The 104380-nt window shown below is 40.5% G+C and overlaps 4 protein-coding genes across 4 annotated transcripts; 2 read left to right on the top strand and 2 right to left on the bottom strand.

Moving 5' to 3' along the window:
* Positions 1 to 9013: 9013 nt before the first annotated feature.
* On the top strand, positions 9014 to 24280 carry Ctbs (chitobiase). The gene is made up of 7 exons (XM_032897205.1): positions 9014 to 9578; positions 13500 to 13638; positions 14087 to 14295; positions 18396 to 18567; positions 19632 to 19729; positions 20218 to 20379; positions 23548 to 24280. The coding sequence occupies exons 1-7, from the start codon at positions 9444 to 9446 to the stop codon at positions 23737 to 23739; spliced, it is 1107 nt and encodes a 368-aa protein (XP_032753096.1). The 5' UTR covers positions 9014 to 9443; the 3' UTR covers positions 23740 to 24280.
* Positions 22828 to 69442, bottom strand: Spata1 (spermatogenesis associated 1). Its single transcript, XM_032897204.1, has 14 exons — positions 69296 to 69442; positions 62872 to 63042; positions 59727 to 59833; positions 52443 to 52560; positions 51365 to 51418; positions 51054 to 51273; positions 45900 to 45993; positions 45315 to 45396; positions 42307 to 42415; positions 41594 to 41719; positions 28465 to 28643; positions 27749 to 27847; positions 25591 to 25678; positions 22828 to 22898 (listed from the first exon to the last, which is right to left on the bottom strand). Exons 2-14 carry the CDS (start codon positions 62905 to 62907, stop codon positions 22876 to 22878), a joined length of 1335 nt encoding a protein of 444 aa, XP_032753095.1. The 5' UTR covers positions 62908 to 63042; positions 69296 to 69442; the 3' UTR covers positions 22828 to 22875.
* Positions 69443 to 69465: 23 nt separating this feature from the next.
* Gng5 (G protein subunit gamma 5) lies at positions 69466 to 77098 on the top strand. The gene is made up of 3 exons (XM_032897203.1): positions 69466 to 69647; positions 73161 to 73300; positions 76858 to 77098. Exons 1-2 carry the CDS (start codon positions 69567 to 69569, stop codon positions 73284 to 73286), a joined length of 207 nt encoding a protein of 68 aa, XP_032753094.1. The 5' UTR covers positions 69466 to 69566; the 3' UTR covers positions 73287 to 73300; positions 76858 to 77098.
* Positions 77099 to 77849: 751 nt separating this feature from the next.
* On the bottom strand, positions 77850 to 92618 carry Rpf1 (ribosome production factor 1 homolog). Its single transcript, XM_032897202.1, has 9 exons — positions 92368 to 92618; positions 90827 to 90883; positions 89099 to 89179; positions 84476 to 84571; positions 83748 to 83901; positions 79471 to 79553; positions 78854 to 79035; positions 78585 to 78711; positions 77850 to 78103 (listed from the first exon to the last, which is right to left on the bottom strand). The coding sequence occupies exons 1-9, from the start codon at positions 92593 to 92595 to the stop codon at positions 78062 to 78064; spliced, it is 1050 nt and encodes a 349-aa protein (XP_032753093.1). The 5' UTR covers positions 92596 to 92618; the 3' UTR covers positions 77850 to 78061.
* Positions 92619 to 104380: the final 11762 nt, after the last annotated feature.

Below are 104380 nucleotides of genomic sequence, written 5' to 3'. Positions count from 1 at the left end.
GAAGAAAGCCACATCCCTTAGGGACGTGCGCAGAACTGCCAGAAGCTTTACATTTTCCTAGTTCTTCTGTTTTGCTGCCCATCCCAATTCTAAGATGATCCCTAAGACTTCCCAGAGAGGTGGGTGGCACTGTGTTGGGAAGCGGGAGCTCACAGGAAAGCCCCTGGGACCAGCTCTTCCTTGGCAGGCAGCTGCATTCGCAACCAACACAGCCGGGCTGGTCTCACAGCTGGATGGTGACAGGATCTCTTGGCTCAAAGCCTCTGGGGACCTTCGTGCTCTCCTGTTTATCAGTAGGGATTGTCTGAAACTTTGCACCTCAAGTTGGGACTTATATTCTTAGCATGACCATTTTGAATTTTGAAAGCTTAAAAACTGATGAAAATGTGAGATACTTTTCTACTCTTAAGTACCTGTTATTCACAATAACTAGAAACTTAGTTGAAAGACCAGTGACAGAAGAAAACCATGCTGAGATTAAAGGAGCATTTCTGTACAGAAGTAATGCATTAAATGATAGGTTTACAAGACCAGCCAGAGCAAGTCATTTGCCTCGATGTCCAAATGAAGTACAGCACGTTGTTTGGGAGTAATTCTGTGGTTCCTAGCCTAGCTAAGCAGGATTGTCCAAAGGCTTGTAATAACCTGGTTTTTGTGGGAAAACATAGTCTATGGTGCACGATGAGGTGCCTAAAATCCAGTTTTAACCACCCTGTTGTAGTGCCTTCTGAGAGGCCTTGGGACCCCAGCGGAGGTTTCTGAAGGATGTGAGCTTGGAGCACTGGGTTAACAAGCCCTTCCTGTGATTGCCCTGCTGTAAAAATTCTTCCAACTACACATACACGCATAGAAGGCATTCTTGAGTTGAATCCTGGATCTTCAGTAAACACACTTTTTGCCGTGTGTGTGTGTGTGTGTGTGTGTGTGTGTGTGTGTGTGTGTGTGTGTGTGTTTACTCTTCCACTCAGTAAACATGGCAGAGTACCTGCTGTTTCCTCAGGGTTTGCCATGTCCCAGAGGAGCAGAAGATGGGCCTACTCCCCCATCATTGAGAACCCTTGAGATGAATGCAACTTGTAAAACCTCAATCACCACAGCCCGTGGTGTTGGTCACGTCTGACTGTTCCAGGTGCTGTGAGTCTGCGGTTCAGGCAGCAGCCCCCGTCTCCACCTCAGTCAAGAAGATGAGAACATGACCCAGCACTGTCAAATGAAAAGGCACAGCCTTTAGGCGGTGTGGGGTTACCTTCAGATCCAGACCTGAGAGACAGGCTGGGTAGTCTGGTGGGGAGGGCGGCTGATGCTGGCGTTTCACCCATGTTACCACAAAAGCACAATTCTGCAGTGAGCTTACTGGTTATTACAGAAGATAACCAATATTCAAATAATCCTTGTCTTTGGGAGAAACATTTTTAAATCTTTCTCATAATAGCTTTTAAAATGTTTGAATGGTATTTTGCCCATTTACTTATTAAAATACAGTGTACAGAACACATTTTAATTTGGCTCTTTTAATAGACAATATTAACACCCTTCTTTTAAAATTCAGCAACAAGCTCATGTTAAATGGTAACCGAAGGTCCCAGAACTCTTAGACAGGGAAACCTGAACGCTGGGGCCTCCCTCCCAGTCCCAGGATCTCCAGCTTCCTCTGCAGTGCTGCGGTTCACACGGGTAGACTTATTATTATCAAATTCCGGCTCAGATGGACTCAGTCACCTCAAATGTCTGGTGCTCACCTGGTGCAGAGGGACAGTCCTGTACTTCTCAGCCTGTGTGGAGGAGGGTGCAGGAAACAGTACAACAAGGAAAGCATTTTTCTTTTACTTGAGAAGTCTTTTTTTTTTTTTTTTTTTTTTTTGGTAATTTTATTCAACTTAAGCAAAGACTTAACTGCTAAAATCTCTGTTATTTGATGTCAGTGAAAGTTGCATTGGAAATGCCTCAAAGAAAAATAGAAATCCGGCATCTAGCCACGCAGTGCTTTACACACTGTTGGGTAAGTCAACAGTGTTTTGCTGGGATCTGAAAGGTCATCATGGACCTTTGTACAGCCCCTGCTCATTGTTGTCAAGAGGAAAGCTGTGATGCAGGACATGGTTCCTGTAAAGCACAGGAAGACTGAGAATCTGAGGTCAACTCTGGACTTGGCAGAGAGGACCAGAGAGAAGTGTACCCATTGTGACATGGTGGCATGACATTACTGCTGACTCAGTGATCTCTACAACTGGTGGCTCTGCAGACTCCAAGTCACTTAATAGCATTGGCTGCAGATGGCCCCAAACTCCTGGAAAAGTTTTGATAGTGGCCGGGTTCTTAAGCCATGATGAAAATCACCCAGTGTATGGTGACTGAGGGCAGGTGCAAGAAGGTAGGGAGTTAGAGGGGCTGCTTGGCTGGCACTTTCTGTGCTGAATAAGAAATCCCAGAAACGTAAGTTGAGCTTAAGCCAAACGTGAGTGCAAGTCCCACATTTACTGCACAGGGAAGTAATCAGAGTCCGAAACCAGAGTGTAGATGTCTGGAAAGTGGGCCTATTCTCAAGAGAAGACTTTCTGTCATACAAACGCTGACCATACAGATGTGAGCTACATCTTTGGACAAGGTGTAGACATCACCTGTTAAAGTGCTTACCTTGAAATAGAAAGCATTCACCTGAACAGTCAGTCACCAAGTGCCATTTGTAACTGGACTGGCACCACGGGCCTCAGCTGTGGTGAGTCACCCGGCATATGGTGCACGCCCTCACCAAGCAACTCCAATCTGAGCTGTCATTAGTTGTGCCATCTCCCTTCCCCAGAACTAGTTCCTTTGAGTCCTGCCTCAAATACCAGCAGTTCCTGAGGTAGAAGCGAGTTGTAATGTGTTCTAATATATAGTTCTTAACCCTTGTTCATATGTGCAGCAAAAACCAACAACCCCCAGAAATTTGTAGCAATTCAAAATGAAATATAAGGGGATAATCGAAGCATAACACAAACTTAGCCTTCGAGTCCACCCTGTGGTACTGTTTCACCGGGCGAACCGAAGCTCCCCAGCAGGGCCACGCTGCACAAAAGCATCTCGGCTTTCCCCTTGCTCCAGTTCACAAAACACTCGGCCACACCCACACCCACGGAATCCTACCATTTGTCCTCAGGTCCTATGCAACCATCTATCCTGTCACCATTTACAAGTCGTCACCCAGTCCTGCTCAGGGTGAAGTGTACAGGTTATAGTGGATTTGTATTTCTTAACCACTTAATGGGCATGAAGTAGGCATTCAGATTCCTTTACTATGTTGTGAGTGGGGTGTGGGTGGTATGAACCGGAGTTACAGGCTGTGAGCTGTCTACGGCTGGTAGATGAACTCGGTCCTCGAGAGCAGCAAGTTCTCTGAACCACTGAGCCACCTCTCCCGCCCCACTGTATTAAGTCAGGGATAATATGTTTGTGGCAGCGTCTGGGCTCCACTGTAATTACAGAAGCACGTGTTCTAGCATGGAAGCAGGCATAGCGGCCCGAGAGAACGAGAACGTTGTGTTCGTTCTGCGCTAGGTATGGTCTCAGACACAATCTCGTGCTCAGTCTCCATCCAGGGAAATGCTTGTTTGACCAGGCAGGGACCCTCACTTCTCTGCTGTGTTGGTCTGTCAGGCCCATGGTCAACAGTGCTGGCATCTCTACAAGAAACTCAGGTTTGTCTGTGGGAGCTGACAGAAACCTGACTGGAAGTCACATACAGGGAAGCTCACATACAGTTCAGTAGAAAAGCAGCCACGTATTGAACAAAGCAGGGTGGGAATACAGAACCGAGGAGATAACAGCAAGGTCTGCCAACATGACCACAGCATGTTGTAGCCCTCTAGACCAGCAGGAACTGGGCCCTGTGAACCTGTTGTGTGACAAAGATTTTCTGGGCAGATGTAACACGTTTCGTTACCTCACCTAGGGAGCCCATAACAGACCAAAGTGTGGATACCACCGAAGTCCAGCTTGGGGAACCAGCGAATTATTGGGGTTACTTACAGGAGTGTGGGTGAGGAGTTATTTACAGGAGCAGAAATGACACAAAACCCATCCCAGCATGGGTGACAGGTCACAAAGCTGGGGACCTGGAGCCCACTGCACAGCCTGCAGGCAGCTCAGCAGGCTGGAGAGTCTCCTTGAGTAGTGCCTCAGTCGGTTTCTGCTTCTTCCAGGCAGCTGGTTGGTTTCAGAGTGTTCTTACAGCGAGCCTGAACTCCCCACAACCCCCACACACTCCCCACCCCTGGTGGTCTTTGTAGCTTAGTTTCAGTTCATCTGAGGAAGACTCAGATTTTATGGCATACTCTGGCACGGAGATGCCAGTGAATCTGCTCAGTTTCAGGGACTTCCGAAACTGAGTTGTTTAACCTTCCTGCTTGAGAAGCTTTCTCTGCGGGATAGAATGTTTCAATCTTGGAGGAAAACCTGTATACACTCTAACCTATCCATAGTTCCCACCTACATTTCTGGGGCAAGAGATAAATTGCATTAATGTGTTAATTGCTTATGAATATTATTTTTGCCAGTTATATAGGGGAAAACAATATCCCTATTCTTGTTCCCATACAATTGTATTTCATTAGCTGTTTTTGAAAGGAACAGTGTTATCTAACTGCTAGCACACAGATATGCGTCCTACTCATAGACATGGCCTGGAGAAAATTGGTCTAGTGGTGAAAATTGGGAACCAAGATTATTCTTAAGAAACAACCTTCTTGGGGTTGGGGATTTAGCTCAGTGGTAGAGCGCTTGCTTAGCAAACGCAAGGCCCTGGGTTCGGTCCCCAGCTCTGAAAAAAAGAAAAAGAAAAGAAAAGAAAGAAAAAAAAGAAAAAAGAAACAACCTTCTTCAGTAGTCCTCTAAGAGCCCCGAGCCCACCATTGCTGAGGTGGCTGGGATGGTAATTCAAATCCCTCCAGGCCCTGCGTGCTTCTGAACTGAAGGCTTCTGAGAGGCTACTGGTATAGGTTAAGTTCATTTCCACAGTTTTAGCGTCACAGAAATTATTTTCATGGAGGTTTGGAAGGAACTAGCAAAGCTCCCACCCCCCCAGTCTTTACCTCTCCCAACTCCTGCAGAAAACAGTCTGCCTGACCCATTGCTCTCTGACCTGGGGAAAGTATCAGAAATGAGGTCCTTTGTGCATAGTACCCATGGCAGAAAAGCAAGAGAAACCCTGGTAACTCTGTTCTTAACTCCAGTTGGCTTTTGCCCCAGTACATGCACTGTGGAGAAGAAAGCCTCCTCCTCCTTAAGCACCTTCTGCTGAATGAGATCGGCAGTTCTCTGCAGCTAAGAGCAATTGTTCAGAAAGGAAATGGGTCAGTAACTCTCTTCATTGCCGTGACGTGGTGCCTGATGAAAACCACTCGGCAGTAGTTCCTTTGGCCTCACGGTTGAGGGTACAGGCAGTCATTGTGGAAGGCATGTGGTAGGAGCAGAGAGCTGGCCGGTTGCATGGCAGAAAGTTTCTGCGGTCAGAAAGCAGAGAGAAATGGGCACTCACTTTCTCCTCATTCAGTCCAGGACCTTGGCTCATGGAATGGAGCTTCCCACAGGTGGGGCAGGCCTTTCAACCTCAGTGAACGAATAGAAACACCAATAGAGAGAGAGATTTGTCCTCTGGGTGACACCAGGACATGTCAGGCTGACAGGTTGGCCATCACTGTAAGTCGTGTTATATAGCTGGCTCCATTTAACATGTGAGGAGACAAGGGACTATCACTGGCTCATTTCGGTGAGACTTGTCCTGGGAACCTCATGCCCTTCTCTTTCCAAGAAAGGATACCTGATGTCATCAGCCTTAGAGGGCCAGATGCATCTGATTATCCAGAAATAGGCGCAGAAGCTTGATTATTAACTGCCTTTCCTTCTTTCAGCTACAAGTGGGCCAAGTGACTCCTCTACCGCTACACAGCTAATAAAGATATTAAATAAAGATAATAAAGATTCATGTCAGAAGTAACAAGCAAGTACTATAAGGATTTCACTGAGAGCCCTGGAGTCATTGTTATCGACTGAGTCAGTACACTAAGACCCTTAGTGTTGCTAGCAAGACGTGATAGCTTTCTCTAAAATTAAGTTGGTCTGAACCTTGACTTACAAGGATGTATATTTTTGGCAATGGAATTGGGTGGAGCACAGTAGAGCCCAATAGTTCTTTGAGTCACTATTGTACTGTTTTGTTCATAGTTTTAGAATACAGTCTTGATAAAATTACCATCACCATGTCAAAATTACTATACCTACCATGGTCATTATTATTGTTAAATTCTTTTCCTCCTCCTCCTCCTCCTCTTCCTCCTCCTCCTCCTCATCATCATCATCATCATAGTTTATATGAAAATTAAGGCAAATTTCTATTATTTTAACGAGAATTATGAAACAATGCCATTCTATATCTTGAACAACATAGAAGAAACTGGTAACTACAAAATATCTGGTAAATAGAAACTTACGTGTTAAACTGACCTCCACCAAATTCACGTTGAATTCCTAACCCCTGACGTCTCAGAAATGAGGACCCCTCTCTAACTAAAGTAGAATCACCAACCCCGTTTCTCTTGCACTGGCTGGTGTCTAGAGTAGCAACGGAAAATGTAAGCATGCACGCATGAAGAGAAAAGGTCCTGTGAACATGAAGATGACTAGTCACAAGCCAAGAAGCAAAGCTAGAACAGATTTCTGCCGTACCCTTTAGAAAGAACCTCCCCCACCGATCATCTTGCTCTCGGACATCTAGAATCAAGGAACAATAGATACCCTATCGCTTCATTCATTCCCTTTAGGGCACTTAGTTACTGCAGCCTTAGTAAACTAACGCAGACAATATCGTGGCCATCTCTGAGTGTTGGGGCTGTGGTAAAAAGTGCTAAGTGTGAGCTATAAACAGAAGGTTCTGTGTGCCGTTCAGTCAGTCGCGTCAGGCTGACAGAGAGCTGGCCAGCAGGATAGGTTCTGTCTTCATTGGTTTCCATCTCGAGGCAGGTGGAGAATGGATTCCTTCTCAGTAATGGTTGTCATGACAGTGAAAGACACTGGCAAATCTATGCTTGCAGATTTCTCAGCTTTTTCTCTAAGCCTCTCACCTCGAAGTCCGTGAAAGGCACGGCGTCTCCAAATCTTCGCATCCAGGATGGTCTGGCTCAGTGAGAAGCAGTTTTAAAGGATGAATACGTGAAACGAGCTAAGTTTGCAACATTGGAAAGGGGAAATGAGAGTGGGTTTTACATTTCCTACCGAACCAGCGTAGACAGAGGCTTTGCTCGTTGTGAATGTATCCCGCAGGGATATGACGGGCGCAAAGGCGCATCTGCTGCTCAGCGCAAGTTATGCTGTGTGCCGTGTAGACCTGCGCATGCGGGAAGGTCTGTAAGCGCCACACGCCCTGTTCTTAGAGCTCATCAGAAAGAGCTTGGCGTGGATGATGAGTCAGGGTCTAGGATGAAAGTTGATTTGTTTAGCTAGAGAGGAAAGACCTCTATGTCAGTAAAATAGCCTGTAGACTTACCTGACCAGTTGAGATTACCATTAAAAGCGGAGGTGCTATGGTCCTGGGAGGACCGAGGGATACTTTGCTTGGGCCAGATGATGAGAGGCTCTGGAGCGACTTGAATGCTGCCCCTCCCTGATGGTAAGTGGAGACAACTTGGCATCATTGTTTCCATCACTGACATGGAGTTACATTGTCCAGGCAGAAATCTTAGCCCCAGGCCTTTGATGTCAACCCTTGAGGCAAAGACCTGGTTTTAGATGAGAAAACAGGGAGAAGCAAGCATACCTATCAAGGAGAGCTCAGGCCAAATCCCTGCTTCACGGTTAGTATCATCAGAGCCTTGGAACACCAGCCCTTGGTTTAGCTTCATTGTCTGTAATACAAGGCTGACAACCATGCCTACGTTACAAGGCTACTACTCTGGTTCAAGGGTGAGAATTCAATGCAGATCAGAGAGCCTGAGGGGAACCATAGCTGGCCAAAGCCCTTCCCCACAGTCATCGCAGGGGACTGAAGGATTCTGCTACTGCATCCCACAAGCCTTTAAAGTGAGGAGCTGTGACTGTGTTAACTGTCAGCCTGACAGATTAGTTACCCTCAGGGCACACCTAGGAAAAAGTTAACTGTGGTGGGAGACTGCCTGTCTGCCACTGTGGGTGGCACTATTTTCTGAGGTAGCTCCCAGGCTGTATTATAAAGAGGAAGGCATGCCCGCATCCTGCCTTCTGACTGTGATCAGCTGCCTTGACCCTGTCGCCTTGACTTCTTTGCCATGGTAGTCTGTAGCTTGAGCCAGAAAACAAAACAAAACAAAATGAAACAAAAAAACGAAAACCCCTATCTTAGTTACTTTTCAGTCACAGCAACAGGAAGAGATGCTAAGACCAAGAAGCAAGTCTGTTTCCAGCCTTACAATCTGCAAAGATTAGAAATACATTAATTTGTTCCCAGGTATCCTTGCCTTACCCTCTTCTGAGAGAGCGCAGAGAGCTCCTAGCTTTGATAACATTTTGGTTCTGCGAAAAGAATTTACATCATTTAAGTTTTTGTTGGTGTTTAGGGAGTTTACAATAAATTTAAACTCGTATGCTGTAATTGGTGGTTTAATTGTTATTATGAGTTTAATGATGCTCAATTTCCTTTATAGCCGTAAAGAGCATTTTTATTCCTGTTGGTACTTAAACAGAAGAATCCCCCAAAGAAACGCAGTGCTCTTCAAAGTGTGGTGTTCTTCCAGCGTTCACTACACTCGCTAAGCACAGCAATCTAGGCCACACCCCCAGGATCTGATGAGCCTGTTGGAGCTCTCAGTCCTATTCTCATTGCAAAAGGAAAGACTTTCCATGAGGTCCTAACTCTATTGCAAAATCACTAATACCGGGCATTAGAGTTTATCTTTAAATTCTCTTTATTTTATGCTGGAAAATCACAATACACACTTAACCAAACATCTGGTAATAGAACAATAATATCTCTCCGTCTATTTTAAAAACTATCCTGTGTGGAGACTTAGAAAAGAATGCCTAGAAGGGTCTCAAACCGCTTGGTTTAAAAAAGAAAGCAGGAGCTCTTGGAGCTTTACAGTGAATTTATAACTTACTACAAGCCGAGCATTGTGCTGGGCTTTGGGGTGGGGGAGCAATACCAAGAAAGTGATTAAAAAACAATTATAAGATGAATGAGTAGAAAACTTTCAGACCACATAATCATGAAATGCTGTAGAGTCAGAGTGATGGCGAGAATAAAAGTGGTAGAGCTGCGAGTTACCAGAGTCAAGACTGTTTCCCTAGCCCTGGAGTGTAATTGAACTTCTCTAGGGCCCACCTACCGGGCATTAGGCCCCGCCCCTCAACAAAGAGACCCTCCCCGCCCCGCCCATCGGACATCAGAGCCCGCCCTTTAAGAGGCGTCAGTCAATCCTGAAGCCTCCACCCTAGGCATGGCGCTGAGTGACCTCCTGGAACTCACTCTGCTGCTGCTGCTGCTGCCTCTGCTGGAGCGGCTCTCGGCAGAGGACTGCCCGTGCTCCGAGGCTTCTCTCTGCCGACCGATCCGCCACCACCGCGACTTCGAGGTCAGCATTCCCTTTGCCCGTCGGTCTGATACGGTCGGCTGTGTGAGAAGTTGTGCGCTCACTGAGCAGCCTTCCTCTTTTCAGATTTCCTTCAGTGTAGACAGGAACCCTGGGCGCGAAGGTCATGCAACTTCCTGGGCTCCAGAGTACGAGCTCCTGTAGGAGCTAATGCTCCTACCTCACTCGACCCGCAAGGCCAGCTCCTCCCACTTAGCGCTCAACCTCCAGCGGGGAGGGTGGAACCGGTTCTCGGTTTCCAAGGCAATGCACATTTAGTAGTAAAGTGACCAGCTCCAAAAGTACATCAGAAGGCAGCACGTTCTGCTTACCTTTGCACCTTGGTACCGATTAGTTCTTTAGTTTATGGACGCTCACCCACCCAGGACAGTGGCAAAAACAGCTATTTGAGTAAATTTTCCTTTAACTCAAGATAACGGCTTACAAAGCTTATGGACTTTACACTTGGAGCAGTGGTAAAATCATATGACTGAGGTTGATGACAGTAGCCAAGACCTGGAGGAAGTCAGCGAGGTCAGCGGGTCCTGTCTCAAAATTGTACAAAGAAGGAACAGTTCACGGGTCTTAAACTTGCATTTGGTTTTGAGACATAGATATTTAAATGCTTGTGTTTGTATACATTGTTTAGGGGAAAATGACACTATTTTTGTAGACTGCCTACTGTGGAAACCAGAACATTAAGAAAAATGTAGGGGGTTGGGGATTTAGCTCAGCGGTAGAGCGCTTGCCTAGCATGCGCAAGACCCTGGGTTTGGTCCCCAGCTCCGAAGAAAAAAAAAAAATAAAGAAAAAAACAAAGAAAAATTTAGGTGCGTTGAAGCTTCTTTGAATAATGGTGATTAGCAGCACTCAGATCGTAAGATCAGAAGTTAAGATTTGGGAGAGAAATAATTAGCTGTTAGCTGATTACCTTTTTGTTTATGATCTGGTGGAACTTTCCTACTGTGGTGGTTCGAATAGGAACGGCCACTGTGGACTCATGTGTTTACATGGTTGGCCCATAGGGAGTGACACTATTAACAGGTGCAGTCTTGTTGGAGTAGGCGTGGCCTTGTTGGAGTAGGCGTGGCCTTGTTGGAGGAAGGGTGTCACTGTGGGGATGGACTTTGAGGTCTCATGCTCAAGTTAGGCCTAGAGTGGACTCTTTTCCCTGCTGCTTGTGGATCAAGTGTAGAACTCTCACCTCCCTCTCCAGCACCATGTCTTTTTGGATGCTGCCATGATGATAATGGACTAAACCTCAGAACTGTAAGCCAGCCCCAATTCAATGTTTTCCTTTATAAGAGTTGCCATGGTCATGATGTCAATTCACAACAAAAGAAACCCTAAGACACCTAGTTAGAAGTTAGTTAGTTGTCTGGTTCTGATTGGCTAAGTAGAACTCAAGGCACTCATCGGTTTCACCCTAAAGCCCCTCCCCTCAATTACGTGGTTTTATAACAATCTGATTTATTGGGGCACTCAATACTTATTGGGTGACAGTTTTGTGAGAATTTTTAATTACATACGAAGGAAAATATACTCACTCAGATCCTCGTAGCAGACGAGGTCTCACTGGCTTTTTGCTTCTTGGAATGGGAAGAGTAGATTACATGAGTCTCTCTCTCCACTACGAATATTTGTGTGGCAGGAATACAGGGGACTGAACTATGCTTTGAGAATGAACACCATTTTACCATTTCACCATTTACTGGCAAGTTTTATGCCAATTTGACACAGCTAGAGTCATCAGAGAGGAGGACTCCTCAAGAAAATGCCTCTACAAGACCCAGTGTAGACAAGCCTATGGGACATTTTCTCAATTAGTGATTGATGGAGGAGGACCCAGCCTATTATTGGTGGTGCCATCCCTGAACAGGTAGTCCTGGGTTCCAAGACAGTAAGGAGCCTTCTTCCCTGATCTCTGCATCAGCTCCTGCCTCCAGGTTCCCGCCCTGCTTGAGTTCCTGTCCTGACTTCCTTGGCTGAGGAGCTGTGATGTGGAAGTATAAGCTGAATAAACCCTTTCCTGCCCAACTTGCTTTGGTCATGGTGCTGCATCACTACGGAAGACGCCATTATCTACCATGTAGACCTAACACCTAGCACTCTGTGTTGTCAAGGTTGAGAGTTGCTATTTTACCACAGGCCCTAGTTGGTTTTTGTTTTGTTTTTAACGAGTTGAGTCTTAAATATGAGAAAACATTGGGCCATTCTTTTTCACATTTTGTGTGTAGTAACTTTATTGGATGGTTTCTTGTCAGAAAAAAAAGAACTGTATAGTTAATTCTGAAAACTCAGTGTGGTCGCCTTAACAGTTATGGTTGTTGCTCTGCACAGCCCTTACTGATCTATTCTCCTGTGAGCTCCTACATCTCTATTTTTAGTGCCGGTACAATGTGCCACCCCTGTTTCAAACACTAATGGATCTCCAGAAAATTTAACAATTCTGTGGTCCTCAAATACTGCTTGAGAATGCCACCTACCTTAATTTTATGTTCTTTCTTTCTCTTTCAGCATTCCTGTGACGTAGATACCTTCTTTTCAGTGCCAGAATCTCAAGATTCTCTTTAGTTGTTGGGACCTTGAGTTGTAGGAACGTGGTCCTTATCTGCAAATGCTCACTTGTCTGTAGACTGTCTTCTTTTGTCCTCCTCTGGAATGCAGAGGTCCCCTCACATGAAGTCATCATGGATAGCAGATTCCCGGGACATGGTATCGAGGCCCCTGATTTCCTTCCAGGCTTTGATGCTACTGTAATTTCCTGATGGGTCTTGGTGTTTGTAACCTCTGGGCCTCTGTTACCTAGCGAAGCACCTCTATTACATTTTCATGAAGTGTTGGCTGTATCCATACATGAATACCTTCAGGGAAGAGGAACGTGAGCAGTGCGGCTTTTGTGCTTCTAGGATTATCTTTGAGGGAAAAAACACTGGAGGAACAACATTCAATACTTAAAATTGGACTTGACCACTATTCTAAGTCAGCTTCATCCAAAAGCACACATAGCAACATAGGCAGAATCCAGGGCTCCATCTGAAAGGGGCAGAAGCTTGAAGATCATCAAACTGTGAGCCCCGGTGCTCCAACCTTCACTGAGGTCTGTCAGTGATTTCTTGCCGTATTCATCCAAACACTTCCCTACTGTGATTCCAGTTTGGTTCCCTCTTTACTCCGTTTCTCATTTCAGCACAAGGGAATTTTTCTAGGGTGCATTCCTTTTCCTTTTAAAAAATACTTGTGTCTTAATATAGGTGAGGAGTAACACGGGCAAAAGAACGCATACACCATCAAGATGTGAAGTCAGTGGTTTTTCTCATTTCAATTGTCACACTTTTGTTTTTGTCTTTTGGTTTTGGAGTGTGTACGTGTGTGTGCGTGTGTGTGTATAAATGTATAAAAATGTAATCAACAGGAAGAGTATCAAACCTTAAGTGAAGTTCGCTGGCTTCACAGGCCATCCGGTCTGTACAGAAGTTCACTGAGGTGCAGTTTGACTGGCTACCTTAATCTACATGAGTGATGTTTTTATGAGTCCATACAATAAGGTGGTTTTATTAAACAAAAATTGGTTTGGTTCTCTCCGTTTCCCTCAGGACACTAACTTTCCAACACAGGTGACTTTCATGAATTACCCCAGATTCAACAGTCTATGTTCTTTTCTATGCCTTTTCTAAATTCTAGGTGTCTGTCATACTCAACATTGATGGTCACTGTGCTCTGTCTGTCCTCAGGCCTCAACACTAGCCAGTCCTTCTTCAAGACAGTGTAGCCACCACTTATACTGGTAACTGGTGTCTTCCTATTACACTCTCAGTGCCCAGCGTCCACCACAGTGCCTGACATGGAGGTGGTTCAAGTATCTGGATGTCAGTATGATAACCTCAGTTTAAGTGCCGGTGCCTACCGCTGTTTTCCTGGCAGGTCTTTGTGTTTGATGTTGGACAGAAAACCTGGAAATCTTATGACTGGTCGCAGATTACGACTGTGGCAGTTTTTGGAAAATATGACTCAGAACTTATGTGCTATGCTCATTCGAAAGGAGCCAGGGTAGTGCTAAAAGGTACGGATTTAGCAGACCATGTCTAGCCAATGCAAAAACGTGTGTGCTGTTTTCTATAGTCCTTTTCATGACTCTTTTCAAAACTTACTTAGCTGTAGATACCATTAAATCCATTTCACAAATACAGATTTTTTAAAAAGAAATAAGCCTGCTTCTTGTTTTTGAGCAAATGTGATTGCCTAGTACAGCATGCTGACCTTTAGTAATGGTCTACACGTTCTGCTTCTAATTGAGGATAAGTTTGTTTAGCTCACAGTGACTATTTTGAAGATTAGTAAGCAGTGGCTGTTATCTGGTACTATTTCTTCATTTGGAAAGCAGATTAGAGGCTTAATATTCCAAATTTATGATGTGCTTCAAAGACATTGTAATCTCTTTGGGAGTGGCTTTGTGAAGTACATGGTTTTACCATGAAAAGCATCCGTATAAATATGTCTGTTCCTTCCAGGTGATGTGGCCCTGAAGGACATCATTAATCCTACCTTCAGAGCGGCATGGATAGCGCAAAAAGTTGCCTTAGCCAAAGCACAACACATGGATGGAATTAATATAGACATAGAACAGGAAGTTAATTGCTCGTCACCTGAATATGAAGCATTGACAGCCTTGGTCAGAGAAACCACAGAGGGTTTCCATCGTGAGATTGAGGGATCACAGGTGAATAAACTTTTGTTGTTGGTTTTTAATCGAAATGTATTCACGTAAGTATGACTAATGCATCTTAGTTTTCTAGCAATGGTGGCAGAGTTTCTGCACACATTTCACAAACCCCCTTTCTGGAATGTTACTGTTATTTAATATATTTGATACAATACTGCAATTGTTCTATCCTCGTGTCTGCAGCACTGTAGACTGTGGGCAGCTAGAGGCCAGGAGGGCCTAAACTGGCTTTTACTGGTACAGAGCAGAAAAAGCAGGCACTAAAGAAGAGGGTAGTGCTGGGGAACTGTTTCACAGTCTGTAGGCTCTGTATTATTTGCAAAGCATTCAGGGCCTGTGAAAGCTGAGAGGACTAATGCTATGGAACCAGTCAGAGCCATGACAATAGGCCCAGGAACATAATTAGAGCAGCTCTCAACACAAGTCATCGTGTCAAGACAATATAAGTAGCAGAGGGCAGTGGGCCTCCAGGTCAGGACTGTTAAACATGGTTGCACATTAAGAAAATTCAGGGTCTTAAAAACACATACACACACAAATCCACCATGGAGAGTCACTCCCAGATATATGTATGAGGCCCTCGCACAACCTTTAGCAAAAAAAAAAAAAAAAAAAAAAAAAAAAAAAAATTACTGAGCAAATTAATCATCCCTGTCTTTAAACATTTAAAATCCTGCCAGATGTGATGGCACAAATCTTTAATCCTAGTGCTTAGTAGAAGAGGCAGGAAGATTTGGAGTTCAAGGGTAGTGTGGGCTACATAGTGAGGTGCTGTCTCAAATCCAAAGTATCTAAGTAGACTCACACCCATAGCCCTTGGTATCCATGGAAGATTGTTTCCAGTGGACATCAAAATCTGTACTAGAGTCCTGTACATAAAATGGCAAAGTACTTGACCTACCCTATGCTAAACTCCCCATATACTTTAAAATCATCTTTACATTTCTAACACTACCTAATACAGTATCTTATATGCATAGCTGTTATACTGATTGTTGAGGATGTAAGAATAATAATATCTATATATTTTATAAATATCTGCAGTATAGAAAATTAGCAAATGTCTCATCTATACTTTGTAGAATTTGTGAGTGCAAACGTCACCCTTATATAAAGTATATGATGACTATAGTCCGAGTATCTATTATGTGTAGCAGTCATCCACAGTAGAGCATCCTAAGTTCTATAAACCAATGATTCTGAAGCCTGCTCCAGGATCACATGGGGGTTAAAGTTTCCTGACGTGATTGATAGCGCTTGGGGACCTACAGTCTTACCAGGTGCTTTGGATGAGTCTAGTAGAGCTGGTTGTCACATGAGGCTCGCTGGTCCAATATGATCCAAGGATGGACATATAAGTGGGAAGGAGATTCATGGCTTTGACTGGGATGATGGCATAACCCTTACACTCAGTAAATGTTCAAAAAGTGATTGTGGAGTTCAGCAGAATTCAAGTTTTCAGCACAGATCAGCAAGAGCAAATGCTTGGCACACACACCTGCCTCTCAAGTTTTGGTCTCAGAAAGTTTTTCTTCACTCTCCTTTAGCAGAGGGTTAGAATTGGCATGTAGAGAGCAGTCTATGCGACGGTCTGGATTAACCCACAGTGAAAGGGCAAGGTCAAAGGAACTAGCGAAATCAAATTCCAAATTTATCTTTCAAGTTTACATTAGGTGAATATATTACATGAAGTTCATATTTATAGGAGTAAAGGCACAAAGACCACCAGATTGTGAAAGATTCAGAATACCAGGCTAGGAAAATGCATTTTAGTCAATATACAATAGATGACATTAGAAGACTATCCTGTGGTAATATGTAAACTTGGATGAGAAATGAAGACTAATAAGTGGTAACAATCTAGAAGACCGAGAAGTAGAGGTTCACAGCTTAGAATGGGATGAGAAACATCACTCTTGCTCTCAGAAAATATTTCATAAGTATATATGGAATGAATTTTTAAAATTTACATTTTAGTCTGTGTATGAATGTGTGCGTGTGTGTGTGTGTGTGTGTGTGTGTGTGTGTGTGTGTGTGTAAAAGGGCAGCTCTGTGGAGTCAGTTCTTTCCTTCACATCAGTTACAGAGAACTAACTCAGGTCTCCAGGCTTGGTGGCAACTGCCCTTACCCTGAGCCATCTTGCTGGCCCTGAATAAATTAACTGAAAGGAAGGTTTTATAAGTTATATATCATCTATACAGGGTTAGTTTTGAAATACTTGAAAAACTCATAAAAAAAGAGGAAATGGAACAAATGACAGACTACTCAAAAAGGAGTCATTCATGACATGGCTTAGAGGGTTCTGAGGCCGGTGGTCAGAGAACAAAGGCGTCTGAAATAGAGAGCCTGGAGTGGGAAACAGCATTGTAGGAATACGATCATAAAGTGTGTGATGGTTTGTGGATGCTCAGCCCAGGGAGTGGCACTATTAGAAGGTGTAGCCCTGTTAGAGTAGGTGTGTCATTGTGGGTGTGGGCTTTAAGACCCTCATCCTGGCTGCCCGGAAGTCAGTATTCTGCTAGCAGCAGCCTTCAGATGAAGATGTAGAACTCTCAGCTCCTCCTGCACCATGCCTACCTGGATGCTGCCATGCTCCTGCCTTGATGATAATGGACTGGACCTCTGAACCTGTAAGCCAGCCCCAGTTAAAAGTTGTCCTTAATAAGACTTGTCTTGGTCATGGTGTCTGTTCACAGCAGAAAAACCCTAAGACAGACAGATGGCTGTAAAGAGTCTCTCTACATCTTTGTTCTGAAAGTAGATTTGGATGCCTTATGTGACCTCGCACAGGGCAAGCTGTAAGAACTAATACTTCTAAAACTCAGGGCTCTGGCTTTCTCGTCTCTAACCACTACCTTCTCAGAAGTATATGATAGACTGTTACAGGCAATTCAAGTGAACATATTCTTAGTATTTAAGATATATAACTAATAATAGAATAGATTGGAAATTCAACTGCTTAGAGCAATGGTTCTCAACCTGTGGGTCCCAACCCCTTTGGCAAACCTCTATGACCAAAATATTTACATTACAATTCATGACAGTAACAAATTACAATTATAAAGTAGCAATTAAAAATAATTGTATGGTTGAGGATCACCACAACATTAAAGGTCCCAGCATTTGGAGGGTTGAGAACCACTGGCTTAGAAGTACTCACTTTCTCTATTCTTGCAACACAGCTCCATTTTGTAATAAGCGGGAATGACAAAATGGATCCAATATGCAAACATTTTACTTCACAGTCATTTTTTGTAGAACTATTAATACTCAGTGAAGTATGGGAAAAAACCTTTGAGGAAGTCTGAAAATTTGGTAAGGTAAATTAGACAAAATATAAATATTTTAACAATCATTTTATAATAATTATTAAGTGTTTACTGGGTGCCAAATAGAGGGAAAACATTTGGTGGGATTTTAGACTGTTTCTACATGTTAAAATAAAACTTAATATTTAATTGAGGTAAAAAAAAAACTTGTAGTATTTTAAGCTACTCATCCTTGTGCATCACCGTTCAGAGTACAGGATAATTTGTCACCTGTCATTTAGCTGTTTGCAGAAACTAAGGTCATGTGAGTGATATGTTCAACATATCACTTCATATCATAAATGTCAGTCCTCTGACTGTATGTATGTGTGTGTGTAGTATTTGGTCCACCCTACCATGTGAATAATTGTGCATCAGGAACTAACTCAGAATCCTATCAAGCAGTACCAAAGGCTGACTGACCTATGCGGCCTGCACAGTACCTTAGTCTTCCGGATGTGATTTCTCTCCTTGTGGCTCCACTTTCACCTTCTTCAAAGGCTCCAACATCGTGTATCATCAGTGAACTTGCTCCTTCCAGCCACTGAGTTCCCAGCCCAGGCTTTGAGAACATTTGGATTTGAAATTCTTTTTCTTTACAGTGCTCTGCTCCTGGTCCTTGTATATCCAGATATAGACACGGCCAGTCCAATGCAGTAACAAAACATATTTATTAGCCCTCTTCTACTTGTGTTAGATTCCACATGCAGCCATTATAAATATTTCTTTATTCTTGAGTAGAATAAGGCAAGAAAATGTTATGTAAATAATATATAGTTTTTTCACAGGTAACTTTTGATGTAGCTTGGTCACCAAAGGGCATAGACAAAAGGTGCTATAATTATACTGGGATTGCGGATGCTTGCGACTTTCTTTTTGTGATGTCTTACGATGAGCAAAGTCAGATCTGGTCAGAATGTATTGCAGCCGCCAATGCTCCCTACAATCAGACATTAACTGGTAAGAATTCAAAAAATGATCACTTAATTAGTAATATTTATTCCAAACCCTCAGACGCTAAGGTGTGTTTTAGTATTTCTAAATTATTTATATACTCTTTCTATATAAAAGTGTGCTTTATGAATAAAATATAATAAAATGTGTTATAATAAAATATGCCAAAATATTTTTGTTTAATATTATAGAAGTTAATGCAGAAATTCACAACTAGTCAAGAGTTCAGGTAGTAACTGTGTATATATATGGGTATAGAATCAACCATATATATATTCAACCAGAAATAGGAACTCATGGGTACTTTGTATCTATCACACACACACACACACACACACACACACACACACACACACACACACACACACACGGCTCAACAACCATTTGTGGGGTGGATAGGAAGACTATGAGAGCCAGAGTTGGGGAGGACAAAACAAAAGCATTCTGTGGTTATGACAGGACTGTACGCTCATGAGTTTCCAGCATCTGTGGCTGTAGCACAAGATCTAGCAGCCAACTCTCAGAAGTAGTTGGAGACTTCATTCATGTTCTTTGTGTTCTAAACTACAGGTTGCTACATTATAACAGCAAAGGCATTTTTGTTATCTCCACCAATCATTAGGAAACACATATTTTTAAACATGGAATACTTGAGTTTCTGAAAGAAATTCTGAATATTACTGCCACAAAGTTTAAGATTTATAGAACTTTTTTTGAAGCTTTATAATCCCAAATATCAAATATATGTTAGCAGTTAACACCTAAATTAGTATGATTTCCTGACATTGTTATTTCTCCTATACTGTGTGTATTCTGTTTCCAACATCATCTACACTGAATATCATCTCTTATTTAAGCAAAACAAGACAAAAAAATCTTGGAAAGCAAGACATAGGACTTCCAGTTCTTAAGGAATGGCTTTTAGGACATTATAGAAGAAAGCTCACCTTGTATCTGCACAAATATACCTGTTTTTACAAACAAGATTTGGTTTGGTTGTCCAGCTTGAACGTACGTTTTTACAGCTATAGAAACAGAATGCTTATGCGTTTTCTGTCCCCCATGACCAGGATATGGCGACTACCTCAGGATGGGCATCAGCCCCAGGAAACTTGTAATGGGTATTCCCTGGTATGGCTATGATTACATTTGCCTAAACCTCTCAAAGGTAAGAACAACTTATATGTGACATGACTCCATTACATACTTTGCTCTGCTCTGAATATATGAAACTTTATTAAATAATTTCTGAAATTCATTTTGAAGGTAAGCTTTGTTTCTTTTTAATTCTTTAATATCATGGCAGTTTCTGAACGCTGTGCATGTCATTGTATTACCAATTTCGTGATTATTCTGTCCAGTCAGGTTATTTGCAGCATGTCTTTTTTTTTTTTTTTAATTTATTTTTATGTATATGAGTACACTGTCACTGTCTTCAGACACCAGAAGAGGGCATCAGATCCCATTACAGATGCTTGTGAGCCACCATGTGGTTGCTGGGAATTGAACTCAGGACCTCTGGAAGAGCAGTCAGTGCTCTCAACCACTGAGCTATCTCTCTAACCCTAATGCATACCTTTTAACAGTTTTACTGTTTTTCTCATTTGGCTTTTTAACATTTGCTCAATAACAACATGCACGCTGTTTAATTTCTAGGATGATATTTGCACCATTGCAAAGGTCCCTTTCAGAGGGGCTCCTTGCAGTGATGCTGCAGGACATCAGGTGCCCTACAGAGTCATCATGAAGCAAGTAAACAGTTCTGTTTCTGGAAGCCAGTGGAACCAAGACCAGCAAGCTCCATACTATAACTACAAGGTAAAGCTCAAACTGTGGACATTTATGCTATTTATATAATTTTACTATGTTGTGGTATGTAGCTATTTGACTGTTTACTTGTGTACGCCTGTCTCTGGGTCTGTGGAGTCAGTAGATTTAGTTCCCCAGAGAACAATTCCAGTTACGTTACTAGTGCAGTGCTCTGCTTGGTTAGTTTCCTTTTGAAAGTTCTATACCATGTGCCTATCACAAACAGGACTTCCTTAAGAGTTCATAATTATGCTAAGGTAATTGTTTTTGAAAGGGCTTTGGTCAAAGTAGGTTTTATGTTTGAAAGTCTCCATTTATTTCAAAATAGCTTAATGAGTCTGATGAGGCCCAAAGAAGTAGGTTTGAAACTGAGAGTAGATGAGTCATGATATATTTTTAAAGTGAAAATAATAGCATCTATCAAGTTTATTTTACAAGTAAAACAAATTTATAAGGAATGTTAAAGCTTAGAGACAGAGAAATAGTACATAAGAAAACATGAACTATAAGTGTGGTTAAAAAAATTTAGGAGTAGCAATAGAAATGTCTATTCCAGAATCAAAGAATTGTTATGTTTCACAATCTAGCGAAAATAAAACATTTTTACCTAAAAACCTGAAGTAGAAATTGTCTTTAAAGTTTCTTTGAATTGTGTTGCTTTAGAGGGAGTACTGAGATATTAGTTATTTGTTGCCCTTATAGCACTGACTGATGTTTATAAATTGATTGCAAGCACATTACTACGCACATATAGTATTAAGCACTCTGAACTTCAGAATCAAAATTAAATGCCTAATAGTTAAACTTGGGTATGTTATAATCCTATCTTACATGTATATATATGTATATATACATATATACATATGGTTCTCTATGGGTATAAATAGTATATATTGAGCAGTATTACTAGAGCTCTGTTAACATTATACATAGACAAGCACATACATGGGCAAATATGTGTGCATGTGGTATGGCCAAATATATTTAGAAAACACTTGGCCATATCTGTTGTCTGAGATTTCTATTGTATAGAATTATATTAAAATATTTAAGAAGTGTTACAGTACATATAACTATTTATTTAACATGGAGCCTGTATTAATCCACTCAGAACCAGGAGGGGAGGATTATTTTATGGTTATAGTAATCAGTTATATATAGTTTAGAATGCATATACTGTCATGCACTGTTTTGTAACCACTGGCTTAATTTTTCAGTAAGGAAGAAGATGCAGAAACATTCCTTTTTAAAAAATACATTTTTAGTTGATAAAATTATATCTAATTATGGTATATAACCAGTTTTGAAATGTGTATAAACTAGGACGGTTAAACTCACTACTTAACGTGTCTTACCTCCCATGCTTCTTTTATAATGTGTATGTGGAATCGTAATCAGTTGAAACCAGCAGGTTTCAAGTCTGTAAACCCTCAGTACCTCGCTCGGAGTATAGTGATGATGGCTTTCAGCACTGCTCTCTTGTCTGTCTAAAATCATGTGCCCTTTGAACATCTCCCATCCTCCCTATCCCTGTCTTCTAATATAACTACCATTTTAGTGTCTTTGAAAGAATAGATTTGTTTTCTGAGGTGAGTATTTTTATTTTCTGGACACACTTTAAGACAGTTTTATTCGCATGTATTAGTTGCATATGTCGATAGGATTCAGTATGGTTTTCAGCACAGTACAGAGCATCCACCCATAAAATCAAGGTAGACAGCATTTTTACTCATCATGTCTTTATATCTAAAGCCCTTGAACTCTTAATTATTATTTATGGTCTGACGAGTGTGTCTTGGTAACCACTATCTAAAATGTACTATTTGAGGTTAAATAATTCATAAAATACGGTGAGCTTGGGAATCAGTTAGTGGCACTTTAGACAAGCGTGCTGTCCCTGTTATGGTCCTCATGTGGGGTCACAGTACAATAGAGTGTTGAGCTTGCACAGACGCTGTTCCTTTACCCTGCTCATCCACAGCAGCATGCCGTGTATACTTGAAGCAAGCTTAGGCTCCCAACGCACAAGATGAAGAGTTGAATAGTGTGCCTGTACTGAATGAGCCCGCTGGGCTGGACACACCGCGGCCTGTCGCTTACCAAGTGACCACGGGGAGAATAACTCACGATGCCACCCCACATAGAGTGCTACTGGCGTTCACTCAGAGTCGCCTTCAAGCAGTTACCTAATGCATTTAGAACAGTAACCTATCTTTCATTACAGTTCTGACTTTTTCCTTAAAACATTTTCCTTCTTCATTTGTTCTTTTGCCTACATCTGGTCCTCTAATTTTCTTTCTTTTCTGATAACCCATGTGTTTCTTGAGAAACAGTGTGGCAGGGTAGGGTAAGTGTGAGACCTCAGTCTGCATCTCTGTGTGGAGTCACCTCCGGCAGCCTCTCAGAATCAATTCTGGAGGGCCAGGAAGGCGGCACTCTCCTCCTCCGCTGCTATTACCTGTTCATCTGGCTGATTTATCACAAACAACATTCATCTGTGGAACCCTAGGTCGGCACACTTCCAGAAACTGTAAAAAAATACAAATAAATTAAAGAAAGAAAGAAAGAATCTGGTGTTAATAGATAGTAACAGTTGTTCTCTTTACTTGGACTGCATATCAGAGTTACCTAGTGGAATGTTAAGACATAAAATAATATTTTATCCCAGCACCTGCCTTGTTTGATTCAACAAGCTTTCTGTAGAGTGAAAATACATGAGTCTGACTGTCAGTTCTGTCTTGTGTTTTTTTCTGACAGGGTCTCACTGTAGCTCAGGCTTGCCTTGAACTTATGAACCTCTCACCTCATCCTTGTGGGTGCCAGGTCTTGTCACCAGGCCCTAACTGAAGTCTGTACATCTAAGAGCTCTATGGTCTGCAGTGGTTCAAGTGCACGCCTTAGTTGCTAATAATCAGAACAGATCAAATAAGGCAGGGGGGTTCTTAAATAGAATGAACACCTCTTAAGTAGAGGTTAAACTGTGCAGTGTTTATGGCTGCTAAAGCACCACAAGACAGTATTTAGAGATATCACGTATACAAACATGAAAACAGAGCAGTGAAGTAACATGCTATAATGTTTACAAATTTTATTGCATGCATTTTGAATCCTTGGATTTCAGTATTTTCCCTTGTTGTACTGAATACTTTAAATTTCCAATTTAATTGTTTTGTATAGGATCCCACTGGCCGTTTGCATCAGGTGTGGTATGATAACCCCCGGAGCATCTCACTAAAGGCAGCATTCGTCAAACACTACGGTTTGCGGGGCATTGGCATGTGGAACGCGAACTGTCTGGACTACTCAGATGACGCTCTAGCCAGAGAGCAAACGGAGGAAATGTGGGGAGCCCTGAGACCACGGCTGTGATACAGACAGAGGAATGTCTTTTGTCAGACGGTTAGATTTGCAGGACTGGCCTGTGTAAGCAGATCTACCTCTTCAAGAGATAAAAATATATATTTTGTCATGTTACCCTAACTTACTTATTGGTCTACTCAATACACAGGTAAGAAATAAAGAAACTATTCATTTGTACTTGGAAAATACATACATATCTTAAATATCCAGGAATGTAAAAGCAAAAAACAAGTCAACTTACTCTATTAAATATTCCTCTGTTTCAGTATTATAATTATATTATATTATAATTAGAAAAGTTGCTTTTAGAATTCCATGCTGAATTTTTCCTCCTGTTATTATATACTGTTATTATATACAGTATATAAATATACTGTTAAAAATCAATAGGGATTTTTAAAAATGTATAACTAGTAGACAAGTGAAGATACTGGAGAAGGGAGTGCACATGACCATAGTGTGTTACACACATGTATAGACTATCATAGTAAAGCCCATTATTTTTATAATTAATATATGCTAATAAAAGATGTGTAACTTGAAATGGAAATTGTTGGCTTTGAACATAGTCTTTAAAGCTTAGCCTTTGAGAAGAAGTTTATGTTGAATTTATTTTCGACAGATCTTGAATTTAGAACCAGGAATCTGGCATCTCCTGCGTCATAAAAGTGAGTAGGCCTGACTTTTCTGGTTGCTGACTCCTTACAGTACATACGAGTATTTCATGACATAAGCACATTAGAGTCACTTAAACATGTAGGCAGCATGTCAGATAGAGAGGCCTACCAGTGAAATGCAAGAGGATATTTAGTAACACCTGAACAAGTAGGCGTCACCCGGGAGACCCTGGGAACTCCTGTCATAAGGGTAAGCGGCTGCTGGGCTCCCCTCTACTCACTGTTTACCCCTGCAGTCACCGGGTCCCTGTGGAGTAATACTCATTTCCTGCCCACTTTTCTGATTTCTCTTCTGCATTTGCACTTTGCTTTTTAAGCCACCTAAGAACATTATTCTCTCAATTTGTTCCTTTTTCTAAAAGATTATTTTTTGTGAAAAGAAATGTCTAGCGTAAAGCAATCCTTGTTTTCTTTCTCAAAGCAGTCAGTAGTTACAGGGCTGGAGAGCTGGCTCAGCAGCTAAGAGGCTGCTCTTCCAGAGGATTTGGGTGCAATTCCCAGAACATGGTTGGTGACAACCACAGTTACTGAGGATCTGACTCACTCTTCCTGTACACACATGGTACGCAGACATACATACATCCATGCATATAAAATTAAATACAAATAAAACAAATCATTACATTTTATTATTTCCTTTGAACTCCATTACATAATTCCTATCTTCTTTACATATAATCCCCTTCCAAATTAGAATAAATGATTTATCACCTGTTATGACAATATTGTATTTTCTATTTACATAGTTATTTATGACAGTAAAACTATTTACTCCCATGTTATATGTTGAATAATTATATTTCTAAAATTCATCTTACATTTCTAAAATCAATACAAATTAAATTATTAGACACAAATTTGTTGTAGTTGAAATTGTTTTTAATCAAAATGTGATTAACAAAATTATATATCCTGGCAAATACACTGGTATTTACTGAAACACATGTTTTGCTAATCATTAATTTTGCCATTATATTGGCCTATAATTTAAGTTTATTAAATAATAAGTAATTATAAAATATAGTACTACAAAATAGGTAATAGACTCAAAATCTTTAAAATAAACAGCTACTATATAGATTTATGCTATAATTTGCACTACATGCACAAAAAATAAAAATTAAATCTATTTTAAATTTTGTTCAAATAAGTATTTAAAATTTCAAGAGATAAATGAACATACATATTGGAGATCGGAAAGGTGTACCCATTTTCTTCTGTGTCAGATCAGCTCTTAATGTCTGTAAATCCGAAGCCGCTTGTTTCCTCATCTGTGGAAAGAGGTGCCTTTAAAGAGTGAACGTCATCCCGTCCTCCCACAGCGCACCATGGGTGGGCTGTCCTCAGCTGCCCTGCCTTCACTCTGACTAGGTCACCACAGTGCGCTCATATATCATGCACCCTGTGACAGGCTCGGCTGCTGACTCTGGGCAGGAGATAGTGAGTGCCCTTCATGAGTATTCGAAGGTCAGTTGAAAACACAGAATGAAAAGAGCCTTATTTTTTATGTTAGCTTTAAAATCTCATGCGTAACAAGTAAAACATGCTGCCCAGACCCTGAGCACAGACTCTCAGGGAAGGACAGGAAATGAAGAGACGCATAGGATGTACTCTGCGCCCAGAAGCTCCTCAGGTCTTAAGCCTTTGGTTCTCCTCATTCTGTAAATAGGAACCCTGAGGCCAACCAGCAGCTAAGTCGTCGTCAGACTTGAAGCGCAGGCTGGAGCAGCTGTGTGCTGCTCCGCACACTTTGCCAAGAGTAAAGAACTCAGGCTTCCCTGGGTCCCTGGTGTCACATGCTCTATTTTTAAACAAAGTTTGTTAAGACACAGCATTACACCCTTAGAAGCACTACTTATTCTCTGCTACCTTGAATAAACACGGCTGCAAAGGACTCAGGCCTGCTTTCTGCCCCTATTTCTGATTAGCATTGGTGGGGATGTTTTAGGTAGTTCAGGAATCAATAAACACTTAGTACTGGTTGTATAGCCTTTAGCCATTATGGTTAAGTAGAGCATTTTTTTCTCCTATTCCATAAGTCAAAAACTTTATTTTCTTTGTGTCTTTAAAACTAAATTATTATTTATGCTCAAGTCATAAGTCACATTTGTAAATTAAACTCCATACAGGAGGCGGAATCTAATGTGCACGTGTTCCAGAGGAAAGCAGAGGAAGTCACAATGGAAGGTCTGGGGACACTCTTTTCTGAATCCCCACTATCTTAGGTGTACAAGTCCGCACTCTGCCTTCCTCTCCACATGTTGAACACACAGTTCTCCTTCCCTGGACAAGGTGGTTTTGATTGCATAAGTTATCCTGTTCTTTTCCTCCTAAGTCTTAAGCACCCTAGTGTGAGGCAGCCTTGAGGGAGGTGAGAAGCCTAGAACTGCACTGTCCAAAGTAGTGGGCCATTGTGAATGTAAATTAACAAAAGGACGGTAGAAGTGTTAACCATTCTCAACAGTGAGGGACACAACGTCTCCACTCTAGAAAGTTCTGAGTCAGTGCTAATTCTAGAAAGTGATAATTGTGTACCACGAAGCTAATCTGGACAAAGAGAGTAAGTGGAGAATTTCTGGGACTTCAGTTCTATGTATATAGAAGGAATATAGAGTCTCATGTTCAACAAAAGAGTTTTTATGTTTTAATCCCAGCAGAGAAGTGCTTGTCTATCATGCACAGTGGGCTACAAGAATCTCAAGGCTGAAACAAAGCAAAAAACAAAACAAACAAAACAAACCAACATATGCTTCCTATGTAAAAGCTGCAGCAAAGGCACACCTACTTCAGAGACTATTCCTATGATCCAGTTACACATGACTTTTCAAAACGTGGAGAAGGCTCTACACCACATACTGAGTATCTAGTGTACAAGAGCTCCTACTGGAGAAATAAAGTGTGGCGTCTCACCTCTGGAGGAAGTTTAGCATTCATCAGAGAAGCCACACTCCACATGTATGAAATAACAAGAAAATGATTGCCCAGGAACAGGGAAGACATGTGGGAGTTAGGGGCTTAACTAGAAGTTCATTAAATTTACCAATATCTGAAATATAGGACCTCATGCATGCTACACAACTGAAGGAAAACAATTTTTAAAATTTTAACATGTCCTTTAGCCTTAATTACTTTTAGTAACCTTTTACCTTTGCCTGTTACATGCATCTTTTTATTGTATTTAGTTTTCCTTATGCATTTGTACATCCTCTGCTAATTAATGCTAATGAATCAATTTAAGAAGAGTCAGTCCTGGCTACCCTTATAACATTGATAGTCAAGGTTCAAATGCCACTTTATTTCAAAATAAATTTTATAATCTGTTTAGGAAAAATATAGATTACCTTAACTTCTAATATGAGTTTCATTTTATCAGTATCCAACTTTCTCTTAAGTTGGTCAATAGCATGTTGTACTTCGGTGATCTGGATTATAAGATAATTCTGTGTGAGACATAAAATCATTTATTTAGTATATCTGAATATTTAGTATAAATAGCCTTATGAACATAGACTATGAAATGGTGGTTAAAATAAGACCTGTCGTGTTAGGTATCTGTTTTCTTTTGAGTTCTTGTGCATTAGGAATTACTTTCTCTTTGGTTCTACACTAGTCAATTATTATTTTTAAGAACTGAGTCTGGCATTGGGGTGCACATCTGTGACCTCAGTACTGAGGAAGCTGAGGCAGTAGAATCTCAGTTTAAGGCCAGGCTGGACACAGAGGAAGATCCTGTCTTGTAACAAAATCGGTATTTGTAAAATGCACCATCAGTTTAACGTCATTAACACTATTAACTTACGAAGATATTAGCAAACACCTAAAAATCAGCATAGTGTTTTATTGGCTGAGTCAAATTAGGAATATGTTTAAAAATACCTAATTGTTAAACTGTTTTATATAAGAAAATCTATTCAGTTCTGCCAATTGACCTCTACCAAGGTAAAGGAAAGATTTTTATATTTCATAACTCTCGGCCCGGTTTCTCTCCTGTTGTAAAAACATGATCCTACTTCCTGGGTAGGACTTTTCTAGCAGGAGAGGGCACCGTTTACAGTACCTTAGAATCTGAGATGTTTGCCAGATTCCTTGGTCGCATCTTGATCTCCCTGGCTTCAAGCTGCATGAGCAGTTTTTTATAGTAAAGTTCCAAATCTTCTCGAAGTTTTGTTAAGACTTCCTCCAATGATGCTGTGATTTTCTTAGTGTCAAAATATTTTTTCTTCCAGCTATCACAGGCTACAAACAAAACACAAACTACAAAATTTATAGGCTGTTACTGTTAAAGGGTTAAACTTTTAAGACAGGAAAGACCCTAGAGTTTAATAACAACAAGAACAAGTAAGAAACAACCAATTTAAAAATTCTCCTCTTTTTTCCATCTCTTGTAGACTTATTAAATACTTTAGAGCTGAGAGAAACACTTGCTAATTAACAACATGATTAGTGTGTTGGTTTGAATGAGAAGGACCTCTATAGGCTCATGTACTTGAATGCTTGGCTCAAAGTTAGTAGAACTCATTGAGAAGGATTAGGAGGTGTGGCCTTGTTGGGAGATAGGAGTGGGGATGGACTTGAAAGTTTCAAAAGCCCATGCCAGGCACAGTCTCTCTTTTTATCTCCTGCTTGTGTATCAGACATGAGCGCTACTGCCCCAAGTGCCATGCCACCCTGCTTGCTGCCATATTCCCCACCATGATGCTGACGGACTAACTCTCTGAAACTGTAAGCTGGCAACCAACTAAAGGTTTTTTGTTAAAAGTTGCCTTGGTGATGGTGTCTCTTAACTGCAATATAAAAGTAACTAAGACAATCCTGTAACTAAACTCTATATCAAAGGGACTAGGGTGTTGCTGTGACAGACTTTACATGTTGCCTGTTGGATGAATGCTGACTTTAGGAATTTGGATTAAGAAAGTGGTTTAATGCTGTAAGCAGGGCTTTACTGGACCATCCTAGGAAGAACCTGGAAGACAGTAGTGCTAAAAGCCATGTAATGATGGAGGCCCAGATCAATGTTTCAGGGAGAACAAAATTAGCATCTGGGCCAGAGACAGTTATTGAAATCGTTTGGCAAAGAAAGGAGCTACTTTTTGCCTTTCTCCTAAGAATCTGCCTGAGGTTCAATGGAAGCGTTTTGGACTAATATGACTGGCAGCAGATATTCAAGACAACTTCGTACTGACCATGTCAGATGGTCATACAGATCTACAGTGAAAAAAGAGCGAGCTGGGCAAGAAGAAAATAAAATGTGAGTCTGAGGAGAAAGGAGCACAAGGAAATTAGTGCTGGAGCCAAGTCCTGTGCTCAGAGAAACGAGAAGTTTAAAGAAAGGCCTGATGCTAAATTGATAATAAGTGTAATAATTCTGCAACCTGTGAAAGGAAAAGGATCAAAGATTTCCTCAGACTATAAAAATACCAAGGAAAGCTTATGCAGATGTAATTAAGAAGGGGCCAGCTTTGGGCTCAAGCAAGAAGACCATGGCAGCTTCATCCATGTGGATCTGGCTACAGAATCAAGGATATAGGAATAAAAGGGTTACAGAGTCTTCCTCCATAGTTACAGAGCACAGCTGAGGCCAGATGTGCTGCAGGGCACTCACTGTATGGAGGTTCAGAGAGCCGTTTGTGTGAAGCTGTGAAAGTGAGCCTGGATTGTATTGGACTCCAAGGTTTTGGAAATGCCAGAACCCTGGGATGTCTGCTGAGAGCGACAAACGAGGAGTAGGAACGGCCCAATGGAGAGAAGTACACTGCAGTCAACACAGCTGGAAGAGCCTCAGAGCCATCTAAGCCCTTTGATACAGAGTCAGTTACAGGACTCAGAGTTGGCACTGCTGCATTTAGTCTTGCTTTGGTCCAGCTTCTCCTCCCTTTTCTTCCTTTTGTGATGGTAAAGGATGTAGGATGCACAGCTTAGAGTAAGCATTGGGGAAACCAGAATTGGCGACCACATTGGACACTTTTCTTCAACAATAGGAAAATGAATGATACCTAGTCACCTGGATTGCCAGAATGATAAGTGATCAATAAACCTGGTGATTCTTTGCTACTCTGTTAGAAGCCAGCCTCCACCTGGATCCCCCCAATACCCTGAGTGTTACTTAGGCTCTAGTCCTGCAGTGAACAGAACACATCCACCTGAAAGAGGCACCGTGTATTTTAAATACCTCACCAATAGAACCTATCCCGATGCTTATCACAGATCCTTCCTCTGGGGCTAGCACTGAGCTCTGTTGATCAGCCAATAGAATTCATCCTTACTATAAAGGTCACAGATAACAAGTTCTACTATGTTTAAATGTGCAAGAAAAGTAAACCACGAGGTCACTCTCTGGAAAGCTATGGCTCAAGTTTCCTCAAAGATGGCACTGTACCAAGTTTCATTCCTCACCTCTTCCAGATCAACACCCCTTCCACGGCCATACACATAGCATCTGTGCCATTGTATGTTGGAGGTATGTAATTTGCTTAATTTTATAAGCAGTTACATTTAGTAGATAGCCTTGATTCTCGAGAAACTGGGCTTTTAGTGTTTTAAACACACAACTGAGAGATTATACACATTTGAAGCTGCTTGTAATTCTTGGATTAGGATTGGGGGTTTGGGTTTGTTGGAGATTGTATGTTACTGGGGGTGGGCTTTGCGGTTTCTAAAGTCTCTATCAGGCTTATTCTTTCTTTGCCTCCTACTGTGGATCAAATGCAAGTACTTAGTTATTACACCATGTCTGCTTGCCTGTTGCCATGTCTCCCGCCATATTGGACTAACCCTCTGAAACTGTAAGTAAGCCCCTAGTAAAATGCTTTATTTGTAAGTTGCCATGGTCACGGTGACTCTTTATAGCAATAAAGGCACTTAGAAATATACATCTATGAACCATAGTCAGGCTTTTCTTTAAAAAAAAGTCTTTATTAAAAAGTATTGAGGCCATCACAGAGAAAGCTCAGAGTACCTAAATTCAGTTCCCAGCACCCACATCAGGAAATTCATAACTACCTCTAACTCTAGTTCCAGGGCATCTGATATCATTTTCTAGTCTGTGCAGGTATATACATATACATATACATATACATATACATATACATATACATAGCTGTACGTGTATTCACATAAATACTTTTTTAAAAAATTGATAATAGCATATACACAAATATATTTTTATTTTATTTTTGAAAGATATGATAAATTCTAAGGCTGTTTCATTGATTCAACCACCATATCTATTTGTTTTGTGGAATCCACTGACTCGCATTCACAATGTACCAAAGTTACTCTGCAAACATTTCCCTTATGTTCTGTAGCATAGTATGACAGTTGGTCATCACTAACCTAACTGGATTTGGGGTGACCTGTGATGCATCTCTGCGTGTATCCCGGAGGCACCCAGCAAGGATGGAGGATGGAAGACCTATCCTGACTCTCTGAGTGGTGGCAGACCGTGGGTTGGGATCCCCACAGAATAAAAAGAAATGGGGTGGGGGAGAGAAAGCTAGGACACCAGCATTCACCTCTCTGCTTCCTGCCTGGACCAGTCATCTGCTGTTCTCTCCACATGCCTTCTGCACTGGAAAGGAATTTACCCCTTCTTAAGCATGAGGCAAAGTTCCTTTTCCCTTTCAGGTTGCTTCTATCAGGTGTTGTGTCACAACAATGAAAAAGGTAATTAATACAGGCAAGTTCTCAAACCTGAGGCCCCTTGCTGAGAAAAGTAAATTATTTTAGTACTAAGGAAAGTCTAAATAAAACAGTCTTCTTGGCAGTATGTCACCAGATTGCCCTGTGTTTATTTCTTTGAGGTTATTATAGAACTGAGAATGCAATGAAAAATTCTACATTTAAGATGGTTTGATGACAGTCGCATAGCTGCATGGAACCTCAGCTCTGTACGTAGCTGTCTCTCTCTCTCCAAGCCCAGCCATACTTGTGCCAGTGGCAGCCAACACTGTTCTATCCTTGTCTGTGTAACGCTAGGTCTGTTCTATCCTTGTCTGTGTAACACTAGGTCTGCTGCTGGCTCCCGTCTGTACTGACATCTTTCGAAAGCTGCACTATCTTCTGAGCTGTCCCTCTGACCTTGTAACCATTACTCCACACAATGGTAATTATCATCTTCACTTAAAAAACTAATTTAAGAGTGCTGGGGCTTAAAAACATGACAATTTTACTGCAAGGCTCTAGGAGTTCCCTCTCCCTCTCCCTCTCCCTCTCCCCCTCCGTCCCTCCTTCCCTCCCTCCCTTCCCATCCCTCTCTCCCTCTCTCAATGTAGTCCTGGCTGTTCTGGAACTTGTGTAGATCAGGTTGGCTGTGAATCTGCCTGCCTTTGCCTCCCAAGTGCTGAGATTAAAGGTGTGTGCCTTGGTGCTAAAATGTTAAGACTATGTAAATACCCAGTTAAAATTCTCCAGAGCTTCTACCTTACTTAGAAGAAAACCCAATGGCTTTGACTTGAGTTTTCTGAATTTGTTTTGTTTGGTTTGTTCGTTTTCTACATTCCACTGTATTTGGCATGTTCTAGCTACAATGACCTTGTTTCATCCCTGAATACCACAAGGCCATCTTTTTCTCTTCATCTGGATGTGCATGGTTCCTCTTATGCAAACTGCTGTTTCTTGCCTGACTCATTAATCTGATTTGGGTGTTTGTTGAGAAATACCTTCCTAGAAATCCAAGCTAAGGCCAACGATGTGTTCCTCTTAACTGTGCTGTTTTTTAATGTATTTTAAAAAATGTTTTCTCGAGACACGCCTGCGAAACCAGAAGAGACTGCTCTCTACACACATTGCTGATTCCAGAGGAAAACACCGGAGGCCATCTGGAACCCTGGTGCACGGAGGCTCCCGGAAGAGGCGGCACAGATCTTCCCGGTCGCTGCCACCGCAGAGAGCCCGTGGGCAGAACCCCGCGAGCGAACTGGAGCCTCGGGGCCACAGGTAAGACTAACTTATCTGCTGCAAGTGACTTGCCTGGTGAACTCAAGGCACAGGTCCACAGGAACAGCTGAAGACCTGTAGAAAGGAAAAACTACACGCCCGAAAGCAGAACACTCTGTCCCCATAACTGACTGAAAGAGAGGAAAACAGGTCTACAGCACTCCTGACACACAGGCCTATAGGACAGTTTAGCCACTGTCAGAAATAGCAGAACAAAGTAACACTAGAGATAATTTGATGGCGAGAGGCAAGCGCAGGAACCCAAGCAACAGAAACCAAGACTACATGGCACCATCGGAGCCCAATTCTCCCATCAAAACAAACATGGAATATCCAAACACACCAGAAAAGCAAGATCTAGATTCAAAATCATATTTGATCATGATGCTGGAGAACTTCAAGAAAGACATGACGAACTCCCTTAGAGAACAAGTAGAAGCCTACAGAGAGGAATCGCAAAAATGCATGAAAGAATTCCAGGAAAACATAAATAAACAAGTAGAAGCCCATACAGAGGAGACACAAAAATCCCTGAAAGAATTAAAGGAAAACACAATCAAACAGTGGAAGGAATTAAAAATGGAAATAGAAGCAATCAAGAAAGAACACATGGAAACAACCCTGGATATAGAAAACCAAAAGAAGAGACAAGGAGCTGTAGATACAAGCTTTACCAACAGAATACAAGAGATGGAAGAGAGAATCTCAGGAGCAGAAGATTCCATAGAAATCATTGACTCAACTGTCAAAGATAATGTAAAGCGGAAAAAGCTACTGGTCCAAAACATACAGGAAATCCAGGACTCAATGAGAAGATCAAACCTAAGGATAATAGGTATAGAAGAGAGTGAAGACTACCAGCTCAAAGGACCAGTACATATCTTCAACAAAATCATAGAAGAAAACTTCCCTAACCTAAAAAAAGAGATACCCATAGGCATACAAGAAGCCTACAGAACTCCAAATAGATTCGACCAGAAAAGAAACACCTCCCGTCACATAATAGTCAAAACACCAAACGCACAAAATAAGAAAAGAATATTAAAAGCAGTAAGGGAAAAAGGTCAATTAACATATAAAGGCAGACCTATCAGAATCACACCAGACTTTTTGCCAGAAACTATGAAGGCCAGAAGATCCTGGACTGATGTCATGAACCCTAAGAGAACACAAATGCCAGCCCAGGCTACTGTATCCTGCAAAACTCTCAATTAACATAGATGGAGAAACCAAGATATTCCATGACAAAACCAAATTTACACAATATCTTTCTACAAATCCAGCACTACAAAGGATAATAAATGGTAAAGCCCAACATAAGGAGGCAAGCTATACCCAAGAAGAGGCAAGAAACTAATGTTTTGGCAACAAAACAAAGAGAAGAAAAGCACACAAACATAACACATCCACGTATGAATATAACAGGAAGCAATAATCACTATTCCTTAATATCTCTCAACATCAATGGCCTCAACTCCCCAATAAAAAGACATAGATTAACAAACTGGATACGCAACGAGGACCCTGCATTCTGCTGCCTACAGGAAACACACCTCAGAGACAAAGACAGACACTACCTCAGAGTGAAAGGCTGGAAAACAACTTTCCAGGCAAATGGTCGGAAGAAGCAAGCTGGAGTAGCCATTCTAATATCAAATAAAGTCAATTTTCAACTAAAAGTCATCAAAAAAAAAAAGATAAGGAAGGACACTTTATATTTATCAAAGGAAAATCCACCAAGATGAACTCTCAATCCTAAATATCTATGCCCCAAATACAAGGGCACCTACATAAATAAAAAGAAACCTTACTAAAGCTCAAACACACATTGCACCTCACACAATAATAGTAGGAGATTTCAACACCCCACTCTCATCAATGGACAGATCATGGAAACAGAAATTAAACAGAGACGTAGACAGACTAAGAGAAGTCATGAGCCAAATGGACTTAACGGATATTTATAGAACGTTCTACCCTAATGCAAAAGGATATACCTTCTTCTCAGCTCCTCATGGTACTTTCTCCAAAATTGACCATATAATTGGTCAAAAAAGGCCTCAACAGGTACAGAAAGATAGAAATAATCCCATGCGTTATATCGGACCACCACGGCCTAAAGCTGGTCTTCAATAACAATAAGGGAAGAATGCCCACATATCGTGGAAATTGAACAATGCTCTACTCAATGATAACCTGGTCAAGGAAGAAATAAAGAAAGAAATTAAAAACTTTTAGAATTTAATGAAAATGAAGGTACAACATACCCAAACTTATGGGACACGATGAAAGCTGTGCTAAGAGGAAAACTCATAGCGCTGAGTGCCTGCAGAAAGAAACAGGAAAGAGCATATGTCAGCAGCTTGACAGCACACCTAAAAGCTCTAGAACAAAAAGAAGCAAATACACCCAGGAGGAGTAGAAGGCAGGAAATAATCAAACTCAGAGCTGAAATCAACCAAGTAGAAACAAAAAGGACCATAGAAAGAATCAACAGAACCAAAAGTTGGTTCTTTGAGAAAATCAACAAGATAGATAAACCCTTAGCCAGACTAACGAGAGGACACAGAGAGTGTGTCCAAATTAACAAAATCAGAAATGAAAAGGGAGACATAACTACAGATTCAGAGGAAATTCAAAATATCATCAGATCTTACTATAAAAGCCTATACTCAACAAAACTTGAAAATCTGCAGGAAATGGACAATTTCCTAGACAGATACCAGGTACCGAAGTTAAATCAGGAACAGATAAACCAGTTAAACAACCCCATATCTCCTAAGGAAATAGAAGCAGTCATTAAAGGTCTCCCAACCAAAAAGAGCCCAGGTCCAGACGGCTTTAGTGCAGAATTCTATCAGACCTTCATAGAAGACCTCATACCAATATTATCCAAACTATTCCACAAAATTGAAACAGATGGAGCACTACCGAACTCCTTCTATGAAGCCACAATTACTCTTATACCTAAACCACACAAAGACCCAACAAGGAAAGAGAACTTCAGACCAATTTCCCTTATGAACATCGACGCAAAAAATACTCAACAAAATTCTGGCAAACCGAATCCAAGAGCACATCAAAACAATCATCCACCATGATCAAGTAGGCTTCATCCCAGGCATGCAGGGATGGTTTAATATCTGGAAAACCATCAACGTGATCCATTATATAAACAAACTGAAAGAACAAAACCACATGATCATTTCATTAGATGCTGAGAAAGCATTTGACAAAATTCAACACCCCTTCATGATAAAAGTCCTGGAAAGAATAGGAATCCAAGGCCCATACCTAAACATAGTAAAAGCCATATACAGCAAACCAGTGGCTAACATTAAACTAAATGGAGAGAAACTTGAAGCAATCCCACTAAAATCAGGGACTAGACAAGGCTGCCCACTCTCTCCCTACTTATTCAATATAGTTCTTGAAGTTCCAGCCAGATCAATCAGCAACCAAAAGGAGGTCAAGGGCATACAGATCGGAAAAGAAGAAGTCAAAATATCACTATTTGCAGATGATATGATAGTATATTTAAGTGATCCCAAAAGTTCCACTAGAGAACTACTAAAGCTGATAAACAACTTCAGCAAAGTGGCTGGGTATAAAATTAACTCAAATAAATCAGTAGCCTTCCTCTACACAAAAGAGAAACAAGCCGAGAAAGAAATTAGGGAAACGACACCCTTCATAATAGACCCAAATAATATAAAGTACCTCGGTGTGACTTTAACCAAGCAAAAAAAGATTTGTACAACAAGAACTTCAAGACTCTGAAGAAAGAAATTGAAGAAGACCTCAGAAGATGGAAAGATCTCCCATGCTCATGGATTGGCAGGATTAATATAGTAAAAATGGCCATTCTGCAAAAAGCGATCTACAGATTCAATGCAATCCCCATCAAAATACCAATCCAATTCTTCAAAGAGTTAGACAGAACAATTTGCAAATTCATCTGGAATAACAAAAAACCCAGGATAGCTAAAACTATGCTCAACAATAAAAAAGGACTTGGGGAATCGCTATCCCTGAACTCAAGCAGTATTACAGAGCAATTGTGATAAAAACTGCATGGTATTGGTACAGAGACAGACAGATAGACCAATGGAATAGAATTGAAGACCCAGAAATGAACCCACACCTATGGTCACTTGATTTTTTTGACAAAGGAGCCAAATCCATCCAATGGAAAAAGATAGCATTTTCAGCAAATGGTGCTGGTTCAACTGGAGGTCAACATGTAGAAGAATGCAGATCGATCCATGCTTATCACCCTGTACAAAGCTTAAGTCCAAGTGGATCAAGGACCTCCACATCAAACCAGACACACTCAAACTAATAGAAGAAAAACTAGGGAAGCATCTGGAACACATGGGCACTGGAAAAAATTTCCTGAACAAAACACCAATGGCTTATGCTCTAAGATCAAGAATCGACAAATGGGATCTCATAAAACTACAAAGCTTCTGTAAGGCAAAGGACACTGTGGTCAGGACAAAACGGCAACCAACAGACTGGGAAAAGATCTTTACCAATCCTACAACAGATAGAGGCCTTATATCCAAAATATACAAAGAACTCAAAAAAAGTTAGACCGCTTGGGAGACAAATAACCCTATTAAAAATGGGGTTCAGAGCTAAACAAAGAATTCACAGCTGAGGAATGCCGAATGGCTGAGAAACACCTAAAGAAATGTTCAACATCTTTAGTCATCAGGAAATGCAAATCAAAACAACCCTGAGATTTCACCTCACACCAGTGAGAATGGCTAAGATCAAAACTCAGGTGACAGCAAATGCTGGCGAGGATCGGAGAAAGAGGAACACTCCTCCATTGTTGGTGGGGTTGCAGACTGGTACAACCATTCTGGAAATCAGTCTGGAGGTTTCTCAGAAAATTGGACATTGAACTGCCTGAGGATCCAGCTATACCTCTCTTGGGCATATACCCAAAAGATGCCCCAACATATAAAAAAGACACGTGCTCCACTATGTTCATCGCAGCCTTTTATTTATAATAGCCAGAAGCTGGAAAGAACCCAGATGCCCTTCAACAGAGGAATGGATACAGAAAATGTGGTACATCTACACAATGGAATATTACTCAGCTATCAAAAACAACGACTTTATGAAATTGGGTGGCAAATGGTTGGAACTGGAAAATATCATTCTGAGTGAGCTAACCCAATCACAGAAAGACATACATGGTATGCACTCACTGATAAGTGGCTATTAGCCCAAATGCTTGAATTACCCTAGTGGCCTAGAACAAATGAAACTCAAGACGGATGATCAAAATGTGAAGGCTTCACTCCTTCTTTAAAGGGGAACAAGAATACCCTTGGCAGGAAAGAGAGGCAAAGATTAAAACAGAGACTGAAGGAACACCCATTCAGAGCCTGCCCACATGTGGCCCATACATATAGAGCCACCCAATTAGACAAGATGGATGAAGCAAAGAAGTGCAGACCGACAGGAGCCGGATGTAGATCGAACCTGAGAGACACAGCCAGAATACAGCAAATACAGAGGCGAATGCCAGCAGGAAACCACTGAACTGAGAACGGGACCCCCGTTGAAGGAATCAGAGAATGAACTGGAAGAGCTTGAAGGAGCTTGAGACTCCATATGTACAACAATGCCAAGCAACCAGAGCTTCCAGGGACTAAGCCACTACCTAAAGACTATACATGGACTGACCCTGGACTCTGACCTCATAGGTAGCAATGAATATCCTAGTAAGAGCACCAGTGGAAGGAGAAGCCCTGGGTCCTGCTAAGACTGAACCCCCAGTGAACTAGACTGTCGGGGAGGGCGGCAATGGGGGAGGTGGGAGGAACACCCATAAGGAAGGGGGGAGGAAGGGGATGTTTGCCAAATGTACATAAGAAATACTCAAGTTTATAAAAAAAAAAAAAAATGTTTTCGCCTGCATGCTCATCTGGCCGGCTTGTGCGCATTTCCCAGAGGCAGAGGCATTGGATCTCTTGGAACTGAAGTCAGAGGTGACTGATAGCTACTGTATGTCTGTTGAGACCTGATCTCAGATCCTCTGGAAAAGCACGCAGCCAGTTCTCCAGCCCCAACTGTGACCTTTTAGTTTTAAAATGTGGACTACTAGCTGATATTGTCTTACTATCAGTCTCCTACCATTTGGAAGCATGCTTCTCATGGCAGGGCCAGAACCTGTCTATTCTGTTCATTGCTGCATCCTTAGTACTTAAAATAATCAGCACACAGCAGGATCATGAGATCTCTGTCTCTCTGTGTGCATTAGTTTTGAAGTAATAAGTGACTAATAGTTTCCATTTTAGATACGGAAAGAGTAATAAGTTCAAGGAAAAGGAAAACCTTGCCTAAGTAAAAGACTGACTCAGGTTTGGAATCTGGGCCCTGTGACTTCTACTCCAGTGTTCATTAGATTCCTCCAGCATTACTCAATGCTGCGGCTTCTAAGATAACAATTCAATATTCTTAAACATGTCCTTCAGACATTATGAAATGGTCCATGGCCTTCCAGCTACTTTTTGTGCTGTTGAGTATTTTGCTATAAATTAAGAATTCTAAAATAAATTAATTCTACATATGGCTTTTTCTTCATAATCCTCAGATGCAACCCAAAAGGAAGGCCTCCCAAATCTTTTAACATTTCTCAAATCATTGTCAGTAGAGGAATTTTAATTCTAACATGGCTGCTCTGGAAGAGATCACATCTAAAGATGTTCTAGGTGTGTATGATCTAGCTGGAATATATACATGCCTTTAATCCTAGGAACAGAGGCCAAGCAGATCTCTGAGTTCAAGGCAAGCATGGTATAGAACAAGTTTCAAGTAACAGAAAGTTTGGGTCCAGTCATGGTGGTGCACACCTTTAATCTCAGCACTCAGGAGACAGAAACATGTAGATCTCTGAGTTCTCGTCAATTCGATTAAGTCAGACAATTGAGAGGCAGCTGAGTTTAAGGCAGTTCAGTTTGTAGACTACAGAGGCAGTTTTTACTGGGAGAGTTTTACAGAGAGAAGCTGAAGAGAGAACCAGCTAGACACAGGTAAAGACAGAATGAGCTGGAGAACGAGAAGGAGCCAGAAGACTAGAACAGATGCCAGTATTAGTACAAGGCCCAGCAGTGCAAGTCAGTCAGGAGCTGAAAGACGCCAGTTTGAGTCAGCACAGAGAGGAGTTTGAGCCAGAACAGCTGAGGTGAGCATCCAGCCAGAGCTCAGAAAGCTAGAAAGAGTGAGCTTATTCAGATGTGAGTCTCAGAGGCTGAAAACATTCTAGGCCTAGATAAGATTATATGGAGGCTAGAAGCTTCCAGGACTAGGCTTAGGTTAGCAGACAGAGGCAGTGAGCCTCTGAGATAACAGTTACATCAGGCAAATAAAAGATGCTTTTACAATTATCTTACACTTTCTTCATCCTGGCTTACGTTTCCATTCATTCCCACGAGCCCTAACCAAATTCCTTCTGATTATATTGCAAGATTCTCCTAAGTCCCTTCACTTATCCACATCAGTAAAGCAGAAAGGCACATACATCCCAGCATTAAGCACCCAGGGCAGCTCCAAGATTCCAAGACAGCTCCTACAGCCCGAGGTAGATGACCTTGGATGACCTGTAGGAAACAAGCCAGTGAGCTGAGTAGAAATGAGCAGAAGGACAAGGTAGAAGAGGATCGTTGAGGGCTAGGGAAAAGAAGGCTCAGAGTCAAGAAGTACATGTGGGTCCTAGCATAGCCAATGCTTTCTGGAAGGCTTTCTTGATTTTTATCCCATCCAATTTAAGTGTTCTTCCTTTGAATTCCTACCCATACAATTGTGTAGTTCCTTTATAATAGCACTAAACAGGAGGTCTTATTTATTCTTGTTAGTTATCATTTCCCCATTGGACTCTAGACTTAGGGTCATGATTGTGTGCCTGTCAGTATCTCCCCAGCCCTTACGACAGTGTCTACATCTACTAACCACATGAGTACATATTTAATAAATGAGTGAAGGAATTAAGTAAAAATAAGTTTTGGTGACAAAATATTTGCATTTTAATGTACAAAGCCTTATGCAAAACATGTATAAAAGTTGAATGACTGTGTTTTCTATATTGAATCAATGTCAACCAAGTATTACTTAAACTGTAACAAGTGAAACAGTAAATATTAATTATAATTCTATTGTTTATGCTGTAAGTATCACCTTGTATAACTTAGGATTAGTTTCATTTATAGTTACAAAATATGGGTGATAAACTTTACCATGATATCGTTTTGATTTACTTTGTTCAAACAGCTTTTCAACTTTTTTTATTAGTTCTTCTCTAATATTTTCCAGATATTTCCGTTCTTCCTTTACTTGCTTCATTTGTTCAATAATCTTCTCTCCTAGAGAGATGATAGCCTAGTTATTAATTCTGAAAAGCTAAAAGATATTTCATATTCCAAAAGACAGAGTTAAAAACCCAGAAGTATGTAAACAACAAGAATGAAATATAACCAAAAAATGTTTTTCTTTCTGCTATGGAAAAAAAGGAGGAGACATTTTGATTTGCATGGATTTATAAAACAGTGTATTTCTTCTGCATTTACATATATGTGTGAAACTAGGTAGTCAGGTTTGAGTTACTCTTGAAATTTTTTAGTTTATTTATTTGGGGCCCAAAGTAAATATTAATACTAGCTAATATTTATATAATACTATATAATACTATAACAAACACAAAATTAATATAATGCAGCTTTTTGTTACAGTAAAATATGTATAACAAAATTTACCATTTAACTATTTTCAGAGTACAATTAGGTGGCATTAATTTACTTGCAATGTTGTTCCCACCATCCAGCTCCATAACTTAAAAAGTAATCATGAGCTGAAACTTTCTGGCCATTAAACAGCAATTCCTTATTAACATAGTTAACTTTGCCTTGCCTCACACAGAAATATATATACTCACAGTGTCACAAACACTTACTTTCAATTTTCATTAATGAGGTATCCACTAATCTTGAAGAAACACGTTGAGAAGGGAATGAAGGAAAATCAATCAGATCTGGTAGGGCGCTGTGCTCCTTGTCACACACCTGTGAGCAAATGTGAGGATGAACAGAAGATGACAGGAGGAAGCAACACTCTTTTATTTTGTCTACCAATGTTGCTAATGCATACTAGCAATGTCCTTTTTATTGTATAGTGATCAACTCCCAATTCTATATTTATAGTTATAGTTATTTCTTATGTCTCATCTTTCCATTTCACTAATCATTGGATATTTTATGAAGACCATATAAGCAAAAGCTTTAAAAATTCATTATCTTTCTTCCAAATGTGATTTCTTTTCAAGAGTTCTAGTCTTAGTGGCTTGATAACATAACTTCTTTAAGTTTTAAGATGGCTACTGATGTTTGTTACCTGGAGTCAATTTTGATAACTTATACTTGCCAAGAAAATTGATGAGTCCACTGCATTTTCAAAATGTTAGCGTATTGTTTTGTATCTTATTCTTCTATGTCCTACCTCCACTGCTTATATTTATATTTCTTCTTTCTCCTTTTCTTCTTCCTTCTCCTCCTCCTCCTCTTCCTCCTTGTTTTTGCACTTATATACTTGTTTTGTGTGTGCTTTATGACCATAGAGGTCAGAGGACAGCTTGTGGTTCTCTCCTTCCATCAGGTGAGCCCTGGTGTTATCTATCAGGCTTCATGGCAAGCACCTAACCCTGCCGAACCATGTGCCAGCTCTTGTCTCAGTTGTCCTAATTTACCTGTTCTTGTCAGCTCAAGCCTTGCTGTGTTGACGTCTGTCTCATTATTTTTATAGGTCTTAAATTATTTTCAGTTCTACTAGGTTTTTAATTCTCTACTAGTTACTCCTTTTTAAAAATATTTATTATATGTAAGTCACTGTCTTCAGACACACCAGAAGAGGCCATTGGATCTCAGTACAGGGTTGTGAGCCACCATGTGGTTGCTGGGATTTGAACTCAGGACCTCTGGATGAACAATTAGTGCTCTTAACCACTGAGATGTCTCTCCAGCCCCTAGTTACAAACTTTTTAAATTAATCAAGTATTATTCATATTTTGTTTTCTTTCTGGAGTAAGTTATAGAATCAAGTTTCTACAAGGTAATAGAAATTAGGATTTCTCCATACATCTTTCCAAACTTTCCATAAAAGGAAGTCAGGTAACTTATATATACATCAGAAGATCACAGAATCCTGCAACTGTAAGTGCAACTCATTGTGCAGCCAGGAACTCAACATTAGAGCAGAGTCAGATGCAATTTATATTAGATAACACTATACACAGATAGCATAGAAATGTCAACCATGATGCATTTTAGAGAGGCAAGACTCCACCAAGAGCAAAAAGGTTTGAATGAGAGGGTCCAAAAACAAGGAACTTGTAGTACAACCAATTTCAGCTTATCCCCAACTAGCTTACAAATAAATGAGACTTGGACTACAGTTATTTTATTTGGCTTTGACAATTACTGGGCAGTCACCCCTAATCTACTCTTCTAATTGTAGGCCTGGCTACTTCCCCAGTGGTGTACCCCAGATACTTGTTTCTCCTAGCCCTGTGTTCATGCTTCCTCTTCCCTGACTACTGCTTCTTCTCTCTTTCACTTTCTTCTTCCTCCTTCTCTCCTCCTCCAACAAAGTCACTTTAAACCACCTGCCTCTAATCCCTTCAGTAATTGGCTGTAGCCAATTTTACTTAACCAATAGTTTTAAATAAAGGAACAAGGTTTGCATAACAAAAGCTTATAAACATAGGAAGTAACTCTTAGGCCTAGAACTAGTGTAGAATTTAGTATTACAACATATAGCAATAGACCAAAACTCAACAGGAACTGAAATTATAGGGGACTGGAGATTGCTATGATGACCAGATACAGTTTCTGAAAAAGTGAGGAAAGTGCTTTGAAAGAAGAGGTGTTTCTTGAGGGTTAATTGCCAAGATGAGAGTTCCACTGAGTTAAGGTAGCAGAAAAGAACCACTCAGCCACTGAAAATACCTGTATTTGATAATCTCTGCAGGATGGAAAGATTGATTTCAGCTCTAGAGGTCTCAGTCCACAGCTGGCTTTCTCTATTACTAGTGTCTGTGATGAGACAGCGACATGGCACCATGACTGTATGGCCAAGCAAACCATTTGCTTCATAGTGGCCGGTACCAGAATAAGGTATCTACAAGTAGACTTCCCCTTCCTCCCCCTGTCCAGGCCCCAGCATGCTTGGGCATGGAATCTTCATTTAGGTTGGATCTTCTATACTTTTCTCTCTGAAATCACCCTCACAGACACATCCAGAAATGTTCCTTCCTAATTCCTAGGCATATTTTAATCCAATTAAGTCAGCAATCAAGATTTATAACCATATCTTCCTCATAAGGTTTCACTGTTGCTTGCAGAGGAAATGGGAATTAAATTAGTAAGTACAAAATGCTTAGAAGAGTGCCTGGTGACAGATACTCATAGGTAGCTTACTAAATGTACTACTTCTAGCACCTTAATGTTCTGAGTCCATGCTGCATATATCCACAAGATCCTCTCCAGGTCTTATTAGCTGCTGAGAATAAACTGGTGATGCAGGCTCCACTCGCTCCTTTAGACTTTTGCTATTGCGTGAATCCACACTGCTAGTAACTGGGCAGTGGTGATAACAATCGACTACTTCTATAGACCCTGTCAACTCACTCAGGAAGTCTCTTCTAAGGAGCTAAGGTATTGACAGGTAAAGGTGAAAAGCACCTTTAAAAAGTGAAAACATTTAAGACAAAGCATTCTCATCCCACTCATTTGGACATATTATCTCTTCACAAGAGCAGAAACAAAATTTAAATCAACAGTGATGATATTTGATATTATAGGAAAATATGGCATTATAAATAAAAACATATTTAATCTGTAGCTCAGTTTTAATTTCTCTATTAATATTATATTGCAGTACTACATTTAAGCAAAATTTTAATCATACCAGTTTGGCTAGCCTTCTGTTGACGGTTGCCTTATCGTCCTCCTCACCCTCATCCTCATCATTATTTTTCCAAAGGAATGGACTTAAAAGAGAATAACAAATTTGAAGGGAATATTAAAACTTGATTCCATGAGTATTAGTATCTACTCTTCATATAGGAATGATTGCTTTGATGTTTTATAAATATAAATATAACTTAAATTGTTTAAAATTAACCTCAAATCGATGGGTGGCTTGTATCAGTGGTCCCAACTTCTTCCCTGGCTGAAGCAGAGGACTGCCTGAGCCTCGGAGGTTAGGACCAGTCTGGGCATCATAGGGAGACTCTGAGATATATATTTTCTCTCAAACTCATTAATGGTCAACACAAACCACATTTAATTTGAATAGTAAAACAATACATCACTATGGATCTATGATGAGACTAAGAATTATTAGAAATGTAGTTCTTGCGTGAATCGAACTCTCTTGTTTATACAATTGTCATCTAATTTGAAAGGACTGCAAGATAAATCATTGTGTAAATACATTCTTTCCCTTATACTCCAGAGTAGAATATGTGTAATCACCATTTATACTAATTACCTTTTTATGTTCCCCAAACAATCATCTGACTCTTCCAATGATCCTGGCAACCTGGGATTTCCAAAGTGCTGTTGTGTAGGCTGGCTTTCCTCAGCTGGTGTTTTGTTCATACAATGGCAATTAAAATTCAAATAATGGGAAAATAGTAAAAATAAGCATTGTTTTCATATGTATACATTATAACCTTATCTCATGAACTTACTAGTACATATTTTCCAGAATAAGTTTTACAATATAACTCATAGTTTGTATGAGTAAAAGATTGTTTAGTGAACTCTTCTGGCCTCCTTGACACTGCATGAATGTGGTGCATGTATATGCAGGCAAAACACAAATACATAAAAACAAATAAACAAAAACTTCTTTTAACTTGAAGCTGTATGATTTTAATCTACTACCCATTTCCCGGTTGATACTGGCAATGTAAAGCAAGCAGGAATTTACAAAATGATCTCATTAATATTAAATGAATCAAAATTAGACGTAACAGCTTCTTAAAACAGTAAAGCCCGCTCTGCTCCCCTACCTCACCCACCTCTCACAGAAATGCTAATGCAAACCTAGTAGATCTGTGGCCTCTCTGGCAGGGTCTGGGAACTGGCCATTCCAGCCGACAATACGAAGCATGATGTACAGCAGCAGGGGACATCTGTGCATCTTCATAACAAGAGACCCCTTTCTATATTTCCTCTTGAATGATAAGGATGGTTTGTGAGGATTATAGAGTCACAGAAAAGGAGTAACTTGGAAACTGAGATGTGCACCGTGAATTGTTTGTGACAAAATGAAAGAGGAATCCAAGCAAATAAATGGCAGGTGAGGGTGCAGAGTACTAATATGTGTATAACAGCTTTAATCAGCAGGGAAAATGCAATAAGCCTCTCATTCAGTGCTCTAAACGTGGCCTTAACTAAAACACAGCCCAGGTCCTGGCAGGCCTGATGTCCCCACCTTCTCTTCCAAATGCCATAGTGGTGAAGCACCTTTCCATGTCTTAGGAATCCCTGACTTCAAGATCTGGTTGCAATCCCAACGGTCCTCTTCCAGATCGGGCTTGTAGTGCCTAAGTCTCCTCCTCGTCTTGCTACCTAAATTGTATTTCTAGGACTGAAGTCCAATCATGTCACTCTTCTTAAATAGTCCAGGTGACTTCCACTGTCTACTGAACTCTTCAGTTTGTTCACAGAGTTCTTAAAAATCCTTAGCTACCTCTCTAGAAATACAAGTTCATGATACACGTTCATCCTCTCTCCTCATACTGTAATGGTGTAAAAACATGATGCTTGACTAAATTGACACCATTAAGTAAATCCTGAAAATGCCATCCATATCATGATTGTACGAAGGAATCATTCTGGAGGTATTCATGCTAACATTTTAAGTTTCAGAATTTGGGGTACTTGAATTTTGCAGCACCAGACTTCACCTCTCCCTATCTTCCTTTAATACACCTGCCAAACATGGACTTTGCATGTTCTTGCCAGTCATGCTTATCTAATGAAGATAATTCACATTCAGGAGGAGACTGAAAGGGGTGAATCATAAGGAAAGAAATGATTTCAGATCTTTTCTTCTACACAAAATAAAGTTATAGAATGTTTTCAAGAAATTCCTTTGTAAACTAACATAAACAATAAAAATTATAAATCCCTTCTTGTTGGATGAAAAGAAACACAAATGAAAACTCCTTGCTATGACAATAAAAACCTTAATAACAATGATTTGTCCAAATATAATCAATGAGTCAAAATATACAGCTTGAAATTTTTCAAAAAATATATTTAGCTAAGCATAAAACTGGGGATGGCTATTACTCAAGCCCAGCTTACTGATAAAAACTTCTAAATGAAGAAATATCAAGATACATAGTTCATGGTTGGGAAGACATGGTGGTGTTCATGGTTATAGAGGAGGCTTGTGGATCTTGGGGCAAGAACAGGTGGCAGTTGCTTGTTACTGGAAATGATCAGGAAGCCAAGAGTTTGTGGTAGAAGTGGAGGCAGAATACAAACATCAGGGCCTGCTATACTGATGGTCTTATGTCTGCTGCTAGGCCTCACATCCAAGCTTCCACAATTTCCTAAAACAATGCCACAAGCTGGGAACCAGGTGTTCACACATGAATCCACATTCAACCTATGACATTCCACCTCCCATTCCCATGGGCTAATGGCCCAAAGGTTCCACAAGCTTCCTAAAAATAGTAACAGTAGTTGGGGATAATAATCTTTAAAACATGGTCATTACAGAAATGTTTCACACTCAAACCATAATTTCAATAAGATTTGTGATTATATATATAGTATATATAATATATAATTATATATATCTCACAAGTTTGACAAGTTACTTCTGAGTAGTAGAATCATGTATTCTTGATACATACTTTAGTTTCTAGAACTTTAAAGAACTAGCATATATTAATACTTCATTTGTTTGTGTGTGTTTTGTTTTTTTAAAGATTTATTGATTTTATTTCTATGAGTACACTAGCTGTCTTCAGACACACCAGAAGAGGGCATCAGATCCCATTACAGATGGTTGTGAGCCACCATGTGGTTGCTGGGAATTGAACTCAGGTCCTATGGAAGAACAGTCAGTGCTCTTAACTGCTGAGCCATCTCACCAGTCCCTTAATACCTCATTTGAATTGTAGGAGTTTTTTTGTTTTCAGAAAGCACCAAGCATTAACATGAAGAGCCCTGAATACTTCTAAGGCACTGGTCTGCTGCCCTGTCTTACTGTGTCTCCTCAAGCCCTGCATTCTTTTTTTGTTGCAGTAAAACCACCTGGCTTGCGTGAGCCCCAGAAATAAAGGTTGAGATAAGATTTCTGCCTTAGAATAGCCTGAGCCTATACCAATATCCTGCTATCCGCCACATCCTGGCTCGAGAACTAACCCTCAGTTTTCGAATTCCTTCCTTATTATCCCCTGAACATCTGCTGTGGCTTATGCTTCAGAAGACAGCTCTTAACCATTCAAGGTTGTGTTGTCAGCTCCGAGCCTGACTGGGACCTTAACTGGTTAGAAGCAGTTTCCTGCAGTAAATAAAGTTGCTTCTGGTTTATTTCTGATGTCAGTGGTCCTTCCCTTATTATCTGTGTGGCCTGTGACCCCAACATAACCCAATTTGAGAACCACGTGTGTGTTGGCAAGATGTGTCAGCAGGTAAAGGCATTCATCAAATCTGAAGACCTGAGTTTAAACCCCTGGAACCAGCAAGGTGCAAAGTGTTCTCTGACACACACACACACACACACACACACACACACACACACACACACACACACAGAGAGAGAGAGAGAGAGAGAGAGAGAGAGAGAGAGAGAGAGAAATGTAAAATAACCACATTTGTGAAGAATTTGTGTAATTTAACATTCCCATCAAGTTTTTTTTTTTTTAAGTTTGTGCAGTTATCACAATTTATGTAGAATGTGAAATCTGACACAACTTAAGTTTCATGGAGAGCAACTGCACTTATATTAGGCACTCCACCTTGTACCATTCAGAAATACTGGAGTTTACTGTAAATGTTTTTAAGGGATTACCATGAATGACAGATACATGCCAAGATAAAGATTCCCACTGAGTATCTATCTCACTGGCATCAACTAATACTAAGTGTTAGCACAGGGAATATTGAAGGAAGTTGTTGGGGATGCTTTTGTGTATTCAGATGCTGACTGCTATGCCAGAGATCTGACTGCAGTCCAGATACCTACATTATCAAGCATCTCCCATCCCAGTGTTGTTTAAAAATGTTTTCCATTACCTCTGATTGGTTAATGAGGAGCCAGTTTGGGACTTCAAATCCCAAAGAGGGACTCAAGTGGAGGTCTCAAGCAGGGTGAGGAGGAGAGGAAGGAGAGAGAGAGAAGGAGAGAGAATGAGAAAAGAAGAGGAAGAGGGAGAGGGGGAGAGAGAGATTGATTCAGTGTGAGCATTCACCATGAGCAGATCCCCAGGGGAGCTGCCATGAGGATATTGATGGAGCAGGAGCAACCAGGACAAGACCAAGACGGTAGGCAATGGGACATGTGACTGGGCAGTAGGCAGCACAGACAGCCTACTGAAAAAGAAAAGCTCAGTGTCTGCCCAGAAACAGGACCAGGAGCTTGTGATACCTATGGGGTCTTCGTGTCTTTATTTGGGAGCTGGAGCAGGCATAGAAAAGACAGAAGTAACTTTACAGGAAGCAGTGTTTGAAATACCATGTGGTGTAGAATAAATTGAGATGACAAGAACTGTATCCCAAAGCACAATCCTGCAGCTGTAACGGATACTGTCATTAGTTTGGGGGAGATGTACTTCACTTACTATACCTGGTTTTCCCTTGCACTGCTTATTTGCCTATGAAATATGATGGAAACATTCAACTGACATTTGTCTACACAGCTTTATGTAAGCTTAATTTTAATTAAGACACTTTGGTTGTTTGCCACTCTGTGTGCAGGTGTGTATGTAGGTGCTCCAGTGTGTATGGGCATGTGTACACACGAACATGTGAAGACCAGAAGTCAATCTTAGGTGTCCTCTGAGTGCCATCTACCTCTGTGTGCCTTTAAAGATCCATTTTGTTTTAGGTCATGTGTGTCTGTGTGGGGAGGTACAGGAGTGCAGGTGCCCATGGAGGCCAGAGGACAGCAGAGCTCCTGGCCTGGAGATACAAAGGTCTGCCTGATGGGATGGGGAGCCAAACTCAGGTGCTTTGCAAACGCCACCCGAGTCGTCTTTCTAGGTCTGACCACTGTGGTTTTGAGGTAGATCCCTGGGGTGGAGCTCAGCAAGCAGGCTATAGGTAGGCTACTCTGGGTTACCTAGATCCCAAGGGTCTAACCTGTCTTTGACTCCCAAACCGAGTGCCCAAACGATTATGCCCAACGCTTTTTGTTTTGTTTTACTCAGGCTCTGTGGACTGAATGTGGGTCCTTATGTCGGCAAGTCTAACACGTTACACCCGGAACTGCCTCCCTAGCTCTTACTTCATCTTAACAAGGCATTGTTTCCCCACCTGTCCATTTTAAAGCCCCCTTGAACTATAGCTTTCCTTGCCTGTATTTGTAAGGTTAGATTGGCCCAAAACTTGCATATCGGTTTGATAGCTCAAATTTATTATAAGGAACTCTTGTTTTTCCCATTTTAGTTGAAATCACCTTCTTCGTGATTTGGAAAGTCTCTCCATGTATTTTCCAACAAACTTGGATCTCCAGGTTCATCCTTTGACAAAGACAAACTATCTGGTCTGTGGATTGTTCCGTCAATCTCCATAGTATCATCAACACTCTGCTGTTCGTCTAAATTAACTGTCGATGCTGAATAAACATTTCCTAAGTGATCTATTACAGGAAGCAAATATAATTCTGGTTGAAGTGCCTAAAACATAGGAAAGTTTTTTAAAGGTCAAACCTAACAAAATCCACTTTAAGTTTTAAAATTAGTGTGGGTTTAAGATCATAGTACATACATATGGAGGAGCAAATGACTTGAGTTTCAGTTCTGATTCTTGCTTTTCCTTTACCTAGATTTGATACAAAAGAAAAAATTAAATCTGTGATATTTTTCCGTTTTTTCTGTGATTTTCTATGAAAGATAAACACCATATCAATAAAAGCAATTATGGCCAGGTCACAGAGAATGTACAATCCAATCCTACTTCTATTCACTGAACCAAACTTAACTGAAATTCTCTATCTTCTAATAATAATTATGGTAATAATTTGCAAGGGAATCAAGGTGTGTGTGTGTGTGTGTGTGTGTGTGTGTGTATGGTGTACTATGCTGTGTGTAGTACATAATAAGTTAACCTTCATACTTTCATTAGATGGATATGAACAGGGAGGTAGAGGCATCAAGAGTTCTGAAACTCCTCAGATGGTAAAACTGAATTTGTGCACACAATGTCTTTCACTTCTCAATGAATGAAAGTAATTTTCATTAAAGGATCTAACTGTGCTATTCTTTTGCTCAAAATATGCAAGGCTTCAGAAAATTTAAGTATTCTGACATTCAAAACCTTTAAAACTATACTTTATAATTCATTCTCAACTCTGCCCTCTCCACTTTCTGACACAGTTAATAGAACAAAATATAACCGTTCATTCTTTCTTAGTTGCCTAATTTTCTATTCCTCTGATCATTTTCTTTGCTCAGAAATCTTTTCTGACCCTTCATTCTTTTTAAGATGAAAAATTATCTTTTATAATGCAAGCTTTAGTATCATTTCTTTCCCAATGTTGCTTACCTACCTTCTTCTGCTGCTAGAAAATCTTTCGTTCTTCACTATATAAAATATAATGTTTAATTTATTCATATTATATAACTTACCTTCACCACTACACCAAATACACTTTAAGGACAAATCCCATATTTATCTTTATATGCAGTAAAACATTACTATTTGAAAATAAAATATTACAAACGTTTTAGAATTTGTTCTAAATTATCTCATTGTAAGTGAAGGAACTGACTTCATAAGCAGTTAAGAAATGTAATTTGATAATATAGACTTTACTTAGAAGGACAAAAAAAGGAAGAAAACTTACCACAGCTAAATTATTTCCAATGCATTTCAGAAATAAAAATTTTTCTGCAACAGCATCGACACCAAGAAACTCACCAAGACGCTCCCTCAGAGCTTGTAAAGTAAGTTGAGGAGACACTCTGAAATACCATGACATTGTTTTAAACAGAATTGAAACATTACCTTTACTCAGCTTACTCAAATGTAAATTCTAATTTAATGTATTAAATATAATTTAGCATCTTATGTTTCTACACAGCCTGGAACTTTGATATTTTTCCAACAAGTACTTTTCAAAACTAATGACTAACAATATGTCTTTTAAAATTGTACAAATGCACACCGCCCAGACCCGAAGGGACCCGGTCAACAGTTCCCTGCACCCAAATCCCGTGGGAGGGAGAGCTAAACCTTCAGAGGGGCAGACACGCCTGGGAAGCCAGAAGAGACTACACTCTGCCCACTTCTGACTCCAGAGGAAAACACCTAACACCATCTGGGACCCCAGGAAAAAGCGGCGCAGGCCCTCCTGGTTGCCGCCCTCACAGAGGGCTCAAAAGCAGCCCCCCAGGAGCAACTTCAGCCACGGGACCACAGGTAAGACCAACTTTTCTGCTCCAAGCGACCTGCCTGGTGGACTCAGGACACAGGCCCACAGGAACAGCTGAAGACCAGTACACAGGAAAGACTACACACCGAAAGCAGAACACTCTGTTCCCATAACTGGCTGAAAGAAAACAGGAAAACAGGTCTACAGCACTCCTGACACACAGGCTTATAGGACTGCCTCGCCACTGTCAGAAATAGCAGAACAAGGTAACACCAGAGACAACCTGATAGCGAGGCAAACACAGGAACCCAAGCAACAGAAACCAAGACTACATGGCATCATCGGAGCCCAATTCTCCCACCAAAGCAAACACTGAATATCCAAACACACAAGAAAAGCAAGATCTAGATTTAAAATCACATTTGATCATGATGATGGAGGACTTCAAGAAAGACATGAAGAACTCCCTTAGAGAAACGCAGGAAAACATAAATAAACAAGGAGAAGCCTATAGAGAGGAATCACAAAAATCCTGAAAAGAATTCAGGAAAACACAATCAAACAGGTGAAGAATTAAAAGCGGAAATAGAAGCAATAAAAAGAAAGCACAAAGGAGACAACCCTGGATATAGAAAACCAAAGGAAGAGACAAGGAGCCATAGATACAAGCATCACCAACAGAATACAAGAGATAGAAGAGAGAATCTCAGGAGCAGAAGATTCCATAGAAATCATAGATAATGTAAAACGGAAAAAGCTACTGGTCCAAAACATACAGGAAATCCAGGACTCAATGAGAAGATCAAACCTAAGGATAATAGGTATAGAAGAGAGTGAAAACTCCCAGCTCAAAGGACCAGTAAATATCTTCAACAGAATCGTAGAAGAAAACTTCCCTAACCTAAAGAAAGAGGTTAGGGAAACATAGAAGAAGCCTACAGAACTCCAAATAGATTGGACCAGAAAAGAAACTCCTCCCATCACATAATAGTCAAAACACCAAATGCACAAAACAAAGAAAGAATATTAGAAGCAGTAAGGATAAAAGGTCAAGTAACATATAAAGGCAAACCTATCAGAATCACACCAGACTTCTCACCAGAGACTATGAAAGCCAGAAGATCCTGGACAGATGTCATACAGACCCTAAGAGAACACAAATGCCATCCCAGGTTACTGTATCCAGCACAACTCTCAATTAACATAGATGGAGAAACCAAGATATTCCATGACAAAACCAAATTTACACATTATCTTTCTACAAATCCAGCCCTACAAAGGATAATAAATGGTAAAGCCCAACATAAGGAGGCAAGCTACACCCTAGAAAAAACTAATCGCCTTGGCAACAAAACAAAGAGAAAAAAAAGGACACAAACATAATCTCACATCCAAATACAAATATAACAGGAAGCAACAATCACTATTCCTTAATATCTCTCAACATCAATGGACTCAATTCCCCCAATTAAAAGACACAGATTAACAAACTGGATACGCAACAAGGACCCTGCATTCTGCTGCCTACAGGAAACACACCTCAGAGAGAAAGACAGACACTACCTCAGAGTGAAAGGCTGGAAAAAAACTTTCCAAGCAAATGGTCTGAAGAAGCAAGCTGGAGTAGCCATTCTAATATTTAATAAAATCGATTTTCAACCAAAAGTCATCAAAAAAGATAAGGAAGGACACTTCATATTCATCAAAGGAAAAATCCACCGAGATGAACTATCAATCCTAAATATCTATGCTCCAAATACAAGGACACCTACATACATAAAAGAAACCCGACTAAAGCTCAAAGCACACATTGCACCTCACACAATAATAGTAGGAGATTTCAACACCCCACTCTCACCAATGGACAGATCATGGAAACAGAAATTAAACAGACATAGACAGACTAAGAGAAGTCATGAACCAAATGGACTTAACAGATATTTATAGAACATTCTATCCTAAAAACAAAAGGATACACCTTCTTCTCACCACCTCGTAGTACTTTCTCCAAAACTGACCATATAATTGGTCACAAAACAGGCCTCAACAGATACAGAAAGATAGAAATAATTCCATGCGTCCTATCAGACCATGGGCTAAAGCTGGAAGGGAATAAGGGAAGAACGCCCACATATACATGGTAATTGAACAATGCTCTACTCAACGATAACCTGGTCAAGGAATAAATAAAGAAAGAAATTAAAGACTTCTTAGAATTTAATGAAAATGAAGGTACAACATACCCAAACTTATGGGACACAATGAAAGCTGTGCTAAGAGGAAAACTCATGGCTCTGAGTGCCTGCAGAAAGAAATAGGAGAGAGCATATATCAGCAGCTTGACAGCACACCTAAAAGCTCTAGAACAAAAAGAAGCAAATACACCCAGGAGGAGTAGAAGACAGGAAATAATCAAACTCAGAGCTGAAATCAACCAAGTAGAAACAAAAAGGACCATACAAAGAATCAACAGAACCAAAAATTGATTCTTTGAGAAAATCAACGAGATAGATAAACCCTTAGCCAGACTAACGAGAGGACACAGAGAGTGTGTCCAAATCAACAAAATCAGAAATGAAAAGGGAGACATAACTACAGAATCAGAGGAAATTCAAAAAATCATCAGATCCTACTACAGAAGCCTATATTCAACAAAACTTGAAAATCTTCAGGAAATGGACAATTTCCTAGACAGATACCAGGTACCACAGTCAAATCAGGAACAGATAAGCCATTTAAACAACCCCATAACTCCTAAGGAAATAGAAGCAGTCATTAAAGGTCTCCCAACCAAAAAGAGCCAGGTCCAGATGAGTTCTGTGCAGAATTCTATCAGACCTTCATAGAAGACCTCATACCAATACTATCCAAACTATTCCACAAAATTGCAACAGATGGAGCTCTACCAAATTCCTTCTATGAAGCCACAATTACTCTTATACCTAAACCACACAAAGACCCAACAAAGAAAGAGAACTTCAGACCAATTTCCCTTATGAACATCGACGCAAAAATACTCAATAAAATTCTGGCAAACTGAATCCAAGAGCACATCAAAACAATCATCTATCATGATCAAGTAGGCTTCATCCCAGGCATGCAGGGATGGTTTAATATATGGAAAACCATCAATGTAATCCACTATATAAACAAATTGAAAGATAAAAACCACATGATCATTTCATTAGATGCTGAGAAAGCATTTGACAAAATTCAACACCCCTTCATGATAAAAGTTCTGGTAAGAATAGGAATTCAAGGCCCATACCTAAACATAGTAAAAGTCATATATAGCAAACCATAGATAACATTAAACTAAATGGAAGAAACTTGAAGCAATCCCACTAAAATCAGGGACTAGACAAGGCTGCCCCTCTCTCCCTACTTATTCAATATAGTTCTTGAAGTTCTAGCCAGAGCAATCAGACAACAAAAAGGAGATCAAGGGATACAGATTGGAAAGAAGAAGTCAAAATATCACTATTTGCAGATGATATGATAGTATATTTAAGTGATCCCAAAAGTTCCACCAGAGAACTACTAAACCTGATAAACACATTCAGCAAAGTGGCTGGGTATAAAATTAACTCAAATAAATCAGTAGCCTTCCTGTACACAAAAGAGAAACAAGCTGAGAAAGAAATTAGGGAAACGACACCCTTCATAATATAAAATACCTTGGTGTGACTTTAACCAAGCAAGTGAAAGATCTGTATGATAAGAACTTCAAGCCTCTGAAGAAAGAAATTGAAGAAGACCTCAGAAGATGGAAAGATCTCCCATGCTCATGGATTGGCAGGATTAATATAGTAAAAATGGCCATTCTACCAAAAGCAATCTTTAGATTCAGTGCAATCCCCATCAAAATATCAATCCAATTCTTCAGAGAGTTAGACAGAATAATTTGCAAATTCATCTGGAATAACAAAAAAATCAAGGATAGCTAAAACTATCCTCAACAATAAAAGGAATTCCGGGGGAATCACTATCCCTGAACTCAAGCAGTATTACAGAGCAATAGTGATAAAAACTGCATGGTATTGGTACAGAGACAGACAGATAGTCCAGTGCAATAGAACTGAAGACCCAGAAATGAACCCATACACCTATGGTCACTTGATTTTTGACAAAGGAGCCAAAACCATCCAATGGAAAAAAGATAGCATTTTCAGCAAATGGTGCTGGTTCAACTGGAGGTCAGCATGTAGAAGAATGCAGATTGATCCATGCTTATAACCCTATACAAAGCTTAAGCCCAAGTGGATCAAGGACCTCCACATCAAACCAGATACACTCAAACTAATAGAAAAAAAAGTGGGGAAGCATCTCCAACACATGGGCACTGGAGAAAATTTCCTGAACAAAACACCAATGGCTTTTGCTCTAAGATCAAGAATCGACAAATGGGATCTCATAAAACTGCAAAGCTTTTGTAAGGCAATAAACACTGTGGTTAGGACAAAACAGCAACCAACAGATTGGGAAAAGATCTTTACCAAGACTACAACTGATAGAGGGCTTATATCCAAAATATACAAAGAACTCAAGAAGTTAGACCGCAGGGAGACAAATAACCCTATTAAAAATGGGGTTCAGAGCTAAACAAACAATTCACAGCTGAGGAATGCCGAATGGCTGAGAAACACCTAAAGAAATGTTCAACATCTTTAGTCATAAGGGAAATGCAAATCAAAACAACCCTGAGATTTCACCTCACACCAGTGAGAATGGCTAAGATCAAAAACTCAGGTGACAGCAAATGCTGGCGAGGATGTTGAGAAAGAGGAACACTCCTCCATTGTTGGTGGGATTGCAGACTGGTTCACCATTCTGGAAATCAGTCTGGAGGTTCCTCAGAAAATTGGACATTGAACTACCTGAGGACCCAGCTATACCCCTCTTGGGCATATACTCAAAAGATACCCCAACATATAACAAAGACACATGCTCCACTATGTTCATAGCAGCCTTATTTATAATAGCCAGAAACTGGAAAGAACCCAGATGCCCTTCAACAGAGGAATGGATACAGAAAATGTGGTACATCTACACAATGGAATATTACTCAGCTATCAAAAACAATGACTTTATGAAATTCATAGGGAAATGGATGGAACTGGAAAATATAATTCTGAGTGAGGTAACCCAATCACAGAAAAACACACATGGTATATACTCATTGATAAGTGGATATTAGCCGAAATGCTCGAATTACCCTAGATGCACCGAACATATGAAACTCAAGGATGACCAAAATGCGAATGCTTCACTCCTTCTTTATAGGGGAACAAGAATACCCTTGGGAGGGAATAGGGAGGCAAAGTTTAGAACATAGGAAGAAAGAACACACATTCAGAGCCTGCCCCACATGTGGCCCATACATATACAAACACCAAACTAGATAAGATGGATGAAGCAAAGAAGTGCAGGCTGACAGGAACCGGATGTAGATCTCTCCTGAGAGACACAGCCAGAATACAGCAAATACAGAGGCCAATGCCAGCAGCAAACCACTGAACTGAGAATGGGACCCCCATTGAAGGAATCAGAGAAAGGACTGGAAGAGCTTGAAGGGGCTCGAGACCCCATATGAACAACAATGCCAACCAATCAGAGCTTCCAGGGACTAAGCCACTACCCAAAGACTATACATGGACTGACCTGGGCTCCAACCTCATAGGTAGCAATGAATAGCCTAGTAAGAGCACCAGTGGAAGGGGAAGCCCTTGGTCCTGCCAAGACTGAACCCCAGTGAACGGATTGTTCTTGGGGAGGGCAGTAATAGGGGGGGAGGATGGGGAGGGAACACTCCTTAGAGAAGGGGAGGGGAGGGGTTAGAGGGATGTTGGCGGGGAAACCAGGAAAGGGAATAACAATTGAAATGTAAATAAGAAATACCCAAGTTAATAAAGATTAAAAAAAAATTGTACAAGTGAATGCAAGTTACAAAAGTGTCTTTTGTATTGAAAAGGAAATGTTTGTTTTGCAAATCTACATCCAAATTTTATGAGTAAAACAAAACTTTGTGCATAAAGACCAGAAGACAGCTTTGTGGGCTCGGTTATCCCCTTCCAGCTTTATGTGAAATTGAATTCACGTAGCTAGGTTTGTGTGGGAAGCACTTTTAGTTTGTTCAGCAATCTCAGCAGCTCAGAACTATATACAATGCCTATGTATAAGCTGTTCTCCAAGAGAAAAGTAATAAGTGTGACTGGGGAAAGTGACGGGAAATTTTAGAATCAAAGATATACTCAAAGGGAAAACAGACAGCCGGATTACATAGTGTCAAGTCTGCTTGAATGTGAAAATACACACATAACTACATTTTTATTCTCTTAAACAATTATAAAGATCATAATCAATATATTGTTTTAACTACTGTTTACAGTTCAAACGGTGTTGAATTTTAGATAAATTGTTAATTATTTTCATGTTCAATCTTAGTTATAAAGAGATTATACTGCTTTCTAAGCAGTAGCAATATTATGGCCATGTGACATCTGTTCATATAGCAATGTGTGAGATACAAAGTTTATATATTTGTTGTGGTAGTAATTTACACCTGTGTCCTCATTCATCACTCTACCCCTGATCCATATCACTACCTTAGACGTACTGTTTATTAGCAACATTTATTGAACTAGTAAGGGATCCATCATATGGACAAGATACTTTTTACTTAGAAGATTTTTAACTTTCAGAAAACATATTTCTCTGTTTTAGATAACTTGTTTCAAGTATTCACAAAATACTTGCCTTATAAATCCAGCAGAAATAAAGTTGTTAATAACTTCTATTGAAATAGTATTTAATTTATAGTTCCACGATCCTTCAGGGACATAAAAAACATGAAGTTCCACCAACTGAATAAGAAAAGCATCAGTTAAAACTTTTCTAAAGTAGAAAAAGTCAATCCACTTCCTATAGAATTTGAAATTAAACACAACTACAGAATGTATTCATTCATCTAAACAAATGACAAAAGAACTTGTTAAATTGACTGGTTGACACTTGTTTCCTTTGAAACAATGATGACAACCTGTTGGTTCACAGCTTACACAACACTTTTCATAAAAGGCATTCTTCCTCTGGAATGCCTTAAGAATATTGGATAGTCTTTCCTTCTTTCTTTCTTCCTCCCCAACTCCCCCTCTCTTTCTATCAGAAGTTTACTACAGTGTCAGACAAGTTCCAGGGTAACACTTCATTCTAGGTTTAAGCAGACAATCCAGATGTTTAAAAGGGAAGGAGAGGGGGTGGGGCTCACCACTTTCTTGGGTACAGGCACATCTTCTTTTTGCCAGACTTCTTAATTCCATTTGTGGCCACGGGGCCCTTTTCTGCAGTCTTAGCCTTTTAACTCCCTGAGTTTCTTTTTCTCCTTTTGCCTGATGGCCTAGTCTTCCTCATCCATCTCCTTGGCCTACATCTTGGGCTGTTTCAGATACTTCTTTTTGAACCCCATGGCCTCTTCCCCAGACCCTTATCATAAGTCAGAAATGGGGATGGTGTTTTCTTGTTGCTGGCTTTTATCTCTCATCTCTATCCTACATTCTTCAAATTTTAAGGATTGCTGTCTCATAGTGACAATCCAAAAGCTAATATTGTGGTTTGGGGAGTTTCCTAGAGTTCTAGGAAAAGTTTACTCCTGGTGTAGGGTTTAACTGTGAACTATAACAAAACCAATACTTATTGCAGAGTCGCATGTTCATTACTCTAGGAAAGACTTTCATCCAATGCACATTAAAGTTCAAAGTACTTAAATATATTCTTAACTGTAATAGTATAGAAACTTTAAAAGTTTGACTAAGGGGCTAGAGAGAGAGCTCAGTGGTTAAGAGCACTTGCTCATTTGCTTCTAACTAATCTTGGCCCTGTGAGGAGTCAGAAAATCTAGGTTTAGAAGTATAAAAGAGATCATATAGACTTTCTTTGAAAGGGGTATTTACTAGGAAATAGGATATCGAGGTAAGGGAAAATGGGAGATAAAGGCATGGAGAGTCTGTGAGTTTTAAATAGAATAGTCTTGCAGAATTGTGCTGAGGTCTAACTAAAGACTGAAGGGAAAAAATGAACCACTCAAATGAACACCTAGAAATAGAGTTCTAGAAAGAGCTAAAACAAAGGCCTCAACGTGGAAACAACCCTTAAGAGGAATGATATAAACAGGAAGGAGAAGGGTAGCAAAGTAAGGAAAACTTCAAAGAGGGAGGGAATATATGCTTTTAATAGAAGCACTATGACACACATCACATCTTTGTTTCATATGAAGAAAAACATACACACAAATTATGAATGTTTAAATATCTATAATTTGCATAAAAAGTTAACATTTGTCATTTTTTTCTGCCTTTCTCTCTTTTTCTTTCCTTCTATCTTTCTCAGGGTCTCATAGAATCTAGGCTAGCCATAAATTCAGTGTACAAGTGATAGAACTTTTAATCTTGATCCTTTTGCTTTTGTCTCCCATGTGTTGGGATTACCAATATGAGCCCCCATGTTTGGTACTCTCTTTTTCTCTTTCTTGACAGAACAAAGTAAATCTGATACCATGATTTCCTATGAAAGTATCCATACATATTTTAATGTCCATTATCTGAAAATAAAGACTTCTCTAACATTTTTACTTTTACATAAAACATTTATTTTATTAATGTCAACTAGCATCTGATCTATATTCAGAGTATATTGTTAAGTTTTTCTCAATTTTTTTTTTAGCCTGGAATTCAATCAAGATTCACATATTAAAAGCCATGTATGGTAGAGTATATCTTTAATCCCAGTATTTAGGAAGTCAAGCAGAGACAATTATGCAAGAACAATCAAGTATTAGCTAAAAGCATTTGCATCAGAAAGGAAAAACAAATTTGCCATCGTCGGAGAAAAGGAGAAAGCAGTTCAAATTCCTGGAAGAGGGTTAAGAGCCATCTTTAGATACACTGGGTTAGATGCTAATTGGTCTTCCAAACAGCAAAGTCAAACAGTCAGATGAATATGTCTATATCTGTAATTTAGAAAAGAAAACTTAGATGAAGGGAAAAAAGTGACCTTCTGAAGTTGGTATTAAAATCTATAGGCTGAATGAGACTACCAACAAATAAGAGAGGGGAGAGAGAACTAATAGCTGAGATGGTCCACTATAACAATGTTGGGAAGAAGAAGATGACCCAACAAAGGACTAAGAAAGAACAACTATGAACGCGGGGAAAAAAATCTAATTATGTAAGAAGCAAGGTGAAGGAATTTTCTCACGGAAGAGAGGGATTCAATCAGATCAAGTATGCTTAGAATTATAACATAATAAATTTCACAATGAAGAGGTAAATGTATCAAGAGTTTAAAAATGAAAAGTTTGTGAAAAGTGAAAGCACGACTGGAGTAGATTAAGAAAGAACAGAAAATTGCTGGCCATTTAAGAATGTTCAGAACACTTGTCCAGAAGAGCAGGTCAATGAGTGATACATATCACATACCTTCCAGCATAAGTCCTCCAGTGGAGACTCATGGTTATGAATTCAAAGTGAAAACCATCCTTACTGCACATTCTTCCTCAGATCTTCAGAGAAAACGATTTAGTGGGAAACATATTCATTAGGGTTGTTGATTAGCAAATTACAACAAGGCAAGAGATGAAAAGTGGTCAAAGCCAGGGTGATCCCCGGCCCTATGGAGTTTAAGCTGGGTATGAGGGCATCATCAGTTGAGAAACAGTAAGAAAGGTGATAATATCGCTTTCTTGTTGATCATATAGAGATTAGAGAAAGTCAGTTAGAGATACAAGAAGCATAATCACATAATCCAATAATGGGAAGTTAGGATCATGATAGAATTAGCATCTAACATTATGTCATTCATATTTTTTGCTTTTTTCAAAACCAATTAATAGGCATGGTTTTCTTACCTCTGATGAAGACGGTCGACTTGGATTGAGCGACATATTGACCAGTGTCTCAATAGTTATCAGGTGGAGTTTTGGATGTTTAACATATCTTTCTTCATTTAAGCAACATTAAAAAAGTATTTAAATAGATTTTTTTTTGGTTTAGGATAGCATTCCAGCTATTTCTGGTCTCTGATATATTCAAAGAGTAAAAAGAAAAACATAAAAGCTTTAATATAAACCCAAAATATAAGCTTAGTAATATATATATATATATAATCTTATTTTAATTTAAAAGGATATTCTAAGTAAGTAGGCCAGTGGTTCTAAGAAAAAGTACATTCTATATAGACGGTAGTGTTCCTAGGTTTTACAAGTGTCTCTTCCTGAGCTGGCAGTATGGGACTTGATATTCCCCTGGAATGCTGGGCAGTAACAGTAAGCCACAGCTCTGCCAGGTACAAGATCAGAAGGTGAGTGCTCTTGCCAAGCTACAGTAAATCAGTAAATTAGTTGTATTAAATACATTTTATTTTCAATTTACAAAGGAGCCCCATGCCAGTGGAGGATAATAAATGGGTCATTACGTTAGGATGGACTTTTGACAAGGATATGGTTTAGAATTTACTAAACAATTCACTTGGTGTGGGTCATAATCGTTATAAACATATACTATACATCATACAGAAATATACTTTTACAAAAATTTATACCAATGGCCATCGAACGATGTCTTCTCATTTTGACTTCCTTCAGGGCATAGCATAAATGTAAGCAGCCATTCTAGGTGACAACACTAGTCTTTAAATATATCAGGCGTTATTTTTATATTATTTCTTGTGGTTTTCCTCATAGAATTTATGGCAATTCATATCAATGAATGATAAAATGTGTGTAGGTGTGTGTAGTATGATAAAAACAGAGTAGTTGAAATATTATTCTAAAAAGAAATTTCCTAAGTTGCCAATCCCTGACGATACTTACACTAACTTAATGATACTTATACTAACACAATGAAAGCTTTCTTTGTATTTCAAAAGAGTATACTTTGTGTACTCTGACCTCCAAGTAGTAACTTAACATACAAAATTCAAAACTCTTCCAACCTTTTAATACACTTATTATATATTATATGTATATAAATGCATTAATAATGCATTTAATACAACTAATATTTAGTTCTATGAAATACTACTAGATACCATTATTAACTTTAACAGCATCAAAATTAGTAAGATTAATTTGTGGGATATACAATCTTTTGAATCACATTGGATTCACATATTATTCCTATGAAAATTTATTATAACAGCTAAAATTATTAGTCATTTTGACTATGACACATTACTCTAAATATATTAGTAGTTTAAGAAGACAGTAACCCAAGTGACACTCAAATAGCAAGTACTTGGGAGTACAGCTGGGGAGCAGAAAGTCTAGCATATAGAAAAGTAGATTAGGGGTAAGCCCCAGTAATTGCGCTAAGCTGATAAAATAAATCCATAGGACTCAGCCTTGATTACTGGGGTACTGGCTGGGTCACATTAATAGCTAATAGAGTTATTAAATAACATTTAAAGTACTACTTGTAGAAATATGAATTAATTAAATAGTATTTGAATAAGAAACTGGAACTTTATGTAGATATATTAAATATATTAATTTGTAATCAAGAGAACTCAAAATGTCAATAAAGATTTACTTTACTCTTGTTCTCTAGTAAACTGCACTCTAATGCACTCATTTGCAAGTAATAGCAAAACAGCAATATTGAGCAATATATTGGTCATGTTTGGCTATTTCTAGCTAGATAAGTAATAGAGGCCAAATTCTCTCTCTCTCTCTCTCTCTCTCTCTCTCTCTCTCTCTCTCTCTCTCTCTCTCTCTCTCTCTCTGTGTGTGTGTGTGTGTGTGTGTGTGTGTGTCGTGTCCCGCCCTCCCCACCCCCACCCCCACCCCCACCCCCGGTTTCCTGGCTGAGACTAAAATTTTCAATAGCTAAAAACAAATAAAAGGGCCTGTTAGGAAGATAAGTCCATTAGGAGTAAGATTTGGTGGTGGTGGTGGTGGGTGACCCCTCAGGATTTCAAATATAATTTGTGTACCGGTTGGTTTTGTGTGTCAACTTGACACAAGCTGGAGTATCACAGAGAAAGGAGCCTCCCTTGAGGAAATGCCTCCATAAGATCCAGCTGTAAGGCATTTTCTCAACTAGTAATCAAGGTGGGAGGACCCAGCCCATTGTGGGTGGTGCTGTCCCTGGGCAGGTGGTCTTGAGTTCTATAAGAGAGTAAGCTGAGCAAGCCAGGGGAAGCAAGCCAGTAACATCCTTCCATGGCCTCTGCATGCTGTTCTGCTTCCTGCTTGAGTTCCAGTACTGACTTCCTTTGGGGATGAACAGCAATGTGGAAGTGTAAGCTGAATAAACTCTTTCCTCCCCAACTCGCTTCTTGGCTATGATCTTTTGTGCAGGAATAGAAACCCTGACTAAGACAATTTGGTAACTGCTGAAGGAAACAGAATATAGGGAAAGAAGCTAGGGAGCAGTCATCACAGCACTAGTCATGCTCATACTATGAGAAAACTGGACTTTTTTGAAGTTATAAAGGTTTTTAAAACAAACTGACTAAGCAAATGCATTGTAACAGGCAAACTAATGAAATTAGTTATAAGGAATAAAGGCCAGAATTTTTGCTGCTAAAATTCTCAACCTTTGATTTTCTTCCTGTTTGGCTTATCTGTGGGATAGTTCTAGTTTTGAGGTTTTCACACAGAATCAACTTCCATGACTTCTCTACATTATCTTTACAATAATAACCTTATCCAATGCTTCACTAACTTGAATGGGCTTGTTATTTAATCAATAATAAGTTTAAATTAAAATTTAGGCATGAATAGAATTTTGGTTGATCTTAACCAAACCATTCCACATATGAACTCCTAACGTAACATTTGGGATTTTCAAACTAATTGGCTAGTGGACAAAGTACTACCAATTAGAATATAAAGAGACCTGGTGAGCAAGGAGAAGAGGACTATAAAGCTCTAGGATAATCTCCTGATGAGCAAGGAGGGGACTGTAGAGCTCTAGGATAATCTCCCAGGAACTACAACATTTTGCTTTACAACCTTTCTGTCACAGATAGATAATCTTATCTTGTATACTAATTTCAACCAACAGTTACCAACCTATCTAAAAGTGAGTTGTTTAGTCTGGGGATGCAGTGCGGTGGATGATCACTTGCACAGTGTGTGCAAGTCTCTTAAATCTGAGCCCCCAGAACCATCTGTTAAAAATAAAGTTATTGAAAAGTATTCCAAGGTCACATCTGATCTTAGCAGAAGACTACAGAGTTCCATCAAAAATAACTTTGAGACTCAGTTCCAGACCTAAAACCAAATTTTAAAAATTTCTAGTGTTCTTCAAAGTAAATAAGGACTTGAGTAATTTTTAGTTATTGTTTGTTATTAGTTTGGTTATTGTATTTAGCAAATACAAAGAGATACTCAGTGGACTAGAAATCCCAAGTAACCATTAAAATTGGGAGTTGACCTAGGCTATATTTACATCTATCAGAACCCCATAGAAAGCAATAAAATGAATTGAACACTAGAAAAGCAGGGTTCTAGTCCTCTATACTGAATAAGGTCACTTACTGTGGTCTGTCTCAGTGTCATAAAACTGACAAGAAAATGACTTGGCCTTAAGACCCTTTCCAGTTCTGAAATTTATTCAGACAGTGACAATACCTTTAAACTAAGAGAAATCAGGATAGTCAACCTTCTGGCAGATGATGGGAATACTTCTTGACACAGGTCTCTCTGATCAGGTTAAATTCAGGTTCTATTTCTGTTCTGAGAGTTTTGTCCTGCCTAGTTCATAGGTGACCTAATAAAGTTCTAACACTCCTAAAAGGTCACTTTTGTTAGCTAAATAAACAAAGTGCCCAGGGACATCTCTGAGCCTACATACCATTAGGGTATATTTAAGACTTGTAGTACTAATTGATGAATGAAGTCTATTTATAATGACGTCTTGACCTGTTGACTGGAACCTGAGGCAATACAGTATATTGTGGCAGGGACACATGAGAGGCTTACAATATGAAAAGGTAAGGAAGGGGCGAACATCCTGATACCCCTATCAATGGTATGCTTGCCTTCCTTCCACTAGGTCTCACTCCCTAAAGGCCCAACCTTCTAATAGCAGCATAGGCAGACAATCAAGCTTTAGCATTTAGGCCTTTGGAGTGCATTTAAGACAGAACCCATAGCATGAGGTGAATGCTAATATGGTAAGATTGAAGGAAAAAATGTGGCAGTTTAGAGAAAGACTATTTAGTGCCCCATTCCCTGAAAAATAGGTAATATGCATAAATGTAGAACTAAAAATGCAAATCTTGAAATTGGCTATCTTAAACACTTTTCCAAACATTCCTTTAACAAAATTTCCCTATGTTCCATATTCAATTATGAAAACTAATTATTATACCAATGTATTAGTAAAGCCATAGAAAGAAATGTATTGCATGTATATAACAGGAAAAAGCATTGGGAAACCTACGTTGTAGGATTTCTTTTAGAGGCAAGTCTCTCATTGTGTCCAAACTCCATCTTCCTTAGATACTATAATAATGCAAACTCAAAACTCCAGAATGTGATATAAGTCATATAAATAAGTAATATAAGTTCACTGAGAAATTCATTTTGAAACCTTCTGGCTTAAGGCTAAACTAAAAAGTCATATGAATCTTGAAGGTATTTTATTTATTTAATATTGAACTCAGACCCAGTGAGGTAAAGCTGAGTAAGGTGAAGAAAGTATTTAAATTGGCAATGTTCTGCTGACAAAACACAAAACAGCAAAATTTATTGGTAGTGTTTTCTTGCCATTCATTGTTAATAGGTTCTCTTTGTGTCAAGTTACTTTTGACAACAAAGTTTATCTTTAATCATCTAATATGTAAACAATAGTACAAGGTTAAAAAAGAAAGGAGATATTGATAGTTCATGAACTGTATTTAATATTCATAGCTTCGAATGTAAATGAATTTAAAGGCAATTTTATTTTTCCTTCCTTCCTATCCCAATATGTACTACTTATTGGACATACTGTAAAACTATGATGACATCTGGTGTTTGAGACAGCAATGCACTCTGGTTTCCTAACTCAATCGTTTGGGGAAAGGAAAAAATAAACTTTCTGAGACTAAGACAAAATAAAGTTTGTTTATTTCTCAATCTTTTCTTAATATTGGGTACTGCACCGTGTAAACATCTTCTTTGAAATTCCTTCCAGTACTAACATTCATTCCATGGTTCTTAAGTATTATTGCAACTAACATTAAGTAAAACATTCTTTAAGTTACACGTTAATCTTAGAAATCTGCATTGTTTTAGCATACATTATGGGTAACAAGTCACAAGGTAAAATATTCGTGTTACACGTCATATTCATTCATTCAGTTTGGTGGCAAGCGTTTAATCACAGCGCTTGGAAGACTGCAGCTGATAGATCTCTCTGAGTTTTGTGGCTATTCTGATCTATATAGAGTTTCTGGCCAGCCAGAGCTACAAAGTGAGACACTGTCTTAAACAATATTCTGTTTTCTTAATATTATGTAGTAATGTGGTTCTGTAAGTGAGTGGATGCGGATGTTCCCTGACTCTAGTGAGGGCCTGGACTTGGTGCTTTTGAGTTGCCCAGAGTGGGGTCTGGGAAGTGAACCTGGTCCTCTGTAGGAGTTCCCCAGTCCTCTAACTGCCATCTTCCAGCCTCAGCTTTCATAGCCTTTACACATTTCCTTTCGTTTCGTTTTCAAGAAACACAGGAAGGGTTTTAACTTCGGCAGTTTAAATGGCTTGCCGAAGCACACAGGGGCAAGCAGTAGGCCTAAATTCAAACCGAAGTTTCTTAGACAGTCACTGTTAAGGATTGGGTAAAACAGCAAACTTCCGGTGCACATTTCTTTTTTTCCCCGCGAGCTGATGATATTAACTGCTTCGTAATGTGAAGTGTTGGCCCAGAGCAAATCTTGTCATTTTTCTCAGTATCCCAAAGAAACGGCACTCCTGACGAACCTCATGTTTATAGATGTTAGGTCCCAACAGGACACCGGAGCTTGAACTAATTTAAATCGTATTTAACTTTTGAGTCTTCTGAAAACTCCCTCTGGGGTTCGGTTACAAGCACGAAGCAATTACAGACATCGAAAGAGCAAACGATCCCCGAACGCCAGTCAGCGCTAACGGGAAGCTGTGCGGGGTGGCCCACACCTCTCGGCGACGGGCCAGGCCTCCGACCGTCCTGGGTCCCGCGGCCCGGGTCGGTTACGGTGCCCTCGGCCCTGGGTTTGGCGGGCTGCGGCCGGCTTTTAGTAACTCCCTCCCACCTGCGACGAGCCCCAAGGCGGCGCTCTCGAGCCTGCCCCGGGCGTCCTCTTACCTCGCCCTAACCAGCCCCTCCTGACGCGGAAGGCGCCGGCCGGGCGTCGGGCCGCACCGCCCCGGTCGCCTCCGCGCCCACCGGCCGCTCCGCCCCTTCTCCTCACTCGCGCGCGCCGCCAAGCCCGCGGCCGTCCAGGGGGCGTCGCCGCGCATGCGCGGCGCACACAGCACCGGAAACTTAGACGAAGTTCGGAGTCCCGCCTCCGCCGTCCTGCGACCTGCCGCCCCCGTACTCGGACTGACGAATTGGCCCGGCTGTCCCGAGCGCCATGTCGGGTTCTTCTAGCGTCGCCGCCATGAAGAAGGTGGTTCAGCAACTCCGGCTGGAGGCCGGGCTCAACCGCGTGAAGGTGAGCGTGTGCGAGCCGGCAGTGGGCCCTGGTGGGGAACGCGGGTGGACACGCGGCGCCTGACTCTCGGGCAGGGCTGTGGGCCGCGGGCGAGGAGGGGGCCCGCCCTTCCGCCGCCGGTGGACTCTTCCCTGCCCCGGCGGGTCTCCCTACCGGACGCCGAGTCTCGCCACCGATTTCCGTCTCACACTGCTCGCCCCAGACTTACTCCTAGTACTCGTCCTTTAAACACACACGAGTCCTCCTGGGTAGTTCCAGACCACGGCCTAATAAACAACTTTGTTTGCTGAACATCCCGGGAGTCTGAGGACACCACCCTTGCTCAGTACTGCCTCGAACAAAGAGGTGTTTGGAACAGACGCCACAGTGTGCTCGCGTCTGACCTTGTTGGGGTATCTGTTTACTGGCTCACATGCCCGAGAAACCGAAGAGCGCTGGCCTCTGTTGATCTCACCTTGCCGTCTGGTTGGTGTCGTGTCTTGGGCTATTATTGACTTTTGGGGAAAGGCCTTCTGACCGTGTTGGTAGATATCTAGGTGTTCAAACGCTGTTTTAAGGACCGTTTGGTTATTTTTTTCATTTCCTAATCAAATTGGCTTCTTTCTGATGTAATAGGTCGGGTTACATGTGAAACAGTTCCCGGCGATTATAAAAAGAAACAAGAATGTAAATCACCCTGCTAGAAGCTGCCAGCTTCCAAGGTGATTTGATTTTATATTCAACAGGCTAGCCCTTATTTCTAATGTACTTTTGGGAAGGGCTTCTATTTAGCTTCCTCAAGTAGAAATGTCAGAGACCCCTTAACTTCCTTGTAACCTTAGAAGGGTAGGGAGACGCCCATCAGTCTTGGTTTGGACTCCATTTCTCTAATCAATTCTCACTTCATCTAAGTGACTTACTCTGTCTTGGCCAGATTAGAGCTCTGAGATTCGAAGCAACCTATTGATCATCATCATCATTTATACATATTAACTATCATAAAGTGGGTCGTAAAGGAAATAATGAATGTATAATTACAGTCGTGGTACTTAACCCTAGTGGGCCAAAGCAATGAGCTTTGAAAACCCTAACTGCTCCATACCAGTCTCCTAGCTTATCTTGCCTTGTGTGTGAATTCTTCTGAAGGCTTCTGATTGGGATGATTTTAAGTCACCACAGAAGTTTTTGAAGTTTCCACAGCAAGGCACATCTCACTTAGGAATTTTACGGTTTTTTTTAGGTTCCTAAATTAGGTTAGGTGCCATTTGACATCATCCATGTACCACACCTATGCTAGGTGCTTTTTTTGTGTGTGACATTTTAAAGCTAGCATAAACTTACTATTGCATTTGTTTAGGTGGTAATTACGAGCGCTTTATGAAACTCTCAGAGGTAGGTCAGGACATTTGGAAGCCTAATAGTTTTGCAGTGTCGACCTCCTGGATAGTGGATAGTGACTGACTGTGGCTTGGGTCTTAGCAACCTTCCATTTTAAGTCCAAAGCTGCTGTTTAAAATACTGGGTTTTTGGTTTTTCTTTTTTTCTTTTTCCCATCTTTATTAACTTGAGTATTTCTTATTTACATTTCGATTGTTATTTCCCTTCCTGGTTTCACAGCCAACATCCCCTTAACCCCTCCCCTTCTCCTTCTCAATGTGGGTGTTCCCCTCCCCATCCTCCCCCCATTACCACCTTCCCCCCAACAATCACATTCACTGGGGGTTCAGCCTTGGCAGGACCAAGGGCTTTCCCTTCCACTGGTGCTATTACTAGGCTGTTCATTGGGTTTTTGGTTTTTCGAGACAGGGTTTCTCCATATGGCCCTGGCTCTCCTGAACTCTGGAAACCAGGCTCGCCTCAAACTGAGGTCTGTCTGCCTCTGCCTGCTGGGATTAAAGGAGTGCTCCACCATGGGCTTAGCTCCCTGTCATCATTTATCCTCTTTCCTGCACTGTCAGTCACACAGCCTTAGGTGTCTCACTGTTGTTTAGGATTCTCTCTGCCTAGAGATGCAGTCCATATATAGTGTACTTGGAGAAATGTGTGGGAAAGGATTAACAGGCACTTTAAGCTTACTGCTGCTGACTGTGAACAAAACCAAATGCAGTATTGTGCAGCACAGATAGCTTTACCCCCCATACAGTAACCACTTTTGAGACGCTAAACAGGGTGTGGGTTATTTGTACAAGTGTTTTAAAACTGCAGTAATGTCTAGTATTCAGAGTCTATTAGTCACAAGGGACTTATACTGATTTGTTTTATAAGCCAAACACAGATAGATTGAAGGTGAGTTTAAACTGATCCAGGATGAGTGAGCCTTTGGTCACAATATAGCTGTTATCTAAGGCTTTTTAATGGAGTATGTGTAACGCTATTAACTCTTTAAGGCACAACACCAGGGTCTTAGGCATTTATAACTTTGGAGATAAGTGAGCTTGAATAAAGTGGACATGGGAATTAAATGTTTTGAGTGTATACCCATTCACTTTGTTGTGTCAGTACTAGTATTCAGTCGGCTAGTTTGAGATAGGGTTTTGCCAAGTAACTGGACTGGCTTTGAACACAGCTGTTTAAGTTATAAAGCCTGACAACCTTCTGCTCTGTTTTATGAGACTTGAAAATTTAAAAAGTATTTGCATGGTGTATGTGAGCATCCATGCTATGGTGCACATGGAGAGTTAAGAGAACAAGCAACCTTGTCAAGTTTGATCTTTCCTTCCACTTATGTGGGTTCTGGAGATCAAATTCAGGCCCAGTTTGACCACCTTTCTGAGTAGCCTGGCTTTAAGAAACACTGTATTTGCCTCAATGTGATTTGGCAGTGTTGATACATATATACAGTGCCACCCAAATAGGATTTCAGTATTATTCACTATATCCTGTATTTCCTAACTAGAATATACATAATGGTAGGTGCATGCTACTCTTACATTCATGACATATGGATGGGTATAAATTTAAAGAATTCTGATTTCTGTGCTAGTTACTTTAGGTTCACGGCTTTTTTCCAGTTTGCTCTCAAGATAATTTCCCTATAATGCTAAGATCTTTTAGTGAACTATTAACACTATATGTTACTTAATAACAAGATGATTGGGGGATGTGACTCAGTTGTTTAGAGTGTTTGCCTAAGAATATAGAAAGGCCTGAGTTGGATCTCAACAGGTGGTAGAGGCAGGAGGCAGAAGGTTCAAAGCTTTTGCTACAGAGCAAGTTTGTGGCCAGCCTGGGCTACACAAAACAAAACAAAATCTATTTTCTCCAAACCAAGGTGTCAGGGCTTGTTGAAAAGCCATCATATCAAAGCAGGACACGCCGTGCTTCACAGTAGATGGGGTTAGACCGCTGAGTCACTGAGGCTTGGGATAGTAGAGAAAACATCGCAGATCACTTTCATTTACTAAGTGTTTTATGAGGCAGTATAGACTTTAGCTGTAAGTTATTTTGGAGTGATGTTCATTTCACTTGTTTCCAGACTTACAAAGACCATTAGAACCTTAACCAATAGACATTTCTCCTCTCTTATTGTCATAGGTTTCCCAGGCAGCTGCAGACTTGAAACAGTTCTGTCTGCAGAATGCTCAACATGACCCTCTGCTGACTGGAGTGTCTTCAAGTACAAATCCCTTCAGACCCCAGAAAGTCTGCTCCTTTTTGTAGTCATATATCTCGAGGTAAGTTCACACCACTCCCTTTTGATACAAAGGAAGAAGTAGCTCGGTCTTTTTATTTGTAGCACTGACAACATCTATCCCTGCAGTCCTGCTTGGCATTCCAAATTCCTTATTTTTGAAGGTTACTGAGAACTAATTAGTAGTCACAAAGACTGACAGTTTTTACTTTTATCAGAGAGTACTAAATAGATGTAGTAGCTGTAAAAAAGGCATGGGAGACTCAAAAGCCCACTGCTGCCAACAGCCATGTTTGTGTAGTGCTGGCACAAACAGCATGCATATTGGAGATCCTAAAATACTTCACTTATTTGCCTGTCAAATTGAAATGTTAACGGATTACAGTATTTATAGGAATGGCTCTGCAGGTACCCTGGTGGATTTGTGGATAAGCTGTTGTCACTGGTGTAAGGGAGCCAAGGTGTGAGTAGCACTGCAGAGAACCAGGGGGAAGCACACTTGGAGTATATGAGTAAGCACATATAACACAGGCATATCTCTCTCTCTCTCTCTCTCTCTCTCACACACACACACACACACCCCAGCCCTTTTTCATTTGTTGAGCAAAGATAAAGGGAGAGAGATTTACACTTGTGTGGGCAGTTAACTGGATTTGAGGATTTGGACAGTATATGGCTATCAGAGTTTATATTCATGTCCTAGACTAAATGTCATGTGTCCAAAATTGTTTTGGCTGATTGAAGATGTAATTAAAGGCCACTATCATTTGTAATCTTTGGTACATTAGTTAGTAGTGAATGAGGAAGCAAACTTAAACTATGAGTGTTTTAAAAGTACGCTGTGTGTGAAACACACCCTTATACTAACATTCTGACTTAAAAGTCCAGGAAGCTGCTTCCTAAAATACCTCGTTACATAGGCTTTTCACGTCCCAGAGTGAGCAGGAAGTTAGGGGCTGTTCAAATTGGTAAATATGACTGGTTAAGATGACTAATACCGAGGAGAAGGGAATAAAGCTGCTTTCGGTAACAGGTTCTCAGTAAAGAAATAACTATTAACAGTCTAGCTAGACCAGCATCAATGTTTTCTGCCTCTTGGCAGTATTCACTGGGCATCTCTACAAGTTTCATATTTTTTGAGTTACTCAGAAGTCTTGTGTAGGATCAGTTCCTACATATTTACAGACTTATTTCCACTTAAGTCTGAGGTCCATAGACTTTTTATTTTTAAGAGACCACATTTAAAACACATTAAAAGTGTTTGAATGACTTACATTGACAAATGACTGTGATAAAGACCCAGCAAAGTAAAATTATGGCTGTTAATTCCAGTAGTAAAAGAAAACTTTGTATACCATTATTTGAAGGAATTTAGGGTAAGACAAAGGTATTTAGATGTAAAAGCACTGCTCTTACTTCTGAAAACTCAAGTGAATTTGTAAATCACCTTCCTGAAGTACATACTACAATCCGTAGGTCTCAGTGGGCTCTAACCCTGCATTTCCTTTGAAGGTTAGTTGGTAGTCTAGTGTACAGTAAATGTGGGTAAAAAAAAATAACTGCAGTCAGCTTTAAAATAACAAAGGCAATGTAAGTAATTTAACAAGAGAGTGCAAAAAGGAAATGACTGTTGTTATGTGTTTTCCAAAGAGGGTCTCTACCTCAGTAAGTCTTCTTTGTACACAGAGCTTTCAAGAGCTGAGCTTCTTAGCTTAAGATCAATTTCCAAGTTTGCGGCCATGTCTGCTTTAGAGGTGTAACTACTAAATAGTGACTTGGAAGTTTTAGTAATACTTGAGTGTCACTGCCCATGTTTGTTCTTTCACACAGGGCATGATGTTTTTGCGAGGGAGGGGGGTCAATTCTTGCTAAACTGACCTTACTCTATTGCCTATCTTCCCTTAGAGGTTTTGTTGAAATTTCTTTAGTGTTATGAAGTAACTCAAATTTTCAAATAGTAGAAAGATGAACTGGTTGTCTGCTGTTTCAAGTTCAATTTTCTTACACCTTATTTTATAACAGGTCACACTTTTACTCATTTCCTTAACTTGTGAAGTCATTATGCCTGTTTTACTTTCTCCTGTATACACATTTAACTGTATTTTATAGTTTCAATATGTTACTATTTCAAAATGTGTAACTACTGCTTCAATTCTGAGATGTTTTGTCCTGTATAGTTTAGTCATTTAAGCTGCTAGACAGTATTCTGTTGTGTGCAGAAACCCTTCCTTACCCATTCCTCTAGTGGGCTGCAGTAGGTGGTTTCATTTGTAAGCTGCTGACAGTGTGCTCAGTCTCGTAGTGTGTTCTCTGTGTGTAGGTGTGTTGTGGTTTGCCCTGGAGTTGTCTGTATTCTGATGCTAATTCTGATGCCCCAAGGACAGCTGCCTAGTCAGTACTCAGGAATCTGGTGACTTCACCACAATCTTCTCCCCTTTGAATTTGTAAAATACTGGTGGGGCAGGTACAGGATAGAAGGAGGCCTGTTACTAGAGGAGAAGGATGGGTGGGAGAGAAGTTTGAAGGAAGAGGAGGAGACTGGAAGAGAAAGGAGGAGAGACCAGAGGGAGAGAAGCCATGGCAGGACAGTATGGCGGGTGACGTTAAGATTCTGCTCTGTGTATTTACAGGTTGTTATTAATGTTCTTAAGGGATGGATGTGTATTGGGCTTTGCATGTTTAGGTGGGCAGTTATATCTTACCAACTGGGCCAAGGGTTATTATGTTGTGTGTTCTTTCATGTGCAGATTTAAGGGTAAGGGAGTGTGGTGGTCTGGGCCACCACGGAATGTGTGCTTCTGGCAAAATATCCAGCAGATATCTTGGGACACTGTGGGGCCGGACCTAATGGGGATAAAAGATAACCATACTTTATTTTCACAACAACATAGGTGAATAGAAGTGATTGCATATTAAGAGATCATTTTTTCCAAAGGATCTTTAGATTTCCATGTTAAGCATTTTTATATTTACATTTTTATTATGATAAAGTATATTTCATTAGTAATCTTAGTGAGGTAATCTGTGAGACTCCATAAAATATGATTTTTTTTCTGTCAGTTGTGAAAATTAAAGTTGGATTTTAATGCCTTTTATACTATAGATTGTATTCTTTCTTACTCTTTAATACTTGGTGATGGTAAACATACAAGCAGGCTTAGGCTTAACCCTTTATAAACTGACATTCAAGTGAGACACCTAGAGAGGGGTTGACTCATGTAGGGTGCATACCAACCCGATCAGGACTGAAAGTGATCACATCACCTTGTGTGTTAGCACAGCAAGGGGTTGGGTGTTGACTTCGGGGGTTTCACCTCACTGATGGTACTACACGGAAGATAAACTGAATGTGTTCAAGGTCTAATCCTGTGTTCTTACCTAACAAAACAGGCAGAACATGAGCCGTTTTCAAAATTAAAAAATTGTCCTTGGGGTTGGGGATTTAGCTCAGTGGTAGAGCGCTTGCTAGGCAAGCGCAAGGCCCTGGGTTCAGTCCCCAGCTCTGAAAAAAAGAAAAGAAAAAAAATTGTCCTTGTTCAGGTGTCAGTGATTAAAAAGTTACCTGTTTGATACTTTATCTTCTTTTTTTCCTCCCACTAGGTTTCTCAAACCACTTTTCATGAACCAGTGAATATTCACGAGAACTAAGTTCGAAGTCACTAAGTTCGAAGTCTGTACAGAAGCTTCTCTTTAACACGTGCCATACACATAATCTTCTACTCGTCAGTCCTTAACATCTACCTCTCTGGATTTTCATGGATCTCTGTTTCACAAGGTTTAACTGTTTTATATACACTGGCTGTAGCATACAATAAAGCAGCATACAAACTTTTGGCCTTGTTATTGATATGAAATGTGCTGTATACTAATTTTTTCAACATTAAGACTCAGTGCCTTATTGGCAAGGCTTCTAGGAACTTACAGAACAACTGCAAATCTTTGTTCAAAGGTTGGAAGACTTAAGAGTTTCTAATCCTTCAGTCAGTTATGGGAATTATCTTAAATATCCCAAATATAGGTAGGGAGATGGCTCGGTGGCTAAGAGCACTTGCTCTGCAGTTAGTTATGCTGAGTTCAGATCCTGCCACCCATGTATAAAGCTGGGCGTGGCTGTACATGCCCGTGGCCACAGCCCTTCAGGGAGATGGTTTGTTGGCTGCCAGCGAGGGTAAGGTGGTAATTAAGCTCCGTGAGAATGAGGCAGAAAGGGATACAGGTGCTTGACACTGCCATGTGGGCTCAACACAGGCAACAAACAACTCTAGTGGCATTAGCAGTTAGTGCTACCAAGAAGGCGGCTGCTTCCATCTGGAAAAAGAGTTAAAGATTCACAGAATCAAGACATTGAGGACTTACAACAATGCCTCAAGTAGGCAAATGGAGGTAATTAGGTAGAAAGGAACAAGAAAACAGGTTAACCTCTGTGACCTGTAACTTTGCTCCAAGTCCCAGTAACCTGTCCTCTAAAACTGGTATATTAAATCAGGGTCATACACTATCTACCAACAAGCCTTTTTTCTAGCCTACAAGTGCTTTGGGAATGAAAATTATAAAGTTTGAATCTTCATTCCTAAGAAATTATTTACAACTAATCCGAAATGACAACAGCTTTTACGACTTTCATACATAAAAATTTTTCAGACCAAAATAAAATTATATTTATATTTACTATATGCAATGGAAATTCACAGCACTTGGTCATTTGTTCAAACACAGGATTTATAAAATCAAATCCCATTTTGAAAAGTACATTTTGTTCAATTACCAAGTTTTTTAAGACAGGCCTGCCCAGCAAAATTGTTCTTTATAAATGGAATTTTCTTCTACTTGTATCCATTTCCCGTGGCTGAAATGAAAGGGAAAAAAGACAAGGAAGATGTAAGACAGTAGAACCTGGGTTTCATAGATCTTCATGAATAATATGCTGAGATAAACAGTCCTAAGGCCTAATTTACATGTCTTGGGAGTTTGAGGAGTTTAAATGGAAGGATGTACTGCTAGCCAGGCAGAAAAGGATGGTTTCTAAATGTTCCTGAGTCTGACGTGAGTTCTCAAGCAATGCAGCAGAGTCACTGTGACAGGCCTAAGAGACGGCTACTCCCTGTGAGGCTGTAGTGTGACAGGTCTAGGCCTGAGATTCTTCCATTCCTGTGTTGACATTACTGGTCCCACTGAAAGACCACAGTAATTTGGACCACTTCAAGCAAATCCTGGTTAATCAGCAGAACAAGACACTACATCGTGTTGGTACTTTGTAGTTCATGGGGGAAGAAACACCTTACTATGTAAACCTACAGTTACATGGCTTTGGAACAATAAGCACATACCTTATGGACCCATTCATACTCTCCATACTTGGAATCAAAGGTTCCCTTCTGCAGAGATCGTAATTTTAAGGTAAAACGTGGTCCAAGTTCCTGAATTCCCACCTTCTTTTCACTCTTGAATATGTATCTTCAGAAACAAAAGTTAAACCATTGAGCTCATTCAACTTCCTATGGCAATGCTTAAAAGCATTTGTTATATCAGAATCTAGGTTCATACTCAATGTACTACATGACTGACAGAAAAGTTTGAGTTAATGCATGCTCCTCACCTGTGAAACCTGAAGAAGATGTAATCCCGCTGATTGTGGAACGTGGCAACTTGTCTTCCAATAAATTGAGGATTATGAGGAAAGAGAGAAGCAAACATACGTCCGATAGAATGACCTAGCCGTGTGGTAAAGTTATTTAGAATTATCTCAGGTACATGTTGTGTGGGGTCTTTGCCTCGTCGCTGGGAAGATAAGGCCCAGAAAGGATAATTAGAAAAACTTTACAACATAATTTTTGGGAATTTAGACAACATTAAGAAATTTGTTTTGTGGCACAGGGTCTCTCTGGCTCAGAATGCTTGTAACTTCTTAGTTCAGACTTTCCTAAAACTCAGTGCTCCTACTGCCTCAGCCTCCCATGTGCTGGGTTTATAGATAGGAACTACCAATCGCAGCTTTTAAAAACTTTAAAAAGACAAAAATGTAACAGATGGCTTAGTAATACTCAAATCTTCCTATAAAATCAATGTTTCATGGTAATTAGGGCTACTGTTGTCAGAACTATTTATGGTCTCACAAAATCTCAGAAAACCTACTGTCATCAGACCAAATAAGTAGAATCAATTATATCTTTAAGGATTATTGATAACATTGATCAAGGAGTATATAAGACTCACCTTAATTTCTTTACGAAGACGAACACTACTCATTTTAAAATGAGCAGTTGGACCATTTGGCAAATGACTCAAAATAAGTCCATCTGTTCATGAAAGTCAAGAAATAAACAGCAAACTGTAACTCGAGTCCTAACTGAATAAACAAGTTTTCTGTATGGTCAAAGGCACCTAAATCTACAAATTAGTGAATGGATGTATATGTTCTTCTGGGTTAACTGAACTTTTCCTACCAAACCAAAGTCAAGCCACACACAATCTTTCAGGAAAAGATGTATTAATGCAAAATAGTCTCATAGTCTCACTTTGTAACACTTAAGTAGCATCGTTCTCAATAGGACCTTCTGGTCTTTCAAAGTCAAAGTACAGAGCAAAACAACAACATCTATCCAATGGCTCCTACTCAAAATGATGTGATTCAATACAACTGGCATGTAAGGTCACCCCCACTTGTACGTTCCGTTTGTAAGATTAGGACATGTAGAGTATCATCCAACATACTACAGATGTGTTACACTGAAAACAAAGCTACTTAAGAGAGCAGTTCTTTGGACTAATAAGAAATCAAAACCAACCTTTATAATCCACTTACAGCCTAGCATGAACAGAATTATGCTAGATACTATAAACTACAAATGAAATTTATGAGATCTACCTACCAGCAAGGATAGCAGTCAAAAGCCTCAGACAATAAACAGACTAACATTCAAGGTTTCATAGCACAAAGGTACTATAACAACCTTACTGTTCATTGAATAAGTTATGGCTGGTGCCCAATTGTATCACAAGCAGCCAGACCTGAAAACAGTGGTTGACCAAGAGCTTTCAGTTATAACGGCTTTTTGTTTAAGGGGGACACAAAAAACTGGGATTGATAGTCCAGCCTGTGTCTGGGCAACTTGACCCAATTTCAAAACTAAAAGTACTTAAAGGGATGGAGGTACAGTTTACTACAGCCTGGATTTTGAACCCTTTGGCTGCTGTCTTTACTAAAGTAGTGCTTCTCAACCTTCCTAATGCTGCAACTCTTTAATACAGTTACTCATATCGTGGTGACCCCCAGCCATAAAATTACTTTTGCTGCTATTTCGTAAGCTGCAATTTTGCTAGTGTTAGGAATCATAATGTAACTGTGTTTCCCGATGGTCTTAGGCAACCCTTGTAAAAGGGTCATTGAACTCCTTAAAGGGGTTGCAACCCACAAGTTGAGAACTGCTAGACTAAAGGCAGGTGGGAGAAGCTAAATTATACCCTATTAAAAAAAACCATCGGGGTTGGGGATTTAGCTCAGTGGTAGAGCGCTTGCCTAGGAAGCGCAAGGCCCTGGGTTCGGTCCCCAGCTCCGGAAAAAAAAGAACCAAAAAAAAAAAAAAAAAACAAAAACAAAAAACAAAAACCCATCAACCTCAAATCGTGGCCTTAGTTACTTTTCTGCTGCCTTTAAGGTGACCTTGGAATGCAGTGGTTTGCATGAGACTAACACCAATAATGGTTTGCAGCTGGTGGGATGCTTAGGAAGGATTTGGAGTAGCCTTGAAGGTAGTTTGTCACTGGGGTGGCCTTTGAGGTTTCAAAAGCCCTCAGCAGGCCCAGTTTCTGTCTTGCCCCTCTCCATCTCCAACTTGTAGATGAGGTGTAAGCTCTCGCTCAGGCTCTAGTGTCACAGCCTGTCTGCCGGCTGCCATGTTTCCTGCCATGATGGTCATGGTCCTTCTCTCTGAAACTAAGCTGTCAACTATGACCAAAGTTTCTTCGTTCATGGTGTCTAGTCTCCGTACTAGAAAATTATGCTCCAAGAAAGCCATTTCACATCAATGTACACAATATGAGATTTACAAAACAATGTTGCCAACATTAGTTCTCTTCAACTTGTCCCCAGTCCACCGGGCATTACTGTTCCCATTTAACATTTCCACTTCTACAACTACTTCTCTCCTGACTTTTCTTAGATGACATTTCCCTCCGATCATTAAAATGAGGTTGCAGTTGGTGCTCTCCCCTTCCCAGTACATTTCCCGATACTGGTGTGGTAATCAAGGCACACAGGACCTGGCCAGGTCATTTTAGCTGCGCCGTGCTCCCCAAAGACAAATGAAAAACTGCCCATCACATGTCAGTAGCAGCAGCTTGTTTCCTCACATTCTGTCAGCGCTGACTCATGTTCAGGATAAAGACATTAGTTTGACCCAGTAATATAGGTGCAAGCTACATTTCTTATATCTGATTTCCTCAAATGTTTTGACTTGAAGGTCCTCATATAATCTTATATACTATGTATAATAAAGCTGCTCTTGCTCCAATTATTCCAAACCCTCGGAGTACTCTGCTTCTCCATTCCATTAAGGACTGCTTCCCCTCCACCTTTTCATGCAGTTAGAATTAACTTGCATGGTGCTTGTCACTTAACAGAGCAGGTATGAGTCATGAACATGCCTTCCCCGCTTCTGTTAACCTCAGGGTAGAACTGGTTTTTCGTTTGTTTTGTTTGTTGTAATAGACAGGTATTAGTTGTCTACTAAATGACAGGACAATAGCAAACACTGAGTCCCCTGGTTAACGATTCACTACAGGGTTAACTTCACCAAGTACTTAACCGCATGGATATTCATCACAATACCATGAAAATCAAGAAGACCAGTAGATCTACAATTTCCCCTAACTTTTGTAAAGGCCTGAATTCTATCTAGAACATTCCTATTACATTGTGGCTTGTGTCAAAAGTGAAGTGCAGATTCTGAATTTATAGGCTCTCAAGTAAATTATTTGGATTTTTTTTGGAGGGGCACATAAGTTGTATTGTTAATTAACAAAACTCACGCCAAACACTCACTGTTTTTATCTGAGTAATGAAGAGGCTGAAAACTGGCTCTATGAGGTAAGTGCATGGTGGAGCGGAAGAGTGAGTGTTTCAGAAAGACATGCTTTGTCACGGCAGTGCAGGCTTTCTGAAAGCTTGGCCATCTGTGCACCTCCATAAGATACTAAAGCAGAGAGAACTTCATGAAGTCGATGAACCCTTGTTTCTTACAGTGCTTGTTTCTTGGCAGTTTCAAAATGATGACAACCTAATTGCTAAAACCAAAACAGACCTTGGTCTTCTATTTGGGGAACCCATGATACAAGCAGCAATCACTTTAAATTCTTTTCTGGAGTAACAGGCATATAAAAATATACTAATCTAGTCAAACTAAATTATTATCTAGTCAACAAATGCCATGCTAAAGTTTTGGCTATTTTAGTTTCTGAAAAACTAATACAGGCAAACTAAATAATATGCTTAAGTTATATTAAAAACAATGAAAGCTGTAAAAAAAATGGATTAAAAAAGTGTATTAAAACACCTGAGTGTCCACTGATATAAAAAGAATGTGTTGTCCTGTGGCAGAACAGAACATTCTATTGCTATTTTTATAAATTCTTTACTAATCTGACTCACTCGATTGGTCATCTCCTAAATACTGAGATAACAGGCACTATTCAAGAAACAATAGCAACTCTAAGAATCTAGATATATTTTATATTCTTTCACCTCAACAGAATACCTTCGAGTCAGATGACATTTGTCTCAGATGTGAGACTTACAGAAAAAGTTCCATTGTCACTAGCACCCAAAACACCAGGAGCCATACACCAAGGCTTCACTACCTCAGAACAATGAAGTCATGTGCTTCCTCAGAGCGTAAGATACCGAAGTCCAGGGTTGGGGATTTAGCTCAGTGGTGGAGCGCTTGCCCAGGAAGCGCAAGGCCCTGGGTTCGGTCCCCCGCCCCGAAAAAAAAAAAAAAAAAAAAAGATACCGAAGTCCTGGTGTCTCCTGGGTTAGTGCTTTCATTTTCCTCCTTTTCAAATGACTATTCCTCTGCGTCATTCATCACCCCTTCCCAAGCTCACCCCTCCCCAAGTCCCTGGACCAGTGTTCTTGTTAGCTGGCACAGCAATATGTCTGAATTCACTATGGTAGGTTGACTGTTTTAGCAGTGTTTTAGATAGAACACTTGCCTGATAAATGTTTTTGTGAATAAAAAATAATCTTATAGCATCTGGGATAGAGATACAATGTTACAGAAAAATATCCACTCTGAAAGTAATGGGAAGCCTTTTCCTATTCTTCCATATACGTTTAAAATGGGCGAGGAAAAGGACAGGAAAATCTTTTTAAAAAGAAACCTAAGGGGTTGGGGATTTAGCTCAGTGGTAGAGCACTGCCTAGCAAGCGCAAGGCCCTGAGTTGGGTCCCCAGCTCCAAAAAAAAAAAAAAAAAAAAAAAACCTAAAGGATACTTGGTGTTTTACGATCTTCATTAATAACGATCAGGTCTGTGAAATCTCTTGCAATGCACTGTGGGATAATTTTTTTCAGAGCCAGTCCTCTTCTGTAATAAACATGTGAATCCGGTATAACTGTTGAGAGCTGCTCACAGAGTCGTACTGTTCTCTGTAAGAAAAATAAGAAAAAGTAAGAAGAGAAAGGATGTTAAGGACAGGCGTAATGATAGCCCTAAGATAATGTTCCAACAGTGAGCCAAACTGGGGAGAGGGAAAGCAGGGCCATGTCAATCACACTAAAGCCCAGGTCAGCAAGGAGGAAGGGGCGGTGCCACTTCATAGAGACAGAGGCCATGTCAATCATACTAAAGCCCAGGTCAGCAGGGAGGAAGGGGCGGTGCCACTTCATAGAGACAGAGGCATGGCAGTGTCTGGAGACTCTCTGGCCAGAGCTGGTATAGGGCGTGGGGCTGCTGCTGATTCATAACGGACAGAGGCTGGGGATGCTGCTGGGGACCCCACACTGGGCAGGACAGCACTCCAGACCGAGGATTTAGCAGCAGTGACGTTTACAGTGTCACGGCTGCAAAACTCTCCTAAGAATTATGCTGTGTAAACCTAATCCTCATCGACTGTCTTTGTTTAGTTTATTCACTGTCATCATCAAAGGTAATAAACGACTTCACTCTTCTGAACCGAGCACTTAAATCTAATTCATGGACTACACGAATCAATGTGTTTACCCCATGAGGTCTGTCTGAGGTTGTGATAAGAATCTTAGGAGACGTCTGTCTGTTGAAGTAAGAAGCAAATTCATCTGTAGCCTCATCATAAGCCACCTGAGAAGAGAGGAGAGATTATTTTATATCAAACAAACAGTTCACTAAGCATGGATTTTAAAGCATTGCTTGACTGACTGTTAGCTGACAGGTGTAGGAGGGCTGACATTAACAGTGACACACAGAACCGATTCCCCTCTGCACAAGTATAAATCGGTAGTTGCCAAAAATAATTTCAGGGCACAAGCTAAGATGTGTGGATTCTTGCAAAATGCCTACAGACACAGGGGGGGGGGTACGGGGACGGGACACAACAGCACCAGCTTCTGTGAAGGGGATAGCAGTCTAGAGTGGAAGGACAAGAATCCAAGTTGGTGGAAGGAAGGTGAAAACACAGCTTTGTCAAACCAGGGCTGCAGACCTCGTCTAGGGTAGGGATGGAGTAGCCAGAAATGTAAATGCGGTGCTCTGGAGTACAAGCTGTAGACAGACTTGAGACACTGTCACCCACAGGTGGCACTATCTCACACAGCTGAGGGAGACCTGAGAACCCACTGAATCTGGAAGGCAGGGAGATTCGAACTGGTGGAGCACTGAAGGCATTGCTCAACACATACACAGCTCAGATGCAGAAAGAGAATGACCTCACAATCTGAAGTCCAGGTAAACTGCAGAAACTAAACAGTTCTTAAACAGGAAACTAGATGTGAGTTCAGTAGCTCACTCCTACAATCCCAGGGAGGCTGAGGCAGAAGGACTGCCTTGAGCTTGAAGCCAGACTGAGCAACATTGTCTAGGGCAGCCTGGGCTACTGAGGGAGATACAGTCAAATAAACAAACACATCCAAAATAAACTAATTAAATAATTTACAATCTAGAACTACAACACTGTATTATCTAAAATGTTTTAACTTTCAGGAAGTTTGGTATACAATCAGGAGAAATAAGTGGCAGATAATTAAGTTAGGCTGACACATGAACTAAAAAACAATTTCAGCTAGATAGCAACATGGTCCAGTGTGGAGAACCAAGAAACTGTCCTAGAACTGCAGCATAATGTCAAACACGTCAGCAGTGTGTAACGGGGGATCCTGAAGGGCAGGAGAGAAAGGCAGAAAAGGTACCTGAAGAAATCATGGCTAAAAAGACAAACTTGATACAAAGACCGACACTAAGAAGCTCAGCACATCCCAAACAGGATACAAAAGAACAACAGTAAACGCAGTTAAAAATCACAGAAAAGCTTGAGACAGATAGAAATAATGATGATTGGTAGGCCACAGAATATGTTCAAAGTACAGAAACAAAAAAGCCTTATACTATGAAGTTAAAAGCAAAATAAACATATTTTTAGTAAACAATCCTGAGATAACTAGCAGCTATTAAATCTGCTATGCAACAAAAAGGAAATCCTGCAAACCAAAAGAAAATGGCCCAGGGAACAAGCGCTAAAATGGTAAACCTGTATGCACATAAAAGACATGGATAAACATGTCTATGGATAAACACTCCAGTTCCTTCGAAAAGCTTCACGTCAACTTGAGCAGTAACTGCATGCAACTCTAGGTCATGCACAGACAACACGTGGTCTATGACCAATAGCACATACAAAGACAGAGGAAACCCAGTCCCAACAGCGCCTTCTCTGCGTGCTTAGCGGAACGGTGTGGCTTTGCTGCAGTCTCCCGATGAGTGAAGACACATGTGGCCTTTTGCTTGCTTCCTTCCTGTGCTGAGAATTAAGCTCCTAGCCCAGTGCATGACATAAATCTAGGGGAAAGTGCTGTGAGAATGCCATAGTCTAAAAACCAAGAGGAATTAAAACAGCATAGTAAAAAATTAACATAAAAGAAAACAGTAAAGGAAGAAGAGAGAAAAATACAGAGTGGGGAAAAGGCAGATGGATGTAAAAGTCTAGCAAAGATATTAACTGACACTAAATACTAATTTTCAGGCTGACCTAAGATGCATGACCTAGCCATATGCTCCTGATAAGTGACACATATTAAATTCAAGTCTGTGAGTAACCTCAAAGCAAAGCATGGAAAGTCTGCCAAGGAGAGTCCCTAAGAGAGCGGGAGAGGTCCCATGTACATAACAGACAGACAGTAAGAGTGCTGCTCTAAACAAAGGGGATATTTATTTTCTATGGGATCCAGGATGAGTACATCAAAAAATGTAATTATTATCACACACAGGTAATTACAGAGAACAGTATAATTGTAAACACATGCAGCTAACAAGAGAACTAACACCTAGAAGTAAAAACTCAAAGAGCTGGAAGAGGCAGGCAGCTGAAAGGTCTAGTACACATGCTCTTCCTTCGGGAACAATGAAACCGACACGCAGAAAGAATATGCAAGATGGGGGCGGTCTACGAAGACACAACAATCCCTCCAAAATCACAGGAAACACAGGTTTCCAAGGAACACCCAACATTCCTCAGAACAGACTACATGCCAGGACTTAAAATTCCCTCTTTACCTGAAAAAGACAAAAACTCAAAGTATGTTAAGCAAAAAAGCACAATAAAATTAATAGAAATGACCCAGATAAATCTATATCATTTTCAAATATTTATAAATAAGCATGTTATAATCAATGAGCTGAAACTAATTAAAAAGGGAAATTAGAGAATCCCTGGGCTGGAGCACGTGACTGGTTAGCACAGGCAGGGGTCTGGGTTCGAGTTCCAGCTCCTCTGAACACACACGCACACACCCAAACAACAGCAACAAATCTCAAAACAAAACAAGACCCAAAATTCTTGACTAAAGTTAAAGAGAGAAAGAAAGAAAGAAAGAAAGAAAGAAAGAAAGAAAGAACGAAAGAACGAACGAACGAACGAACGAACGAACGGTCAAAGTGCACAGACCATGTAAAGCAACACAAACATGCATTAGCAGAGAGGGTGAATCGATACTTCCTCAGAAAGCTCAGGGCTGGGTGTGGACCAGATAGAGCCAAAGATAAACCAGGAACTGCAGCCTGGAGACTAATGAGGTAAGGTGTGCTGGCCGATGGCTTCTGTCAAAGGCTGGTTAAGTGCCAAAGACAGGAAAAATTAATTTATATTACATAAACAGCAGAACGAGATCATTAGAATCTGAAGCTATTTATCACATAATGAAAAGTAAGTAGAGAAGACTGAAGGCTCTCACACAGAATACCTGAGATCTAAGTCACTACAATTTAATTGTCCGGAATGCTACACTTATGTACTAAATTATGGACTCACGCATGCCAATTAATTTTTTTAATTGAACAAAAAGCTTAATAAATGATTAACGAATATCCCACTAAAAAATAAAGCCCTCTGGTTTAAATGTAACAGTGGAAAGAGCTCCTTTTCAAACTTGTGGGATTTACAAAGTGATACTCAAAGGGAATTTTATGGCTCACAGCAAAAAAAAAATTAAAAATGAGCAAATAGATAAATTAAAGAGGAAGCTTAGTGAAGTAGAAGGAAACAAGAGAAAGAGAGAGAAATGAATCCTAAAACTCAGTAGAAAAGGTCAAAGAAAAACTGCTCTGAAACTAGCCACGTCTGGTAGAGAAAGGTTAGAATAAAGATGGGTTTTCCTAGAACAGATGGCCGGTCGAGCTCTTCTCACTGCAGGGTGATTTTTATTTGCACAATACTAATAATGAAGTTTTATTTTTTTAAAAAGAGAAAAAAAAATTAGGAATCATAAAGAGACATTACTATAATTTCAGTCATGAGTTCAAATATGTCAATTCTAAGCGAGTATCAACAATCCACAACAATGTATAAAATGTAGACTATCATAACCAGAATAGGCTTATCCCAAGAACGAAGGATACTTATTTTAACTAATTTACAGCCCATAGACACATAAAGGTAAGATGTGGCAGAGACACATAAGCATCTCTACACTTTCAGGAAACCCACTGATGATGGATCCAAGCCTAAGTGTGATTTCTGAAAGCGTAAGGAAAACCTCGGCTGATGACATCCACATCAACGAGATGGTATAGGCAATAGTCTTTCTTATGAGGGACACTCAAGGACCCCTTCATGGCCTCTTTATTCACTCAGCATTATAGCGGAAGTTCAGGTCAGAACAAAAGAAAAAAATAACGCAAGAGATAAAGCTGTCATTGGAGAAATAACTATCTAAAACTTAAAATGAAGCCAATATTTAGATAAACTATTAGAAGCCAGTTTAGGCAAACTATGGTTAGAGGACCACTACCCCCAAATCAACTGTATCTTTACAAACTAGCAAACAAAGCAATCTTCAGAGATGCATGTACCAGAGGGAAAAGCCACAGGGAAGAACAGCTCTAACAAGACTTCTGTGTAAAACCGCTGTGAAAAAGACACAAAACGTAGTGAAATATATTTTTAGTATTTAAGAAAGATCTAAGTAAAGTAATATATTCAAGTCCCCAGACTGTACTTTCTGGTGCCATTTCAAATATTCTAGGAGAGACAAATACCAGTGAGAGGAAAAAGAGACAAGGAGGAAGGGGACAAGGGGGACCCTGCTCTGAGGACCACCATGTTAAATACCATCACGCAACATTCCAAGGGGGATCATTCCCACTGGTTTCTGACATTACCTCTTCATCATTGGGGTCTACTGTGGTCTCATCGTACACGCGTTGGTTGTCAATGGTCTTGGGTACAGGCTTCGGTGGAGCCTAAGCAGGATGGAAAGCGCTGAGTGTTAGAAGCATTTTATATTTACAACTCCACATTACTGTTGGGAAACAGAATATCCTCTACGTAACCTTGAAACTACATGCCCTTATTTCACACCACAACCACTGTCACGTGAATCCTAGGAATAAAATGGAGCAATAACACTACCCCTTAAAAACCTGGACACCCACGGTAAGTACACAATGAAAGACTTCAGTCACAGAAATTATCCATGTCTAACATAAAATCTAAAGTAAAAAGGAAGTCGGCAGAATGGAAACGTAATTTAGTAAGGTGCAAATCCAGGAGACTGCTTCTGTACTTCAGAAATCTACTCAGAAATGTGACAAAAGCCTACCCAGTGACCAGGAAGTTTTGTCTGGGGTTAATTTATGGAAAGAAATAAAATGTCTGTGGGGTGGTCAGTTGTGATGGAAACAAACATCAATTCAGCAAATGTCCAACAGCATGCTAAGCTAACACGCTGCGTACCACATGACCAGATAACGCAGAATTATTATGTGGCTTGGCTCATGGCATCAACACACTTACACGGAGTAAAAGCAGAATCAGAAGAACACGTAGATGCTACGTAATGACATGAAGGAAAGATGAGCCGACGGACTATTCAGGACGGTCCGTGTGCATGTGTGCAAGGTGTGCAAGGTGTGCGCTTGGTGGGCGCTGCTCCCCTTCCACCCAGTGCGTTCTAGGAATTCTGCTCAGTCGGCCAAGCTTGGCAGGAAGTGCTTTTACCTTACTGAGGTATCTGCCAACCTGACATAATCTTTAAAGTAGTCCTAGGAGGACATCTTTCAGTCCAAAATCTGACGTTTTGCGTGTTTAGGCGGGGTGTTGTGCACACCAGTTCAAAGCCCGTTAAGCTACACCCCACCCAGTGGTAACCTTAAATAGTTGATAATGATGATAACTGATAATATTAAAGGTTGATAATGATAACTGATAATGTTAAAGGCTGCCCTGCACATCAATCTGCTGCAATTAGCTGATGATACTGCATGGTGGATTAGAATTCTGAAGGTCAAAGGTGACTTTAGATGTTTTCAGTTGATACTATTGGACAGTGCATGAAAAGTAGGTATGTTCAGTTTGTATATAGTCTGAATATGTTTGCCGATCTTAGAAACCCTTATTCTCACTTGGTATTTACAGGAGGTAAGAAGGAAGGAGAACCATATGCTTTAGAAACCTTACAAGATAAGTTATAAATTAAGTGTATGTGTAAATTTTTTTAAAAATGAAAAACGCAGTTGTGCACCAATGTAGGAATGTTAGGAGTTCTCTTGGCTTCAGGTCACAAGAGCTAAACCTTCAAACCTCAAGTGGGGAGTTCCTCAGTCTAAAGCCAGGGAGAGAGCATTCTCTGCCTGCTGACCATCAACAGCACAATGTACTTACTCCTGTACACCACATACCGAGTGAGGAACAACGCAGGGAATTCAGCAACTCCATCTGAGGGAGCGACTCTGAGAACAGGGATGGGTTTTCACCACTATTTGCTAAGTTGGGTAAAGCAACTGATGACATTACTTTTATACATCTGAAACGTCTTAGAAGAAACCAACGCAGTATCAGGAAACACTTCATAACATAAGACAAAACATATGGCTAAAAGTTTTACTTACCTTATCACCAAGAGCCTCTCTCTCCTTTTTAAGTTTTTTCTTAGCTGCCAACTTTTCCTTTGGGATAAAAGCAGACAATAATGAGAGAGCAGCAGTTACCTCATAAGCTCACACTGAAACCACAAGACAGCTCTAGGAATTCTGAGAAATTACTGTAACTGTTTAAAGTAAGCACACAAAACTTTTAAAAGATCTGTTTAGGTAGCCCTTCTACTCAGGCTTGCTTCTGACTGACCATCCTCCTGCCTCAGATTCCTCAGTGTTTAGATTATAGGTGCACAGTACCACCCACAACTAGAAACAGCTAAAATGCTGAACCACAAATGGACAGGCTCATCAATAAGACTCGTTTAACAAAGAGCTTTGTTTTACTTACATAAGTCAAAGTTGAGTCTGAACATTTAAACTTTCAATGGTTTTAATTTTTACTATCATGCTTTCAATAATTAACTTATTAACAAGTACATTTTCCCCTAGTGGATGCTTTCTAAAGATCCTGGGTATAATGGTTACTTCTCCCGGAAAGCACTAAAAATAGACAGGAATAGGAGATGAGTTTTCAGAATGTTTCCAAGAAGGTCACCACTAGTTATTCGTATAGTTTATAACCAATACCTTTTAAGACCAATAGGAAGTTGCAAACATGATTATTGTTACTTAGTATACACCATTATCTCCAGAATCTGACAAAATGTTTGGCACATTTTTTAGGGCCTACTGATCATCACCAAAAGGGGGGGGGGCGCTTTTAGGACATTCTTCCCTCATGCTTGCAAACCAAAGTAGTTGACATGTCTACCATAAGAATTCTGTGGTTAAGAGCACTTTCTTCCAGAGGCCTTGAGTTCAATTCCCAGCAACCACATGGTGTTTCACAACCATCTGTTATGGGATCTGATGCCCTCTTCTGGTTTGTCTGAAGACAGCTACAGTGTACTCACATAAAACAATAAACACATCTTTAAAAAACAAAAAACTCCAGTAGCAACCTCGCACTTCGGAAAAGATCCAGCCAAGGCCCTCCAGTAAGAGAATGTAATAAAAATAGGGAATTTTTAAAATTGTAATTTAGACACAAATCATAAGATCTTGGGCAAGCTTTACAAGTATGACTAGCTTTCAACCTATGTTTACTTCCAGGACGGTGCAAGCAAAAGGCGACAGAGAGCAAACGCAGCTATTACAGACACTTCACTGTACTAAAACTTAACTAAGAGTTTCTTGAAAGAGTCAAGAGTTTAGGATCTGGAGTTGGAAATTAACCAACGCTAGGCAGGCAGGCAGGCAGGCAGGCAGGCAGCGCACAAAACTAGGGCGCGGAGCCCTCCGCCTTCTGGGGCGAGGGGGTGGGTCGTCTGCTCTGGGACCCTCGGCTTCCGGAAGAACGCAAGGGCCGGATCCCACACGCCAAGCTCATCCCGCAAAAGGCTGACGCTACAGACCCCGCAGCCTAGCGAGTTGCGGGTGACGCGCACACAGCGGGCCCGCCGCGCGCCCCCGGCGCCGGCCCTGCGCTTGTGCGGCTTCAAACCCGCGCGTACCTTCCGCTGCTGCTGTTTCCACCGCGTGAACATCAAGTGTCGCCGCTGTTTGTTCTTAATCTCCGAGATACTGAAGCCCGGGGGGAAGGCAGCCGCTTTCGCGGACTGTACCCCGCTTTCCGCCGTCCCATCGCTCGCGACCGCAGTTTCTTGAGGCTCTTCAGCGGGCGCTTTCCTCTTCAAGCCTCGCTTGCCACCACCGCCACTTTTCTCGCCGGCCTTCGCCATGTTGTTTGCAGCTGTACGGAAACGGAAGTGCTTTCCGTCTTTGACCCGGGTCATAGGGTTTTACTTCCGGGGCCGCCAAATTCTGGACCAAATGTGCTGCTGCTTTATGGATTAGCTATTTAAGAAAGTAACACATTTCAAATGTAAATTTAACTTAAAAAACACAATTAAAAAAAAGAAAAACGAAAGTGTCAAAAATTCAGGGTTCGCTGCGGACTTAAGGAACAGAGAGAAGAGTTCCTAGATTCTTTCACTGAGCCTCTCCTGGGTGTCGATTCTTGTATTTAGCTACAAATTGCTGCAAAGAAACAAAATGGCTCAAAAAGTTGTGTGGTGAGTTTTAAAGTAGTATGAGACATTAGAGGAAAAAAACACAGAACAAGATAAAAGAATATGAAAAGAATGCAAGAGAGTTACCATCGCGACTTCGAGGTTCTCAGAATGTGTTTCTGCCATTGATCTAAGACTTTAAGACGCTTGTTCAGTAATCCAGCGAAGAGCCTTTAATCTGAGACAAACTAATAATGCAGAAGAGTTACCGGACAATGGAACCGTCCAGGTCGGAGGCACCTCAGCGGCACCAAACTTGTCTACTACCCAAACACCACGGACACCAAAAGGCAAAAGAAAAATTAGGAGAGAGGAGGAGGCTTGAAGTTGAATAGATTCTGGAAGGGTTTTGAAAAGATTCTGTTTTTTATGTAAGGTGTAGTTCAATTGAACTACAATTGAGGGGGGAAATGACCTGGCATTTTGTTTTATTTTCAAGATGCTACTTGTGGATGCTAAGTGAGTATCTTCATAAAGCTGGGTTTACAGTCTCCTTGATTTACACATAAAAATCCTCATAATAATTATTTAAGAAGAAAATAAAGGAAAATGAGTTGAATGAAAAATGATAATGAATTGAACAAAGGTAGTATTCACCCAAAAACACAGCTCTCACCTCAGAGAAAATGAGACAGTTTATTCCGACACCAAGCATGAGAGGCCTGTAAACATAGGTTTAGGTCTCCCAAAATTCCGTTTTCCAAGGCAGAAGTTCCTAAAATCTTTTCATAGTAATAGAACAACAAGTCATAAGTCAAAACACTTTCCAAATACATTGATGGAGATGATATATAGGCAGTGACATCACAGAAATCTCAGCTACAGGTCTCCAGTTACCATGGAACTGACCAATCCTATTGGTTAGTGATGTAACTATTGTTAAATTGTAGCAGAATATTATTCATACTTGTGGTAATGCTGGTGCAAACCCACCATGATGACAGTCATATAAAAATGCAACATTACAATTAGGATAGTACTCATTTCCTGACTGCTAAAAAAAAAACTTGAATGATACTGGCAGATGCAATACTGCTGGTTTAAATATTTGCTGTCCTGCACTTTTAATCTTTAAGTTATACTCCCATTTCCATTTTTGTTTCTGTAAAACAGTGTGCTATGTTACACCTGTGACAACTCAGATGATTCAGGTCTTATCATATCTCTTGATTAAATCAAAAGACCATGCAGAATGAACGCCATATGCCACCAACATTTGTGTAAGTACACACTATCTTGTGTGCACAGTGATATAACTGTGTCGTAAAAGCATTTCACAGAACGTATCTCCTTTACTAGTCCATGGTACTTGGAAATCCATCAGTGAGAATATATTTTCTATAAAATTAAACCTATACATTGTGATCAGATCAGCTGGGCAAGAGACACAAATATTTTAAATGTGAGGTAATAAACCATAATCTTTAGATTATCCTTATTTTTCTCAGAATATTTATCTTAAAAATTATCGAAAACTTCTGTGGTTATATCTGTCAAAACAAGCAAAAATGTAAATTAGGGCTTAATAAAGCTTGCATATATTTAAGTATAGTAGCAGTAAAACCATTATTTAAGAACTTACATACTTTATGAAAATGACTGTATTTTGTAGCAGAAAAAGCAATTGCAAAGAGTCATATTGTTTTATGGGCTTTTAGGTAGATTAATAACTATTTTTGCATAGAGTCTTTATTGCTAGGAAATCTTTGTTGAAATACATGAAGAAATTCTAGCCTTAATTATGTAACCAGTTGAGAGAAGAATATCTAAGATTTTTTTTCAGACAAGTATTGGTATTTGGTATTTCATCAAAATTTGACAAGTGGCAATCTTCTTAAAGGTGACTTGCCATGATAGCTGGGTATGTTGAAACACAACTTTAATCCCAGAACTTGGAAGGCAGAGACCAGTAGGTCCCTGTGAATTTAAGGCCAGCCTGGTCTATACAGTGAGTTCCAGGCCATGAGTGATACACACTTAAGACTCCGTCTCAAAAAAAAAAAACCCATAAAATTCCATAAATTATATCAATGAGTTTTTAATAGCCTGTTGCATACATTAAAATGTTTTGCTCTGACAGGTTACCTATGTGTGTCTTTGTAACAAAATGGATTTATTGATCATTTGGAAGATATTGATTCACTGTATCTTCCAAAAGTTGACACATTTTGTTATGCCAATTTTTGCCACACACATACATGTGCACACACACACACACACACACACACACACATAGCATGCAGATCAATAGGTCGAAGTTACTGAAGGTGAAATTATTGTTAATTTATTCTCTTTGTCCTATTCCTGATGGCTAATTCTTTAACACAAACTTTACTAGTTCTACAAGAGTTTTGGGCAAACTGGTTTGATCATATTCATTCCATTCAGCGGTTCCCAGGCCCACCTCCCTTCTCTTATGCAGCCATCATTTTACCAAACGTTAAAAGATATGTTTTTCAGAAGTTACTACTTCATTTTCACCTCTCTCTTTCCTTCAACTCTTCCCATCCCCCAACTCCCTCTCAAATTCATCACACACACACACACACACACACACACACACACACACACACACACACGACTGCTGTGTCCATTTAGCATTCTTCATAAATACAGTAAGCATATAGGAAATTCTTTTTTAAAAAAAAGGCAGAAAAACATCCTAGTAACTTAATCGACAAGGTGCTGAAGCGCGTCACGCTCTCAGTGGCACCAAAGTTCCACTCGAACAGCGCTAACTTTGCTCCATATGAGCCAGAAGTGTGCCCATAGTGAAAGCCAGGGCACTAAAACAGGGCTTTGGAGGATTGAGGCGCCATGGGCAGTGGGGTCTCTTATTAACATAAACTTCCCTTAAAAACGTGACTTGCTTTCTATCGCTGCCATTAATTAAAGATCGAGAAAAATCTTAACACGAAGTCTTAGTGTAAAACGGGAGTTGGCTATGATGAGATGACAAGAGCACTTTGTGGGATTTCTTCAGTGGTGCAAACCATACCTCAACACATGGCTGAGGCTCACCAGAACCAAACGTTTGTACTGTTTGTTCCTTCTGAATAGGATTTCTTTCTTTCCTTCCTGATCCAGTAAAGAGAACAAAGTTTTCTCACCCCTTCTATTATTATTATTATCTTTCAAGCACATTTTTTTTTTCCGGAGCTGGGGACGGAACCCAGGGCCTTGCGCTTGCTAGGCAAGCGCTCTACCACTGAGCTAAATCCCCAACCCCTTTCAGGCACATTTTTAAAATCCTTAGATTCTCTACAGCAAACAGATGAACGAGAGATAAAGTCTTGCCATCTTTTACTATACTTTTACCACACAGATAAAGTAGACGGTAACGTTTGCCTTGGTTTAACAATACCCTTGAAAGCTAAGCTTCACTTTGGGAGAGAAATAAAATGAAGTCTTGTAATTACTCTCACACAGCCACGGGGTCCTTTGTGGTAAAGTGATGGAAGATCATCTAAGGACAAGGACTGTGTGTAGCTAGACTTTCACACCAGCAAACTCCAAGTAGACCCACCTATTTCTGTCTCCCCGGCACTAGGATCACAGATGCATGCTGGGATGTCTGGGTTTTGTATGGCTACCGGGGGTTGGACTCTGGTCTTTGTGCTCGCAGCAACTAAACCACCTACCCAGTCCTTTCAGCCTTAATTTATTAGAGACCTAGCTTAAGTCCAAGAATTTTATTAGACTCATTTATTTATTGTGTGGGTTGCCTATTTGTCTACTTGTTTGTTTGTTTTAAACGGGATGGTTGAGACAGTCTCTTGTAGCTCCAGGCTGGCCTTAGGATGGCTAAGGATGACTTTAAACTCCCGATCCTTCTATATCTACCTTCCGAGGGCTACAATGACAGGCATATGCCTTCATGACTAGCCACGAAGGGTATTAAAAACTCTTTTGTTGTTAAAAAAAAAGTTTCATTAATCTTTAAGTGACGCATTGTCTAAAGGCAAGACCAAATGATGAAAACATTGTGAGAAACGGATATGCTTGCTTTGGTTCCTAACGTCATCCTTGCACAGAATTGGAGGGAGGGTTACCAGGTCCCTTATCGGACTAGCATGCAACATACAACCCTAAGAACCTGTGATTGGATCTGCGCGTTCCTCCTGCCCATGCGCCTTTAGCTTAGTGGAGTGGGCAGTGGGCACAGCACCAAGGTGCTATTAGAAGTGCAGGTACCTGGGCCATACTAAGCCGGAGCCCTGGGAGAGGCACAGCTGAACTTTAACAAGCTCTCTAGGTGATCTTATGACACCCAGAAGCAGGTCACTAAGGGTTTTGTTTCTCTGACTTCCACAGTAGCCCATTTCTCACATGTAGTTTCCGAATCATCCTCTTCCGATGTCTTACTTCATGTAGAAAACTCTAGATGACGGAACTAGGCATTACTAAAAGACTTCTTATAACAACTCATTATTACATATCTGCAATAAAAAATTTATCCCTTATGATAAAATGAGATATAATCAGTTCCTATAGGCAAAGGAAAGAGAGATTAATGACTGGCTGCAAAATCGGGCTTACCTTTCCTTTATTTTGACTAGGAACCTGACACTACAATGTGTCCAAATGACTCTTGGATGTTCACCTCGTTTTACTTCTGCCTACATTAATGTCTCGCACCGATTAGTTTCATTGTACAGGAATCCATGCTGTTTGAATCTCAATATTGAAGCATTCAAGCCTCCTCTTACCTGGATTTAGTCTTGGAACAGGAAAAAAAAAAAACCCAACAACTAAATATTAGTGGAAAAGAGATGAAGAGTGAATAAAATCCAAGTTGAATTTAATTGTAATGCACCAGTGTTGGCTGTTGACTTTGAAAACTTTGCTATGCTAATGTAAGATGCTAGCTAACACGTGGAGATACTGGGCATGGGGGGGGAGGGGCATGAGCTAACCGGTCCATTTTTGTAACTCTTATGTAGACTTGAAAATTATTCCAAAATAAGAGATTCCTCCCTGCTCCTTACTAAGAGTTCTTTGGTGTCGATTTAAAAGAAATTATAGAATTGCTTTGCTCCAAGCCAGCCTGTTCACAGACCAATAATATAACTTGTTTCGTATGCTCCTAAAGCTCCCAACGGCCTCAAAACACACTTCCTAAATATAGACAGTAGATCATTAAAACAGGGAGGAAGCCCTCCTGACTCTCCATTCCTTGAACTTTTACACAGAGCTTCTACCTGAGTACTTTGCACTTGGTGGTACATTGTTTTAATAATAATCTTTAAATCATTTCATGGGTGACTGTCCCACCCACCCCCACCCTCCTCCAGAACACTTAATGCAACATACTGCAGGAAGCAGGATTCACTCCGGAGTCAGCTCTCTGACTAACTGCCTGACTCAGTGTGCTACCTGTAATTATATTTTAAATTTTAATCAGGACAGTTCTAGGAACTCTAGGGGTTTAAGTCAAAATCAACTATTCAATTTGGGTTTGTAGACATTGTCTAGAGTGAATAGACTTCATCAAAGCTTGTCAGAATGCAGAATTTTTCGGTAGAGACCAGAATATAAGGATATTGAAATCACCCATGTGAGATACACAGGCTGAACAGTTCGTGGTGAAGTGAACATTTCTAGCATGAAAGTCACTAGAACACAGTTGCTCATATCTTATTTCTTTTTTCAAGGTAATACAAGAATCACAAATATTATCTTGCTGGAGCGTTTGCTATAGCAGAAGTCTGAACAAAGACATTGGGAACAAAGGTATTAGGGGGAACCATTTCTCTTTCTGATCATCTCTACATTATCTATGCAAATGGCATACAAAGCTATTTAAAGGAATCAAGAGCTGACATCTAACACTCTGAATCCTTGTAACATTCCTGTAAGGTGAGTTTAAAGAAAGGAGTGCCTTCATCTTTTCGATGGGAAGACGGAAATTCAAAGATATGGAAATAACACTCTGATTAAACTATCAGTCATTACCCTGTAACATAAATCATCACTTTTAATGATTACTATAAACGTAGTCTCAGGTCCATTTTGCTTATGGGAAATAACTGGGTGGACACATTCCCACCCATTTATTTGCAAGGAGGTCATTTTCTTGGCTCTCAACTCTATTTTCAGAAACAGTGAAAGTGACATTTGGGACCTTCGAGAGAGGTGGGTGTGCGGAGCTCGCAGCACTGCACGGAAGGACAATATCTGCCTTAATGAACTACTTCAACCGTGTGTTCTATTGCGTAGGCAGTGTAATTTGATATAGTTCATGTGGAATTAAGAAAATGTGGGTCTTGTATAATTTCTCATTTCTGTAATTAAACCTGGGAGACTTATTTTAGGTATTCTCAATTAAAGCAAAGTAGAAGATAGTTTTCTCTATGATCTCATGAGTTGAGGTAATACATTCAAATTTGTTTGATTGCTATAATTACAGAGTTATTGGTTAGAAGCCAGAAGGCTTGCATATTTTTTTGCATATTTGCTTCTTGGGGAGGGGGGGTCAATCAAACAACTTTCAAATACCCGAATATGATTCTACAAGCAAATCGCCCAGAGAGACATGTACAATGGACCAATAAGCATAGGTTTGCCTTTTGAGTTGTGCGACAATCGCCTGGCCTCTCTAAAACAATGCTTCTGAGCACTTTGCACACTGATAAAGGACACAAAGTTGTGTGTTTCATATTTTACCTCAAATCTTTAACATGACTAGTTCTTCATTGGTTGTGAAATTAACATGCGTTGTGGACAGGCCACAAGACTTGTTCTGGCTAAGGGGCTGGACTACGCTGTTTTCCTCAGGGACATTACAAAACAGTACGTAGGGACCACGGTATTGATGTGCGGTCATTATTGTCCCCCTAAACACAAAGTTCTGTTTCGTGGGTAGGATGTCTTTCATCCATATAAACTATAGAGTAAGATTATCCCAGTTTTCATTCATTTGTAATAAAAATATCTCTGAGCATTTAGAACTAGGCATGGCCCTTGTGAGGGAGACAGAATCATAAGGCAATGTAAATTCTTTCTTTGCCAGGAACTTAAGATTGAGTTCAAAGCCCGAACACACAAATGCGACAGCTCAGATCTCAACCAGGCATTAAATAGAACTGAAAAGGAAGAGCATTGCAGGTGTCTGGAGGCTTGCCTACCAGTCGCCGTTCAGTAAATACTGTAGTATCGAGAAGCATTATTGTATTTAAGAACATTGGTTTCAGAGTTAGCCAGATGTGGGTTCTGGTCCCTGCCCATGTCATCGAGCTGTGTGGAATAGGCCAGTCCTACTTCTCTAGAAATCTGTCACCTTCTTCTATAATTGAAGAGCAGCTTGACTACAGTGGTGGAAATTAATGAGAGGAATGGACATCAAGTGACACTCAGTAAAATTTCACCAGATATCTAGAATCAGCAGTTCATCATTAGAGCCAAAAGATGTCTCATGGAAGTTAAGAGGCAGCGTAGAACGTAGGCCTGTCTACCCAGTTTTGTGTGTGTGTGTGTGTGTGTGTGTGTGTGTGTGTGTGTGTGTGCATGGTTTGCATATGAATGCATGATGTGTATAGTGAGAGAGAGGGGGGAATGGGGAAGGGGAGACACACACAGAGACATACATACATACATACAGACAGACAGACAGACACACACACACATACACACAGAGTATGTCACACTGCGTGTGGAGGTCAGAACAACTTGGTAGTCAGTTCTCTCCTTCTGCCTGCCTAAGGGAGGTCTCTCTTGTTTCTGTTATCCTATTGCTACAAAGTAGCTTGCCTCGCCTGTGCTTCAGGACAGTTTTCCTTTCTCCATCTCCTACCGTGCTGCCAGAGTGCTGACCTTACAAAATGTACAAGCACCTGTGCCTTTGTTTACCCACTGAAGTTGAAGGAATGCTCAGTTCCGCAATAGCTCATCTTCTTGTTGTAGCTGTAATACCTTTGGGTAGTAAAAGTCCAGTCTGAGGTCTAGAGCTATAACTCCCAGGCAGAGCATTTGACTAGCATGCTTGGGGCCCTGTATACTTTTACAGTCATCCTCACAAGATCTCTATCTGATGGGGCACTGTCTTCCTGGTTAAGATTTTTTGTCAACATGGCAGAAGCTAGAGTCATTTGAGAAGAGGGTCAACCATTGAGGAAGTGCCTCCATGATTGGCCTATACGTTGGCTTTCTTGATTCCTAAGTGACTGTGGGGGTGTCCAGCCTACAGTGGGTGAGCAGGAGGCACCGAGTTGTATAAGTAGGCCGGGCAAGCCTTGAGGGGTTAGCCAGTCAGCAGTGTTCCTCCAGGGCCTCTGCCTCAGTTCCTGCCTTTTGCCTCCAGGTTCCCACCCTGACTTCTCTCCGTGAATTGAGAGTGTGACTTGGGAGTTGTAAAGCAAACCCAATTTGATTCTGGTCATGGTGACTGTCATACAGAAAGACACCCTGACTGAGACACGCACTTGAGAATTTCATACAAAGGCTTCCACAGTTCTCCAATGTAAAAAAGGCAGTGCTTCTGATATCTTCCTTAGTAACCTGTACCATGTCGTACCCTTCCTTCTCTGTGGTCCCCTTACTTCCTTCATGGTCCCCGTACTTCACGTTGGTTCCTTCACATGAGTTTTCTTGGCCAGCCGTTCAGTCTTCTTCTTGGGATAGTACAGAGAACAGATGGGGAACCCACCATCTATCCAAATGCCAAAACCAGGAAGAAGAGATTCGCATTTCCTTCTTATAGGTATTTCTTGTCTTCACAATGTAGTTTGAGTTAGTTTCCCACCTTGGTTTGGGGACGGAAGAACTACGCTACTTGTTCCCAGGGACTTCTTTGTGTGCCCAGTGTATAAATAATGTATAAGAAAGACATGGATTAGGCGGGGGAGGAGGAAGGTTGGAAAGTGGGTGCTTTTTTCCCCCAATATTTGGTTATTTTATGTATATGGATACACTGTCGCTGTCTTCAGACACACCAGAAGAGGGCATGAGATCTCATTACGGATGATTGTGAGCCACCATGTGGTTGCTGGGAATTGAACTCAGAACCTTGGGAAGAGGAGCCAGTGCTCTTAACCACTGAGCCATCTCTCCAGCCCCACGTCAGATGCCTCTGAGTGATTCATTGGTTCTCTGTAGATGATCAATGCTCTTTGATATCTATTGTTTTCCACTCTGGAGTGTAGGCAGCAATTCTGAAAGCACGGCACAGCTAGTGCAAAGACAGTCAGCAGCCTGAATGTTAAATCGTGGAGGTGAGAGGAGAGAGAAGGAAGTAAAAGCCGAGTCTCCATCTCTAAGATGTGGATGACCACAAGGTGTTAGCCAAGGATATTTCAGTTTCACCAAGCCAAAGCATTCACCTTATTTTGCATCACGATCGTAGCAGCCTTTAGAAACAGAGTCCATTTCATCTAAGTTGTTTCCTAGGGAGCATGTTCTTCTCGCCCTTCATAACATTCTTATGCTTTTTCAAACAAATTAAGATACAAGTCCTCCTTTTTAAAGCAAAATTTTAAAGGTTAATTGTGTGTCTGTGTGTGTGTGCACATGCATGTGTGCGTATGTGCACATGGGTGCCTCCAGAGGGCAGAAGTGGAGCATCACACTGTTTGGAGCTGAAGTAGTAGGTGTTTATGAACCCTGACACAGGTACTGGGACCCACACTCTGTCCCACGGGTGTAAGTGTAAGTCCTTTAACTGCTCAGCCATCTCTCCAGCCCCTACAAGTTATCTTTCACATAACAAATAATCTGTTTACTCGTGAACATGTAACCTGTATTAGGGTTAAATTAAGAGAGATTGGAAAGAAAGTGAAATAAGTCATTAATCTCAGACATCTAAAGACTTGATTTTGACTTTGGCTTTCTCCCCAGTCATTAAGGGCAAACGCTTGCCTTCACGAATCGTGTGAAAAACATCACCTGCAGTCAGCTCTTAAGAAGCAAAAGGATGTGGCACAGGCGGGCAGGGGACAGGCCTGTGAAACGGTTCCACTTTGATGAGCAGGTATGTGGTGGAAAGAGGGGAAAGAAAAGGAGGAGAATGGCGTGCACCATGGAGAAGCAGAACCAGAGACTCCAGGCTGGTGATGAACAGCCCAATGTGAGTAGCCTGTGCTGCCACCTGAGGCCCTGGTGATGTCCAGGCCTGTAGTGCTGCTAAGGACCACGTCTGGGCCCTTGGCCCTGCTGCAGTAGGGGTCGGTATCGATGTCGGTGGCCCATGTTATCACCGAATGCCGTGTACACATCCGAGATCTCGACTGCTGCCCGGAGCCGTATTGATGTTTGAAGGCTTGGTGGAGATGGCCTTGCCTCACGTGTAAGATCTGTCCTTTCCTTCACCTGGGGGCCGAGGAAGAGCCGGCCCCTGTGGTGCGAGCATGGGAGAGCTGGGCTTTCACCAAGGCAGCGTGGGAAAGCTTATACAGTGATGTAGGTGAGATAGGACAGACAGCCTGACCAACTCAGCTATCACGCAGATCTAGGGCCTGGAGTTGGCCCGTCTAGGAGCTGCTGGAGCATGGGAAGAGGCTGGTCCCGTAGAACCAAAGTTTCAAGATCTCCATAACACAAGACAACAGTAGATTATCCAAGAGAAGTCTTACCGAAGATCCAGTATTGATAGTGCAGCAGAAGCCAGAGGCCTCAAACCTAACCAATGACTCATTGCAGTGAACGTTTGCAAGTAAAGCTACTTTGGGCAAAAGGGTGTGCTGTGTGACACACCACAACACGTTGTGACACACTGTGACACACTGCGACACACTACTCTGCAGCACGCCACAGCTTCCACAGCGAGATTTTCTTTTTAGTTTTAATTTATTTACCTTTATTTTATTCAATTATTTTTTGCAGGGGGAGGTTGCAAGGGCAGAGGGCAGAGACGGAGGGAGGGGGAGATGAGTGGGATTGGGGTGCATGTTGTGAAAGTCACAAAGAATCAATAAAAAGATTTTTTTAAAGAAGCAAAATATACAGGAATTGGGATTAACAGGAATCTTTCCCCCAAAGGGAAGTGATAAGTTGGGTGTGGTGCCATATGCCCATGAACTCAAAAATACGGATGTAGAGGCGGAGGATGGGGTTTCGGTCATTCTAGCTTAGGTTGCATGAGACTCATTAAAGATAAGTCTAAAAGGTGACAATGTGTAGATTTCTGAAAAACTTAAAGTATGTCCCATTTTATAAACTTTATCAAGTGGGCTAGCACACCCAATCAAGTGAAAGCACACCTGAGAGCAGCAGAAAGCCAAAATTACCAATTCTGGATGCCACCAACCTCAACTAAACTATATGCTTACAGGAGACGAGATAAATTCCTTATATTTTCTTGATAAAATCAGTTTCTGTTAAGATTGCTCTCCTAACTCGAGGAGACAGGACTGACTAAAATGCAGACAACTGACTCATGACTAACTGGAATCCATAATCAGTTTCAGTCCCTCAGGCAGGGACGGGCCCAGAGCTTTTTCTCCATGTAGATGAAGGGTTTATT

This window comes from Rattus rattus, chromosome 3, assembly GCF_011064425.1.
Source record: "Rattus rattus isolate New Zealand chromosome 3, Rrattus_CSIRO_v1, whole genome shotgun sequence".
Classification (NCBI taxonomy): domain Eukaryota; kingdom Metazoa; phylum Chordata; class Mammalia; order Rodentia; family Muridae; genus Rattus; species Rattus rattus.
This window is presented reverse-complemented; position numbering and strand designations above follow the sequence as displayed.

What these genes read in the sequence shown, in the direction of transcription:
- Ctbs (XM_032897205.1), top strand. Translation starts at nt 9,444, where the DNA reads ATGGCGCTGAGTGACCTCCTGGAACTCACTCTGCTGCTGCTGCTGCTG. An exon ending in AGCCAGGGTAGTGCTAAAAG is followed by an intron (nt 13,639 to 14,086) that starts GTACGGATTTAG and finishes TGTTCCTTCCAG; the next exon opens with GTGATGTGGCCCTGAAGGAC. An exon ending in CTACAATCAGACATTAACTG is followed by an intron (nt 18,568 to 19,631) that starts GTAAGAATTCAA and finishes CCCCATGACCAG; the next exon opens with GATATGGCGACTACCTCAGG.
- Spata1 (XM_032897204.1), bottom strand. Translation starts at nt 62,907, where the DNA reads ATGTCGCTCAATCCAAGTCGACCGTCTTCATCAGAG. An exon ending in AGTCATTTGCTCCTCCATAT is followed by an intron (nt 51,274 to 51,364) that starts GTATGTACTATG and finishes CCTATGTTTTAG; the next exon opens with GCACTTCAACCAGAATTATA. An exon ending in CAAACATCTCAGATTCTAAG is followed by an intron (nt 27,848 to 28,464) that starts GTACTGTAAACG and finishes TGTCTCACACAG; the next exon opens with AATTATCTTATAATCCAGAT.
- Gng5 (XM_032897203.1), top strand. Translation starts at nt 69,567, where the DNA reads ATGTCGGGTTCTTCTAGCGTCGCCGCCATGAAGAAGGTGGTTCAGCAA. An exon ending in CCGGGCTCAACCGCGTGAAG is followed by an intron (nt 69,648 to 73,160) that starts GTGAGCGTGTGC and finishes TTATTGTCATAG; the next exon opens with GTTTCCCAGGCAGCTGCAGA.
- Rpf1 (XM_032897202.1), bottom strand. Translation starts at nt 92,595, where the DNA reads ATGGCGAAGGCCGGCGAGAAAAGTGGCGGTGGTGGCAAGCGAGGCTTG. An exon ending in GAGAGGCTCTTGGTGATAAG is followed by an intron (nt 89,180 to 90,826) that starts GTAAGTAAAACT and finishes CATCCTGCTTAG; the next exon opens with GCTCCACCGAAGCCTGTACC. An exon ending in AGTATGAATGGGTCCATAAG is followed by an intron (nt 78,104 to 78,584) that starts GTATGTGCTTAT and finishes CTTTCATTTCAG; the next exon opens with CCACGGGAAATGGATACAAG.